At 48.2% G+C, this 141,335-nt stretch overlaps 3 protein-coding genes across 3 annotated transcripts; 2 read left to right on the top strand and 1 right to left on the bottom strand.

Moving 5' to 3' along the window:
* Positions 1-44,074: 44,074 nt before the first annotated feature.
* On the top strand, positions 44,075-55,967 carry EDEM2 (ER degradation enhancing alpha-mannosidase like protein 2). Its single transcript, XM_058036488.1, has 11 exons — positions 44,075-44,202; positions 44,270-44,380; positions 44,459-44,498; positions 45,454-45,559; positions 46,607-46,732; positions 48,473-48,684; positions 49,773-49,914; positions 50,178-50,302; positions 51,373-51,517; positions 52,548-52,669; positions 54,182-55,967. The coding sequence occupies exons 1-11, from the start codon at positions 44,084-44,086 to the stop codon at positions 54,671-54,673; spliced, it is 1,740 nt and encodes a 579-aa protein (XP_057892471.1). The 5' UTR covers positions 44,075-44,083; the 3' UTR covers positions 54,674-55,967.
* A 625-nt stretch (positions 55,968-56,592) lies between these two features.
* Positions 56,593-96,510, top strand: TRPC4AP (transient receptor potential cation channel subfamily C member 4 associated protein). Its single transcript, XM_058036579.1, has 21 exons — positions 56,593-56,640; positions 57,993-58,098; positions 58,417-58,700; positions 70,913-71,041; positions 71,290-71,406; positions 73,940-73,997; positions 74,953-75,008; positions 77,143-77,271; positions 78,371-78,572; positions 80,048-80,236; positions 81,264-81,406; positions 85,475-85,606; positions 86,292-86,350; positions 88,331-88,432; positions 89,758-89,841; positions 90,151-90,241; positions 90,747-90,887; positions 92,019-92,127; positions 93,140-93,252; positions 93,463-93,669; positions 94,582-96,510. The coding sequence occupies exons 1-21, from the start codon at positions 56,593-56,595 to the stop codon at positions 94,717-94,719; spliced, it is 2,637 nt and encodes an 878-aa protein (XP_057892562.1). The 3' UTR covers positions 94,720-96,510.
* An 877-nt stretch (positions 96,511-97,387) lies between these two features.
* MYH7B (myosin heavy chain 7B) lies at positions 97,388-130,999 on the bottom strand. Its single transcript, XM_058035974.1, has 42 exons — positions 130,909-130,999; positions 129,007-129,110; positions 127,190-127,333; positions 126,955-127,111; positions 126,839-126,866; positions 125,633-125,729; positions 124,763-124,786; positions 123,236-123,328; positions 122,495-122,558; positions 122,298-122,396; positions 121,253-121,356; positions 120,233-120,371; positions 118,375-118,493; positions 117,153-117,302; positions 116,387-116,557; positions 115,562-115,741; positions 115,345-115,477; positions 114,426-114,502; positions 112,779-112,866; positions 111,841-111,958; positions 110,741-110,864; positions 110,312-110,448; positions 109,662-109,917; positions 108,910-109,152; positions 107,730-107,906; positions 107,239-107,384; positions 106,591-106,681; positions 105,153-105,542; positions 103,635-103,761; positions 102,798-102,916; positions 102,423-102,619; positions 100,901-101,250; positions 100,346-100,470; positions 99,960-100,075; positions 99,605-99,797; positions 99,324-99,527; positions 99,101-99,226; positions 98,822-98,992; positions 98,436-98,540; positions 97,970-98,065; positions 97,698-97,835; positions 97,388-97,498 (listed from the first exon to the last, which is right to left on the bottom strand). Exons 1-42 carry the CDS (start codon positions 130,988-130,990, stop codon positions 97,493-97,495), a joined length of 5,808 nt encoding a protein of 1,935 aa, XP_057891957.1. The 5' UTR covers positions 130,991-130,999; the 3' UTR covers positions 97,388-97,492.
* Positions 131,000-141,335: the final 10,336 nt, after the last annotated feature.

The following is a 141,335-nucleotide window of genomic DNA, read 5'->3' as shown; positions in this document are numbered from 1 at the left end:
AATGGTAGTGAATTTATCACGGGGTGAAAAAGTAGAATTTGGGGGTTTTAGAATGGGAGTTCAAGAGGCAAGATGAAGGAATCTGGCTTTGTCCTGTCCTCCTTCTTCTTGTCCTCCATCTTCTGCTTTTGGATTGGTTTAGAGTAGAGACAGACTGTCTAACATAGGTGATAGATACTGGAAAATTATTGTCAATAAAGTACAAGTAGTTTTTAGTATAAAAAGCCAACACCACCCCAAGGGCAGGGACTGTGCCACAACCCAACCTGCTGGACAGATCTCAGCAGGTCAGAGAAAGAATGGAATAGAGAAGAGAAAATAAACAACCTTGAAAACAAGAACCGACAAACCTCGACTTCTTCTTTGAAGAGACTGGGAAAAAAAAGACTTTCTGATACCTCAGGGTCATCTCAACCACAGAAACACAAGAGTTTGCTCCTGTGAAAGTCCCAGCTTCACAGTCACTGCCATGACGCTGGCGTAATATCACAGACAAAATGTTTAGGGAGGATATAATTGCCAGTTGCTTCATGAGCTGCCTCCCAACATCTTACCTGGACTCTTTGAATGTGAATTCTCGCCACAGGATAGGAGAAATAATGACTTTATTTCTGTGTCCTGGCTGTAATTCCCAAGCAAACAGGAGCACAGAGCACAGGCAAGGCAGAAAATGCTGAACTACACTGATGGGTTTGAGGAAAAGAGCTTCCTCACCCATGTGCTGAGTGTAATTAGCACTCATTAGAGCTCCTTATTATACAGACACTCCCAGAGGCCCTGCCAGGATTTCTGCTGGGCACTGAGCAAATCCATGGAGAGAAACTCTCTGCTCCCTAGGCTCAATATCTGAAAGGCAAATCTCCCAAGGGCAAGGAATTCAATGAGTTCTGAGGGGCAGATTGATCACCTCGCCCCAGTGATGCACAGGGGAGCTTCCTGCACAGGTGGAGGGCAGGGCTTGGTGTCACAGGGGCTCCTCTGCTCCTGTTCTCCTCCATAAAGAGTCATGGACTCTTTCAGGTTGGAAAAGACCTCCAAGATCATTGAGTCCAGGCTGTGATTGATCCACACCAGAGCACTGAGGGTTTCTTGAATACCCAACAAACTGGTCACCTGATCACCTGGGCAGGTATTTTCCTGCAGCCAGGCGAAAAGAGACTCCTTTTCCCAAGGAATATACATCCAATGCACATCCAAAACTCAGCTCTGATATCCCAACCTTCCTTGGAGTGATGCTGGAGACGCCACAGTAATGAGGCCCCACCACTCTCCAGGTGACCCCCCATCACCACCCTCTGCATCCAGGGGGTCCCTCACCCTGGGCATCTGGACATCCAGAAAAATAACTATTTGACCATTTGGAAGCTTTGTCAGAATCCCTGTTGCCATCTCCCAAACAACCTGAGCCAGATGCAGGCTCATCTATTCACAGGTTTTAGAAAAGCTGAATTAGAAACAAACAGAAAGTTACAGAAATAAACCAGTTTCTCATCATGTTACTCCAGGGTGGCTGTACCTACCCAGGGATGCCCTGTGTCTCAGACATCTTTTATGGAAAATCCTTTCCTTAGGATTTTTCCTCCTGAGAAGCTGAGAAGCCTCAGGAACAAAATGTAAACAATGGTTATCTGCTGCTGTGGGATACAACAGGTGCATCTGGGATTGGTCTCATGTGGTTGTTTGTAATTAATGGCCAATCATAGCCCAGCTGGCTCGGACAGAGAGTCCGAGCCACAAGCCTTTATCATTCTTTCCTATTCTATTCTTAGCCAGCCTTCTGATAAAATCCTTTCTTCTATTCTTTTAGTATAGTTTTAATGTAATATATATCATAAAATAATAAATCAGCCTTCTGAAACATGGAGTCAGATCCTCGTCTCTTCCCTCATCCTCGGACTCCTGTGAACACAGGAGTGTCACAGCCCTGTGTAAAAAAAAAGCACACAAATAAAACCAGTCAGGCAATAACCATCAATAATGATCCAAAAGAAGGACCCTCAACAAGCCCTGGAGTTACAACCACTCTGTCTTTGGACAGCTCCTGCCAGACCCTCCCAAAGCTCATTTCATTTTTATTTGTCAACCACAAGCGATGAGCTGCAATCCAAATACAACACGAGTGAAAACCACTCCTCCCAAAGGGATTTACAGCCTCTAAAAGATTTCAAGCAGCCCTTCCAAAACGTTCCCAGGGCTTGGAGCTGGATGGTTCGCTTCTCACACCAACTTTGGGGATTTACACGCTGTTTTCACAGTGGCCACAGGCCATGGAGCAGCAAAGGGAGAGGTGGATCTTTGGTGACATCTGTCAGATGATGGAGGGGAACACTCTGTCCCCTGCAATTTGCATGTGGGTGTCATCAAAGGTTCTCACCACACAGCAGTGACGTAACAGGCTCAGGATTTGTCACAATAAAGTACTTTTTCTAATTAAAAAAAATAGTCCTCTGTTTTTCGAATACTACAGCAGTACCTGAAAAGGCAGAAGTGAACAAGAAGACATCCAAAATCTTTTGAAAATGAAGAATTCTCTTGATAAATACATCTCTTAATGAAATACAAGCAATTAAACTAAAAGCCCTATCGAATACTGCTTGTCACTCCACACATCAACATTTAATTGAATTTTTTCCCATCCCCTGGTCCTTTTTCCCTGATAAACAAATTCATTCACAACGGATCAGGTTTCACTAACCCAGAAACCAGATGATAGTCAATCAACTAATTGACACAACAAAGACATTTATATGAAAAAAAAAATTGTCTAATTAAAGCTGAACTGAAATTTCATGATACACAGACATAGTAATGAACAATCTTCTTGTACTAATTATTTGGAGTTTAACCCTTTCCCTTCTGGTTACTGAAATCATTAGAAGGATGAGGGAGGCAGAGGCAGTGCTGAAGCTGCTGTGTTCATCCAAGAGTTTGCAGAGTTCCTGACGGAGCAGGGGGCACCTGGATGACCCAAAATCTCCTTGGCTGCTCTGGGTTAAATCAGTTAAGTGCCATTGTCACCTCCTTTTCTTCTACCCTGCCTGCCCCATGGTGCTCAGACTGTGACAGAGAGTGTCCCAAGATGGATGGATGGATGGATGGATGGATGGATGGATGGATGGATGGATGATGGATGATGGATGGATGGATGGATGGATGGATGGATGGATGGATGATGGATGGATGGATGGATGATGGATGATGGATGGATGGATGGATGGATGGATGGATGATGGATGGATGGATGGATGGATGGATGGATGGATGGATGGATGGATGGATGATGGATGGATGGATGGATGGATGGATGGATGGATGGATGGATGATGGATGGATGGATGGATGATGGATGATGGATGGATGGATGGATGGATGGATGGATGGATGGATGGATGATGGATGGATGGATGGATGGATGGATGGATGGATGGATGGATGGATGATGGATGGATGGATGGATGGATGGATGGATGGATGGATGATGGATGGATGGATGGATGGATGATGGATGGATGGATGGATGATGGATGGATGGATGATGGATGGATGGATGGATGGATGGATGGATGGATGGATGGATGATGGATGGATGGATGATGGATGGATGGATGGATGGATGGATGGATGGATGGATGATGGATGGATGGATGATGGATGGATGGATGGATGGATGGATGGATGGATGGATGATGGATGGATGGATGATGGATGGATGGATGGATGGATGGATGGATGGATGGATGGATGGATGATGGATGGATGGATGGATGGATGGATGGATGGATGGATGATGGATGGATGGATGGATGGATGATGGATGGATGGATGGATGGATGGATGGATGGATGGATGGATGATGGATGGATGGATGGATGGATGGATGGATGGATGGATGATGGATGATGGATGGATGGATGGATGGATGGATGGATGATGGATGGATGGATGGATGGATGGATGGATGGATGGATGGATGGATGATGGATGGATGGATGATGGATGGATGGATGGATGGATGGATGGATGGATGATGGATGGATGGATGATGGATGGATGGATGGATGGATGGATGGATGGATGGATGGATGGATGATGGATGGATCCATGGATCCATGGATGTATGGACAAACTTTTTCTTCTCTCATGGCAAGGCATCAGAAGCCCTTGGGAACTTCATTCTGGCCCAGCACCACAAAAATTGCTCCCACAGAAAGACCCCCAGTCCCATCCCTGCATTCAGTGAGAGCTCTGCTGGGCATTTTGGCAGGACAACAGAGCCCAGCCCCACACTCAAAATTTACCAAATTGTTGAAAACACTTGGAATTTTATCTCATGCTTATGAGCTTTCCTGAATAAAGTTGGGCTTGAATATGTGATTAAAGTTCAGTGGGGGACTGACTGTTTTATTGAATTGGGGCTTTGGTCCACCACAAACCTGGGCCAACTCAGGAGAGAAACTGAAAACCTCTCAGTGTCTAAAGTGAAAAATTCAGAAGCTGAACACTTAAAGGGAAGAACAGCAGATACTTCATCCCTAAAGCACATCAAATCTTAAATATATTTGTAAAAACATGGAATAATAGATTGTCATGAGTTGGAATGGATCACTGAGTCCAGCTCCTGGTCCTGCACAGACACCCCAACAGCCCCACCCTGGGCACCCCTGGCAGCTCCTGGAGCTCTGGCAGCCTCGGGGCCGTGCCCATTCCCTGGGGAGCCTGGGCAGTGCCAGCACCCTCTGGGGAAGAGCCTTTCCCTGGTATCCAACCTAAACCCTCCCTGACACAGCTCCAGCCATTCCCTGGGTGCTGTCCCTGTCACAGAGCAGAGATCAGAGCTGCCCCTCAGGAGGAGCTGCAGCCCATGGTGAAATCTGATCTCAGTGTCCTCTTCTCCAGCTGAACAAAACAAGTGGAGAGGTCAGGGAGAGACCCGTGGAGCTGCTGCAGTGACTGGGTTGGGGCAGTGGCCCATGTCCCTCAGCAGGAGGAGAGCTTCACCCACACATCCTCAGAGGCTGGATCCTGGGTGCTCCCACAATGTGTGGAACCAGTCCCGATCAAAGCGGGGTAGGAAAACACGCCACAAATAATGAGCAGCCATTTGTCAAAAAGCCAAAGAGAAGGAAGAGAGAACAGCTCAGCAGAGGAATAAGAGAGAAGTTTTAAAGCTGTCTAATTGTTCGTGCAAGCTGAACCCATGAGGGTGTCAAGTGCCTTTTCCCTTCCAGCTCCTCCCGCACGCAGCTCCGGCCCTTGCTGCTGCTCTTGGCTCTCTCATCAAGAAGTAGCTATTATTTTCACAATCATTTTCTAGTGCACTTTACACCACTAACAGAGCAAGCTGTTGTGAATGGTCATTTTTCTTCCAGGCAAGTTTGGACACAAACAGCACTGAGCTCTTTCACCAGCTGAAAACACCCTGGGCTTCTCTCCCTGGTTTGGAGCCTGCCAAGTGCCCAGGGCAATCCTGAGCCACGCTGCTCCCTGGGCACTGCCACTGCTCTGAGAGCTCATTTATGCTAAACAAAAGTTCACGGGGCACAGAGGGAAGGGGAAAGGGGAATTAGCAGCTCTGACAGACTCCTTCAGGTAATTATGGTTTTTCTATCTAAAAATTACAACTGCTCTGAGAATGCCACTTTGTTCTGCTGGGTTTGGGATAAGTGTGAATGAAGAAAAGGTGGTCCTGCAGGGGAAAGCTTTGTTTTCCAACAGGTTTGTCAAAGGTGAAATTGCTGCTGAATTGCTTGTGACCAGGAAGAAATCAGCTCCTGGCCATTGCTGAACCCAAGGGATTTAGAGATACAAGAGCACACAGCTGGAATACCTGGATGAAATGCTTCCTCATCATCCCAAAGCACAGGTTCCCCATCTCCACCCACCAAGGAGCTCAAAGGTAGCTTGGATAGGAGGTAGCTCAGAAAAGCCTGAGGCTGCTGGAGATGATAAAGAGACAATGCATCAGAATCTCCCCAGAAGTCTTTTTTCACAGAGCTCTCAATGATAGAAACAGCTTGTCCTGATCCCTGAGTGCTCCCAGCTCTTTCCCCAAAATCCTCTCTCCAACAAAGGTTCCTGAGTCCAACTCTCATCCCCCAAGGCAGAGAGGCTGTGGTGGCACTGGGACATATCAGCAGAAGGCTATGACAGGGCTCCATGCAGGCATGACAACTGTGTGAGCACACGGAGACCAAAGATCCCTCCAGAAACATGACAGGAGTGCCTGCAGCCCCTGCAGAAAGCCCTTCCCAGACCCTCAGGAATCACTCCTGGCTCCTGTGGAAGAATCAACACCCGTGAGAGAGGCTGCAGGGCTTGTCTGCAGTGCAGCTGAATTTCCCCTGATATATTGAGACATATTTCTTGACATTCCCAGAGATGGCAGCCTGACAAATGCAAGTACTCCAAGGGTTAAGCGCTTTTAAATGTCTTGGGAGTTATTTGCAAAGCTATTACTTCTGAGTTTGTTAATAAATCAGGATTTAATACACCTGAGTTACATTATCTCCCTGTTCTAATGTATAAATCCTGTCACTAAACCTTCAGGCCCAAGTGCTGTGTGCTTTTAGTCTTAGCTTTAGCTACCTGGTTTCTAAAACGTTGGATTGTTTCACAAGTCAAGAGATGGATTTTTAAATCCTTCACATCTCTCAGCAAGTATACAAATCTGTGTCTGGAGTTACAAATCCGATCAGAAGGTTTGTAAATCCTACAAAAGATTTATTTGAAAAAGTTTTCATTTACAAATTCTTGCTTTGCCTCTGGGACGTGTAAGTGACTTATGTGCCAAGGAGGATTCAGCAGCCCTGGGTTAGATTGAGAAATCCTTCCCTTCTCTCATCACACACAAGGCTGGCTAAATCCTCATCTAGCCACTCTGTAGCTGTCTCCCAAATGAAGTTTGGGGTTTGGAGGGAGCTCCAGAAAAGTCTCTGGAGAGGGATGGATGCTCTGGGGGGTGTCAGCCTCTTGGCTCAGGCACAGTCTTGGGATTGCTGGGCTCTGGAGACACCTCCTGTCCCCACTGCTCCTCCCTGAGAGAGGGCACCACAGCTCACAGGAAAGGGCTCACAGTGAGAGAGCTTGGGTGTGATGCACCTGTCCTAGATGTGGACATGAGGGTCACCAGCATCCTCAGGAGTTTGGCTGGAGGAGGTCAATGAGGGGTAGGAGTGCTGCAGCCAGGTACCATCCCCACTTTGGCCAAGGTTTTTTGCTGTTTGTGCTCCTGGAGGAGGATCTCGTGAGGTGTGAGCAGCTGCAGCAACAGCTGGCACTGCTAAACAGGGGGTGACACCCAGCAGTGACGGCCCTGAGTGCCTCAGTGTGGGCAGTCCCAGCACAGGATCCAGGCACAGCCTGAGCAGGATCCCATCCCAGACTGTCCCATGTGGCATTCACATTCCCTGAAAAATCCCTTCACCCAGGGTTTTCCTCCTGGAAAGCTGAGAAGCCTCAGAGAAAAGGAAAACAATTCTTATCTCATTTGCTTCTCCTGTGTTGTGCTCACATGTGGAATGTGGTTGGAGATTGTTCACCCACAGGTGATTGTTCCATTGCATTCTGCTGGGAGTTGTTTTCACTCTTTGGCCAATCAGGGCCAAGCTGTGTCAGGGCTCTGGAGAGAGTCACCAGTTTTCATTATTATCTTTTTAGCATTCAGTAAGTATCCTATCTGTATTCTTTAGTATAGTTTAGTATTCTTTAATATAATACAGAATTATAAAGTAATAAATTAGCCTTCTGAGAACATGGAGTCAGATCCATCATTCCTGCCTGCAAATACAACAGTCCCACACCCAGCTGGGCCTGGCAAAGCCAGACACCCCACCACTCACTCAGGTGTACTCAGGATTCCAGCACATTTGTTTCCTGCCAGGAAGAGGCTGTCATGCTGGAAAAATAAGGATGGATGTGGATGTGGATGTGGATGTGGATGTGGATGTGGATGTGGATGTGGATGTGGATGTGGATGTGGATGTGGATGGAAGGCAGCTGAGCTGCAGCACCCACCTGGGGATGCCTCGAGCCCACCTTGACTGCAGAGTAAAACCTCCAGCAGCTCTCACTCTGCCCCTGAGCCAGTTTCCATGGTTCTGTCACCTCTGTAGGCACTCCCCTACCATGGAATAGAGTATTTAAAAAAAATTGGGAAGATCAGTTTGGGTTACATCAAATATTTGACTTTTTAAAATAATTTATTTTCTACTTTGCTGCTTCACTTTCTGGTTTCAGGCCCTTCCATTCACCTTAGAAAATTTTCCTGAGACATAGACCTCTGAGGACATGGAGGCAAATACAAAATGAGATGGGAAAAAAAAATCAGGGAGGTTTTATCAAAAGTAGAGCACATAAAACTAATTTAATATCATTTTAATAGGAAAATAGAGAGGAGCAGAGGAGCTAATCTGTCTAGGTTTAAACAAAATATTACATACAGAGCCTGATGGGAAATCAGTCTTTCAATAGAGATTCTTCCCAGAATCTCTGTGGAAAGAGTTACAGGAGTTACAAAGGGGGTGTGGGTGCAGCTGTGCAGAATGAAAGAGAGCAGAGGCACAAGGAGCTGCTCAGGGGCCTGCCTGGGGGTCTCCATGCAAACATCTTATGAAATGGGGGAGGTGATGAAGTTAGGAGTTATTGCCAGTGCTGAAGGAGCCTGTGTTGCCAGACTAGAAATGTGGAAATGGATCCCAACACAAACATGGTCTGGCCACAGCGACCTCTGCCTGGCTGGTCCTGGCTAACCTCATGAGAGGATTGGGCTCAGGAATGCCATTTCCCCAGGAAGAGGAATAGCAGAGGGGTTTTCTCTGGAGGATGGGAAGAGGTCTGGTGTCCAGATGATGTGGCTGTGGTGGGAGAAGACGCCAGCAATGCCAGGGCAGCCAGTGCTGCTCTGTCCCTCTGTCCCACGGGGCTTTGGGAGGTGGCTGGGGCTGCACGGACCAGGCTGGAGGTCAGAGAATGTGGGAATCATGGAATGGGTTGGGTTGGAAAGGACCTTAAAGCCCATCCCATCCCACCCCTGCCATGGCAGGGACACCTTCCACTGTCCCAGGCTGCTCCCAGCCCTTTCCAGCCTGGCCTTGGGCACTGCCAGGGATCCAGGGGCAGCCACAGCTGCTCTGGGCACCCTGTGCCAGGGCCTGCCCACCCTCACAGGGAGGAATTTCCTTCTCATCTCTAATGTAAATGTTCTCCCTGCCAGTTTAAGCCATTCCCCCTCATCCTGGCACTCCATGCTCTTGTGAATACTTTCTCCATCTTTCTTGTAGGCTCCTTCAGGTACCAGAGGTGGTTGAGAGAAGATGGTCAGGACCCTCCTCAGACCTGCAGGTCCCAAAGTCACAGCTCTGAGCCACAGGAGTGTGCATCCAGCCATGCCAGGGATCCTGGAGGTGCAGATTCCCTGGAGAGCTGGCTCCCTGTGCCCCAGGCTGGGAGTGTGTTGGAGCACAGCAGCAAATAAATACCATTTCCTTTGGTCCACAGCAACAAGAGTGGGCTAATATGATATGGCACTTCTTAATTATTGGATCACCAACATCAAATAAAAGACATATTAAACCTTCCAGGAACGGATGCAGCTTTAAACTTAGGCTTTAAATTAAAATAAAAAATCCCCCAAAGCTGGTTCAGTGCTGCTTCTCTGCGTGCCTGAAAATCAGAAATGGCTTTGCCATCTCATACTGCTTCTGTTTGTCCATTCTTCCTGTCTCTGTTTTCATGTTTTCATTTTTCTATGGCTGTGTGGAACACATTTCTCAGTTAAGTACTTGCTTTTGAGAGTTGTTGCCATAACAACCGTTTCATTCCACGATATGCACACTATCTCTGAAATACAGAATTTCTCCTTAAAGGAGCATGTGCCACACACATCAAAGAGGAATATGGACTCATTATTTTTACATTATTTTGTGGGCAAATAGATGTTTTCCAATACAGTTTTTTTTTTCTTTTCTAACTGAATTTTCTTGTTCAGTGAAACTATGGTTTTTTAAAGCATTCCTATCTCATAGTATAATTTTTTGCCTGAAACCCAGAATATTACAAGACAAGAACCTTTATTGTAGTTTCTTTTCTCCAAAGGTCTGAGAGAACTATGCTGCAGTTAAAGCATTTAAAACCCATCTTATTAGGCAGGAAAATTATGTAAATAAAATCCATTAAAAATGCATAGTTCTTGAAGTAAAACCTCAATTTTCCTGCATGAATTGATTGTGGAAGGAGGGAAAGGGCCAAGAATAGTTTGCTTCATTTTTTAGTATCTTGTTTTTGGTGGTCTCTGCAAGAAGCATTATATGTGCAACCGAACAGAAGGTTTTTCCCAAAAAAGGCCCCCACAAAAATATTCTGTTTCTGAAATGTCAGAAAAGCAGAGTTTGGAATGAGATGATCTTTAATGTCCCTTCCAATCCAGGCCATTCTGTGCTTCCACTGCTGCTCAAACACGAGTCCCGTGGTTTGCTCACCACAGAGGTGTGAAGCCATGAGCTCCAGCATGAATTTGGATTTATACATTGATTTCTAGGATCCTTAGGAAAGTCAAACTTTGTCTTGCAAACCCAGAGAGACCACAGCCATAAGAGCTCAAGGCCAGGGAGGATGGAGCTCTGAGCATCCTGCTCTGGTGCAAGGTGTCACTGCCCATGGCAGCGGGCTGGAATGAGTTGGGTTTTAAGGAGGTGGGCTTTAAGGTCCCTTCCAAACCATTTTGTGATTCTGGGATGGAGGAGGCTGTTCCTTCCAACCCCATACCCTGTTACCTGCATTGCTTCCCCTCCACAGGTGACGGCCACACTTGGCACCGCGGTGCCAGCACGCAACTCCTGCATCAGTGCCAGAGCCACCACAGCCCTCCTGTCCCTGCTGCATGACCCTGACTGAGGGAGCTGGGGTTGTTCAGCCTGGAGAAAAGGAGACTAAGGGGTGACCTCATCACTCTCTACAACTTCCTGAAGGGTGGCTGTAGTGAGCTGGGGGTCGGCCTCTTTCTCCGGGCGACAACAGATAGAACAAGAGGACAGTCTCAAGTTGCGTCTAGCTAGATGTAAGTTAGAAGTAAGAAGGAAATACTTCACAGAAAGAGTGGTCAGATACTGGAATCATTTACCCAGTGAGGTGGTAGAGGCATCATCCCTTGAAGAATTCAAAAAAAGACTGGATGTGGCACTTGCTGCCATGATCTAGTTGAACAGTTAGAACATCGGCTGGACTAGATGATCTTATAGGTCTCTTCCAGTCTTGAAATTCTGTGATTCTGTGAAATAAACACAGGCAGGAGATCTTTCTTCTTTTTAATGCCTTTATTAAAAAATCAGCTCCGGTGGGAAGAACTGATGGATCCACGCTCACACCACCGCTGCTCCCAGGAGTGTCGCAGAGGAGGAGGAAGAGTGCAGCTCTGTCTGCTGGTCTGTGAGCAGAGCTGGGGCTTCTGTCCTCTCGAGAGCACCAGGAGATTCCCACTTTTTTGGCTTGACATTTGGGGTTCTCTTTCCAGCCAACATCTTTTTAGGTGAGGGTGAGGGGTAAAAAGGGTCTTAGCGGACACTGGATTCTGTTCCTCACTTCTAGACATCACTTTGAGCCCTCAATTCCATGTTGGCTCGTTGTTTTCAGGGGGTTTTGCTAGGTTTGGTGAGGGGTTTCTCCCTTTGCATGCCAACCCCAATGTCCCTTCCCCTTCACCATCTGGGTGCCATCCTCCAGGAAGGAGCAGGGTGCCACTCAACAAAAATTCCCAACTATCAATAACAGGTAGTCAATGAAAAACTATTAACAACAGGTGATTACAACAACAAACAGTTAGAACTCCACCCTGGCAGCAACTGGCCCAACCTGTGAACTCTTCAACCTTTTAAAAAATGGGCACCTCTTCTACTCATGACACCCAGGAGGCACCTCATCCCTCCTGTCCCTGCCCAGGAGCCATGCCAGCCCATGGCCGTCCCGCAGCATCACTGTCACAGCAGGCAGTGACACCCCTGCCCCAGCACACACCCAGGCACGGTGACACCCCAGGGCCACGTCAGAGCCAGCTGTTGTCACAGCCCCTGGTGGTGACAGGACCATCAGCCTGAATTAGGATCAGGAGGGGGGAAGCTTGAGGGGCCTACAGCGCGGAGCCAGCAATATTCCCGAGATCCCAAAGCCATTTAGGTTGCTCTTGCACCAAAATCTCTCTCCTGAGCCACAGCACAGGCTGCTCCCAGCCTTGAAACAGCCAGGAGATGCAGGCTGGGAGCAGGAATCTGCATCTGCAGTTCACACCAGTGCATATTTTAGCTCACATTTACAGGCTGAGAAGGGCAGGAGTGGAGGGATGTGGTAGCTAAAAACACTGATGGGACAGGAGCTCCTCAGCAGCTCGGAAAAGTGCTTGAGAGGTGCCTTGTTCTGCGTGTGGTGGGTGCTGGGGGGGGCAGCCAGAAAACACCTTTATTTCTGACATTGTCTGGCCCTGCTTCCAGCTCTGAGAGGAAAATATCCATGAATTGGTGCTCCATGCCCTGGGGAAGAAGCTGGACCAATCACTCATTCATCTCTTTCCAAAACCAGCTGTGAACAGCGATGCTGGATTTACACAAATCAGGTCGTGAGAAAGAGAGCACGGGGGAAGTCAGAGCTCCAGATCAGTTCTGAAGGCTGGGGGAGAGAAAAATTTAAGCTCCAGGATCACAAAAATGCAGAATTGCTGCAGCAGAGGTGCTCCCTTATGCAAAATATTTCACATGGGGTGTGCACCCCACACATGACTCAGGACAGATCCACTTTGTCAGTTCTGTTCTGAAGCATCCCAAGGGGTTTGTGGGGTCCCAGAATGAGAGAGAGGAAGGGCACCTGTCCTTCAGGAGTCAGGGGCTTGGTCCCCAGGATGGGCAGAAGATAGACAGAAATGTCAGAGTCCATCAGGTAACCAGCAGCAGAAGTGTTGAGGGGATGGGGTTGGAGGCAGAGAAAATTCAGTCATTTATCAGAAAACATGGCTTTTTAAGGGCCACATCACAACTCACTCTGACCTGCAGTTTCTGCCAGAATCTTCTACATTTCTGGCTCCCATCACCCTCAGCATCTCTGACTGTCTGTGGATTGGAGGTGTCTGTAAGAGCCACTCCAGATCTCTGCAACGGATCCAGGACAAGAGTGAGGGATGTGCTCTGTGAAACCCAACTTCCTTCTCACTGGTGGGTGCAGGGCTCTCCAGCCCAGCCCAGGAGCTGGCTGCTGGTCCTGAGCAAGCCCTGGAGCTGCAGGCAGATCCCTCCCTGAGGGATTCTTGTCCCGGCACCACCTCCTCCATGACCAGTGGTCGCTCTCCCTCGGTGTCCTTGGGCACCCTGGCAGCCACCAGCCCTCTGGAGGCACAGCCACCTCCTCTGGGACAGAGCCACCTCCTGCAGCAGCTCCCCAAGAGCTGCTCTGAACCCTCTGCCAGCAGGAGCATCCCATTGATTTATTAACGAGGGGTGCTCACAAACATGCTGGTGTGCTCCATGAAATAGCCTTTAGCTTGTGCTGATTACTCATGTTTTACATCAGCCTGATGTTTTCTAGATGGGTTTCAATCAATACAATGGCCTTTTTAGCACACATTACTGCTGCCTTTGGCTAACCAACCATCACATTTCTTCTCAAGTGCCCATTTGCATCAAACTAACCCCAAAGATGCATCAGCTCTCCTTTGACTGCCACCTGAGCTGACGCAAACGTTCCCATTTAGGTTTCAAAATGCCTTGCACGCTCAAGCTTCCTTGCTGAGTGCTTCAGACAAGATGTTGGATGTGTTGTGTCATTCACGTCAGAGTAATTCTCCACACAACTTTCCTCACAACTGCAGCATGAATATTCAACTCTCTCTTCTTTTCCCCAGACACAACGTTTGCCTGTGCTGGCTTTGGGGTCAAGGCAGCTCCAAGAGGTAAATGCCAGCAGTCAGCTGAGAACAGGGGAAATATTTTGGCTGAGCAGGTGTGGAGTTGTGCACTGATGTGGTTTCATCCTTCTGGTACCCATGGTGGCTCTTTCCAGGTCAGCTCAGATTTGGCCCCCAGAGCTGCTCTCATTTCCTTTGATCAGCACCAGATAACCTCTGCTCCTGGATGCCATCCAAGCTTTTCCTTGGGAAGCATTGGTTATGGTATCTGAGTGACCCTTGGAAAAATAGTAGCAACTTTTAAATTTTTTCATTTTAAAATTTTTGATATTTTAGAGGTTTTTTTTATGTTGGACCTGTCTTTGAATATCCAGCAATCCTTAAGGCTTGCCATTAAAATAATATGTGGCAAATGGCTCAGCTCCTAAAGCAGCATAATTGTCCTTTTGATCACCATTCCAGTTAGTCCAGCCAAACCCAACCATCCTTGCCACCAACTCTGTGTTAAAGGCTCCAGCTGCACTTTTACTGTTTGGGTCATGCTGGCCAAACCTGCAATTCCCCATTTCCCTGGAAGGGCACAGAGCATCTTGCCTGTTTTAAAGGCTCATTCTTCGTTGGTAGTAAAACACACACTGTTAAATAACACAGCTGTTGTCTTCATTTGTTCAGGAGTGAAGTGAAAGCAAACAAGGAAGGGAGGGGAAGGGACCCTCTTGTGCTGACATTGCTTCCACACACACACCAGGACAAGCTTCCCAAGTCCAGTGTTTCCTTATTTAGATGCTGACTTTGGTGAATTCCTCTGGGCCACTGCTTGGAGCTTGTTGGCATTTATTTAGACATGACAGAGTGACAACAGGCCAAGGACACTGCCATTCCTGGCTGTTATAGATGGGTAATGAGATGATTGGCTCTGGCAATTAAATGATAGCTATTGTGTGAATATTAAGAAAAGCTTTAATGGTCTATAGTTATGTGTGACCGTGTTCACAGGGGTCCCAGGATGAGGGAAGAGATGAGGATCTGACTCGCTGTTTCAGAAGACTTAGTTTATTATTTTATGATATATATTATATTAAAACTATACTAAAAGAATAGAAGAAAGGATTTCATCAGAAGGCTGGCTAAGAATAGAAAAAGAAAGAATGATAACAAAGGTTTGTGGCTTGGACTCTCTGTCTGAGCCAGCTGACTGTGATTGGCCATTAATTACAAACAACCACATGAGACCAATCACAGATGCACCTGTTGCATTCCACAGCAGCAGATAATTATTGTTTACATTTTGCTCCTGAGGCCTTTCAGCTTCTCAGGAAGAAAAGTCCTAAGGAAAGGATTTTTCATAAAATGTGTCTGTGACAGTTATGTTATTGTAGTTTAGATGTCCTCTCTTCTCCCCATAGTTCCCTTTTCCCTCCTGTAGTGTTACCATCAGACAGCCGGGGTTGTCTAGGACAGGTACAAAGAAGGCTGCACATGTGCCCCTTGCATGGGACAGTTGGAAATGGAAAAGCTTGGTGCTTAGGGGGTGAGGCATGGCAACACCTGATCTCCAATCCAGTTACAAGAAAGCAATCTCCACTGATAAATGGCAAAGAAGAGCTGACTGACAGACCTTGGGAGGGGCCAGGGCTGGCTGGTGCAACCCCCAGGGGTATAAAAGACTGAGCATCCATCTTGAAGATGAACCTGCTATGAGGTATGCATGCAGGCAGTCCCCACTGCTGTAAATTTTTCCTTATGTAGTCCTTTTGTTGTATTTTTGCCAAGGTTTAATAAACCTCTTTAAATTTTCAAAGTGAGCAGTTGTTTCTCACATGCCTCATCCTCCCACACCTCCTTCCCCACCAGTCACACAGGCCATCCAAGCTTATGGTGATTTTGGCATCGGGTGGGACAGCTGGACCCTCCACATCCAGGTGCCTTTGGGGCTTGCTGAGCAGAATGAGGTAAAACACTGGAATGTGTTTTACTTACGGAGCAGAATGATGTAAAACACTGGAATGGGATGGAAGGGGCTGTGGCAGCAGGGTGTCTGACAGCCCCAGGGAGATGTGGTGCTCTCAGGCAGTGCCACCAGAACTTCAGAAGAGGAGCAGGTGCAGCCTTAGGAGCCAGTCAGACATGAGCAAGTGCCAGAGCACCATGGGCACCTAGCAGTGAGTGCTTTCACCCCTGGTTTGTGGGAAGCCCCTGTTGGACAGAGATCACTGAGGCATCTCCCCTTCCCAATGCTCTCTGGAGCAGCAGGGCTCCTGTGATCCACATCCAGCCAGGCTCCAGTGCTGCCCTGCTGGGGAGGTGTTTGCCTCTTTTCCTGGAGTGCTTTTGTTCTTCCTCGTGTTCAACACTCACCCTGGACCTGAAAACATGTTTCACACCAAGCAGCCCAGACAACTCCTGCTGCCAGCCATCAGCTCTTCCAGGCATCAGCATTCCCATTGCTTGAATTCCCTGTAAAAACCCAGAGCTGCTTTGTCTTTGAGGTCTGGACAAACACACTCCACTGCAGCTCTGCAGGAGCCCTGGAGCTCCAGAAACCCAGAGACAGACTGGATGTCTAAGCACAGATTTGTTCTACCACAGAGGTGGGATAGCTGAGAATTCATCATGGATGCATTGGGGCCTATGGGAGACCCACTGCCTCTTGACACTCTGAGGCACCTTAGATTTCTGTCTTAAGACACTTTAGTCACAAATTCTTGCTTTCTTTTTATCTTCCAGTGAGAATATATGAATGGGTGGTCCAGGATCTGCAGAACACCTGCACCCCACATGTGGTGGGTGCTGTGTCTGAGGTCCATGGGGAAGGAGTGTGGTCAAAAACTGGCCTAAGCTATGAGTGGTTTGAAAAAATATCATAGAAAACTTTGGCCACAGAAATATTCCTGCAAGTAACCTGGACTGACAGGATGAGGATGTATTGATTGGCCCATGAAGGACTCTGCTCCTTGCCATGAGCCCAAGGGGACCTTTACTTCTGGCATGGCTGTCTCCAAAGTCCAAGATAACAGTGGGCTGGTGAGAAACTTCATGGCCTCCTGCACTGTGAAAGCTGAGAACTGCAATAGGAAAGGGAGAGGGGAAGGTGGGGCAAAAAGGCAACTGTGAGTATTGGTATGTGGGACTGGGCAGGGAACTTGCCTGCTACTTTTACCAGGAGTTATCAGGTCATCTAACATTTCTGAGCCAAAAACAACTTTCTGAAGGCAGCCAAAGTGGAGCTAGTTCATCATCTTGTCTGTTGCTCTTCCCTAAAAGAGGGAGGAGACCCTCACCCCTGCATGGACACTAGAGAGGATCTGCTAATTATACCTTTATTCCATGAAAACAGTTTTAAGAGCCTGAATGAGGGATGTGGGACTCCAGGGGCTCTCCAAAATGCAGTTTATTGTATACAAAATGCAGTTTATTCCATCCAAGGTGTTCCAGCAGCCCAGGGCTGTGGGTGACAGAGCTGTGCCCACAGCTGTCAGCTCCAGCTGCAGGCAGGCCTGGAGACCCTTTGGTTTTGGTTACATTGCATTATAGACTTTTCTTTGCTGAGCATCTTCATACAGTAGAACCAATCTATACCTTAACTATTATCTCTAGCCTATCATAACTACTGTAATTACCATATTCATGTTACTGTTATCCAGTCACTAAAAGTCAGTACATTACAGTTTAAGCTAGAAGTTGTTTTTCAGTTTTCTTGCAGTGGAAAATTCTGGGACTTTTTTTCTACTTGCCACATTTGCTGACTTGTTTGCCTGTGCTGTCTTTCTGTTTGGTAAAAACATCTTCTTGTTTGGGGTGGGTTTATCCTTTGCTCTGAGCCCTAAAAACCCCTTCTAACTAACACACCCTTTGCCTTTGTGGTTATCCTGGCTCAGCAATTCTTTTCTTCTCTATCAAAACTTGCTTCCACCTCTATTCCTTCATCAGACTCCACATTTAAAAATCTTTCTGCTAAGCACACATATCTGTGAGACTTTCTTGCCAAAATTTCATCCTTCCCAACAGACAGTGAAAAGCAAATCCAATCCTAGGTGGGGTCCCAGCTTGGGGAAATCTCCCTCATCCCTCTGCTCCAGCCTGGAGCTGTCTCTGTGTTCTGGTGGGCTGCTTGCCCTGGCTCCTGTACTGAGGTGACTGTTCCTGGGTTTGCTCTGGTCCCCAAACATGCCCTGGTTTCATTTCCTTGGTCCGTGCTGTGACAGGAACAGCTGTGCACCAGCAGCTCCTCCCTGCTGCTCTGCTCTGTTCTGGCCAGCCCAGGAGAGGGGCTGGGGATGCTCCAGAGGAGACCAGAGAGGGTCAGAGACACTGCCTGTGCTGCAGAGCCCAGAACACAACGCATCTCTCCATTCTAGAGGCAACATGTCAAGCTAAACTGAAGATACTAAATGTAATTGCAGTTTGCTTTAGCAAAACACACTCTCAGCCGTCTGCGAGAGACGTTTCAGCACTGAGTGCTCCTGATCCAAATATTAGCACATTTGTGGGATTACAGCTGCAGCCCACCCCTGGTGGGAGCTTTGCACTGGCTTCAGTGCAGGGCCGGGAGCTGCATCAGGAACCTGGAGCTCCCAGGGTGGGTTAACCCTTTCTGAGACACAGGTTGTTAGAAACAAAAAATCTGCCAATTTTTTGGGGGGAAGAAAAAGAGTTGCAAAACCAGTCAAGCTAGTTGTTGGCAAGGTGAAGTTCTACCTGTTTGTTATTGTAATCACCGGTTGTTTTAGCTAATTGCTCCTTTTGTATCGGTGAGGCCCTGCCTGGGGCTAGGTTGATGGCCTTTCTCTCTGAGGAGAGGGGACACGGGGCATCAGAAGATGCAAAACAGCCTCGAGACCAGCATGCCATGGGAAGGAACTCTGCCAAACTTACCGAAAAGACCCCAAAAACAACGAGCCCAATACAGAATTAAGGAATTAGAGTGATGTCTAGACGTGAGGAACAGAATGCTGAGCCTGCAGAGATGCTGAGAACCTTTGTTGCCCCTCACCCTGAGCAAAGACCTCATCTGAAACCAAGACCATGAGCCGGGACCCCCATGAATTGGCAAACCTGGGGTTACGCCCACTGCTTTCCTGAGGACAGGATCCGAGCTTCCCAACCTTCAGCTGATCACTTTTAATAAAGGCATTAACAGGAGAAAAAGTCTCTTGCCCTGTTTATTTCACAGGGGAGCGGGACAGCAGCATTGTCCCTCCAGGGGGAACAGGGTGGCCAGCAGGGCCACTCCAAGCCAGGAGCACTTGCCATCAGCCTGTGCACCATGGAAACCACTGGCTGGAGCACGAAGGACCAGGTCAGCAAACCAGGAGCTTCTACAAACCCAGCCAGAGGTTTTGGCATAATGAGATGAAATGGGAATATAAGGTGGGCAGCAGGAAGCTTGAGTAAGTTCCCAGAGTGATATTTAACAGGTTCTGGAGTAATCCCTCCAGGGAAACGGTGGCAGGTCCACACCTTTAGGAATTTAAATTAAATTAAACACAAGACAATGGAGGGGAATGTATTTGCAGTGCAAAGATGGAGAAAGAGAGCCTGCAGGAGGATAGTGAGGGAAACCTGTGGTCCAGATTTGCAGCAGACTGCCAGGAATTGAGAGGGAGGAGGGGGGGGATAGCTGATGGATGGCAGTGCTGGGATACAGCTCTGTGGGACACAGTGACAGTGCTGAAACACTTGGAGGAGATGGACCCACCAGGGAGGACGGGCTGTGGGCACTGGGAAATGAAAAACACAGACAGATGCACACCTGCATGGTGGTCTGAAAGGGGATGGGCAGAGAGGAAGGGATGAGACTCTGATAGAAGTGAGGGAAGTGCTGAGGGAAAGGGGGAGATACAGTGAGAACAGGAGGAGGGCCCTGAGCATGACCCAGCTGTGCTGATCTCCACACAGGCACCAGCAATGGGCCCAAAGGAGATGGAAACTCCCTGGATTCTGCCCAGGCTGCCATCCTGGGAAAAGCAGGTTCCAGCTATGGAGTTCTCCTACCATCCTGTAAATCCCTCTCCTTGCCCTGTGCTGGGGCTCTGTGCCCAGGAGGGGCAGAGCCAAGGACCAGCCATGGTTGATGCTGCTGCTTCATATTTTCCTCTTCTCTTCCCATTTTTCTTGGAGAGGGAGAGTGAAAAGCCATCAAGATGGGAATTGCTGAACTTTCAAACTTAATGCAAGCTGTTTCACCTGCTGAACATGTAGCCTGAATCTATGTTTCCAACCATAGTGAAGAATTTACTTTGGCATTGGTTTTTTTGTTGAAAATAAAACTGAACTGAGGGCAGGATGTTGTCCTTAACTAGTTTGAGATGACTAATTATTAAACTCATTTTCTAAAGGTTACCATATACAGAAAAGCAATTATACAGAGATTAAAACAAGTTCAGAAACCTGATTCATTCTGAAACTATGGTAAACCCAAATCTTGTACTATTTCTGATTTTTAATGACCTCAGGAACATTTTATTTAACTTAGATGTCAAATGCAATTCTGAAACGAGAGATTAAATACATTTTGTGCTTTTCTTTCCTTTTTTTTTTCCCTTTTTTTTCCTTCCCCCTCCATAGCACAGTGCACAAATTTCCAGTGCTAATTCTGTTAGTGGATTTCAGCAGGCTGGCAGGAAAGCTGTGCATGGAGAGAGGATCCTGCTTAACCCCTGGGTGGCTGCACTCCTTTGAGACACTCCTGGCTGGGCAATGGGCGCAGCCCCAGAATCCTCACCCTCCATCAGACCCCTCTAAACCTCAGGCTGGGCTTTGGGCTGTGGGGGTGACAGCAAACAGGGTCTAATGATGTTTTTTCTCCTCAGGGCTGCTCCCCACATGTTCTGGCCCTGACACAGCGACCCCAAATCCTCCCCTGGAGGTTTTGCTCACGTGGATTACCTGTAAAAAGCAATAATTTGGTTTTGTTTTATTTTTTGGCAGTTCCTCTGATCCCAGTCCCTCAGGGGCATCTTGCCTGAGGGTGCTGACACTGAGCAGCACCAAATCTTTGGTCTTCTCTGCTCTGGGGCATGGGGCAAGGGGAGAATGCCCATTTTTAAGCAAGCAGAACTCCCCTGACCTGAGGACAGAAGGGGGATCAACATGAGATATGATGTACACATATTACATTCTTACTTTTTTGGTGTCTGCCTCTGACCACTGAGATGGACCCTCCATCCCAATCCTTGGGGTCATTCCTGGGACTTTAACATCAGTCAGGTCATGTTGAAGCAAATCTCAGCTCATCCAAGTTGGGAATGGGAGTGCAAGAGGCAGAAAGAATACATTTTGGAAGGATTCTGGGAAAAATACCACCTTGCTTTTGTTTCTTGTCTTTATTTGTGCTCCATAGGGGGAAAAATGAGTAAAATGGACTTAGGACTGAGCATTTGGGCTTGGGATTCTAACAGAACATGAAGTTGTACTCCTGGACATCCCAGTTTCCCCCAGGCTGGCCAAAAACACAAGAAGAAGCATGAAGAAGAAACCCAGGATGACACCCTGTGTCCTCCATCTTGCTCCCATCCACAACACACTAAAAATCCCAAAACCTCAATTTCCCACCAAGTGATACACCTACACTGCTCTCTAGAATCTATTGCACACTTTTGTGGATTCCAGTCTATTCTGGAGTTTAGAACACTTTCTCCATGAATGAGGGTCAGAGTCAGTGCTGCCCTGGGGGTCAGGGCAGACACAGAAATATTCCCTGTGCCCTGGGTTTGCACACAGGGCCATGCACACCTCCCTGTTTGCAGCCAGGCTGGGTTCATTGCCCAGCTCCAGCCCAGGGCTCTGTGCCAGCCTGGCGTGCTGGTGGCAGTGGCACAGCAAGCTGTGGCACCTGCTCTGCCACCACAGCGTCCCAGTTGTCCCCAAGGACACCCAGAGGATGCTCTTGCCGGGCTCTGCAGGGCTGCAGGAAGGATCTGAGCAGGTCCCGTGCTCGAGTCATGGCAGCAGAGCAGGATTTCCCAGGCTTTTCCATGATTACACAGCTGGAAGAGTTTACCCATCCCTGCGGGGACAGCCACCTGCCCTGGCCACCATCTCCTGTGCAACAGGGCTTTATCCCAGAGGAAACACGATCCTCTCGATGGCTGGGGATTAATTAGGGCACTGGCATCTTAATTCAAGGCGCACACTGGCCTCTAGTGGGCACAGGCAAATCCTGCGTGATGGCCGCTCCGGGGCTGTCACAGCAATGGGGACAGCACAGATTATTTCACTTATGTTAAAATAAAATAAAATATAACATATAACATATAAAATATAAAATATAAAATATAGTAAAATAAAAATAAAATAAAGTAAAATAAAGTAAAATAAAATAAAATAAAGTAAAATAAAATAAATAAAATAAAATAAAGTAAAATAAATAAAAAATAAAAAAAATAAAATAAATAAAAAATAAAATAAAATAAAATAAATAAAAATAAAATAAAATAAAATAAAATAAAATAAAATAAAATAAAATAAAATAAAATAAAATAAATATACCCACTCTTGTATATGTCTGTTCATGCTTTATATATGTCTGTTTTTTTCATGTATTTCTATACTCACAAATAAATATCTATTTGACCATGTATTTATATATACACACATATATGTCTGTTTTTTTCATGTATTTCTATACACACACATAAATATCTATTTGCCCATGTATTTATATATACACACATCTACATGAGCTGTTATTCTGTGGGTGTCATACCTAACCCCAGTGCTGCCTTGCACTCGATTTCTCTCTCATCTCAGACTCCATGAGTTTCTGTATTGTCCCTTTCTGGCAGAATCAAACCAGCTCCCTGTGAAGCAAAGCTGAGCCATGGAATTAAAATCCAGCAGAGCTCTGGGGCTGGGTGGTGCTTTGGGGAATCTGTGGACACCACACATTGACTGATGGCTCCTTCTGGGTCCACATGAGCTGGAATCCAGAGAGGAGAGTGACAAAACTGAGGGGGAAAAATCATCTTGAGACTTTGAGATAAAAACCAGCTCCTCTATGAAAATTCAGGAGGGAGAAAAGTTGGTTTGGGCACACAGGGCAGGTGGGACCATTTGTTCCATCAGAGGTGTCTGACCAAGCAGATCCCAAAAGTGGGAGCCTGAGGAGCAAGGACTTCCTGGGCTGGGCTCCAAGGGACAATCAGAGGCCTGAACCTGTTTCTGCTGAAATCAGTAGTACATGAGTGCCTGGTTCACTGGCAGATCTAAGGGAGCACAGCCAGATCCCTGCCTGAGGAACCTCCTGCTGCTCTCAGCTGGGGGAGCAGGAGAAGCTGCCCCTGAGGCTCACTGGGGAGGAGGAAACTCCTGAGATGCAGTCTTGGGCAATCTGATTGCCCAGCAGCTGGCACAGCCCCATCTCGGGGCTGGAAGGATAATTTGGTTTAAAAGGGACCTCCAAAGGTCTTCTAGTGCAGCCTCCAGAGATCTCTCTGCCGATGGGTGTTCATGGAGATGGATGTGGTTAATGGAGATGATTCTTTAAGGTATTCAATCCCTTAGCCAGGACACCTCCTGGAGAGCCAGGACAAGGGCAAGAGCCTCCCAGCACTGCCCTGTGCTTTGCTGAGCTCCTTCATTAGCTCCTGTTCAACCTCCAAGGGTTGCCTCCTGTTGCAGTTGAGGTGGTTACGACATAAAGCAGAGATTATAAGTAGTTTCAGTTGGTAACACTTGGTAACAGTTTATTAATGAAAATGGCTGAATTTTATACAGCTTTTAGTCGTTTTTAGTTATTGGCAACACTAATTCAATACTATGCTATTGGTGAAAAGTTATTCTGATTCTACTTAACTTTTTAAAAACGCTTCATTTAGCTGCAAAATGCTCTTATCTTCTTTTTCTCGATCTCTTTGGTTATGGCTTTGGAGAAAGCTCTTTATCAATTTCTTCTTCTTCTTACTTCTCACTCCTTTAACTAACAAACTCACTACTAACCCCTTCCACAGCCTCCTTCCCAAGGGGATCTCATCCTTCATTCCTCTTCCTTTCCACATCCTGGTGCATCAGAAATGTGCAATATGTTCAAATTCGATTTTTGCCACCCCCAGCCCTCCCCCTGGGCAGCTGCCACCTTCAGCACCCACTGACCTGCCCCAGTTTCCTGCACTGGGAAGTGCCCAGCTGGGATGGGTCTCCTGGCAGAGCTTGGGTGGAGCTGCTGGGTCAGCTCTGCAGAGCACCAGGGCAAAAACCTCACATCCACCACCCTTGAGTGAGTGAGGAAATGGCCACAGACAGCCCCAAAACCCTGCTGGTCCTCACATCTCCAGGCTGCTCTGGCCATAAATGCAATTTTGCCATGTGATCCACAGGCAGCTTAATATGGGGCAGCTCCCACAGGGGGGAAATGAGCCACTCATGGACTGAGGAGTCACAGCAGCTTCAGCAGCTGTCAAAAAGCCACCTTATCTGCCAGGCAGGGGAAAAGGGATATTTACTGACTGCACCATGACAGGAAAAAGGAAAGGAGGAGAGGAGAGAGAAGAGAAGAGAAGAGAAGAGAAGAGAAGAGAAGAGAAGAGAAGAGAAGAGAAGAGAAGAGAAGAGAAGAGAAGAGAAGAGAAGAGAAGAGAAGAGAAGAGAAGAGAAGAGAAGAGAAGAGAAGAGAAGAGAAGAGAAGAGAAGAGAAGAGAAGAGAAGAGAAGAGAAGAGAAGAGAAGAGAAGAGCTTCTGTAAAAGCTGTGGGGGACTCACAGGAAGACAGGCAGCTGGCATGGCTGGAGCACATGGAGAAGAGGCAGAAAACGGGATGTGTGCTGTTTTCAGCAGCAGCTCAATGCCCCAGTGCTGGGCAGGGGGAGCTGGATCATTACCCCAGGCTTTTATCCCACCACTGGGGAGGAGAGGACAGGAGGACAAGGCCAGACAGAGAGATGCATCAGGAAAGGTACCTGGTTGCTCAGACAAGCTGTGGATGATCCATCCCTGGGAACATTCAAGGTCAGGTTGGATGTGGCTCTGAGCAACCTGGTCCAGTTAAAAATGTTCCTGCCCACTTCAGGATGAGTTTTTATGTGCCTTCCAACCCAAACCAGCCTGGGATTCTGTGAATTTCTGTTCTGAAATACACAAAGGAATTGCAGGGTCCCTTCAGAAACAGCTCCAGAATCTCCAGGGCAGAGCAGAGGTTGGAGCAAACTTAGAGAAACATGGAGAAAAAAGATTTTTTTTCTCTGGACCCTTCACCCTACAGGATGAGAAGCCAAAGTAGAGGGACAGAGAGGAAGGATCACCAGGACAACCTGATCCCAGCATTAATTCCCTCTCTAGCACAAGAAGCAGACCTGACCTATCAAGTTGTTGCTGTAAATATTTCTGCTTAGTAGCCAACATAAAAATGAACACGAGTTCTCGATCCAGGCCCAGCAAGGACAAGGTTTTTTTCCCCCACCTGAGTGAAATAGGGAAAAATAAAATCAGGGAATGTTTTGACTCCCTTTGAAACATTTTGACTTCCACTGAAGAAACTCCCTTGGGTGCCAGGACATTATTTACCATTGGAAATGGTTTTTGTGCCTTTGTAGTTTGTGTTCTCCCAGGCAGGTGCCATCTCAAAATAAAAGTGGGAAGATTTTGTTTGGAAGATTTTGAACTGATTTTTTTCCTTCTCTTTTCTTTTTTTGTCAACTACCAAGCGAAACATTTTGTTCAAAAAATGCCTAAACAAAATATTTTGACATTTTCAAAATGTTCTCTTGTTCCCTTTAGCCAAAACACGTTGCTATATTCAAAGCAAATTCACAGATCCCTCCAGCCCTTCCAAAATGCTCTGGGTTTGCTGAACTGCACATTGATGGAGAGATAATCCTGCAGCCACGGGGGGCTGGTGAGGGAACTGAGATGGGATTTGAGGAGTCAGAGAGGGTAAAATGAGGGAGGAACAGCTTGGGGGTGCCAGGAGGAGGTGGGAGAAGCTGGGAGAGAATGAGGTGGAAAGAGTCAGGGCTGAGCAGCTCTGTGGGTGTGGGTGATGAGGTTCATGAGGTGGCTTAGGGGCACAAAAACCTGCCCAAAACAGAGCCAGACACAGCTTTTGTTCCCACCACCTGTGCTACAGCTGCTGCAGAGAACAGGAATATCCATCGCTGCTCCCTACCAGGCCATGCAGACAAAGGGATGTGCTCTTGGGCTGTGAACCCCTTCCTCCTGACACACCAAAGCTCCTGGAGGAGAGCTCTGCTCACAACTTTACCCATGGAGAAACAGGAGGAAAGCAAAATACCCACATCTGAAAGGCTCCAGTGACTCTGTTCACTGCAGACTGTGCCAGTGGAAAGGACCCAGCCACCAGCACCATGGGAAGCTGCTCCCAGCCCTCCATCCTGGAGCTGCTCCAGGGTGGATGGGGCTGTGGGACACCATGTGTGTGTGAGGCAGAGGGATGGGCACCATGCATTCAGTCTCCAGGTCTGAGGGTGTCATTTGAGCTGGATGTCTCCTGCACAAGTCCTCTCCACCTCCCAGGGCTGGCAGAGGGGCACTGGGAGCTGTGGGGCTGTCACAGACACATTTTATGAAAAATCCTTCCCTTAGGATTTTTTTTCTCCTGAGAAGCTGACAGGCCTCAGGAACAAAATGTAAACAATGGTTATCTGCTGCTATGGAATGCAACAGGTGCATCTGTGATTGGTCTCATGTAGTTGTTTCTAATGAATGGCCAATCACAGTCAGCTGGCTCGGATTCTCTGTCCAAGCCACAAGCCTGAGTTCTCATTCTTTCTTTTTCTATTCTTAGCTAGCCTTCTGATGAAATCCTTTGTTCTATTCTTTTAGTATAGTTTTAATATAATATATATCATAAAATAATAAATCAGCCTTCTGATACATGGAGTCAGATCCTTATCTCTTCCCTCATCCTAAGACCTCTGCGAACACCACTACATGGGGCACATGCTGTGGGGCCCTGCTCTCCCTGCCAGCCAGAAAAGGAGGAAAATCCAGCGCCTGGATCCAGGAGAGAGGCAGCTCAGAGCATTGACTGTGCCAGTGCAAAGAGCCCAGCCACCAGCATCATGGGAAGCTGTTCCCAGCTCTCCATCCTGGAGCTGCTCCAGGCTGGATGGGGCCGTGGGACACCATGTGTGTGTGAGGCAGAGGGATGGGCAGCATGCATTCAGTCTCCTCCTCCTCCTCCTCTCCAGGGCTGAGGGTGTCATTTGGGCTGGATGTTTCCTGCACAAGTCCTCTCCACCTCTCAGGGAGTTGAACTGGGAGCTGCACTGCTCCAGAGTTGCACTGGGAGCTGTGGGGCAGCTGCTGTGGGGCTCGGCCATCCCTGCCAGCCAGAAAAGGAGGCAAATCCAGCACCTGGATCCAGGAGAGAGGCAGCTGCAGAGCATTTACCCTTCTGGGTGCCATCCCAGCCCGTTTCCATGGCAAAGGGAGAGGCAGGGCACAATCAGCCATGGCTGCCGCTCGTTGGGCCCTGTTATTTTTATTTCCTGTTATTTCACAGAGTTACACGGGATTCCCGGCTGAATCACGGGGTTCGTGACCTTCACAGATCCTCGGCTGCTGGGGACGCTGTGGGTGGCTGCTATAATTAGTGACTAATTTGGTGAATTCAGCAGCACAGGCCTCACAGCAGCCTGGCACAGCAGGTGCCACCACAGGCCTCAGTGGCAGCTTGGTCACAGCTCCCCATGGGTGACCCTGGTTCTCAGCACAGCTATGGAAACAAGGATGGGAAGGTGCTGTAGGACCCATGTGCAGACCCACAACAGACATCCCAAGCTCTACCCTCATTCCATAGAGCTGTCCTGCCCCAAGAGACAGCATGCAGTGATGATGGTCTCCACATCATCCATGCCCACACCAAAAAAGAGCCCCCGGAGCCCCGTGGTGGATAAACCCCTGTGCTTGCAACAGCAGGAAAAAAAGGAGATGCTGAGAGGAAGGCAAAAAAAATGGAGTTTGAGGAGGCTGTGGAAGGATTGGGGTTTGTTTGATGTTTTGAGCATCACACCAATGAAAGATGTTCTGGGAGCTCAGCACTGGGGCCTGAGCTCATCCCAGGGTGAATAATGAAGATGATCCAAACTGGGAGCAGCAAAGAAGAGATTTGGAGAATTCTGGTGAAATAGCATGAAGGCAATTCCAGGTTGGCCAAGCTGGCTGAAAGCTCTGCTCTTAGCCTTCTTCTGGTGCTGGTCAGGAGCCAAGATAAGACCAGGTGGGACATTCTCAGAAGGTTTAAAGGGACCTACATTTAAATAAAGCAGAGCAGCTCTCCACCCCTACCCTCCACCACCTCTCTGGAGCTGCTTGGGACCACTGGTGCCTTCCACATAACCCAACATGGTGTGGGGTCTTCTGGGCAGGATTCAGCATCTCCCCCTCTTGACCATGCCACTACAAGGCCAGTTTTCCCAGCAGAAGTTTTGGCCCAGCAGTTTATCCTCCCATCAGCTCCCAAAGCTGCACAGATGGAGGATTTCAAGGGGAAATTATTTAGATAAGAGATTATCAGGTATACCTCGATGTCAGCAGAGCTTATGGACTTAATGCAGAATGATGAATCACCCATCCAAACACATATTATTTTCCCTGAAGGCATTGTCCTGTGAAATTTATTTCCCACTGAAGGGCCTTGTAAATAATTTGTAGCAAATAAACCACAGTGTTTCCAACCCTACATGTTCTAAAATCTGGACTCTTGTCTGAAGACTGGCCCAAAAGCCATGAGATCTTTCCCTTCTACCAGTTTCAGGAGATGGACCTCTCTGCTTTCTGGCCTTTTTCTGCTCTCTCACCCTTTTTCCAAGCTTCCCTCTCCTCTCCCTTCTCCTGGTTGTGTGTTATTATTCATTTCCCTGTCCTTGTGCTGCTGGAGGACATGATTTGCCCAAAAGCATTGCAAACCCAGGCATTGAATCACTCCCACCACCAGAACCAGAACCAGCCTGTGACCGTGTTCACAGGGGTCTCAGGTTGAGGGAAGAGATGAGGATCTGACTCCGTGTTTCAGAAGGCTTCATTTATTATTTTATGGTATATATTATATTAAAATTATACTAAAAGAATAGAAGAAAAGGTTTCATCAGAAGGCTGGCTAAGAATAGAATAAGAAGGAATGATAACAAAGGCTCTGTCTCGGCTCTCTGTCCAAACAAGCTGACTGTGATTGGCCATTAATTAGAAACAATCACATGAGACCAATCCCAGATGCACCTGTTGCATTTCACACCAGCAGATAATCAATGTTTACATTTTGTTCCTGAGGTCTGTCAGCTTCTCAGGAGGAAAAATCCTAAGGAAAATATTTTTCATAAAATGTGTCTGCGACACCAGCCCAGAGCTGCTGTGGGATTTGGGAGGCAGGGATTGTCCCTGATGGGGAGCAGTGCACAGAAGCACGCACTCCATGGCAGCTCTCTGCTTTTTTCAATCAACTGTGGGTTTGCTGGGGTTACCCAGGACAGGCTGTGCTGTCTCTTTGGCTCAAGTCATTTTGGAGGCTCTGTGAGGTGATTTTGGCAATGATTCCATTCTCCACTCCAGGGAATGGATGCAGAGTGTCTCAAGCATGGCTGAAGGATAACAGACAGTTTCCTTGCTCAGGGTCTTCACCTCCTCTGCCTGAAGACAATCCTCACCCACAGCTCCTTTCCCACTGCTCCATCTCACCCCAGCTTGATGCTCTCCTCATTCTCTGCCTCTTAGAGCTTCATTTGGAGCTGGTCGTTCATTGAGTTGGATTTGATGATCTGTGTGGGTCTCTTCTGTCACAGACATCTTTTCTGAAAAATCCTTTCCTTAGCATTTTTCCTCCTGAGAAGCTGAGAGGCCTCAGGAACAAAATGTAAACATTGATTATCTGCTGCTGTGGGATGCAACAGGTGCATCTGTGATTGGTCTCATGTGCTTGTTTGCAATTAATGGCCAATCACAGTCAGCTGGCTCAGACTCTCTGTCCAAGACAGAAGCTTTTGTTATTCATTCTTTCCTATTCTATTCTTAGCCAGCCTTCTGATGAAATCCTTTCTTCTATTCTTTTAGTATAGTTTTAATGTAATATATATCATAAAATAATAAATCAGCCTTCTGAAATGTGGAGTCAGATCCTCATCTCTTCCCTCATCCTCAGACCCCTGTGAACACGGTCACACCCTTCCAACTCAGGATATTCTGATTCCATGATTCCCCTTTCTTGGCATCCTTTTCAGCCATCCTTCACAGCAGAGGCATCTTCACTCCCACCTTGGAGGCAGCCATGAACCTGCTGGCCAGAGATCAGCCTGGGCCTCCACCACTGCCCTCCAGTGCAGCAGATCCTTTGGCCACCTCCACAGCCAGCCCACACTTTTGGGGCATCAACATCCACCTCTCCTTGAAACAAGCTGGTGGAGGAGATCCTCTCTGGAGCAATGGTTGTGACAGGAAATGTAATGGGAAATGGCTCACAGCAAGACCAGGGTTCCTTGCAACCAACCTCAGGGCCTGAGGAGTTTTGTGAAATACTGGAGATCATGGATGCTGCTACAGCAGATTTTCGCCTCTCAGTGGACATTAGGAGGGAATAATTTGTGCCGAGCAAAGTCTGCAGCAGTTGCTGCCCCATATCTGATCATCTCCTGTGATAGCAGCTCGGCCCTATCTGATCCAGCAGTTATTGAAAACTCAGCTGAGTGTGACTGGGATCATTTTTCAGGGTTTTCATGCTGCTCTTTAACCACAGTGAAAATTAAAGAGCCGACTATGGAACGGGAGAAAGCGCTGTACTTTCACTATAACACTTTCTGGTAATGAGATATTTATTAATGTTCATTTCTTCTGAAAGGAAACAAACCAAACCCAATCCCTTATCTCTCTCTCGGTGTTTAAGTTATGAGTAACACGGGAAGCTTTTAGGCCATGAGACAGCAAATACACCCTGCCTGGGAGCCTGTGGGTGTAGGAGATGCAGTGATAAAACCAAGATAGATCAAATCACTCCCATTTACCTAGAGCTTTCTGCAGCTCTTGAAATGATGGAGGGATTGAAAGATGCTTTGTCTTTTTTATGAGAAAAGCAGCTGTGATTTAGCAGTTTAATCACTTTTGTCACAAAGAAATGCAAAACAAAGCCCATCACCAGGATGGATTTTTTTTTTTCATAGCTGTATTTTGTTTCCTATCGGTAAGGAATGATTTTAAATGCTAATGGTGGGCTGAGATAGACACATAGGAAGCAAAGTCATTGCTTATACAGCAGCCAGGCACAGATCAGCTCTCTGAAGCTGCTGGGGCTTAGCAATGGTGTTCATGGTCAAACTCTGCTGACTTTGGGTGCTGGTTGTCACAGTCTGACCTGAGGGTGATTTGGAATTATCCACATAACCACGAGCTGCCTTAGCACCTTGCAGTGCTCACAGGGTTTTGCCAATCTCAGGTGACTTCTGAATGACCTTGCTGAACCTGCAGCTCACAGGCCTGGCTGCTGCAGCTCCTGGCATACACAACCTGAGTTCTGGCAGCCTCGACTCCCTCCCACGCTCCGGACTTGCAAACTCCTCTCTGCTCCTCACACGGGCCCTGGGGTGAGAGGAGACGAGTTTCTTAAGAAGTAATTATTTCCTTTGTCATTATCATCACGCTCATGTGATTTATTATTAGCAGGGATGGAAACTTTACAGAGCTCTGCCAAGGAAGCTGTGGGTCTCACCAAGCCCTGCTCCCAGCCCAGCCTCAGCTCCCTGCACCAGGTGATTTCCCAGCTGCCCAGCCCCAGCTCCTCACAACAATCACAGAATGCTTGGGGTTGGAAGGAACCTTCCAGACCATCTTGCTCTACCCCCCTGCCATGGCAGGGACACCTTTCATATCCCAGGTTGCTCTCAGACCCGTCCAACCTGGCCTTGGACACTTCCAGTGATAGGAATATCTACTTCCAATGGTTTGGGATCTTTGTCTTATATCTTCCTATTTCCTCTTCCTCACTGCAGCCCAGCTCCCCCAGTACTTGGGAACAAGCCAATGTGCATGCAGGGGAATCCATTTCCCAGCCTTAGTGTAGATGGGAGATGCAAAACAACCCCTGAGTTCCATTTGGGGTGTTTGCTAGATGAGGTTTCTCCAAAGGTTTGTGGTACAGCCAGATTTGGGGCACATTATCCCCACAGCAAAAATCGCCATTTGCTCCCAGGCACCAAACCCTTACACAAAGCCTTCCCAAGGAGAGGGCCACTACATTGTGATGATTTTGTCATATATCTTATGCTTTACACCTTGAAAATTGTGGTCAAGGGATCCAAAGCTCACATGCTGCTGCCAACCTGGACAAGAGGGGTTATACAAGATTTGGAAGCTTTGTTTCCTCAGGAGCCTTTTTTAAGTCTCATTTTTAATTCCCTATTTGCTGGCTTTGATGTATGACTGCATTTCCCAGTGTCAGGCTGCAGCAGTGCAGGAAAAGCTCTTGTGGTGCTGGAGAGCACAAGGGGTGATGGCTTCCCACTGCCAGAGGGCAGGGTTGGATGGGATTTCAGGAAGAAATTCTTCCCTGTGAGGGAACTGAGGCCCTGGCACAGGGTGCCCAGAGCAGCTGTGGCTGCCCCTGGATCCCTGGCAGTGCCCAAGGCCAGGCTGGACAGGGCTGGGAGCAGCCTGGGATGCTGGAAGGTGTCCCTGCCATGGCAGGGGTGGAATGAGATGGGCTTTAATGTCCATTCCAACCCAAACCATTCTGTGATTCTAAGGCTCAAGACAAAGACTGGAAGGGGAAAAGTCTTCATGGAGCTATGGAGAAGCCCTTCTCCTGGCTGAGCTGTGGGGGTTCCCCACCTGGACACTCACTGGGTAGGTCAGCAGCCTCCAAATCACTTAGGCAGGGGCACTGCATGGCTGTTCTTATGGAGAAGAGCCTGCACCAACCAGCATCCCAGCCAGGAGACACATGGTGTTCCACGTCCTACTCTGGCTGCATATTGGAATTAAATACCTATATAGCTGGATGGAACGTGCCTGGGCTTGTCTGGCCCTTGCTGCTTGACCAAGGTGGTGGTTTCACCCCAGAGACACTTTTGGCTGTGGGGTGTGTGGTGTTTCACCCCACAGACACTTTTGCCTGGCTGGGTGTGTGGTGTTTCACCCCACAGACACTTTGGGCTGGCTGGGTGTGTGGTGTTTCACCCCAGAGACACCTTTGGCTAAGCTGGATGCTGCAGCTGGGCCCATGGGGACAAGTCCAGGCCTGCAGGAGCTCTGGTGGTGCTGGGATGGAGCTTCCCCCCATAACAGGGGCTGCTCCTCAGGTTTCCCTCTGTGGAGAAGCTTTAAGGCGATGGTGAAGGAAAGGAGTCGGTTCTGATGGAGGGTTTGGATCCAGAGCTTTATTCTGGCCCACAGGCCTCTGAATGCAGCACCAGCTCCAGCAGAACTCCCTGAGCCCGTGGGTGCTGCTCCTTTAACCCCGGGGAGAGGGGCAGGGAAGGGGCAGGGAGCCACCAGCCAGGGACAGGAGGGGAGGGACAAAGGGACAAAGGACACCTGGATGGCCCAATGCCCCCAGGGGTAGAGGGCATCCTGTGAATCTGCCAATCACTCAATGCCTTCTGGAATGCCAAGACTGACAGACAGTGCTGGGAGGGGTCAGGGAGGGGAAGGGAGAGGTTATTGGCACACCTGGGGAAGGAACCAGGATAACTGAGACAGGCTATGACATTACACTGGAACCGCTGCACATCCATCCCTGCCCCTGAGGTGGGGAAAATGCAGGCAGGAGCCAACAAATGAGCATTTACCCTCCTTACCAGTTATACAGCTGGAGAGTGGTGAGTGGGGACTGGGAGACTCATTTCAATGAGGGGTGGATGGGAGTGAGTCTCCCAGAGAAACACCACACAGGGAATCTTGTGAGTTTGCACTTTATTGCAGCCTTGAGACACGTGAAAAGTCTCTGTTTCGGCCTGCATGTTTGAAGAATGAGTCGGAGTTCTTCAGTTTTCAGTCTCAGAGTTGTTTATTGTATCTTATCTATAAAAATTTTTCTCCTGCCCTGCTGAGGTCTACTCAGAGTGGCACTCTGCCTGCCCCCAGACAGTGGTGTCATGTCTTTATACTACAAACTACGTATAACATGTTTACAATTACTTTCCAGTACCCATCACCTATGTTAGACAGTGAACTTCTATTCTAAGCCAATCCCAAAGTGCCACCATCACAGCAGAAGATGGAGGTAGAGAAGAAGAAGAAGAAAGGCTGGACACGCCCAAGTCCCTCCATCTTGTCCCCAAGACCCCTGTTCTAAAAACCCCAAAATCTACCTTTTCACCTTGTGATAATTTTATTATTACACTACTTAAACTTCTGTGGCTTTCAAGTCTTCATACAAAGCTGGTAATTTTCTCCACGGGTCATAATCAAACCCACAGGTGCTCTGGGCTGTGTGCCAGAGTCTCTGAGCCCCCTGGCAGGGGCTCCAACAACTCTGGACACCCAGAAGGATGCGCTGAGTTCTGACAAGGGAACATCAGCTCCCAAGTGGGTCTGGAACAGGAGGCAGCACAGGTGAGAAGGTAAGAGCCAGCCTGGCTGGGAAGGATGAGCCTTGTCTCATGAGAAACTCGAGCGAGGCAGGTTTCCGCCGCAGCACACGCAGTGGGAGCGTGTTTGTACCACAGGCAGCCTGCAGAGCAGGGTGGCTGCTCCTCAGCCTCCCCAGGAGCACAGGCACCTCTGATCTTGGTGGCAGTGCTGGCGTTTCCCATCCCCACAGCAGTGACAGCAGTTGCGAGATGAGCTGGCCGCTCGCCCCGCTGCTCCTTTGCTGGCAGCACGGCTGCTGCTGGGGCAAACTGTGCCCTTCAGGTGACACCAGCAGAGCCCAAAAAGCCACTGCTGTAGCACAATGCTGTAGCATTGAGGTGATCAATCCCATGGGACATGGCAAACCCCAAACTGGGCTGGTATCCACCCCACAGGCCCTACACCAGGCAGTGCAGGCCTGTCCATGATGATCTGGTGCCATCTCAACATTGTTTAAAATGTCAAGACAATTTGATTCCTGGAGGAGTCACTGATGTACCATGAACTTCCACTGCTTTGGCCAAGCACCGGCGGCTCCCAGGAGGTTTGGGTTTTTGGGTTTTTTGAGTTTTGTTTTTTTTTGTTTTTCCTGAACCCAGTGACAGGATCCAAGGGACTGGCATGAAGCTGTGTGATTAGGGTGGAGATCAGGGAAAGGCTCTTCCCCAGAGGGTGCTGGCACTGCCCAGGCTCCCCAGGGAATGGGCACGGCCCCAAGGCTACCAGAGCTGCAGGAGCTGCCAGGGGTGCCCAGGGTGGGGCTGTTGGGGTCCAGCTGGACTGGATGATCCTGGAGGTCCCTCCAAGCTTAACATATCCCATTATTCTGTGATTCTATCTCAGCCCAGGCAATGCCATCCAGTTAAAGATCTCACCTGTCACTGAGAAAAATGAAGTTTGAAAAGATCTTGGACCCTTAAAGTCCAAGATCTTTTCAAGTCTTGGACCCTCCTCTGAAACAAGGAGGAAAACAGGCAGAGCTCAAAAGTTTTAGAACTTTGTAGTTCTGCAGCCCATATCGTGATCACTGTGCCCTGCTGGGCCCTCAAACCTAACACAGGGATCATTCATCTTCTGCTGCACAGAGTAGTGAGGACCCTTGCAGAGGATACTTTGAGCTTTCCTTGACGGCAGGTTAAAAGATTTCTCCATAATCTGCAAAATAAATCTCTCAGAGTGTTTTCCATTGGATTTTTTTTCTATTTTCAGAGAGCAGAGGGAAGTTCCACAATTTCTGAAAGGTCATATTTTCCCCTTTCAGCTATGAAAGCAGCTTTTTCAGCTGTATACATGTGCAAAAATTCAGAAAGTGTGTGTTGGTACGAGGTATTACCCACAAAATAGATTAAAACATAGATAAGCATCATCTGAATTTTAACTGCATTTCACTTGATTCACTATATTTTTGAGTGAATGATGGGCATGAAGAGGTACTTCAAGATGCTTTAAAACATCCAAGAACTAACCCATTTCTATTGTTAACCTTCACTGAGTTGAATAGAACAATAGAACAATAGTACACCACAAAAAAACCCCCAACAAAAAAACCCCACCAAATAAAACCAAGCAGAAAACAAGAAAGTAGAAAAGACAGGAAATGAGCCCAAACAACCAGGTCTCAAAATGAGCAAAATTCAACTCAGACTTGGCAAGCATCCTATGAAACTTGGTCCCAAAGTTGCAGAGCATGGTTGTGGCAGGGTGGTACCTTGTTATTGTCGTTTGCCTGTTGGTGCTCATCCAATTTACGAGAAATCACAACTGAAAAGTTGAGAAGTACAAGCCACAGCCCTGAGGTGTTTAGCTTGGAAAGGCAGGTGTGACAAAGGCTCGAATCGGGACTTGTAAGGCTACAGCTGATCAGTGATAAATTATATACAAATTATAAATGCAGTTTATCCTCAAAACACTGTAGGAGAGATCAAAGAGAAGATCTTGTGGGACTGTCCATGGCATCCTCTACCCAGTCTGAACTGCAGATAATGGTGCCATGTTGTAGATATCTTTTTGTGAAAATCCTTACTTAGGATTTTTTTCCCTTCTGAGAAGCTGAGGCCTCAGAAACAAAATGTAAACAATGGTTATGTGCTGCTGTGGAATGCATCAAGTGGATTTTTGATTGGCCCATCTTGGATGTTGATAATTAGTGGCCAATCAAGACCGAGCTATCTCAGACAGAGTCCGAGAGAGCTGCCTTTTGTTATCATTCTTTTCTATTCTATTCTTAGCTTAGCCTTCTGAGATCAACCCTTTCCTTCTATTTCTTTTTAGTATAGTTATAAAGTAATATATATATATCATAAAATCATAAATCAAGCCTTCTGAACATGGAGTCAACATTTTCGTCTCTTCCCTCATCCAAGAACCCTTGTGACCACTGTCACAGTGCCATGGTTAGTGGCTAAGTCCCTTTTATCACTGCTGCTTTCCCCTTTCCACACCAGTAAAAATCAAAAAGAGATGGGTTCAGGAGTTGGCTTGGTGGGTGGACAGCAACCTTCAGGAGCTCTCCTGGCACACTGCTCAACAGGAACCTGTTTTAGGGAGGTCACTGCAGGGAGTTTTGCACTGCCAGCCTGCCACTTCCCCATCTGGGAGCCTGTCCTTTGGAATGCACTGCCACCATGTCACCTTGTCACAGACACGTTTTATGGAAAATTCTTTCCTTAGGATGTTTTCTCCTGAGAAGCTGAGAGGCCTCAAAATGTAAACAATGGTTATCTGCTGCTGTGGAATGCAAAAGGTGCATCTGGGATTGGTCTCATGTGGTTGTTTGTAATTAATGGCCAGTCACAGCCCATCTGGCTTGGACTCTCTGTCTGAGACACAAGCCTTTGTTATCATTCCTTCTTTTTCTATTCTTAGCCAGCCTTCTGATGAAATCCTTTCTTCTATTCCTTTAGTATAGTTTTAATATAATATATATCATAAAATAATAAATCAGCCTTTTGAAACATGGAGTCAGATCCTCGTCTCTTCCCTCGTCCTCAGACCCCTGTGAACACAGTCACATCACCTCACTGCCTCAGAGTGAGGCACCACAGCTGGAGAGGTGACAGATGCTCCAAAACACACTTTGTCTGGCATGGAAATGAGCCAGCACTCGCCTTCAAGGCTCTAAATAATGTTAGCAGGGAAAAAAAATAAAGATCATTAAAATAAATATCATCTTCAAATAAGAGAACAAGGAGCCCTCCAGCCCACTGACATTTGAGTGTTCAGACAGCAGCAGCAGCAGAACTCCATGAAGACTGTCCTCTCATGACACAGACTCTACTGGACCACTTACAAGTACAGACACACAAATTTCCTTTAAAATTATTTTCATGTTGGCAGCTGTGTCAGCTGCAGCACTGTGGGCACTCCTGTGCTTGCAGCCAGCAGCAGAATGGGCTTTTCCCTGGGAGATTTTTTCTCTGGAAAAATCCCTTCACCCAGGATTTTTCTCCTGGGAAGCTGGGAAGCCTCAGAGAAAAGGGAAACAATTCTTATCTCATTTGCTTCTCCTGTGTTGTGCTCACATTGGAATGTGGTTGGAGATTGTTTACCCACAGGTGATTGTTCCATTGCATTCTGCTGGGAGTTGTTTTCACTCTTTGGCCAATCAGGCCAAGCTGTGTCAGGACTCTGGAGAGAGTCACCAGTTTTCATTATTATCTTTTTTAGCATTCTGTAAGTATCCTATCTGTATTCTTTAGTATAATATAGTATCATAAAGTAATAAATTAGTCTTCTGAGAACATGGAGTCAGATTCATCATTCCTGCCTTCATTGGGACATTCCCAGCAAATACAATAGAGTGTGGAGTCAGACACTCCTGTACACAGCCCTTGGCTGCAGCAGAGAAACAAAATTCACCCCTGCCCTTTACATAGCAGCAGGAGATCCCTGCTGACTGACAAGCTGCACTAAGTTTGTTTTACACGACCATAAACCAGAGAGTAAAATGTCCCTGCCACCTGTGTTTCCAGAGAGCCATGGGAATTTCTTCTCAATGCTTCTCTCCAGCTGCAAACTCAGCCCTTATCAAACTCAGCCTTTCTATCCAAACTCAGCCCTTCTTGTGCTCATGTGAAAGGTGAGGTATTCTCCCCAACACAACAACGATTTTGAACTTCAAAGTCCAAATTCTGGCTGAGCTGGAGCCACTAACCAATCTTCCCACCCGTTTCCCACTATGTATAAGGCTAAATAACTGTTCTTGACATTTGTTTTTCTTTGAAAACCCACCAAGGAAAGCAAATTATGCAGTAGGAGCTGTGCAGACCCTCCTGACCATCTTGGTGCAAGGAGCTGAGGGCAGACAGACCTCACCTCTCCCCTGAGGACTTGTCCCTTGGCTATGGGGACAGGATGGATTTATTTCACAGAAATTCTGCCTGTCCCCTCTCTGCCTACAGCCACCACTCACCTGAACACCTCCAGATCTGCTGGCTTAGAAAATATCAAAGTGACATTCCCCGTGGGAAAATCCTATCTTGGATAAAGAAAATGAAGCCTCATTCATGCAAATGGGACAGTCTTGGACTTTATTGATGTCAGGTAATGTGGGTGCCACAAGTCCCCATATTAAAAACCAAGACACACTGATGCTAACTCAGTTTTATTTTTGTTTTCTCACTAATCAAGATCCCAACAGCAAGTCAGATTTTAACAAATCATTCCAAGTCTACACAGAGCCACAGTTCTTTGCGAACACTGTGCAATATCTTCTGTATGACCCAGTTTGGAAGAGACCCAGAGCAGGAGTATGGCTTAAAATCACATCACCTAAAGGAAGGCCAGAAACAGGCAGCCCATCACTTTCCTGTGTTTTCTGTCCAACTATATTTTTCTCCTTTATTATGTTAGTCAGGTGCTAAACAAATAAAATCAATTCTGAACTTATAAAAAGCAATTGGAAATGTCTAGTCTTTTATAGTGAAATCTCAACTTAAGCAGCCCACAGCACTTGGAGAAAAATCAATCATCATTTCCATCCTGCTACGTGTGCTACTAAAATTAAGAATTGATGTTCGGCTGCAAAGGAAAATTATTTCAAGAGAACCACCTTAGCAACAGTGTTCAGTGTTCATAAACCTCCTGTTTACAGTTCTTCTCATGGCAGACAAACTCCTACATCCCACCATGAAATATAAATAATAATGAGGGATCCTGATTTACATACAGTTTCCATCTTAATAGGCATCAAAATTGCAAGCAGGGCAACAGCACCACTTATGGTAAATAGCAAGCAGTAAACATGTCCTCAGCCTAAAGAGGCCATAAACCAGTGTTAAACACCCCTGTAATTGCAGCCTCTCCCAATATCCAAACCACAGTTCAGATGATTTTGCCAGTAGCCTTTCCATAAAGACAGAAAGCCTGGAATGGGGCACCTGAAGCAGCATTTAACTCTGATGCAACCTAAAGATTTTAGCCACGTGCTCTGCCCATTTGGAAGCAGCACTCCCTGCATCATTTTGATTTATTGCAACCCAGCCTATGTAACTTGTATGATATTATGTGCAAACCACATTAATATCTCCCAAAATATACCACAAAGCCTCCAAATAATCTCCAGCCCACCAGGTCTATTTATGAATGAGCACACAGGAGATTTCCCTGCCATGGGAGCTGCTGTTTCTCCAACACCCCGGGGCTGTGTGACATGCTGAGCACATGCTGTCCCCTCCAGCCTCCCTGGCTTCCCACAGATTTTCCTCAGCCCCTCTGTTGTGGGGTTTGTGGTGGCCACCTCACTCAGGAGGGGTTTGTAATCAGCCTGTGGCTCTCAGGAGGTGCCTGGGAGGAGACAGCCCCATCTGTCCCCCAATCCACCCACAGGGTGCTTGGCTGTATAAAGAAAGGGTAAGGAGGGTGATGACCACTGCACCAAACCCAGTTTTTTAAAGTTTTTCCCAACCAGTTTTGATCTAGCTGGCTCTGCCAGCCGCTGGTTTCTTGCCCATCAATCTCTGGATTCAATCCCACTTACACCACCCTCTGTTCACCCCCTCTTTTGGTGTTTAATTAGTGCAATTAGCACCTGGGATGTTGCCTCCTGAGCCCAATTCCTCCTTGGAGAGCATTCCCACCTCCCTGGGTCTCCCTGAAGCCAGGATGGGGACACTGCACAGCTCTGGCTCTGCCCAGTCCTGCTTTTCTCACATCTGCTTCAAAAACATTGCAGTCAACTTTGAGAATTAAGTAAGTTTGTGTTAAGTTGTGACTTTGACAGGGAAATTACTGATCCAGTATACAGCAAACAGCAGTGCTCTAGAACACTGTTAAATCCGAGTCTGGAAAATGAACTTTAATAAAAAGCATTCCGGTAATGTGTTGTGACAGCTTTTAGTGAAATCAGCTCCAGTAGTTTGATTCTCCCAGGAATACAGCAAGATACTCCCACAGCCTTGAGCCATGGCATCAGCAAGAAGATACTTTTATGATAAATGGCCCCAGAAACGCAAATTACAGCTGCAGCAAATGAACAGTGTGTTGAAAATTACTCGGTGGTTTTTTGCCTGGGCTATCGTGCTGGTATCTGGGTGTGCACTGACACCTAGTGGGATGGCCCCAGGTTGGGAGCAGAGGGGTAAACTGGGTTATTTTCCTAAGGAATATCAACAGCCAGCCCCTCCTGATACCTTGGCTTTTAAGTTTTTCTGTTTTGGTGTGCAGCCTTTAGCTTTGTATTAAGTGTTACAGGGATCTTTTCACAGGGTGGTGAAGAAAAAACAATCCTATAGGAATGGGATGGGAATAAACTGATACCTTTCGTTTGAAGTTTTTCTGTTCTGTTTTGGTGTGCAGCTTTTAGCTTTATATTAATGTTACTGGGATCTTTTCACAAAACAATCCTATTCCAGCTGGAGACTCAAGGACAATCTCTGCAAACTTCAGGCCCAAAGCATCAACAACGTGAGAAGAGGAAGGTGGGCAAGCAAGCAAGGAGGATGAAACTTCATCATTTGAAGCTGTTAATTGGACAGTTCACTTCTATATGCAAATAGACTAAAACTAATAAAAATGTGAGATTTCATGGCCAAGCTCTCTTTTGCTGCCATCTTGGAGCCATCCAGGTACTGCCAGGTTGTGACCTTTGAAGGCACCTCAGTAAATCTCCACTTTATTCCTCTGAACTCCATCCAGCCTCTGTTCCAGTTTCTCAAGGCATCAAAGCAGTGCCTGAATCCGTGCACAGAGTCCTGCAGTGCTGCCAGCCTCCTGCACTGGAACTGAGCTTCCAGTGTGCTGTTCCCTGTCTCAGGCAGATCTGAGGTGGATCCAAGACACAGGAGCTGAAGCAGCCTGGCTCCCTGGGAGGGCACTGAGTCCCCTGGGGCTGTCCCTAACCTCCCAGAGGAGCCGTGGGTACCAGATGTCTCATCCCTGGCAGTGCCCAAGGCCAGGCTGGACAGGGCTGGGAGCAGTCTGGGACAGTGGAAGGTGTCCCTGCCATGGCAGGGGGTGGCATGGGATGGGCTTTAGGGTCCCTTCTACCCCACCCTGTTCTGGGATGCTGTGCTGAGCTGCAGCTCACACCAGGAATGGTCCCTGATTTTGGCACCCTGCAGTTTAACCAGCACAGAGAATTTCAACGTCAGAGCCATTGGCTGAGCTCTCCCTCCACCTGCATCTCTAGTCTTGCATTGATCCACACCAAATCCCTGCTGTTCTTCCCACCTGTGCCCATAAATGAGGGGGTGACCCAGGCAGGGAGAGCAGAAACAAGAGAAGTGATGAATTAACCCTTTAGATGGCAGAAGCGCAACATTTAGAAATCAAAACTAAATCACTTTGCTTTCAGGAGAGGAAGAGGCACAAACAACCCAACACTCATCTCACAGCAGCTACAGACTCAAAGAATGATTTGCATGGGGAAAGACCCCAGAGATCACTCAGTTCCAACCACTCCACCATGGACACAGAGGTTTAGTATCAAGAGTGATGCCTTGAGCAGCTGGAACAGAGGCTGGATGGAGTTCAGAGCAATAAAATGGATATTTATTGAAGAGCCTTCAAAGGCCACACCCTGGCAGTACCTGGATGGCTCCAAGATGGCAGCAAAAGAGAGCTTGGCCATGAGATCTCACATTTTGATAAGTTTTAGTCTATTTGCATACAGGAGTGAACTGCCCAATTAACAGCTTCAAATGATGTAGTTTCATCCTCCTTGCTTGCTTGCCCACCCTCCTCATGTTGTTGATGCTTTGGGCCTGAAGTTTGCAGAGATTGTCCTTGAGTCTCCAGCTAGGATAGAATTGTTTTGTGAAAAGATGCCAGTAACATTAATACAAGGCTAAAAGCTGCACACCAAAACAGAACAGAAAAACTTCAAAGCCAAAGTATTATGTTTCCAAAGCAGGTCCTGCTGCATCACTCAAACTTCACCCAGAGCTGGGTTTGAATTTCAGGCAGAAACAGCATGAGGAAGGTTTGTCAGGAGATGCCTACAGGCTAGCAGTGCCCCAGCTTGTCAGAACCCAGGACATCCCTCTGGCTGTCCTGAGCAGCCAAGGTCCCTGAAGGGGGCTCAGAGACCCTGGCACAGAGCCCAAGATGCCCCTGTGGTTTTGATTATGACCCATGGAGCAAATTACCAACCTTAGATGAAGATCTGCAAACCATGACAGTTAAGTAGAATGATAGTGAATTTATCATGGGGTGAAAAAGTAGATTTTGAAGTTTTTTAGAATGGTGGTTCAGGGGGCAAGATGGAGGGATCTGGGCGTGTCCAGCCTTTCTCCTTCTTCTTCTCTACCTCCATCTTCTGCTGTGATGTTGGCACTTTTAGATTGGTTTAGAGTAGAAGCTCACTGTCTAACATAGGTGATGGGTATTGGGAAGTAATTGTAAACATTGTACAGGTAGTTTTTACTATAAAGACATAACACTGCCCTGGGGGCAGGCAGAGTGCCTGGACTGTTTTGCTGAATGGATCTCAGCTAGACAGGAGAAAATATTTTATAGATAAAGAACAACCTTGTAGACCGAGAACTTAAGAGTTCTGACTCCTTCTTCAAGCGCCGGGCTGGGAAAAGAGACTTTCTAACATTTCTCGGAGTCACTCTGAGCAGCGAGAGGCCCCGAGATACCAGCTGCTTCACCCACATCCTCACACACATCCCGGCCATTTCCAGCCCAGGAAACCGCACAGCAGCGGTGTCAGGCACCACGGCCTCTTCCCGGTGCCACCACCTCATTTCTGTGGGAGCATCACAGCGCCCGTCATCTTTATTTTGGGGTTTGACAGCAGCACCTAAAGCGCTGCCCTGCCCGCTCAGCGCCCTCCTGCCATCAGCGAGTTCCAGCCTCCGGAGAGGTACCACAGGAACCTCCCGCTTCTCTGCGAGCAGTCCCGGTGATAATTCCCGCAATGAGGGCCCCTCAGCCCGGCCGAGGTGGCAGCGACACCCCAAAATCCACCGGCGCATCCCCGCTCCGCCCGCCAGCCCCGTCCCGTCCCGTCCCGCACCGCCCCGGACGCGGCCCCGCAGCGCGGAGCGCTTCCGCCAGCGCGTGCGTCGAGCGCTCGCCGCTCCCATTGGCTGGAGGGGGCGGCGGGGCGGGGCAGAGAGAAGCGGAGAGCCCTTCCATTGGCTGGAGTGGGAGGAGGGGTGGGGTCAGAGCTGAGGCTGCAGTGAGGGCGCTCGGGAGGGAGCGGGAGGCGAGTCCCGGTGCGGGACGCTGGTCCCGGTGCGGGACGCGGCCATGGGGGCTCCCGGCACGGCCGTGCGGCGTTTCCTCGGCCCGCTGCTGTGCCTCCTGGCGCTGCGGCTCCCGGCGAGCAGCGGCGCGGCCGCCCGCGGGCTGGACGTGGCTTCCTACCGGTGAGTACGGAGCGGGCGGTGCGGGGCCCAGGCGGGCCCGGGCTGAGCGCGCCTGCTTGTGCCGCAGGGAGCGGGTGCGGGCCATGTTCTACCACGCCTACGAGCACTACCTGGAGAGCGCCTTCCCTTACGACGAGCTGCGGCCGCTGACCTGCGACGGCCAGGACACCTGGGGCAGGTAAGGGCTGCTCCCGGCGTGGGATAGGGATGGGCCGCCCCCCTCTGCCGGGTCTCACCTCGCTTCTGTCCTCCGCAGCTTCTCCCTGACTCTGATCGATGCTCTGGACACGCTGCTGGTGAGTAGGCACCAGCCCTGAGAGCCCGCAGCCTGCTCAAGGTCTCTGTGTGCCACCTGTACACACCTGGATTTTATGTGGTTGGTGCCAAAAGTCAGTTATTCATTGACCTGAGAACTTTCCATTTCCCTTTGCATCACCCCTTGGGGAGAGTGGCAGAGCGCCCCTTTGCTGACAGCCTCTGATGTCAAGTTCTGAAATGTGTGAAAAAAGATTTCTGAAAGATGGAACTGTCAATTTTTAGTAATGTGAAAAATGCCCATCACTTGTTTTTAACAGTTCAATAGTAATAAAATGGTTATAAAAATAATAATACAATTAGAGTAATAATAATTTGGACAATTTGAATTAGGTCAATATGAGACAATTGAGACAAAGAGTTACGGACATCTGGGTATTTTTTTCTGGGCAGTACAAGCCCCCTTAACAGAGGATTAACCCTTAAAAGCCACAGCCTGTTGCATATTCATACACCTCATACATGATTCATAAATTCCATTCAAACGCAGGATTCTGTCTGGTCAGTGTCAGCTTCTTCCTCTGAATCCTGACAGCGCCTTCGATGCAGGAAGAAGTTCATTTCTTCTGATAATGGAGCAATAAATTCTTTTTCTCTGAAAGATTCAGGTGTCCTGTGGCTGCTATTTCGCTGCAAATCCTTTCTTTAAAAAAAGTATCCTACATAGCATAGTTTCTATTTTAACATTTTTTATAACCTAAAACTATATTTAACACACTACTTAAGAGAATTAACACAGCATTGCTTTCTAACGCAACACATATAATATTTATTTTAACGTTTGCGAAAAGCCAATCATAAAATAGGCATTTTTCACTGTAATACCTGTAGTTAATGATGTCACCAAATAGTAAAACCAACTAAAATCAGCCCCAAATATTGAGCTGCTCTTTGTTTTTCCATGAACTCTAAGCCTGATTCTCTGTTTCCCTGCAGATCTTGGGAAATGTTTCAGAGTTCCAGCGAGTTGTCAACGTGCTGCAGGAGGGGGTGGACTTTGATATCGATGTCAATGCATCTGTCTTTGAAACAAACATTCGAGGTGAGGTGGGGTATTCTGGGGGTCTGTGTTGGATTTCCTTCCTGTATGAGTCTCAGAGGAGGTGGTCAGAGGGAATTTGGGATGCAGAGTGAGAGGACCCATAAACAGAGAGAAAAACCCCAAACAAACGTCACTTCCTTTCAGTTTTTGCACATCCCTTTTTGCTTCCTGTCTCAACACAAGCAGATGTGGCACTTTCAGTATTCTGCTGTGAGCTTTGGAATAAATATATTTTTTACTGCAGGAATACAGATTTTATCCTGTTGTTTTTGTATACTGTTTTAAAGTATAGATTATCAATTTCTGGGAATTTTTTTTTTTTCCTTCAAAATCACAAAGGCTTTTGGAGTCTTGCACCTTGAATGCCTGACTGCTTCAGTGCCATCTAGCTAAATAACACAGTGTTTTTTAAAAAACAGTGGGGTTTTTATATGTATTTTAAAAAACAGTGTTTATTATAACTGTTAGTTACGCTTCTGTTGTTTGTCCTGTCAAATATTGCTGTGCCAATTTTTGCAGCAGTGTAATTTCTCTGTGGTTGTTATGTGACCATAGTGAAATACCTAATATTAGCTAATATAGCTGTATTAGCCATATAAGTAATTGCTGTATATAGCTAATAACTCACAGCTGCTGTCACATGGAAATTCTTGACTCTTTGTAGAAAAAAGAAATATGTCATAGAATCTGAGAGTGGTTTGGGTGGAAAGGACCTTAAAAGATCATCTATTCCACCCCCCTGGGGTAGGGACACCTTCCACTGTCCCAGGGTGCTCCCAGCCCTGTCCAGCCTGGCCTTGGGCACTGCCAGGGATCCAGGGGCAGCCACAGCTTCTCTGGGCATCCTGTGCCAGGGCCTCAGCACCTTCACAGACAGAATTTATTCCCAATATCCCACCTAACCCTTCCCTCTGTCAGTTTAAAGCCATCACCCCTTACCCTGTCACTCCACATGTTTCTACTGCCCAGCAAGAAACAAATCACTCTTCTCTTCCCTAAACTCCTTCCTCCCCACATGGTGTAATGGATTCTGCTGTGTCCTTGCAGTGGTGGGAGGGCTCCTCTCTGCTCACCTGCTCTCCAGGAAGGCTGGAGTTGAAGTGGAAGCAGGCTGGCCGTGCTCAGGACCCCTCCTGAGGATGGCTGAGGAAGCAGCTCGCAAACTGCTGCCAGGTGAGCCCCTGTCTGTGTGTGATTGTGCTGGGGAGCAGGAGCTGCCTGTGCTGGGAGATGGCACTGTGGATGTGCCAGCTCAAAAACCAGTCCTGTGGTCCCTGGGCTCCAAGCTCAGTGCTCCAGGGTAATTTGTGAGGATGATGATGTTGTATGTGTGCATGCCAAGTGCTGCGTGTGCTTAACGCATCAGTGTGCTTGTTGGGGGGAAATATATTTAATATAAATAATAAATAAAGGTGTGAGACAGCAGCTTGTAAAGACAAGAGGATGCTGCCTCATGTGCTCTTTGTGGGCTGTGTGCCCTCATGGCATGGCAGTGTTCCCTTGTGTGCACCCATGGGCTGATCACAGCCTCACTGTCTGCACTTTGCTGGCCAGTGTGATCAGTGACCACCTTGTGCTGTAAAAACATGTGGGGGTGCAATCTGCTGCTCTGGCAAGGTGCAAGAGATGCCCAGGACCTTCCCAGGACTGTGTGTCCTGTGGTGTTGTGAGGTCCCCAGGATGAGGTGAGAGACGAGAATTTGACTATGTTATCAGGAGGCTGATGTATCATATCGTATCATATACATTTCCTTATAACATTTCCTTATAACATTTCCTTATAACATTTCCTTATAACATTTCCTTATAACATTTCCTTATAACATTTCCTTATAACATTTCCTTATAACATTTCCTTATAACATTTCCTTATAACATTTCCTTATAACATTTCCTTATAACATTTCCTTATAACATTTCCTTATAACATTTCCTTATAACATTTCCTTATAACATTTCCTTATAACATTTCCTTATAACATTTCCTTATAACATTTCCTTATAACATTTCCTTATAACATTTCCTTATAACATTTCCTTATAACATTTCCTTATAACATTTCCTTATAACATTTCCTTATAACATTTCCTTATAACATTTCCTTATAACATTTCCTTATAACATTTCCTTATAACATTTCCTTATAAATATTTTTTTATTTTCTTATATTTTGTTTTCTTATATTTTCTTATATTTTTTTTATATTTTCTGTATTTTCTTACGTATTTTTTATTTTCTATATTTTCTTACGTATTTTTTATTTTCTATATTTTCTTACGTATTTTTTTATCTGCTCTATATTTTGTTATATATATTTTTATCTGCTCTATATTTTCTCATATATATATTTTCTATGCTCTATATTTTCTTATATATATATTTTCTATGCTCTACAGTTTGTTTATTATATTTTATATTTTTATATATTTTATATATTATATGGTATACTAAAACTATATTAGAGAAAGGATACATCAGAAGGCTTTACAAGAATGAGAATGAAAGCTCCTGACTCCTCAGAGTCCAACACAGCTGATGGTGATTGGTCATTAATTAAAAACAATTCACATGGAACCAATCAAAGATGCACCTGTTGGTAAATTATCTCCAGACCACATTCCCAAGCAAGATCAGATAATTATTGTTTTCATTCTTTTCTGAGGCTTCTCAGCTTCCCAGGAGAAGAAATCCTGGTGAAGGGATTTTTCTGAAAATATCATGCTGACAGTGTGTACCTTGGCATACCCTCTCTGACCCACCCAGGACCACACTCAAGTTCTCATTTTGTTCTCTGCAGTTACTCCAGCCCCCCTCCCTGCCCGTGTGCAGTGGGATGTGAGGCACATGTTTGCTTCAGAGTCTGTAGAACACAACACTGAGCATTTCTGTGGCCCCAAAATCCTGTGTTCCAGCTTTCCAGACCCCAACTGGGATGCCCTATGGCACAGTGAACCTGCTGCATGGAGTAAACCCTGGGGAGACCCCAGTCACCTGTACTGCTGGAATTGGCACCTTTATAGTGGAGTTTGCCACCTTGAGCCACCTCACTGGTGACCCCGTGTTCGAGGACGTTGCCAGGAAGGCTTTGAAGGCACTGTGGAAAAATCGCTCGGATATTGGGCTGGTGAGTGAGCAAAGGACTGGGGGTGTGCTGGGCTGCTTTTTCTGTAGCTTTGTGGATGCAATTCTAGGCATGAAAAAGCACCAACAGAGAGGAGATGGAGTTGGATAAATACCCACAGTGCTCCTAACTGGGCTGAAGGCTCGTGTTTGCCATTGTTGCTGAACACCTGCAGCATCCACGTCCCTGCTTCACTGCAGCAGCCCAACATTATCCATTGTTCTGGCCCACACCAGATGTGGCTGGGACACAAATGCCAACTGCTGGGAGCTGCAGCTCTTGTGACAGCAGCTGGAGCAGATTAATGAAAGGTCTGTCTGATGCCTGGAGGGACAAAGGCCTAGGGAAGAGAACAAGAGTAAAGTGCACTGAGATATTAGCAGCCTGTACAGCTCTGGGGTTCAGGAATACCCAGAGCTGGGAGTATTATCTCTGTTTTCACTGTCTCCTGCTCTTTTCTGTTGCTGCTTTTTTAACCTCTGTGAAGTGTTGGTGTTGCATATGTGAACTGAAAGAGATTTATTTATACCCTGTGTTTATTGCCACGGAGAAATGGTTCCCTTTGTTTGCTTTGGGATTTATTTATTTTTGATTTATACCCCAAATCCTTGATCATTGCTGGCTTTTTTCACATTTGCTAAGAAAGACATGATTGTGTATTTAATCCTCCATCAGCTGGGTTTCTTCACAGGCTGAAGAGTGCCAGCATATATTTAAATATTAACATGGCAGCTCTTGTGCCTTTGACATTCTTGGCCTCTGTATCTGCACCTCTCCATCCTTCTCTATTCATTTGTAAGATCAGAATTAGGACCAGACATTTCATGTTGAAATTGTGCATTTTTACAGTAGCATTATAATGTGTTGTTTTAGCCAGTGAAGCGTTGATATTGGAAGCATAAAATGTTTATTAGATATATAAAATACATTATCACCATGGAAATTGTATTTTCTACAGTTTGCATATAAGCATAACAGTTATATTGTCCTGTAATGGAAAAAATGCTAGTTGGAATGGACATTGTATGTCTGAAAGAAGGACCAGGACTTCTTGTGTCACTTTAAGCCCCTCTCTCCTTTTCTCCTTCCAGGTGGGGAACCACATTGATGTGATCACTGCCAAGTGGGTGGCCCAGGATGCTGGCATTGGGGCAGGGGTGGACTCCTACTTTGAGTACCTGGTTAAAGGAGCCATCCTCCTGCAGGACAAGGAGCTGATGTCCATGTTTTTAGGTGAGTGGTTGTTGTCTGTGGGAAGGAGGAGATGAAGGATCTATTGGGGCACATTCAAGACTGTTCTGAAGGCTTTGCTGTAATTCTTTTGAACAGTCTGTGATAACAAAGTTACCAAAGTGAGCATCCTGGGAAGTCATTGAACGTGGCTCAAGTGAAAAAGGGGCTTCTCTCATTCTTAAAAATAAGCTTTTGGTTTTTTTTTCTTGTTTTTTTTTTCTTTTTGTTACAGATGGCTTACCTACCCATCTGTTTCTTTACAGAATATAACAAAGCTATCAAGAATTACACCAAGTTTGATGACTGGTACCTGTGGGTTCAGATGTACAAAGGAACAGTGTCCATGCCTGTGTTCCAGTCTCTGGAAGCCTATTGGCCAGGCCTGCAGGTAAGAGCTGTCATACCAGCAGCATCTGGTGATTCTCTGCATGTGTCAGGGGCTGGTCTTCAAGAAAAGAGTTACAAATGTCATCTTATCTGTGCAGGTTTAAAAGTTTGGTTTGTTCTCTGGTGAAATTTGCAGTAGCCTGAGCCTGTAGAAGGTGATGTTGAAGAAAATGTACAGTCTCTCATTCAGCATGATGGGGCACTTCTGTGGTAGCCAGCTCCAAATGAGAATGTGAGGAAAAAGAAACACGCACCTCTTTTTCTATCATCTTGCAAATGTTTCATTTGTGTGAATATTTTCCCATCAAGAGCTTTGCTTTCTCATCAGTCTTGTTTGGACTGAGTCCTTGTTTCCCTAACTGAGAGATTGGATGCTGTGATTGACTAAACATTTGACTGAAGAAACACAGCCTTCTTTAAAAAGCATCAGAGTCTTCATATGATTTCAGGTGTGGGAATGTGATCCACCAGAAAAGCAGCTTTTAATTCTTAGCTGTTCTTAAGGCATCATGCCCAGTATCAGTTACCCCACTCAGACCTGCTGAAATATCCATTTCTGTCACTGGGTATTTCCTTGCCTAGAGCAGTGCTATTGCATCAGTTCCTGTAGCCATTATATTTTCTGAAAAATCCCTTTGCCAGGATTTTTCTCCTAAGAAGCCTCAGAGGAAAAGAAAAACAATAATTATCTGCTGCTGTGGAATGCAAAAGGTGTCTCTTCGATTGGTCTCATGTGGTTGTTTCTAATTCATGGCAAATCACAGTCAGCTGGCTCAGACTCTCTGAGAGTCGTGAGCTTTTGTTATCATTCCATTCCTTCCCGTGCTAGCCTTCTGATGAAATCCCTTCTTCTTTCAGTATAGTTTTAATATATCATTTTCTTTTAATATTATATATATCATAAAATAATAAATCAGCCTTCTGAAACATGGAGTCAGATCCTCATCTCTTCCCTCATCCTGGGACCCCTGTGAACACCACCACATTTGGTGACCCTGAGTGAAGAAAAATTCCACAAATTCCTGTGCTGGTGTTTCACTGCCGTGTTTCTTTGCTGTTTCCTGTCTCCAGAGCCTGATTGGGGATGTGGACAATGCCATGCGCACCTTCCTCAACTATTACACGGTCTGGAAGCAGTTTGGGGGCCTGCCTGAGTTCTACAACATTCCCCAGGGATACACAGTGGACAAGAGGGAAGGATATCCACTCAGGCCTGGTAAAAAAACTGAAATTAAAAGGGGCATGAACTCTTGCTTTAGCTCTGGTTGGGAGATCAACTGTTTGCAGCACCACAGTTTCCTCCCCACTTTTGTTCTGACTCAGTTCCTGCCAGGATTTGAGCTGGGATTTCCAGAGTTAAAGCTGCAGATTTTGTTTTCCCCCATTCACAAAGACAGGAAGGAAACAGGAAGCAAACTATAGTGTTACTGTTGAAAGGTGGCCTGGTAATGAATTTTGTTCACAGTGTGGGATTTGACATGTTTAAGTGTTACATTGTCTGGCATGGGGTGCTTCAGTCACATGAAATGTTAAAGGGACTGCTTATGTCCTTTAAATTTGGGAAGTGAAAGTCAGTGTGAATAGACTGTTCCAGTTCTGCATCTAGGAGGGATTCTGTGTTGTCTGTGATACTGTAAGGAAATTATCTCTCTTTTTTTCTCATTTTTTACAACTCTGACCAAAAATAAAAAATTAAACTGATTAGTGGGTCCATAAATGTAAATGAGAATAAAGAACTTCCTTTTGGTCTGAGTGTTCAGGTGACACCCACACTGGACAAATTACCAAAAATACTCATCAGCCCTAATTATCAAAGGTGTTCATGTATAAACACCTGTTCCTTTAGTAAGTAAACACAGATGGTGCCTATGTTGTCTGCATAGAGTATTTCCACTCTATTGTTTAAAAACTCTATTTTGAGGATTGAATTTCTTGTTTGGAATCCTTTCCAGAAGCATTTTTTGTTAACTTTGACAACTGAGTATTAATCTTTTTGTCTCCTGCTTCTCTCCCACTTGCTGAGTGTGGGAGGGAGCATTAGTGACATTTACCTGAGCTAGTTAGGGGGAATTTCTTTGTAGCACATCCTTAGGAAAAGGAAAATCTGTGCTTGGAGCCAGGCAAGCCAGGCTGTTCACCTGATTATGCTGAAGTATTTTTAAATTAGTTCAAGGAATAGCTCATCTTCTGTGTGTGTGTGTGTGGTTTGATAATCTTTGTGCTGGCAATGTTTGGGTGCTTTGCAGAGCTGATTGAGAGTGCCATGTATCTGTACCGTGCCACGAGAGACCCCACACTGCTGGAGCTGGGGAGAGATGCTGTGGAGTCCATAGAGAAGATCAGCAAGGTGGACTGTGGCTTTGCAACTGTGAGTGCTAAATCATCTGCCATGGCAGCTGAAGGGCTGCTAAAAATCAGCTTTCAGAAGGTGTTCTCATGAGTGATTATTGGAAAAGGCTCCCAATATTCCCAGTTAGATTGTGCCTGGGCCAGTCTGACCCTCGCTGCTGGGCCAAAGGCAGCAACTGCGGTGTGTCACCCCAGAGATACCTTGGCTTGCTGGAGGTTGCAGCTGGGCACTGAACAAGTCCAGGCTTGTTAGGAACCCCGTTTACCTCAGGAGAAAGGCTTCAGGCCATGGTGAAGAGAAAAAGGAGAGGATTCTGCTGGAGGGTTTAATGTCCAGAGGTTTATTCCATGGTTACAGAGGTCTGAACGTGAGCAACTGCTCCAACAGAGTCCGGCCGCATGGTCTGATCACCTTTTTAAGCTCAGGGACAGGGGGAGGGGAGGTACAGGTGAGCCACCAACCAGGTGAGAGGGGCAGGGTCTCAGGGGAAGATGACACCCAGTCAGGCCAATGACCTCTGGGCACAGGGGCATCCTTTGAACTTGACCAACCACACGACGCCTTGCCGGAATGTTCAGCCTGATTGACAGGACTCACTCAGCATAGGGGGAAGGGAGAGAGGTACAGGCACACCTGGGGAAATGACCTGGAAGGCCAAAATGGGACATTACAGCACACCACAACAAGTGATGTTTTGTCATGGATTGAAGCTATCATTTTGGGCCAAACATGACTCTTTTCCAACAAGCCCCTTGTATTTCTCTCTGAAGCTGCTCTGGTAATTGCTGGTCATGTTTCTGGTTGTAGCTTCCTCACAGGGGGCCAAATTCTATCATGGGCTGTTGTCCCAGAGCCCAAAACGTGGGAAAGCACCAGAAGCTTCTCCTGCATTTCTAGCAGGTGTTGCAGCTGAGCAGGAGGAATCTTGTGCAGGCTCCTCCTGCCAGGTGTGTGATCCTGCTTTCCCACTATGCCTGAAAATCTGGTCAAACACATGAGAAGTACAGTGAATGATTTTTATGAAGTTATTTAATAGAGGATTTCAAACATGCTATCAAGATCTATTTTACAAAAAATTCCTTAAAAATATTGGGAGTAAGTAGGTAAAAGCCTTAGGATTTTTTCTTTAGTGGGGAAATGATGGGAATCTCTTCTACTTGCCCAGACTGAACTGAGGATGAGTTTAAATGTTAGGAAGAGATTCTTCACTCTAGGGGTGCTTAGGCCCTGGCACAAGTCGCCCAGAGCAGCTGGGGCTGCCCCTGGATCCCTGGAAGTGTCCAAGGCCAGGTTGGATGGGGCTTGGAGCAGCCTGGGATAGTGGAAGGTGTCCCTGCCATGGCAGGGGATGGAATGAGATGATTTTTAAGGTCTCTTCCAACCCAACCCATTCTATAATAAGATACAGGGTGAGTTGGTGTCATACTGTGCTGTTTAACTGAAATGAATTCCAAGTTGGTTTTATTTTTCTCCCTAAATTCATAACTTACTGAATTCAATGTAACTGTAACCCACTCTGTTCTCTGGTAGATCAAAGACTTGAGGGACCACAGGCTGGATAACCGCATGGAATCCTTCTTCTTGGCTGAAACAATCAAATACCTGTACCTGCTCTTTGACCCTGACAACTTCATCCACAATGATGGCTCAGACTTTGATGTGGTGGTCACACCCTATGGGGAGTGTGTCCTGAATGCTGGAGGGTACATCTTCAACACTGAGGCTCATCCCATCGACCCTGCTGCCCTGCACTGCTGCAGGAAGCGCAGAGAGGAGCAGTGGGAGGTGGAGGACTTGATGAGGGAATTCTACTCACGGAAGAAAACCAAGAAATTCACTTTAAAAAGAGCTCCTGACCATGGTGAAGGGGAAAATGCTAAAGACTCCCAAGATGCCTCTTCAGAGAAAGCTGGAGAGAAGAGAAGCTCTAAGAAAAGCTCATACTCCCTCCTGAGCTGCCCCAGTCAATCCTTTAACTCCAAGCTTGCAGTACTGGGACAGGTCTTCCTAGATAACACCTGATCCTCTTTGCATCACCAGTTTAAATTATTGAACTTGTTTCAGATTCTGGGAATATATTTTTATAGTTTCATAATGGAAAGTGTGGTACCTCACAATGTGAATTCTATTATGAAGTGAAACAACTTCCCTTTAAATTCTGCTACTGCTCCTTTCTAAGCCATGACTCAGATACCAGCTGTTAATGCTGTTGAGCTGCTGATCTCAAAGCAGTTGGTTGCCTGAATATCAAACAGGTGTCCAGGAAAAGAGATCTCCATGTTAAATGTACCTTTTTTATTGCATTTTGTGAGTTTTAGAGGCTTACAGAAAGATACTAGCTTTGTTCTATAAAAGTGAGCCTGAGTTTCTTGTCATAAGGGGAAAAGGAGGGATTACTGTAGCTTCACTACAACTCTCTGTGTGCTCCATCTTTTATTTCTGGCCACTTTATAAACACGTAGTTCATGTTGAAAAATTGCTGCCCAGTGGAGAAAAACTATTTATTTAGAGTTGAAGGCTCAGTTTTGTTGGGCATTAAGGATGGTATGGGGGGAGAGGAGCACTTGGAACATGGGAAAGTGCTCAGTCCCTCTGTTTCAGATCAGTGTGGGTCAGCACCTCCTGCCTGAAAACCACTTTAGTGAATGTCCAGGTAATGTCTGGACAAAAAACTGAGCTGGAGGGTGGACTAGGAAATGTTTGGTTGGTTCCACAGTGTAGCTAGCTTATCTCTTATTTCCCCATTTCCTTCCTCTTTCTAACTTCCCTTTGGTCCCCCCCTTTGGTGTTTCACTGTACCTCAGTGCAGCCACCCAGGGTTGCCCCAGCTGAGCTGAACACGAGCCATGCACAAGGCTTGGGTGCAAGGGAGCTGAGCCCAGGCTGAAATTGCAGCTGTGCTTTGGTGCTGCAGGCAGCTGAGCAGATGTTCATGAACCTCTCAGGGTTCAGCTGATTCACACATCCAAACCTTTAAATACATTATTGGTGTCTTTGCAACAGCTGTGTGCAGTGACCAGGAAAGGAGGAATTAGTGTGGCCAAGGAACAACCAAAAGCAGGGCAAAAAAGTGTTGGAGTTTCTTCAACCCTGCTGCAAAGTGAGGAGGCTGGAGCAAGCTACAATTATTTGAGTGGGCTAGAGGTACAGGAGAAGTAAATCCCTGTGAGCAGGGAAATACTTAAATACAGCTGGACCAGTGCCCACTCTGTGCTGCTGTGTGGTTGCCTTGAGAAAGTAATTTTTTTTGTTGTTTTGACCCATACTAATGCTGTAAAGTTAAATAAAATTTGCATTTTACTCTTTGGGGTAGAAATCCTGTTGCAGTTGTGAATGAGCTATGGTAAGAGACACTTGCAGTGCTGGACAGGTATATTGAAAGGACTGGTAAGCTACAGAGCTTTTGGTTGTGTCCTTCTTTCTCATGGCTGCTGGGACAGTGCAGGAATTCTGCATTGACACAGCCCTTGCAGCCCTTCTGCGACAGGAGCACCCAAAACCAGGCATTGTTAGACAATGATGAAGCTCTTGTGGCTGCTTGTTGTCACCATAGGTTATCTTTTCATTTTCCAGCTGTTCACATCTCAAATGCTCTTCATTGTTTAATCTGCAGAAAACAAACCCCAGGCCTTCTCCCACAGCTTTTCTCAGTGCTGGGTCAGGTCCTGAAACCCAGCATTGTCCTGGCTGTGAGGTGGAGGAAAATAATGGTACAGGGGGTGGATTTCCAACTCATTAGATCCCTCCTGACCAGGGCATTTTGGTACCCTCATGCAGGAACTTCCAGCAGCAGAACTAAAGAGCTGTAGGCTGGGATATGAGGTTGTTCCTCAGCATGGTTGGAGCTGGGAGAACTCATCTGTGCATAGCTACTGTGGGTAATTAGGTGGATCTTGATTAGATTCCCAGATTGTCTGAGTAGGAAGGCACCCAGACAGATGATGGAGTGCAACTCCAAGTCAATGGCCCAGACAGGAACTGAAACTTTGGTATTATGACCAACTGAGCTAATCTCAGATTAGTGCTGTGGCCTGGGTGACTCAGAACAACACAGAACAGCCTCACCTGTTCCTTGTTCCAGTGTTGTTCCATCTCACAAAGCCTTTATTTCAACAAAAACCAACTGTGATCAAAGTCCTTGGTGATCTTTTCCTCCAACAGAAAAGAGAGTGGCTGGGCCTCACTGAGGGAAATACAGGCATTGGGATGGAAATGGGGTGGGAGGCAGAGCTGGGGGTGTCAGGGGTAAAAATCGATAAAGCCAATTTAATAATGTATAAAAATAATAAAATAATATTGTAAAAATTAATAAAAAAGATATTTTGTGATCGAAAATATGATCCTCGATAGCCACAGTCAGAGACAGCATCAAGCTTGGGTGAACCTCGGACCTCCCTCTGTTCACAAATGCCATCTCCAGGGCTATTTTACACAGATTTTTCTGCCTGAGGCAGAGGTGCCCCTATTCTTTTCTCACTCTGCATATGCATGAAGTCTCTTTTCTCTGTGCAGGGCTGGACAATGCTGTTTCTGGGAGTGTTGATGTCGAGTTAGGGGAATCTGTATTCAGATGTGTGTTCTGACGACTGGTTATCTTGATCGAAGATACTTATTGTGAAAAACACCAATCACTTGTTTTTAAAATTTTAAAAGTTTAATAGTAATAAAATGCTTATAAAAATAGTAATACAGTTAGAGTAATAATAATTTGGAGACTTTGATTTAGGACAATATGAGACAATAGAGACAAAGAGTTAAGGACATCCTGGTGCCTTTTTCTGGGCAGCACGAGCCCGAAAAAGGACCCACGTTAAGAGGGGATTAACCCTTAAAAACAACAGCCTGTTGTATATTCATACACCTCATACATGATGCATAAATTTCATTCAAACGCAGGATTCTGTCTGGGCAGTGTCAGCTTCTTCCTCTGAATCCTGACAGCGCCTATGAGGCAGGGAGAAGTTCATTTCTTCTGATAAGAGGGTGATAAATTCTTTTTCTCTGAAAGATTCAGGTGTCCTGTGGCTGCTATCTCACTGCAAGTCCTTTCTTTAAAAAAAGTATCCTACATAGCGTAGTTTCTATTTTAACATTTTTTTATAATCCAAAACTATATTTAACACACTACTTAAGAGAATTAATACAGCATTACTTTCTAACACAACACATATAATATTCATTTTAACATTTGCGAAAAGCCAATCATAAAATAGGCATTTTTCACAGTAATATCTGTAGTTAATGATGTCACCAAATAGTAAAACCAACTAAAATCAGCCCCAAATATTGAGCTGCTCTTTGTTTTTCCATGAACTCTAAGCCTGATTCTGTTTCCCTGCAGATCTTGGGAAATGTTTCAGAGTTCCAGCGAGTTGTCAACGTGCTGCAGGAGAGGGTGGACTTCGATATTGATGTCAACGCATCTGTCTTTGAAACAAACATTCGAGGTGAGGTGGGGTATTCTGGGGGTCTGTGTGGGGTAAAATACGCATTTTTCACACTTATCAGGTGTTCATCGCTGTTGGGTGTTCTCTGGATAGCCCCGGGAAAGGCCCATCTCCGCACCGGCCACGTCCTTTCGCTTGCTAATGAGCCTTTATTTCCTTGCTGCCATCTGCAATCTCACAATTTCGACGTGGCAACCTGCTGAGTGTCAGTGTTTTCGATTTTTGTTACACATGTAATTTTATTAACAACTTTACTTCACATATATATTTCCTAGAAGCACGAATTATCTCACACCGCACATAACACTGAGGGAGCAGCAGCGCGGCCAGGCCGCGGCTCCCACCGCTCCCTCCCACACGGCGGGCGCCCCTTCCGGCCGCCATGTTGGCGCGTCCCGCGGCTGCGCGCTCGGCGGAGCGGCCCGAGAGGAGGGCTCGCTGTTTGTGTCCCCAGCGCGGAGGCCATGGCGGCCGTGGCGGGGGCCGCCACGGGGCCCGGCTCCGGTACCGGCACCGGCGGCACCCGCGCCCCCACCACCAACATCTTAGCGCAGCTGCGGCACGGGCAGCTGAGCGGCCGCGGGCTGACCCGCGGGGCGCAGGTAACGTGGGAGCTGGGCCGGCCGGGCGGAGCGGGGAGGCCGCGGGGCCTGCGGGGGCCGTGGGGTTTGGGGCCGGGGTTCAGCGCCTCCTGCACGGCCGGGGAGAGCCCGGTGGGGCCTGCTCGGGTAAAACGGCCGCTCCCAGGCCGGGCTCGGCGCTGCGGAGCTCCCCGGGTTTTGCCCCGGTGCCTTCGGGCTCCGAGCGCCGCCTCACCGGGCTCAGCCAGCTCGGGCAGCCCCGAGGAGCAGCGCAGGGTTGTGCCCGGCCGTTCTCCGCCGCTTCGCTCGCTGCGGCCTTCCCTGCAAAGAAAGGAAACTGTGCCTGGGACTGTAACAATGCAGCATCGAAATTTAAACGTATTTCCTGCACAAAGGCAGCCTCGTGGTTTTAGGGCTTAGGAGACATTTTAGCTCTCTAACGCAGGTGGTTTTATGAGAAACTGCTTGAAGTCTGTTTCTTATTTGTCATCTTTCCCAGTTGATGATGCTGGGAAATACCAAGGAGTGAAATCAGTTCCTTACCCCGGGCCTGTGCCTGTCGTGTGCTGATACTTTTTTAGGAAAAACTGCTCAAGGATAGTGGACTATTAATTTCTTTTTATGGAGAATAAGTGGCATTTTTCTTGCACGTTAAATGCAAAATGGTGCAAAGACTTGGAAAATGAAGCGTGAGGTACAGAACTTGCGTTCAGGTTCTGATTTATTGAGCTGAAGTATCTTAAGAGAGGTCAGATGGAATAAAAAATGGCATTTCTCTAATTTACTAGTGCAGACAACAGCATTTTTCTTGATAAACAAGGATTCTGAGCAATTATTAAGAGAAGATTTTTTTATGCCTTTTCAGGACTACCTAAAAACAGAGGCCAGACAAAATTAGGGAATAAAAAGCAGTTATATTTATTGAAGGGCCTTCAGGTACATACAGGGCAGACAAAGCCCCCCAGATCCACCCAAAAATGGACCACAGGTCACTGGTTTTCACACTTTTATAAGTTTGGTCCATTTACATATTGGGGGTTAATCTTCCAATTCCAGCTCCAGGTAATGAAGTCATTTACCCCAGGTTTGCTCCCCCAACTCCCTTTAGTTTCCATCTGTGGGCCCTGAGGCAGTGAGGTGTCCTTGATTGCCAGGCCTGGAGAGGAATTGTTGTGTCTGCCCAAGCTGGGAAAGCAGCAGCTCACACTGAGTGTGGGGTTTGGAGTTCTACACTAAAAAACTGCAGGGTTACAAATATATGGAAAATAGAAAAGCTCAAATCTTAAAGGCACCATATTCACCATGAATGTCCATGCCTCGTTCTCTAGCAGAGAGGTAAAAGAGCAGCTATTTTTACAGCTATTTTGTCCTTATTTTGCTGCTTCCTCAGCTACTAGTTTGGTTAATCCTTAAGAAGAGCCACTAATTTGCATCAGTACAAACCTGTATTGACTCTTCTCCTTGGGATTGATTTAGGAATTGGACAAACTCTCACTGCATTCCCTGTCCACCTCTGCACTCTTTCTTTCATGCACCTCCTCAGCCACTGCACTTTCAGTCAGGTAAACCTGGACCAACCTTTATGCACCTCTGTTGTCTGTAGGATGGTGCTTCCACCTCTGGGCTTTGGTTTGCTTGAAAAATGCAGTGATACTCTTTTCATTTTAGGCTTTTAAGCTTTTATAACAATCAAGGAAATCTCTCCTGGTTTCATCCTCCTTATAATGCCCAAAATTTACGTGGGTTTTTGTTCCTGGGGTTTGGTTTGATTTTGCTTGAAAAATTTTGGCATCCTTGTGCTGCCCAGAGAGTTAAACCTTGGACACATAGACCTCCCACAACTCCATAAGTGCCATAGGAGGGTATTTTAAATCATTTTGTGTCAGAGCATGGAGTGACAGGACAAGGGGGAATGGTTTCAAATTGACAGAGGGCAGTGTTGGATGGCATACTGGGAAGAAATTCTGCCTTGTGAGGGTGGGCAGGCCCTGGCACAGGGTGCCCAGAGCAGCTGTGGCTGCCCCTGGATCACTGGCAGTGCCCAAGGCCAGGCTGGACAGGGCTGGGAGCAACCTGGGACAGTGGAAGGTGTCCCTGCCATGGCAGGGGTGGCACTGGATGGGATTTAAGGTCCTTCCCAATCCAAACCATTCTGTGATTCACTTAAACTCAAGCAGGGGGAATAAATCCCTGAATGATTTTGAACTTTATGAATTCTGTGTCTCTTTACTTTTATCTCAAATCAGTTTTTTGTTTGTAGACAATCTAAATATAAAACACTTTGATGTAACTTTTAGAGAAGCAGTTTTGGCTGCTTTCCTTTTTTTTTTTTAAGTTCTATTTTTTATCACAGCATTCCCAGTTTTCCTGCAGTTGGCTCCTCAATGGCAGCGTGGGAGCCCTTGCTTACATTTCTGAGCTGATTTATTCCTGCAGAGCCTCAGAGCAGGTCAGGTTGCTGTGTTGGGGTGTAGAGCAAGTCATGAGTGTCCTTGAAGCACTTCCTAGCTGTGTTTTGGAAGGAAGTTTTGTGTCATGTGCTGCCTGCACTGCACTGCTGGTGTCCTGTAGGGAGGGGAAACCCTTGTCAAGATGTGAATTCAGGGAGATTTTGAGCACAATTCTGTGCTGGGGTGCCTGCCATGGGCAGCAGTGGCATTTAGCCCTGAACAAAGCTTTGTGTGCTATTCTTAGGTGATCTCAAGATCCATTTTTGTATGGGGAAAGCAGGGGCTTAGCTGTGAGCTGGGAAGGATCACTGCATCTAAAAGTTCACACTCTGATCTTACAGGGACATAAAAGCATTTCTGACAGCAGCAGCCCCCTGAATATCTGGCAGTTTTGAGGTCAGCTGAGGCTCTGAAATCTGGATCCCTGAGTGTTCCTGCTGTGCTCACCCACCCAGAACCCTTGGCTTCCTTGCCAGTTGGTGTCTTGCTTTATTATTAATAATAAATCATTCAGAGAAGGGCAGCAGAGCTGGGGAGTCATATGAGGAGTGGCTGAGGGAGCTGGGAAAGGAGCTCAGCCTGGAGGAGAGGAGGCTCAGAGGGAAATTCTGGCTCTGCACAACTCCTGGCAGGAGGGGACAGCCAGGTGAGGCTTGGGGACAGAGACAGGAGGAGAGGGAACGGCCTCAGGCTGGGCCAGGGGACGTTCAGCTTGGACAAGAGGAGGAATTTCTTAATGGAAAGGGTGGACCAGGCAGGTTGGACAGCAGGAGTTATGGAAAGGATGGACCAGGCAGGTAGGACAGCAGGAGTTATGGAAAGGATGGACCAGGCAGGTTGGACAGCAGGAGTTATGGAAAGGATGGACCAGGCAGGTTGGACAGCAGGAGGAGTTTCCCTTGGAAAGGATGGATCAGGCAGGTTGGACAGCAGGAGGAGTTTCCATGTGGAAAGGATGGATCAGGCAGGTTGGACAGCAGGAGGAGTTATGGAAAGGATGGATCAGGCAGGTTGGACAGCAGGAGGAGTTGTGGAAAGGATGGATCAGGCAGGTTGGACAGCAGGAGGAGGAGTTATGGAAAGGATGGACCAGGCAGGTTGGACAGCAGGAGGAGTTTCCCCATGGAAAGGATGGATCAGGCAGGTTGGACAGCAGGAGGAGTTATGGAAAGGATGGATCAGGCAGGTTGGACAGCAGGAGGAGTTTCCCCATGGAAAGGATGGATCAGGCAGGTTGGACAGCAGGAGGAGTTGTGGAAAGGATGGATCAGGCAGGTTGGACAGCAGGAGGAGGAGTTATGGAAAGGATGGACCAGGCAGGTTGGACAGCAGGAGGAGTTGTGGAAAGGATGGATCAGGCAGGTTGGACAGCAGAAGTTTCCCCATGGAAAGGATGGATCAGGCAGGTTGGACAGCAGGAGGAGTTTCCCCATGGAAGGATGGATCAGGCAGGTTGGACAGCAGGAGGAGTTATGGAAAGGATGGATCAGGCAGGTTGGACAGCAGGAGTTTCCCCATGGAAAGGATGGATCAGGCAGGTTGGACAGCAGGAGGAGTTTCCCCATGGAAAGGATGGAGCAGGCATTGTCAGGGGCTGCCAGGGAGATGGTGGAATCCCCATCCCTGGAGATCCCAAGGAACAATGGGGCTGGTTGATAGGGTGAGGATAAATCACAGGTTGGGCTCTTGGTCCTGGAGGTCTTTTCCAATCGAAATGATTCTGTGATAAGAAGTTGATTAGCTAAGGCAGGTTTCAGCAGGTACTGCCATTATTTGTTCTGTATCCATTTTATCCATATTGCTGGCATCAGCTGCTGCCCTGCACACAAGCCTCAGTGTTGGTATCACATTGCATAACCTTGGATCAGGATTTGCCCTGCCCTGAGCACAGTGCAAGGGCTTTGCAGGTGCTGGCAACCAGTGGCAGAAGAATTTTCCAGAAGTGACACATATCTAACAAGGGGAGGAATATTGGTTGTGAGGGGCCGGGTGTGTTGTCCTCCTTGGGGCACAGCTGTGCCATGGACCACAGGCTCTGGGACAAGTTTGTGCTGCTGTTCCTTGAAAGCCAAGAACACTCTGGCTCAGCTGATCCAGTTCAAATCTGCTTAGCAAGAAGGTGCAGACTTCATCTGCTGCAAGCTGTGAACAGCATGGATGTGGCATCAAACCAGAGGGTGTTTGGGTGCAGCTCTGGGAATCCCTGTGGACAGAGCAGTGTCATAATGGACTGACCAGGGATTTGTTGGCAAACCAATGTGCTCCTGCTGCAGTCCCAAGAGCTGGGTGTCTGCACTGCTCTCACCCTCATAGGATTACCAGGACTTAGCTGAAACAACAAGAATGGAAAAAAGGATCCATTTTTCCAGTTGTATTTCATGCTTTGCTATCCCTAGGAGCAAACACTTCCTTTAGCAGCATAGTCCCTATCCACTGTAAAAAAGCTCTGTGGAAGGAAAACATTTTCTCCCTCAGACATCCAGATTTCAGCTTATCAGCATCCTAACCCTGAGAAAAGATTTTGGTTTTGAGTCAGTTTTTTGTCTCCTCCTTACAAGAGCACCAACAAAACAACATTCACGTGAATATAATCCACTTGAGGAGCTCTGATTGTGTGGGTGTTAGCAGGCTTAGGCTCTTCAGGGGAGGACAGTGAGGGAGTGTTGGAAAGCCTGGACGTGCTTTTGTTATGTAACAACACCAGAGCTCTGTCATGCACTAGAAATGCTCCAAAAAGTGCCTGTGTTGGATTTAAGCTGTGTTGGTGTCTGATTTTTTTTGTGTGGCTGAAGATGAGTGAGAAGAAAAATGTAGATGTGATACTCTTTTTCTTAGATAGCCCTACAGATTTTGTTTTCTTTCAAAAAGAAATAAAGAAGAAACTTAGGAAGTTCTAAGGAAAAAGGAAAAGTAGTAACTAAGAAAAAGGAAAAGTAGTAACTAAGAAGTTAATCTAAGGAAAGGTTAAGACTAAGTTTTTCTAAGGAAAAGTAGTAACTAAGAAGTTAATATAATTTTGGTGTAATTATGCATATTGATTTATTTTTGATTTATTTATTGATTTATTTTGATTTATTTATTGATTTATTTGATTTATTTATTGATTTATTAATTGATTTATTTTTCTCTGAGAGTAAGGTCAGCAAAGCAAATATTGGTAGCTCTGTTCTGATCTGGTACATCCTGTAGTGGGTTTGGAGAGCTGCTGGTATTAAAGGTCTGTGTTGGAATTGGAGATTCAGGAGACCAGTTCTTGGTAGATCAGCTCTTCTCCCAGTTCTGGTGAGCAGAGCTGTGGTCTGGGAGCTGTGGCAATGGTGAGGCGTGGCTGGAAGCTCTGGCATGGTTTATCCCAGGACAGTGAGTCCCTGGGTTCATGCCTGGCTTTTGGCTTGGCAGGAGAAGGGATGGGGGCCCATGCAGGGCTGGGGAGGATGGAGAAACAGGGAATCCAGCTGAGGGAATCCTGATCTGCACTTGGAAAATCAAGGAGCTGGAGAGAGGCTGGACATAAGTGCTGTTACATGGACTTCTCCCAGCAGAGTTTCCTTTCAGAATTAATGTTTGTGTTTGATCAGAGCTGAGCTGTGAGTGACCACGGTGTGCTCTGCCCTGGAGCTGCAGGGCTCTGTGGGATCTCAACACCTCAGGACAGATGTGCAGAGAGACCGAGACCACCCTTGGGGGGCTCGGAGGTCCTGGAATGTTGCCAGAAGTGTCTGGTGGCTGGACTTTGATCCTGCACGGGAGATGACACCTGTATGAGGATGGGAGGATTTCACTGGGTGAATGGTGAAGGGATAAGTTAATTAGAGTGTGAAACACAGGGTTTAGGATTTCTGTACAGGGGGGTCTAAAGAAGTAAGATGGAGGAATTGGGGTGTGTCCTGTCCTTCTTCTTCTTCTTCTTGGCCTCCATCTTCTGTGGTGATGGTGGCACTTTGGGATTGGTCTTTACTAGAAGTGCACTGGTTAATAAGGGTAGAAGGTATTGGGGAAAATTGATAAATATTGTATACGTAATTTTGAGTATAAAGATAGGTGAGCGCCCCAGGGGCTTGCAGAGTGTGCTCATGGCTGGCTGCTGTGCAGACCTCTGTCGGGCTGAAAGAAAATCTTTTAGATAAACAATTAATAAACACCGAGACCGAGAAAAGATCTGAAGTCTCTTCTCGTCCTTTGAAGCGCCGGTTGTCCAAGGCCACCCCGGGCCTTTCCAGGTCACCCAAACAGCCGAGAAACCAACAAGTGGCATCCCTGAGCTATCTCCGGTCATAAATCAGCAAAGAGAAACATGGAAATCAACAGGGCTCAGCTTCTCCCTTGGAACACTTTCCAGAATTGCTCCATGGGCCAGCAGCTGTGTTCCTGCAGAGCTGCTGTGTTCAAACCAACACTTGCGGGGTCATTTGTCTTGGTTACAGGCTTTTGTGGGAAAAGTTGTGTGAGGGAGGAGACAGCTCAGCCAGGCTGATGGATGGGTGTTAGCACCTGGAAAGGAAAAGGGAGTGCAGGGCTGGAATGGTGAGGCACTCCCCAAAATCCTGAATAGTCATTCTCCTGGCAGACTGTCAGAGATGACTTCCTAAGTTATTACTGTTCAGAGGAAAATTAAACATTTAATTGCACAAATTTTAGTTTCCTGGTTTTTTTTTAAAGGTACAGCTTTAAAGGCTTGAAGGAAAGGATTTGCAAAGGATTCAGTTTTATTGGGAATACAGAGAGACCATGTGCTTGCATCTCTTTGTTGAGATCCATAATTTTGTGCCTGTTTGCTTTTAAACTTTCAAGACATTTGAATAGATACTTCAGAAGGGATCATGGAAAATCCTGAGAATGGAAATTCTGCTTTTTTAAAAAGCACTTCCAGTGTTAATTTGTGGTTGCAATGAGAAATGGAATTAAAAAACCTTGTAAGTGATGTGTCATAGCTGTGAATCCTGTCACAGCAGGATCCCTTCAGTGCTGTGAAGGATGCCTGGACACCTGAGTCACTGGTTTGCTTTCTGAAAGATGACAGCAAACACTCAGCAAGACAGTGGAATGTTTGAAGGGTAAAATGTAAAATAGAGACACAATTTTATCAGGAGCCTGTTTGCCCTGCCCTGGAGAGCAAAGGGAGGATTAGCTCCTGGGATTTCTGCTGCTCTCACCACTGCTGGTGGTCAGCAGTTTGGGGAAGACACTGAGAGGTGTCACTGAGCACAGCTCAGCTTAGGAAAATCAGAGGTTTGCTTTGTAGGGCAAGGAGAATTGTCACAGTGTGGGAACAGAAGGATTTGGGAGCAACTTTATCTCCAAGAGATCTCAGGGCAGTAAGAAATGTTTTGGCAATGCTGAGCTCTTGCCAGGGCATGGACACAGAGCAGGGGGGAAGAGCTGTTCCTGTGCCTGGAGGATGGGCAAAGTGGAGGGGACAAGGAAAAAGGAGACAGACTGATCAAGGGGTGGATTTAGGCAAATATTAATTTGTAATTTCATGAAGATGCAGGTATTATTCATAATATTCTTTATGCCATCAGGGGAGGTTTAGGCTGGATATTAGGAAAAGGTTTTTCCCCCAGAGTGTGCCCAGGCTCCCCAGGGAATGGGCACAGCCTCAAGGCTCCAGAGCTGCAGGAGTATTTGGACATCACTGCCAGGGATGCCCAGGGTGGGGCTGTTGGGGTGTCTGTGCAGGGTGAGAATCTGGGCTTGACAGTCCTTGTGTGTCCCTTCCAAGATGGGACATTCTGTGCTTCTTATCATTTTTTGAAAGATTTAAAAGACAGTAGGATTAGAAAGAAATTTAAACTAAATACTGAGAGGTGTGTGCAGTGTCTTTTTCCAGCCCTTTGTATACTGTCAAGGAAAATTATGCACAGAAGTTACTTAAACTGTGTAGTTGGAAAGTGTTCCCATGGTAGTTATCAGTCTTTGGAGTAATCTCCTGGGAAATCCTGAGCTGCAGTTCCTTAGGAGTCTTTAAAGAGAAAACCACTCAGTCTGTTCTACCTTGCAGGCATGGCTGGGCTGGTGACAGATTTTTTATTTCTGAATTTAAATCCTCTCCAAGGTCTGTGATTGCCCTTCCAGCAAATGGCTTTGTGGCATGGCTGGAGCAGGGGGACATGGAGGTCCTGGTGAGGTGGGGATCACCTGCCTGGGCAGCAGCATTCAGGGCACCACAGGTGTAAAAGCAGGATTGTACAGACACCTTTGGACTGGGACACAGCTTGGGAGCTCTGGGTGAGCTGCTGTGTGCTCAGGGATCAGAACAGAACCACTCTGCAGAGCCCCAGTGTGCTCACCTCAGGTTTCTCTGTCTGTGAGCCAGAGCTGGGATGTGTTGCAGCAATGTGGGCAGTGGTCTCTGCAGCCCTGGTGTTTGTACCAGTTTGGTTTGCTGTGCCTGGCTCTTACAGAGGTTTGTGCTGCTGCTCTGTTTTCCCAGAAGGGATCCTTATTCCCTAACATAATGTAATGCATGACAATTCCAAACCCAGCTGCCAGCACTTGGGGAGATTCTGGCTTTTCATGGATTCCTCTTCCAGCTGGGCTGCTGCAGCCTCTACTTCTTGCTAGATTTTACCTAACTTCTCACATTTTGTTGCAAGATTTCAGGTATTTTATCCAGAGCTTTTCAGTGAATGAAGAAAATCAGTGTTGGATTGCACTTTTTGTGCTTGAATGAGACCAGAAAATTCCACAGAGGAAAGGAGCCCTAAAAGACCCAGTGCTGATTTTGATGACTATTCAGTAAAATATTCCCAAAAAGAAAACCATTTTTGCTTATAAATGAAAGGCATTGACTAGCTGCTGTTATGGAAAACAGGAGATGCAGTTTTTGACCAAAATGGCTGTGAAGAAAGACAGCTCCACAAAGTCTGATTGAATTTTAATCCCTTCCCAGAATCCAGAATTCTTTGCATTGGCAAATACCACCCGGCCACAATGGAAATATCCAGAGCCAGGGTAGCCTCAAATACAGAGCAGAGCTTGCAGTGAAACCAAAGATGTGTTAAATCAAGAGCAAGAAAACCTTTTTTTAATTTTTTTTCTTTTGAAAGCAGATAAAAGATGATGAGAGCAAGGAAACATTTGCTTCACTCTTTGAGAATTTCAGTTCTGAAAGTTTCCTGTGGCTGCCTCTCAGAGCCTGGGGCAGGGAGAGGAAGCCCTGCTAGTACAGAAATGGGAGTGGAGATGGCTCAGATGGATCCTGCCCCAAACCAAGAAGCACACATGTGATTAACAGTGTGGTGTTAAACCCAGCACAAGGTTTTAATGTTAATTAAAGGCTTTTGGCCTTCCCTGGGAGCATTTAAGTGCTGAATTCTTCTCTGTGCTGCTGGAACCTGTGATGGCAGCCTGTGCACGTCATCCCTGCCTCTGGTATCTTCCACATCAGCTGGAGCTGGAGAGTTGGACTCTTTCCCTGGCATTTTCTGTGTGTTCTGTGCACTCTGCCCAGCAATTAATCCCATTCCTCCCACTGCCTGTGGGTTTGTCCTCCTCCCACACCTGGGATGGGGCAGTGGCAGAGCTCCTTTGGCTCACTCTGTGCTTGGTTTCTCAAGGGGAAATGGAATCTGTGACTTCCAAGGAGCTGACCCAGAGGATGAGAAGTGATTTTGGCTTTCTGGTTTGATCCTCTGCTCTTTCTCCTGCTCAGAAGGAAACTGTGTCATTCTCCAGCAGTGCTGGTTGATTGCTCTGATTCAGAAAGCAGGGAGAAGTTAAAAACTGGAGAGAATTTTATGTCCCAAGTGTGCTCATGGTGCTTCAATCACTCCTTGTAGCAAGAAAACCTGGTACTTCAAGATCCTTGAAGTTCTTATTTATTTGAAATTCTTATTTACCTAAAAATTGAGGTATTTCATCAGGAAAAGAATCCTGAATACTTGGGAATCTTACAAAGAGGGTGAGGACCCACATCAGCCTCATTGCCAGGCTGAGTTCTCAGCTTGAATCAGTTCTCTGATCTTCCTGTAAATCCAGAGAGCAAAGGGTTAAATTCTGCCAGGAGTTGGAGTATATTTGCATATAATTGCCTAATCAGGAATTGAATGGCCCTTTGGAATTGTGCACTGAGCTGTGTCTGAGAACCATGTCTTGGCTGAAAGAATGAGTGAGATTTAAGCAGCTGGGAGGGAAATGTCACTGAACCCCAGGAAGGTGCAGAGCAGAGCGGCTCAGGGCTTTAGCCTGGGAGTGAGGGCCAGCCCACAAATGTGCCAGGGTGGATACCAGGGAAAGGCTCTTCCCCAGAGGGTGCTGGCACTGCCCAGGCTCCCCAGGGAATGGGCACGGCCCCGAGGCTGCCAGAGCTCCAGGAGCTGCCAGGGGTGCCCAGGGTGGGGCTGTTGGGGTGTCTGTGCAGGGCTGGGGCTGCCCTGGCTGATCCTGGGGGTCCCTCCCAGCTCAGGACATTCTGTTTTCCAAGGTTTGCCTTGAGGTGCTGACCAGAGGATTGGAATTTTCTTTATTTAGTTGTTTTTATTTGGAGACCACATAAATCATTAGTAAATCCAAGCAAAAATCCTGCTGGAATTGTTTTCTGCTCTACCTTCTCCCTGTATTGGGATTGGTGTAGGCACCTCTGAAGTACCACAGAGGAAAGGAGTTAAATTTGATCAGCATTGACTGCATGGTGGATTTTAATTGAATGCCCTCAGCTCCTCCTTGACAGATCTGGCATTAACCTGGAAGTATTCAGACTTCAAAGCATCTTTTGTGGATTTTAAGCAGAATATTTTAGTCTTGTGCTCCTACTTTTTTTTTTTAGGTGTTAAACACGGTGATGAACATTAAGATTTTTTTTTTTACTTTAGGGAAGAAGGGGGAACATTGAAGAAAGTTTGGACAGCTGTAGTAGTAAATGCCAAGTGTTCTTTTCTGTGGTTGCAGCCTGTTTTCAGGATAATGCCAGCATTGTTGTTCTGCTGATTTAGTTGGTGATCTCCTTTTAAAACCAGCCCAAGACTACAGAGGGAATTTTCTCTCTTTGATATGTTCCTGCTTGTAAACCTTTGTGGTTTGGGTCATTGCTGTGACCAATGACTGCAGGGATTTGGCTGAGGAAATTCTCCTTTCTAGCTGAATGCATCAAGTAATGAAGCCTTCCCCTCCTCAGCACTCTCCACCTCAGAGCAGTGTAATTTGAGATGGTCTCAGGGCACCCATTTCCTCCTTCACTGACCTGTCAGCTGCAGCTCTGCTAATGGAATTGTTTAGAGACTAATGTGCTGCCATTTTAAAATACACAATCAATATAAAAATACAGAATGAGATTGTGTACTCTAAATGACATCTGCTTTAAGCTCTGTGCTGCTTAAGATACTTTACATCTGTAAAATTCTGCAGCTGCCTGTGCTGGATAAATTGCTGCATGGAGGAAAGAGGTGCTGGATTGTCACTATAGGACACAAAACAACACGACACAAACCACTGCTCTCAAGGTAGAAAAAAGGAAGTTTATTTTATTTATTTCTGACTCCAACATTTATAGTTTTCCAAGAGTGACAGTGGATTGGAGGGTGACAGTGCCACCTCTCCAATGACACTGGACAAACCAACAATCCATTAAATTTCTCCTCCTCCATAGAATGCAAAACAATAAGTTATTTACAGAAAGTGTGTGAGAAAGTTTGCTACAAGAATGTAAATATCAGAAGGCTTAGAAAATCTTAAAAAATCAGGGTGACACTGGATGTTGTGAGCTCTTTTTCCAGGAAGGTGATAAGTTTATTTTCCTGGTTTTGAAGCTCTGGACACATGAATCACATTCTTCCTTCTTTGCAGATCACAGAGGCCTTGTTGAAGGAGAGAGATAAACAGGCAAAATGGAATGGGATCCCCTTGCTGTTGCAGAAGCTGTATGAGCACAGCCACCCAAACAGTGACTTCTCCCAGTGCCAAAGCATCCTAAAGGTACTGCCTGCACCCTTCTTCCTAAAGCTTCAGATGATTTTGTTGTGGTTTTCTTTAAAGTCTACTGTGCTCATACTGTATGAATTTTTTTAGCTGTCTGCATGATGATATCTGTCAGAAATTGGCTGGTTGGTAAGAGCTGGGGGTGCAGGTGATGATTAGTCACACAGATAGTGGAAGATAATTGTGTTTACAGTGATGAACAGTTTTCTTTTTGAACCATCTCTTTATTTTTCTCCTACCTGCAGGAAATTTCTCCACTTCTCTCGATGGAAGCCATGGTTTATGTCACAGAAGACAGAAAAGCTGCTCAAGAGTCCAGTTTCCCCAACACATACACGTTTGATTTGTTTGGAGGAGTCGATGTGAGTGTGTTTTTTCAGTATCTAAAGATCTGCATGATAATCATCCCACTGAAAAATCTCTTCAGTGAGGTCTTTGAAGCTTCTAATTGCAAGCTGCAGAATGACTTTAGCAATTTAATGTAAAGCATTAGAATTGTGCCACTTTCTGTTAATCAAAATTGGAAAAGGGTGTATTTTTCAAGGTACTACATGCAAAGTGAGGTGTTTAGTTCTTATGTGATACAGAATACTTGGCTGTTTCTTTAGTCAGTCTTTTTTTACCTTAAAAAATATTAGACCTTTAGTTCTGAATGAAGACAGTTTCAAATAATTCCTGGTTGTGAGATAAAATAACCCAATTGGCATTGGAGCAGTGAGAATTTCACTTAACACTGGAGGATCTGTGGCTGTTTAAGCACACCAGGGCTCTGTTTTAACCAGGTTATCTGTGTTTATTGCTTCATCTCTGGCAAAGTTTTCAAGCAGAACTTGAAGGTTTCTGTGGACATTCTGGCAATTTATCATTTTGTTTATTTGCTTTAATTCTACATTGCACAAATACCCATTTGCTCAGTTTTATGGTGCCCAACTCTGACTTTGCTTTCATTAGAAATGTATTATTTGTATTTTCCAGTGAACTAATTAACACTCTCTTTAGTTTAACTAAACAGATTTTGCTATTTATTTTTTGTCACATTTATTTTTTGTTATTTTGTCTTTGTAACAGAAATAACATTTTTGTTATTTTATTTTTTTACACAAGTAAAAGCTTGCTTTTACTTAAAGCTGCTGTTGATGTTTTGAAATGAGCACTGGTTTAGTTGCTGCTGTCAGTTGATGGCAAAAGCCTTCAGCTACCCAAGCAAATGAGAACACTATGAAAATACTTTAAATTTCCCATGTTTTTAAAGGGAAATAGTGGTAATTTTGTATAAATGATTTTAACATAGTGCACAGAATCTGTGTGTTTTGGGGACAAGTTTTTGGTTTGGTTGGTTGGGGCTTGGTTGGCATCTCCCTTGGGCTGGAGATGGTAAATATCAAATCCACCATACCTGGTGGTATGGTCAGAGATTTGGATTGAGGTGGGTTTAATGTGATTAAAGGCAGTGATGGAAGCCAGTGCTGTGTGTTTCCAAAAATCCTGCTCTAGGATCTGAAAGGGAAGAAGTTTGATCTGCTGGTGCTGTGTGTGCCATGTGCTGATTTATGTTGCAATATTTTGAGCTGTGGAACATGAGTAACTTTGAAGGGCACTCAGTTTGCTGTGTACTCTCTAGGCTACACTGTGTGAGAGTTAAAATATTTTTGGATTCTGACAGTCTTTACATTGAGGAAGAACAAAACCAGCTTGGTGGTTCCTCCCTTTGTATGGATCCATGTAAAATAAACACCTGAGAGTATAAATACACAAACCTCATGGATTTTATACCTGAATGTAACCCCATCCCAAGAAACTGGATCTCATAATTCCCTTTCTGCTCCTTCTGCCTTTGGGGAGAGGCAGAAACCCCAAGAATTAAAGCATAAACCCCAAACTTTGAGAGGTGCATTCTCCTCCTAAAACACAAACAATTAATATGAGATCTGTATTACTGCAGTCATTTTTCTCTACCCTATTAATGCTACAGCTACTACTACAAATATTGCTAAAAATGGATATTCCTCTTAAAAGCTGCCAATTTATTTATTTGTTGGTGCTTTTAATGTAGCTTCCAGTGATGTCAAGGTGGTTTCCTCTGTATGGATCAATAGTTCATTAAAAGAAGATGGGACAAATAGATGTTGTAAACTCTCAAATATCTTGTGAGTTGGCACTGATATTTATTATTGAGTGATACCTGCATTGCTGTCAACAATTTTAAGCTGAATTTTAAAACCAACAGCATTTGCAGTAGTTCTTGCAGAAGTCATCAGTTCCTTCTGTTTGCCAACTTTCATTTTTAAATAAAGTGCTGTTTTTTCAAATATTTAAAGCCAAACTAGACTAGAGCAACTAAAGATCAGTTCTACATCAGTCAGAGCCACAGTCCTGATTTTGCTAAGCTGATAATATTCCTTAAATGGAAATATAAATGTAAATATACATCCAGGATCCTGTACACAAGCAGTGGCTTTTTGGTGCTGAGATAAAATCTGGAGCTGCTAAATTCTGTCTGGACCTGAAATGTTTTTGAAGCCCAGCAAGATTTAGTGACTTTGCAAAATTTGCATCTCTTTGCAGATTATTGCTAAAGATTGCTTATTTTAAGAGATGTGTGATCACCATCCTTGATGTTATCTGGAGGCATGTGAAATTACATTCCTTGCAAGCTCAAATTCTTTAAAACTTGCCAGTGGGAGATTATTTTGTACAGCTCTTACTGTTTCTTCAGGGTAAATGCAACTATAATTTGTCAATATGATTTTGACACCAGTTGGGGTTTGATTGTAGAGCCTTCATTATTCATCTCTGTGACTTCAGCAGAAACAGGTTTGGGTTTGACATTGGCAAATTAATTGGTTATTTGTATCTCAGTGATCATTCCCTTAATTCTTTGTCTTATTTTTACAGCTTTTAGTAGAAATTCTCATGAGACCAACTCTTATTACACAGAAAAAGAAGCAGAAAAGTAAGTAAATAGGTGGTTTATCTCTTTCTTTTCCCCAGTTATGCCTGATGGTTCTGCTTCAGACAGAAATTGTTCTATTTTTCTGTTATTCCCTTTCCATCCCAGCAATTTCCTGTTGATTCATTTAGGAGTGAATCACTGTTTCTTTGTTCTCCCTGGTACTGATTTGTGCTGGGATTTGGGAGAGTCACCTGTTTGTGGCACAGTTCTGGAGCTTCATACACTCAGCACAACAAACTTGACTCAAAGCACTAAATCTGCAATCACTGGAAACTCTTCTTGTTCCTGTGGCTACAGCTACAGTGAAAAATTATTAATAATAAACCAAAAACCATTGTTTATGTCATGGGAGCTGCAGAGATTGTAAGATGAGTAGCTCAGGAGAACAGCATGCTTTTTGTTACATGACTGCTCATTTCCTCATTGCTGTAAGGACAGGGGGTGCAGTGAGTTCAGCTCAACCTTCCTGCTGGAGCAGCTTGGCTCCATTTTCATTTCCCTGCTTGGGATTCTGCTGGTGCTCTGCTGAGGGAAGGGAATGTCATGGTGCACCCTGTGCCTGCCAGCCAGGGAACTTCAAAGGTGGAGTGACTTCAACTGGAGCTTCAGGCAGTTGAAGGTCTGTACTGAAAACATGTTTTAAATATTAAAATGCTGTGGCAAAGCAGATTGGAAGTTTTTCTATGAAGCCCAAGTGCTGAGAAACCAAGCATGAGTTTCTAGTGGAGAAAACTGCTCGAACTGATATTTTTTTCTCCATACAAAACTAATTCAACATGTGAACAGGTCGGGTGTAGAGTGTTTGTTGTGGCTTCTATCCCATAAAGCATTTGCATGTGTGCTGTGAGCTGGCAGCCTGGAGTTGTCACCCATCCCACAGCTCTCCCTGTCCCTCCCATGCCAGGGGTGTTCCTTGGCAGGGAATGGCTGCTGACTGTCTGCTCTCTCCTTGCAGTAAGTGATGACCTCATCAAGGACTGTTTAAGCATACTGTACAACACCTGCATATGTGTAAGTACAACTCTTCTGGTCACTTTTTACATGTGCTGCTTGATAAGACAATAAACAGACTCTTTTAAGTAGAATTTAAACTTATTCTGAAGCTTTACATAAAAATTCCTTCAGTTAAATACAACATCTGATGTGTTGCTCAAATAATTTGTTTTCTGACCTGCATTGTCAAGCTGAAATTCCCTTGTTTGGATCTTTCTGTCTCTGAGTTTCCATGGGAAGGCTGTGCCAGCCTTTGTCAATGTTGCAGTTTAAAATCTGATGCTGAGAATGGATTCCTGTTAAGCCCAGCCACAGCTGGTCTTGTTCAGAATTGGGGCTGGCAAAGGGTTTTGATTTTGATCCTACAACTCCATGTGCTGGATTTTAGTTCAGTCCAGTCCAGTCATGGCAGATCAGTGCTAAGGAAGGTGCTGGGTTAAATACCTTGTCATTAAAATCCTGAAGCTAAAAGCAAAGGCCTCAGATTATGCATGCAGGGAACATCCTCAGGATTGTTTACTTCATCACACCCCTCATTATGCCAGAGCCTAGGGAACATTATTTAACAAAAAATTTTAAAAAGAGCTGGTTAGTGGCTTGGAGCTCTTCCAAAACTATCAGTCTAATCTCCAGAGTTTGAGTCTTACTGGATCATGTCTCACTGATAAGGATCTGTGTGCACATGGGACAGGGAAGAGAGGGAACACTTTTTTCCTCGGCTTGGATGATTTATTATTTTAAACTGCAGGTAATACAACTTTTGCAAACTGAGAATAGCATGATAAGCTAAAAACCAAGTTTTTAATTTCTAGACTAGCTGCTCTGTTTTAATTCACTTTGGTATTACTGCAGGGATTGGAGGAGAAGTGTCCAGGATCACAGAAATGGTCTGTGGGCAATATTAGCTGGTTTTATGCTTATCTGTAAATATTTGGGAATTATCTTTGCCACTCTGGTTCTGTGAGCACTGGGGATGTGTCTCATGGATAAAACACAGCTTTGCAAGCAGTGAGGATGTAGCTGTGACTTCCAGGAAAGCCTGGCTGTGCTCTCAGCAGAGCTCAGAGCATGAAAGGCAGCCTTAAACTTGAGTTTCCATGCCTCAGTCTGACTTTGGGGTTCATCACCCTGTTCTTCTAGGCCAGTGCTTGATCTGGGTTGCTCAGACAGCAGTGCTGAGGTGTTGGGATCTTTAGCTTGTCAGTGTGACCCCAAGAACAGTTGGAAAGTCTCTTTTCCCACCCCAGGGCTTGAAGAAGGAGTCAGGGCTCTTAATTTCTCAGTCTCAAGGTTGTTTATTGTTTCTTATCTATAAAATTCTTTCTCCTGCCCTCCCGAGGTGCATCCAGCAGGCCAGTTCCAGGCACTCTGCCTGCCCCCAGGGCAGTGTTATGTCTTTATCCTAAAAACTACCTGTACAATGTTTACAATTACTTCCCAATACCCATCACCTGTGTTAGACAGTGAGCTTCTACTCTAAACCAATCCCAAAGTGCCAACATCACAGCAGAAGATGGAGGCCAAGAAGGAGAAGGAGAAAGGGTGGACACACCCAGTTCCCTCCATCTTGCCTCCTGAACCCCCATTCAAAAACCCCAAAATCTACTTTTCCACCCCATGATAACTTCACTATTATTCTACCTAAACTGTTGTGGCTTGCTGACCTTCATCTAAGGTTGGTAATTTACTCCATGATCATAATCAAACCCACAGGTGTTTTGGGCTCTGTGCCAGGGTCTCTGAGCCCCCTGGCAGGGGTCCTGGCCATCCTGGACTGCCAGAGGGATGTCCTGGGTTCCCACACTGAGGGTTTAGGAGCTGCTGGGTGTGCAGACCATGGCATGGAGCTGCTCACAGTTTGTATGCAAAGCAGAGCCCAGCCCCTGTGCTGTGTGCCCAGGCAGGCAGGGCTGCCTTTGGATTCAGGCAAGGAAAAGCTGCCTTGAGGTGAAGCCTCTCTCTCATCCCAGCGTTGTTGCCAGCGCCACAGTGACTCCACACCAGGACTGGAGATGTTTTTTTGTTCCCACAAACACATTCCCTGGTTTCAGGAGCAGCTGGCTCAGCACACATCATCTCTAAGGCTGTCTTGCCTGTGCCATGTGGCTGCTCGGGGTGGGCTCTCACTGGGTCTCTCTGTGCTCATTTCCAGACTGAAGGAGTCACAAGGCGGCTGGCAGAGAGAAACGACTTTGTGTTGTTCCTGTTTACACTGATGACAAACAAAAAGACATTCCTACAAACTGCAACGCTCATTGAAGATATCCTGGGAGTTAAAAAGGTTAGTTACTGCTTTCTTAATATCATTTGTGTGGCTTTTCAGCCCAGTGGAGGAAAAGAGAGATGTTTCTTTGAAGAGTGTCTGAGGATAGTCCTCAAAGCTGCCATTCTCACTTCTTGGAGCTTGTTTGAAACCTGCCTGTTCACAGTGGTAATTAACTTCAATCACTTCTTACAAAGAAGCCAAACTATTCCTGTGGTGTCATCCTGGTAGTGCTTTTACCCAGTTCAGAGAATGGTGGCAGCTGTGTCCCCATGGTCTGAGTCATTAAAGACTTGCCAATATTACAGACAAAGAAAATGAACCTCATATAAATTCAGTTTTCATCCTGGCCTGCTGATTGTATTTGACATACTTCACTTGTCTTCCTCACATCTGGGAGGTTTCCTGTATATTCCTGGGTGGTTGTCACCTCTCTGAGAAGTTGCAGGCTGGGGACACAGGGCATTTAAATCTTTTCTGCACGTACCTGGTTATTGAACTTATTTACCAGCATTATTGCAGCTCAGTGCCCTGATGTGATGCAAGTAAAATACTCAAGGTGTAACCTTGGGAAAACCTTGATTGGAGAGAGTCTGTGTGCATTTTGTGGAGAAGGCCAGGAGTCTGTAACCTAATACTTTATTATTTAAAATAAGATTGAGGTTGATGTACCTCCTGAAATAGGAAACAAGCTCAGTTTATCTGAACATTTTTTTTCTTTTGAAAGCTGTTTTCAACATCTTTTTATTAAAAAGAACTTCTGATGAAAAGACTGAGAAATAATTTAGAAGTTCTTATCTGTGAGTTTTGAAGAAAAGACAGGATTGAAAAACAAAATTGAAGTCTAGTACCTGAACATAATTTATGTATTAAATCAGGTTGTGGTTTTGTGATTTTTTTAGTTAAAAATAGACCCCCACTTTTTTTTGTAAATATAAAAGTAGTATTTAAAATACAGATATCTGTACTTTGGGAATTGCTGAGCCTGACAGCTGTTGTAAATCCCAGCTGCTTCTCCTTTGCTACACTGGAATAGCCCAGAGAGCTCCCCAGGGAGGATCTGCCTGTGTTCTCTTGCTGACCATCCCATGTGACTGAGCTGCTGTTGCCTCCCCAGGAAATGATCCAGCTGGATGATATTCCCAACCTGGCCAGCCTGGTGTCCAGCTTTGACCAGCAGCAGCTGGCCAACTTCTGCAGGATCCTGGCTGTCACCATCTCGGAGCTGGACACGGGCAGTGATGACAAGCACACTCTTCTGGCCAAAAATGCCCAGCAGAAAAAAAACTTGGGCCCTTCCCGAGCTGAAATTAATCAAGGTAATTGTTGTGCTGTAACAAATCAGAATAATCTCAGCAATGTATAAGGTTTTCCACTTCTCAGTGTCACACAATGTTATATTTCTGAAAGATACTGAAAGTGTTGTGTCTTACAAAGCACTTCTCTTGATTCACTCCCCTCAGACTGTTTCCTGAAAATGTTTCCTGTTAGTGAAACTGTGTAGCATTTGGTTTCATGTGGTGTTGCTAATTAGGTGGGTAGTTTCTGTCATTTCAGCATTCTCTGAGTGGCTTAAAAGAATTGGATTTGTTTTCTGTGCCTTAGCCACATCCATGGACTTCCCATTAGCAGCTCTCAATAATTCTGTGTCCTCCATAAAATATGAATTCCTGAAGTAAAGCTGCCTGCAATGTGGTTGCTGTTGGAGCAGTTCCTTCTCTGATTTTATCTGATATTGTCCTGAACAGGATGTCTTGTCTTTATCAAAAAGAGAAGTGTGTTTAATATTAGTTATGTTCCTCAGTGTTAGCAAACCAGCCTTGGAAATCTGTGGGACTGATCTCAGCCTTAACTTTGGGCACAGTGCAGCTTTCCTTATTGTGCTGAGTATTTCTCAGGTGCAGAAGTCTTGCCTAGAAGGATGAATAGGAATTGAAAAAGTTAAAGTATCATCAGATGTAGAATCTGCTGTTTTCAGCTCTTGCTGTGCTGAAAAGCTTTTGGGCTTCTGAAGCAGATATTTGCATAGGCCCATGCCAAGCAAATGTTTAGCTAATCTTTTTTTTATGGGCACAATCAGAGACTGATTCAAAGGCTGTACAGTATATTCTATTTTTAAAACTTTATCAGGGAGCTTATTCATTCAGAGATGCAGCCCTTTCATGTAATGTTCATGGCCAAAATCTTTGTCCTTTTCTCCTTGCCCCTGCAGGTGGGAAGTGAAGCTTTAGCCGTGTATCTTTAATAGACAGGTCCTGTAATTAAATTATTCTTGAAGGCAAACTGCACCTCCCCAAACATTTTGCAGAGCAGTGACTCCTGTCTTTCCACTGCTCTTTTTGAGGGTGCAGCTCCACAGTTAAAACCCTCACACCTGGGGCTGCTGTGGTGTGTTCTCCACCTGTTTTGCTCCATGAGGAGCTAATTCAGGAACTTTTTACTTGAAAAGCTGTCAGATTTCCTCCCCACTGCTGCAGGGAGCCAGTTCAGTCACTACTGACTAAAACCATGGGAAGGAAAATGAAGGAGGAAAGGGGAGGTGAGGCTGCCCCTTCCAAAGGCTGCTGCTTTATTTCTGCCAGCTTAGTTTTCAGCCAGATCAGTTCCTTGGTGAGACTGTAGAGCAGCCCTGAATTATAGCTCTTTTCCAGTCCTTAACAGAAGAGTGTGCTGAGTTCTTCCATCTTCAGATATTTTTAACCAGCTCTTTTTAACCATACACTTCTGTATTCCTGAAGTAGATGTACTGGTGATCTTATACTGTAATGAAATTCTTTCTCTTTATTTTTTTCAGCTACACTTCTGAATATTCCAGGCTTCATCGAGCGGTTGTGCAAACTGGCCACAAGGAAAGTGTCTGAAACAACAGGGACTTCCAGCTTCCTGCAGGAGCTGGAGGAGTGGTACACCTGGCTGGACAATGCCCTGGTGCTGGATGCACTGATGAGAGTGGCAAATGAAGAGGCAGAGCAGAGCAGCACAGGTACCTGGCTTGCATCCCTCCACCCACCAGCAGCTGATGAATGTCTTCACCTTGCTCAGGGTTTGCCACGTGTTGCTTTTCCTGTCCTCTGGTTCTGATTCCCCTTTCCTTCCAACATTTAGGTCTGACTGCTGCTTTGTTCTCATGTAGCACTGATTTTTTCACTGAATTAAAATTAGCTAAAGGAAAAACCCTCCAGCAATGTGTGCCCTTTGCATGCCTAGCTAATACTGAAGGGCTGTGCATCCTCAGCCCTAACCTCCTCTGGAGTGATTAAAATAACCCTCCTGAGGTAGGTGGCTTCACAGCATTTTACCCTAAAACTTTGGCTCCTGACTTTGGGTTCAGATGCTTCATACAAGACAAGTGTCCCCTTATTCAAAAAGGAAAGGTAGTTCCAGCTAAATTAAAGAAATTAATTGGAAAAACAAAGAAAATGTTACAGTGGAGGTGTTAATACAGCCTTAGGAAAATGCTTTGGAGCATGTGTGTGGTTTGTTTCTTCACTCTTTGTTATGACAAAAATGCAGTGTATGTCTGGTAGAACTCAAAGTACTTCCTATTCCTGTTTCTGCTCTTAGCAGGGTAATTCTCTAAGGTTATGAAATTATTTAACTGTGGCCTAAGAATACTGGTACTGAGGTATGAAATAAAAATAGATTTAATAGTAAGTGCTTCTGATAATCTGCCATCTACTTTTATTACCTTTATGCCATGACTTGGTGCAGTAATCTGTTAATTCATTTAGGTGAGCTGACTTATTTTAAGGAGATGCTGCCATTTAGTCTGTTATGAAAAAAGAATTTAAAAATCTGATTTTATCTCCTCTAAATTTTCAGCTATATTTTTCTCTAGCATCTAATTCAAATTGGTTATTTCCTGTACATTACTATTTATAGTTAAGGAGAAAATTCCAGCAGCTGTGTGCTGCTCCTGCATCTGCAGTGTTCAGTGTAAAAGCAACAACTGTAACAAATCCTTTCCTGTTGAAGCTGCCTCAGTCTCACATCTTTGCCATCTTTTTCAGAGTCTTCAGATGAGAGTGGACTGGCCAACACCTCCACAAGGACACAGCTGCCCCAGTCCATGAAGATCATGCACGAGATCATGTACAAGCTGGAAGTGCTGTATGTTCTCTGTGTGCTGCTCATGGGCAGGCAGAGGAATCAGGTGAGCCCCAGTGGATGCCCACACTCACATTTTAAACCTGAGTGCTCATCAGTGAGGTCATGGGCACAGAAATGCCAGGGCAAAGCTCAAGGTACCAAGCTGGGCAGTCCTGCCCAGAAACCAGGCAGCATTTCAGTGGGAGCAGCTGGGGCTGCTCACCCCCTGCTCTGGTGCAGGAGGGATGCAGGAGGATGCAGCAAGTGTGTGGGTACCTGGATGATGTCAGGAGTTTTCCCCCCTCCTGGTGCCCAGTTTGGATGGAGCCCCTTCAGGCCTTACCCTTCTTTGGCTGCTTTCACTTTTGGAAATGCTCTGGATGATTTTTGCAGCATATTGCCATGACTTGGCAAAGTGTTAAAGTCCCATCACTTCAGTGCTGTCTGCACTGGTCACTGCCTGCAAATCCCACTCATCTGTTCCTTTGCCTTTCTTCCTTTTAAAATGAAAAAAAAAAAAAAATTGTTCCCTGCCTCACACGGGCTTATGAAGAACCAGTCACTGCAGCTTGGCTGTGGTTTGATTTAAATAGGTCAAAAGCAGGTTGTGAAGGGAAAAGCAAAGCAATCCTTGGTGAGGTTTTGACAGGTTTCCAGCATTGGCAGTCTGCTCAGCTCAGCAGAGCTTGGCATAGGAGGGGCATTCAGATGTCCTGGACCCTGGGAGGGCCAAAAGAAAGGCTGTTGTGTTAGGCAGGAGAGGCTGTGTTGTGAGCAGGGGTTGGGGCACATTTATCTGGAGTATTTTGTTCTGCAGTAGTAACTTCCCAGGGTATCAAACACCCCCCAGGGCAATCTCCCGAATCTCTTGATCTGAATACAGGTGCAGCTGTAGCTCAGTCCCAAACATAACTCACCTGTTCCCTCCAAACCTGCAGCAGAGCTTGTGGACCTCCTGTCCCTGGAAGTGTTCAAGGCTGGGGCTTGGAGCAGCCTGGTCTGGTGGAAGGCAGGGCTTTAACATCCCTTCCATCCCAAGCCATCCTGGGATTTTGTGACTCTAAGCAGACACTTGGCATTAAAAGAAGCAGATTCTGCATAAGAGGAAGCAGAGGGAACCAGTAATTCTTGCAGAAACCATAAACAACTCCTAATCATGTTGTCATTCCTTTTAGAAGTCTGTTCCTGTTAGGCATGAAATAAAATGTAAACAAAGCCCAAAACATAACTGAAACTAGCAGAACATGGATCTGCTAGAAGGACTTTTTCTTTTCCATTGTATTAAGGCAGATAATTCATCCCTGCCTGAGCTCCCAAAAGAATTCAGGTTTATAGATTCTGCAGAAACTGCTTGCAGCCTGCACTCGTCCTGCTGCAGCTGGAGGTCCTGGATTCCTTCCCTCCCTGGGTCACTTCTGGTGTGTTCCTGTCAAATGTGACAAGGCAAAAAAGTCTGCTGCTGAAGCAGCTAGCTTTGAAGATGAATTTATGTTTTAATTTCCTGGGAACACAATTCTTATCCTTCATCTGCTATTTCTGTCCCCATGCAGATGGGGAAAGCAAGGATAAAGGTGGCCTGCAGTTCAGTTCTTCCCAGGACTGATTCAGGACTGCAGTTGAATTCAAATCTGGAAAGATTTGAGTTATTGCATTCCCAGACACTTCTTATCCAGAGTCAGTGTTTTTTAATTTTTTGTTTTAGGGTTTTGTTTTGTTTTTTGTTTGTTTGCTTTTGGGAGAGTTGGTTGGGGGGGGGTTGTCCTTTATTTTGTTTTGGGTTTTTCTTTGTTTTGATTTGTGAAATCCTCTGCCTTTAAAGCACATGCTACACACTTCATTCCTCAATCTGCATAAGATTTGTGTGGCAGATCTTTTTGTGTGAATTTGTGTGAATCCCCTGCCCTTCCTGAGAGCCAGGCACTGGAGCTGAGCTGTTCTCCAAGGGAAGCTCTGGAATGCAGGCACAGCAGTGTGCAGCAGCACCCTCAGACAAGCATCTCAGCTGCTTTTTGGTGTCTTTTCTGGGAAGGAATAAAAGCACAGGATTTGTGGTACCAGTCTGAGCAGCCAAAGGACTTGCTGGTTTTAGATTGGATTCATTTTTGATAGAATTTATTAAGGGCATCACAAACCTGCTTCAGTCTGCTGTAATAATTGACATAATGGTCTGGCATTTGCTTGAAGCAAGGTGCAGCCTCCCAAACTCAGCCTGTCCCCAAATGAATCTCTGAATGCTTGATTTAAATTTGATTGCTGGCTAATTTGCACAAATTGATAACTCTGGTAGCAGTGACTTAACTCCTCCTGTTGCCATGTTGGGGATGATCTCACCTTGGGAATAAGAGGTGTTTCTCTGCAGATCTGGGCCTTTGCTGCCTTCTCATTATGGTCACACCCTAAATTACTCTCCTTATGTATTTTTCTAGGCTGTCCTGCATGTCTGTGTTGTGGTGAAGAGCCATCAGATGATTTCCTTGCTCCTGCTGTAGGGAGCCACACTGCACACACAGAAACAGCTTAGCAGAGACAGTTTTAGTGTTGAGAAAGAACAGAGCAATTCCTGTGAAGCTGGATGGCAGCAGGAAAAAGCCAAAGGAGCTTGAAAGTTGAATATAGAGCAGGGATTGTCTTGGCATCCTCAGGCAGAGTAATTGTAATGAGTTTGGGCTCTGGGAGAGAGTGATGCAGAGGCAGAGATGTGACTGAGGAGCTTGGTCAGGTGAGCATTCAGAGCAAACTGAACTGCACAGATTTGAAATCTGAGTCATTTGGAGAGGAGCAGATTGAGGAGTTAACACTGAGTGTAGAGAGCTGTTCCTTTGGTGAGGGTTGAGGCTCTTGCAGGCAGTTCAGGCTCTTTCTTGGCTCCCTCCTGCTGTGCCTGTGCCATGGAGGGACTGGGGCACTACAGGGAGCACTTTGTGCAGAGGGAATCCTGTCCAAGAGTGTTTCAAAATAAAGGAGCACCAGAGGACTCCAAGCTCAGCAGTCTGTCAGGGCAGTGTGGGTGGGTGGGAAGGAGCTGAATGCTCCTCAGGTGTGTATTTGAGGTGTCCAGCATTAATTTATGATTTCCATCAAGGTGGGACAGCTGGTGGCTACAGCCAGAGGAGTGCAAAAAGCCATCAGCTGTGCTGCAAACTAGAATAAAAACCTGTAAAACAGCATCAGCTTCAGATATTTTTATTCATTTAGGTGTTTGAGTAAATAAAACAGATTGATCTGCGTTAAATGATGCTGCTTACAGTTCTGGATCTTGAGACAACCTGGGGTATTTTTAAGTGATTTTGTTTGTTAGTTTTAAGGAACATGTCCATTACTTGGCTACTTAATTTTTGCAGAATGTTGTACATTCCAGTCATGTGGTTTTCATTTGAAACCACATCTGAAAGAATGCTTGTACTAGGCCTACAGCTAATGAGAGTCCCCACTTTCCCTTACTCCTCATCTTCTAAACTCCTTACATCAAAAGTATCTCAGCTTGGACTAAAGGTATTAAACAGCTGTTCACACCAAAATTATTAGCTTTTTTATATGAATAAAAAAGATGTACCAGGCAGACTGATAAATGAGCAATTTGACTTTTTTTTTTACTAAAGTTCAGCTTCTCTTTAACCTGAAGGAGCAGTGTGGTGTGGCTGTGTTACTGCTGGACTCTGCTCAGGTGTTTTGATGAACAAAACCAATATTGATGGAGTTTTTTGCCATCAGAAGCCTGTCTGAGCTGCAGCTGTGTGTCTGCAAAGGAAAGGACACTCAGGGGATTGAGTGGCTGCAGAATATCCCCAGCTCAGCTGTTTGGTGTAAAATGCATTTTCAGTGTGCTGGAAGTGATGTCCTGATGCCCAAAGCAGCTTCCAGAGACACAGTGGTTAATTGAAGTGCTGGTGAAGAGCTTTATCCCAGAATAAGTGCTTGGTTTAAACCTGTTTTCTATCCAGTGTGGATGTTTTCTATCCACACCCACAAATAGAAACTGCTGCACTGTGGTTAACACAAACATTTGCTGTTTGAGACAAGAATTCACATCCTTTTGTCAGGGGATGACATCACTGTGCCCATCTGTTTGCAGACTGCATTAAATCTGTGTTTAGGCTGGAGCAGACATGTTTGTACCTGTCTTGTTCCCCAGGTTCATAAGATGATAGCAGAGTTCAGACTCATTCCTGGCCTCAATAACCTGTTTGACAAACTCATCTGGAGGAAGCACTCGGCCTCAGCCCTGGTTCTGCATGGACACAACCAGAACTGTGATTGCAGCCCGGTGAGCACCTCTGCACTTCTGGGTTTTCATCCTGGCACACAATTCTGAGGAGCTGTGCTGAGGATCTGGGTGTTTGCATCATCAGTGACTTGAGATGTGGTAGCACTCAGATTTTGGGGGATTATTGATTTCATTGATTGATTTCATTGAAGTCTATCCTTGGGTCATGCTAGCAATGTAGCAGGGCCAGTTTAGCCTCTCCCCTCTTTCTTAGTTTGTTCATTTGAAGGAACATGTCCATTTTGGGAACTGAGAAAGGAGTACATTTCTGGACCCTGGAGGCGGCCAGAGGTAGAAGACAACCAAAATTCAAAGAAAAGATTCCTAGGAGAGGCACAGGGCACAAATTGTGCCACAGTCAGGTTTAGGGAGTTGGGTTTGTGTTGGACTCTTTATGTTTTTTTTCTTTCCAAACCTAGACATTCTGAATTGATCAGTCTAAGCTTTTTTGCCTTTGCAGTGAGAAGGAATTTATTACCTGTTGTGTGCATAGACTTGGAGGCAATCTCCATTTCTATTTTGGGAAGTGCAGCCTCTCCATTTTTGCAAGTCACTTGCTCTGCTGTCCAAAGGGGTTTGATTTGGAAAGGTTTTCCATTCAGCTGTTTCATGCCTGCTTGGTAACTGATGATAGCCAAAAATACTAAAGCAATGATGTTTTTTCACCTTTCTTGTCTCCTTTTAGGACATTACTTTAAAGATACAATTCTTGAGGCTTCTTCAGAGCTTCAGTGACCACCATGAGTGAGTATGAGAAGCTGTGGTGGGCTGTGGCTTGGTGCTGTTTGCCTGGTTGTGGTTCCAGGTGTCCTGAGCACAGGGCAGGCTCCATGTGAAGGGAATGTTGTGCTGTTCCTAAACTTCATATTCCTTTCAGCTCTTGCTGTAACAGCCTAAGAATTTGCTCTGTGGTAGGCATGTCTGAATGTGTCTGAATATGGGTTTAACCATATTAAACCCATAATATGTGGGTTAAACCCAGCTCATTTTGTCTTGTGTTGAGATGAGCTGCAACATGTACAGGATGAGTTAACACTTTCTGGCTGAAGGAATAAGGAGGCAGCTTTCTTCTTTTTTGCCTTCTCCTGAGAGCTGACAATGAGCCAGGGAAATACAAAGAAATCTCCTGTTTGCCTTCAGAATAAATCCTTTGGAAAACTTGGGTGTGCTGGAATAATTGGAGGGGTGGTGCAGTTGGCTTGGGGTTATTTAATATTTAATATTTAATGCTGTGCTGCTGGTACAGAGGTGTTTGAGACTTGTAGAATCCTGCATTCCATCAGTGTTGCTCTCATTCAGTTCTGGGAGATGGTGTCCTTTCCTTACAATCTCCTGTGTTAGAGCCATGTTGTACTTGAGGTGCTGCTCATTCCTAGAGCCAGGCTGGTACTTTTGTGCAGGATTTTAGTCCTGTTGGATAGATTTCAAACATCAGCCTTTTTGATTGTGGGATATTAGCTTTGAGAATGCAGAGCTGCTGGACATAGGGAAGGAATGCTGACCTGTTGTAAATCCTTCATGCAAGACATTGTTTGCCTGGGAATCACTCCAGGTCTTCCAATTAAATCTCTACAGGTGATGTTACTACTAAAGTGGCTGCTGCAAAGATCTCAGGTTTGTTTGAGCAGCAAACAGCTCCCAGCTGTAGCATTGGAGCAAGTGGAATGTGTGGAATCTGTTGGGGGTTTAAATAATTACATGAACTTTCTATGAAATCACAGATAAGCTGAGTTAACTGAGGACAAGATGAGAGCAAAGTCCTTGTGTGCTGATGTTCATTCAGTGAAATTGTGTCCAAACCAGACTTGCAGAGCTGTTTATTGCAGGGAGAGAAGAAGGGCTCTGTTCTCATTGCAGAAACTGTTCAGTCCACATCAAAGGAATCTTTACACAGGAACCCCAGTGAGCACTAACCTGAGGAGAGTGTTGGAAACAAGAAGGAACCTCACACTCATCACTGCATCTTCTGCCCCCTGAGCTTTCCTAAAAAAGAATCTTTGCTGTCTGATTTTGAACACTTGGAAAGCAGAAAGACTCTCAGGGAGCACACTGTGGGCAAAGGGGGCCCCTGGACTACATTTCTACTCTGTCAGATTTATTCTTTACAGACAAAATAATTTATTTTCATTATGAAAAGTTCAGTATTTGGTAAAGAATTTATGTACATTCCTGATTTATATTCATTTTTTAATTTGGATCTTTACTTTTCATAATGTTTTTAAATATTTCCAGGGTAAACTTTGTTCAGATAACAAAATACCAGGATGATTTAGTCCTTTTTTGCAGGTTCTGCTTTCTTACTTAGCGATTTATTACTTTAAAAGAGTAGTCACTATAGGGTAGAGAAAAAATTCAGGAAATTGTGAAAAAGTTTGCTATTTCATACTTATTTTGGTCTGAAATTCAGCAAAATGTTGCTTAGATTTTTTTTTAAAAATGAGCATTATCCAGAAGAAAATATTTACAAAACATAAGATCCCAAACAAGTCAGCAAAGAACCATCATCTCAAAGCTGGTCAGTGTTGGAAGTGGCATTTGGTAAATTTTGGAGGAGGTTTTCCTGGCTGGCCTGGTGCAGGGAGCAGAGTGGGAATGCTGTGAAGAGCAGTCAGGAGAAAGCAGCTTGCCCTTGTAGTCCTGTGCCTCTGCTTTTCATGAAATTGCATTTTTGCCTCTTGAATTCATCCTGCTTTTCTCCCCTCTTTCCCCCCTGTCTTGCTTTAGGAACAAATATCTCCTTCTGAACAGCCAGGAGCTGAATGAGCTGAGTGCAATCTCTCACAAAGCCAACATCCCTGAAGTGGATGCAGTGGTCAACACTGACAGGTGAGAGGGGACTCAGGGTCACAATTTAGAGTTTTGGAAGCACTTCCAGTGTAAGTTTGACATCAGCTGTTCTGTTTGACCTCTGTCTGTCCACCACACTTCCATTTCAGTGACTCCTTTCAGTGGAAGGTGTTCAGGCTTGTGGGATGTTGATGGTCATTAGCAAATCTCAGGTGCTTGTGCTCAGAATAAGGTGCTGTAAAAACAAAAGCAACTTTAAAACCCCTAAAAAGAGGGGTTTGAGTTCATGGCTCAAACTTCACTGTGATGTGCTGGATCTGCTTGTCTGGCTGTCCTCATGTTGAGCATTGCAGACAGACCTGGAAAGTAAACTGATCCCTCAAATAACTTAATTGCTATTAAATCCTAGTCCTGGCATTCAGGAGCAGTGTGTGCACACATAAATGTCCATTTCCAGGCTGCATGAACACATCCAAGTGTCTGCTGAGAATATTTTACCAGCAGCTAATAACCAGAATAAACTAAATTAGATTAACATGTTAAACCATTTAGAGAATCTCTTCTGTTGCATTTGAGTATCTGTTAGATGGACTGTTTTCATCTAATAATCTCTTTAATACATGATTCTGGTGTATAAAGCTCAGCAGATGGAAGGTTGTTTGCAGAATTTATTTTGTCAGAGTACTCACTCCCAGGGTATCAGCAGGGACTTGGTGTGCACAGAGCAGATTTACCTCACTCCAAAAGGGAATCTCTAAGAGGATTTCTAGATTACAGTTATTATCATAATACTGTGTCTAATTGGGAAGAATTTTTTTTTCACCCTTAGCATTTAGTTTTCATGTTGCTTTTCTTGATAAATGAGATCAGGCCATTACTTCTGAATGAATTTCATGCAAGTGGATGCTCCACTGAAGGTGCTGTTCAAGACAAGTAAAATTGCAGTTGTACAGCCTAATGTAGCACACAGCTTTCCATACTCTGCTCTGCCTCCTAAATGGAATTTAGACTTTCCTTTACATTTTTTTGAGGGGGAAAAAGAGGGGTTTCTTTCATTCCTAAGCTTAAATGCAGTATTTTTTTTCCTTGATTCACACAAGGTGTGAATTGGTATTTCTGAAATTATTAAAATTCTGAGAGAAAGTTTTTGTTTTGAATTTATTTGGAAGTCATGTTGCAGGTTTTGCAGGTATTTACCAAGGGCAGTGAGGAGAACTCCTCTGCTGGTAGAACTAGCACAATATTTGTACTGTGTGCTTCAATACTGAGATTTTGATCATCAAAAGCTCTGGAGCAGTGATTGGATTCAGTGCTCAGTGCTTGCCCAGCCCTTCCACTCAGCTGTCATTTCTCACCTGCTGCAGGAGCCTTGTCTGTGATGGGAAGAGAGGTTTGCTGACCAGACTGCTCCAGGTCATGAAGAAGGAGCCAGCAGAATCCTCCTTCAGGTGGGTTCACTGTGCCTCTGAGGAGGTGTTTGAGACCCCTGGGGTGTAGCTTTGGTTTTTGTCCAGCTCAGAGCAGCTGAGAATGTTGGAGAACAAGCTGTGGAAAGGTCTGGCTTTGTTGTGCTGTGGTGGCAGTGCAGGTGGGAAGAAATCACAGCCAGTGATTTTCTGCAGGATCAACAGATCTGACTCCAGCTTCAGAGTGGATTGAAATTCCAGTGATTCCAGATCAGCAAACTGGATTTAAATTGCAGTTGTAATCAAGTACATCCCTTGCCCCAAAACCAACACCTCCTGTCTCTTTCTCAGGTTCTGGCAAGCAAGGGCGGTTGAAAGTTTTCTGCGAGGCACCACCTCCTATGCAGACCAGATGTTCCTCCTCAAGAGAGGGCTCCTGGAGGTAAGGAAATTTATGCCAGGTATCCTCCATAGCAATCAAGAAGGATTTATCTGCAGTGAACCAAAAGTGGATAAAAATGTAGTGTTAAATATTATGCTGGGTTTAAAACTCAGCAGGAAATGCCCCCTTGGAGTAGTGGAGGAATAAACAGTCAGGGAGAGAAGTCAGGATTACAGTTTGCTGGAGAAATCACAATAGATGCAACAATAATAAATTATAAACTGTCCCTTATTCCTGTGTAACTGTGACAAATGCTGGGAACACTTAAAAAATACCTGTGAATTCTGCTTGTGGCAGCCAGATGTGGCCATTTGTATAACCTGCATCACTAGGAACTCCTTTTAACAGGAGACTCATCTAAATTACAATCTTTAGTTGGTTTTGTGGCATTCAGTCACCCAAAAACTTGCAGATAAATGCTTTTAATACTGATTGAATCAGAGTCTGTGTTGTGCTGCTGGCTTGGACCAAGCTGTGGCAATAACATGTTTTCCTCCCCTGCCAGCATATTCTCTACTGCATTGTTGATAGTGAGTGCAAGTCACGGGATGTGCTTCAGAGTTACTTTGACCTTCTGGGAGAGCTGATGAAATTCAATATTGATGCATTCAAGAGGTTCAACAAATACATCAACACAGATGAGAAGGTAAATATTTGTAAGATCTGTCCCCTTTGGCTCAGATTACACCCTTTTATAAGCAAACATAGCACTAAAACTTGGATTCATTTGGGTTTGGTGTGGTTTCAGAGCTTGGGGCACAATAAACATTAAGGGCTGAGTTGCCAAAGCCCCTCAGTGTTTTCAGCAGTGCTCCAGCTGTCCTGAGACACTGAGTGCTGAGCTGGTCAGCAAACATTGCCCTGTTCATGATCAGGGAGGCCTAAGGTCAGGCTCAAGGGTAGCAGAACATTTCCTGTGCAGTTGCCAGATTTGTGGTTAAGTAATAGTTGTGGACATTGAGACAGCTCCAAAAAATCTTTCACTGGAGAATTCCTTCATGAATAAGGCTTAAAATACTTGGTGCTGCAAACAGACGTAGATATTTGATGTTATTTGAATTTAGAGACACTTTAAGAAGCCATGGCTTATGTAATTAGCTGTAAAATTGAGCTGCACATCAGTGGGCAGCTCTATACAAAGTGGTTTCATGCTCTTGTGCACTTTGGACATTTAACATCAGCTGGTGGGTAGGTTCTGAATGGCCTTACACTGTTTTTTTTGTTGCTGTAATTTTTCTCTCATTGCTGTTAGGTCTGGTAGGCTTTGGAGAAGGGATGTATAAATGTATTTTAAAGAGCTGTATTTATTTTGGAGGTTCTTCTCTAGTAAATGAACTCAGACATTCTAGAGAATGTCTTTATATTTCCTCTGTGCTTCCTGTTTACTGATCTCTGACTGGGTTTAGCTCTCATTCTGTGTGACTCCCTCACTGTATTCCTCCCTAGTGCTGTCTGCTTGTACAAAATCACTGTAGGAAAACATGGAGCTGCAGGAATTCTCCCTTTCAAAACAATTAGTGTATGAAATCTAACTTTCAATGGAGTGACATAGCTTCAGAAACGATTTTAGGGGTGCCAGGATGGCATTTATCTATTCCATAGTGTTTTTAAGTGATCCTTTTGTCAGCCCTCAGTGCCAGTGTTGGCTTGGGCAGGGTGAGGCAGAGCTGGGAGTGATGTCTCCTCTTGCCTTGTTAGAGATACCAAAAAGGTAATGACCCTGAGTATTAATTATTTAAATCTTTGAAATTCAACACTAAAAAGTGTTTCTGTTCAGTTCCAGATCTTTTTAAATCAGATCAACAGCTCTCTGGTGGACTCCAACATGCTGGTTCGCTGCATCACGCTGTCCCTGGACCGCTTTGAGAATCAGTCTGATGCTAAAGGTGAGCAGTGGGGTGGGACTGGGGGTGTTCACTGCTGGTAATGGTTCATTTAAATCTGGGCTTTGACACTTTGGGGGTTAGACAAGGAAATGCCACGTGGAAAATTTGAGCACCAGTTCTTACTGTCCAGGTGCTTGGATCAGTGTGTCTGAGCCTCCAGCACCTGGAAATAGGAGTGTGCCTCCTGTTGATGGAGTGACAGAACTCTCCTTTGTCCCCTCAAAAAGGAAGGAAGCCCAGAAGTTTCTCTCCTCAGTTAGGTGAAAAAGCCACCTCATAGGCCTGGGAGACTTCACCTCAAACTTAAGGATAGCTAATTGGACAGGAGCCAAAAAGTCCCACCTGAGCAATTTACTAGAAGCGAACAAAGAAACTAATTGCTTTTGTAAGGTTTTTTACCAGAAGAAAAGATCTCCTGCACCTAGCTCGATTTTTCTGTTTGTTATTTTGCCTTTTATTAAACCTTTTTGTTTCCAACACTGCAACAGAAGCCATCCTGCTGATTTTTATGCTTCCAAAGGTAGCTGAGCTATCTTGGGTGTGTTATAGACCTCTGAGAGCTTATCAGACCTGGCTCAGAGAAGCTGCTGTAATGTGATGAGTCCCAGGACGAGGGAAGAGATGAGAATCTTGACTCCATGTTTCAGAAGGCTGATTTATTATTTTATGATATATATTATATTAAAATGATATATTAAAACTATACTTAAAGAATAGAAGAAAAGGATTTCATCAAAAGGCTAGCAAGGAATAGAAAGGAAGGAATGATAATAAAATCTTGTCACTGACCCGGGTCCGAGCCAGGTGACTGTGATTGGCCATTAATTAAAAACAACCACATGAGACCAATGATGCACCTGTTGCATCCCACAGCAGCAGATAACCATTGTTTTTCTTTTCCTCTGAGGCCTCTCAGCTTCTCAGGAGAAAAAAGTCCTAACAAAAGGATTTTTCATAAAATGCATCTGTGACACTCTAACACCTGGTGATTGTGTTTGTCCTCTTGCTGCAGTGGCAGAGGTCCTGTCTGAGTGCCGCCTCCTGTCCTACATGTCCCAGATGTCCATGAGAATGTCCTTCCTCTTCCGTCTCATCAACATCATCCATGTACAGACACTTACACAGGTAAAGAGCTGCCAGACCTTGCACTTGCCTTACTGGGACTGCAGTGGTGAGCAGGGCTGAGCCTCCTGTCCCCGGAGGACACACATGTCCCTTTTTCCTTGCTAGAACACTTCCACTGTGTGCTCCCCACAGGCTTGTTTTATAGGAACATGTATACAACAGCTATCTTGGTGTTTATATTTTTTTTTGCTGTGTCATTTTTACCTCCAGGAAAATGTCAGTTGTTTGAACACAAGTTTAGTTATCCTAATGCTGGCCCGAAGGAAAGAAAAGCTCCCTTTTTATCTGCGCACCTTGCAACAGATGGAATACACAGAGAAATACCCTGGCTTCATCCTGAACAACTTCCACAGCCTCCTGCGGTTCTGGCAGCAGCATTACCTCAACAAGGACAAAGACAGCACCTGCTTAGAAAATGTATGTGACCCTCTTAGCATGGCAACACGTGTCTGCCAGCCCCCTGGCAAAAATGGGAGCTTGGGAAGGGAAAGAAGGGAGGGAGGTCTGCCCCCAGTGTAGCTCTGTGGTGCTTTTCACACCTCAGTCAGGCTGCCACAGTGCAGGTGCTGGGCTTCCCCAGAAACAGAGCCTGAGGTCTGGCTGTGGCACTTGGTGAGACTTGCCAGTGCTGAGTGGGGTGGAGAGGTAGGGCTGGCAGGATGGCCAGGGAGGGGGAGGCAGGACAGAATGCAGTTCCCAGAGTAGTTAGCACCTTAGCCAGAGTGTTCCCTCTTCCTGGTGTTGCAAACAGTGCAGGAAGAATATCTGATGTAGCTGCTGGAAGCCAAGGGAGCATCCTGCAGGTTTCTGTGCCAGAGCTGACTTGTCCTGGGTCACTGGTGGGTAGAAATAACCACATCCAGTTATGTTGAGAACACGTGGTCTGGTGTTGGGCTGCTGGGGTGGCCTTTTGGCTTTGAGGGAATAATGCAGGAGGGGTGTGAGCAGGAAGTGTGTTGATTTTTGTGCTCTCAGGAGCAGGAGCTACTTCCAGCATTGGCTTATCTGTGGCACTACAGGGTACCAGTTTGTGTTTGGACTGAACAGCAGAGGAGAAGTTTGGATTATGGTTATACTGGTCCAGGCAGGCTGGAGTCACCCTGTGCTGCTCTTAGCAGCTGCCAGAGGCACTGGGAGTCCGTGTCTGCATCTGGAGAGTGTAGAGGGTGTAGTTGTTCAAAACCCAGGGAGGGAGGGCAGGTTGGGCAACCCAAAGTGCTGGTCACACTGTGGGGCTGGGCAGCTCAGGCTGAACAGGGAGTGATTCTCAGCTTTGGGAGGTGTTCCCTGCTGTGGCCTGCACTGACCCCCTGTTGTCTGTGCCCACAGAGCTCCTGTATTAGTTTTACCTACTGGAAAGAGACTGTTTCGATACTGCTCAGTCCTGACCGGACGTCCCCCTGTGCCATAGTCAGCTACATCGACGAGGCGTACATGGACATTGACAGAGACTTCTCCGAGGAGTAATTGCCACCTCCAGCTTGTGATGGGCAGCTCGGAGGGTCCCTCCCAGCCCGGGGATTTTCAGGGATACGCTGTGTAGTGTGTGTGTGCAGCTCGGAGCTGCGGAGCGTCGTCCCACCCCCGCCCCTGCCGGCCCCCAGCTCTGACCTCTGAGACTCGGACAGCTCTCTGGGCAACACATTCAGGGATGTATCTTCCAGTTGTTCTGGGATAAAAATAATCACCTGCACAAACCAGCCTGTATTATTTTTTTTTCTCCTCTCTCCCAGTCCGGCAAGGCTGGCAGAAGGGGTTTTGCTGACGTGAGGGTTCTCTTCTCTGTATGTGCCGGTTGAGGGGTGGCTCTGTCAGGGCTGCCAGGACGAGCAAGTTGAAAAGCACAGCAATTGCCCTCCAAGTGTGAGGTCCAAGGAGCCCATCTGAGCAGGACCCCAGCACCAGCCACGTGCAGAGCCACCACGAGGACTCCCTGCAGGTGTTAACTCTTCCGCCGGGCTTTAGAATCAGGCCTTTGGGCTTGGTTAGAGCATGAGTGTGTGTGCGTGTGTGTGCTTTTAATTCCTGAGAGCCCCAGCTCCAGTCACCTCTTTACCATCGCCTTTTGGATCATTTGGTACTAAATCTATCTGCATTAGGAGAGAACCTCTGCTCCTGCTGTCCTTCCTGCACATCCTTCCCATCCGGAGGCGTTTGCAGTGCTGGAGAACAGAGACATTTCAGCAGTGGTGGAATTGCAACAGGGGTTGGTTTTTTTCACGGAGCACTAGCATTAAAATGTACTAATTTTTTAAACTTGCGGCTTGTCCCTTCTTGGGTAACTAATCTGGTTTTAAAATCCTTTTCAGGACCATTGCTCTTGATGTTAACCTGCTATGCCTGGAAGTCTTATGTCAGTCTCTGCTTTCAGCCCTTAATATCAACACACACATTAATCTTGAAAGTGCAATATGTACTGGAGATGTCTGTTTTTTCCTGGATCTGTTTTAATCAGAATGTGTTAAATGCTGGGAATAAACACTCCTGGTTGAAAGTAACTTTGTAGGATATGTTGGGAAGGGGGAATGGGGTTTTGGCAGTCTTGATTGCCCTGCCTGCTCACCAACACCATGTTGCTCCAACACATTCCAATACCCAGGAATGAGATAAACTACACTTAAGCCACTACATTTAAGTCAGAAACATGTCTTGCAGCTACAGCTAGAAGAAATCAGTTTTGAAACAACATCTGAATTTTTTTAACATTTTCTAATTTATTTGACGAGATGACTTCAGCTCTGTCCAGGCTTCAGAGGGGTGAGGATGTCCCAGAGCTGCAGCCTTTTGTCTCGTTGTTGCCAGCAGCATGAAACCCACCCTGAGGCTCCCTGTGCTGGGGCTGGAGGATTGAAGGAGGCTCCAGCCCCAGGAGTAGGACTTGTCTCTGAGCATCTCCCTTCCTCCTTTCTCTTCTCCCACTCCTCGGTGTCCTGCTGTGGGCTCACAGGGTGGCCAGAGCTGCTGAGCTTGTGCATGAAGCTGGAGCCTTGCAGGAGCTCCTGGTGTCCCTTCCTGGGAGCTGCACTCTGCTCTGGTGAGGGTACCCTGGGGAGCTTCTTGCCATGGCAGCTTCACCTCTGTTCCTCACCAGGTCACCCCCACCCTGCCCCTTCCCTCCCTCCCCTCAGCTCATTTCTTTCTCATCTGTACTTTTTTTGTTCTTGGGTATTTGTGTTTTTGGTGTATCTTTGCTTCTTCTTAACTGTAATAGATGTACACTTCAAATAAATGCTTCAAATTAAAAGGCTTTTAAGTTAAGGGATGCCTTTTCCACAGTGTAGTTAATGGGTGCATCCACTGATCGCTGCTGTAACCCTGCAGTCTCACTCCCCTCTGTGTGTCAAGGACAGTTTGGGGCCCAGCTGCCTCTGGCCTTGCCCCTGGGCCTGGGGGAAGCTGAGCTGAGCCCACACCATCTCTGGGGGTCCTCCCAGGCCTGGCAGCACAGGCTGGGCTTTGCTTTTGGGATGATTGAGAAGGGCACAGGGCAGAAACCCCTGGCAGCTCCTGCAGGGGTGGAGCACGCTGGGCTCCAGGAAAAGGCTCTGCCCCAGGGCACTGAGGGTCACAGGCAAATCCCAGCTGGGGCCATGTTCCTTTGGGATGTCTGTCCATGCCAGATGCCACAACACCCTCATGGTGAGAGGGACCAGACCCATGGAGGTGGGCTGGGAGGGAGGTGGGACCCCTGGCACTAACAAATACCTCTGAAGTGTCCCCGTGGATTGCTGAGGTTCGCTTCGTGCTGCCCTGATTAATGCCGATTTGCTAACTGCAAATAATCATATTAAATGGAAACTATTAAAGAAATCTATTTTAAAGAAATGAGTGGAGGTGTCTTTTCTTTCCAGTGCCTTTGCCAAAGCCATAACCCCCTCCAGGGCTGTAATAGGGGGCTTTATGTATTCAGGAGTAGTGGCTGAGGTCTGTCTCAGTTCTGGTCCCCTGCAGTTAGATGTGTTCTGGTGGGGAGGTGTGAGGAAAGGGCTCTTTTCCCAAAACCCATCCCAAGCCAGGGCCATAGAGCTGGGAGAGAGAGGACTGAGCTTCTCTGCTGCCTGTGCCTCCCTCTGAAGATGCTCCAGGGGCAGAGGCCAGGCCCTGGTTACCCTGTGACACACAACACAGCCTGTCCTGGTAATCTACGTTTATTTATGCAAAGCAAAGCTGACAGTGACTGTTGCAGCCACTTGCCTCCAACCTACAGCAGCAGCTGGAACACGACAGGACAGCCAGGCTCCTAATGCTGGAAAAAATCCCCAAAGGGCTTTGGTGAGAGGAGGGATCTGGAGGCACAGAGCACTGCCACCCTTCAGCCCCGCAGTCAGCGGGCAGTGAGGCAGCAGTGCCTCAGCTGGTGTGGCTGTGCCTGTGGTCCCTGCCCTGGCTCCAGGCTGGCAGGAGCCGTGCCCAGCTCCCCACACTCCCATTGCAGGGGTGCCCACCTTGGAGATGACCACGTCCCTGCTGCGGGCACGCAGTTTGTTGACCTGGCTCTCGGCGATGTCGGCGCGTTCCTCGGCGTCGTCCAGCTCGTGCTGCACCTTGCGGTACTTGACCAGGTTGGAGTTGGCCTGCTGCTCCTGGGCAGGGACAGGGAAGGGGAGGGTGCATGGGGCACAGGGCACAGCGATGAGCTCCCCACATTGCTGCCATGGAGGCAGTCCCAGGGAGGGACAGCCCTCTCCCCCATCCCAGAGCGGTGCTGGGCACTTACTGCCTCCTCAAACTGGCGCTTGTAGCTCTTGACCTTGCTCTGCAGCTTGTCTATCAGGTCCTGCATCCGAGCCAGGTTCTTCCGGTCCTCCTCAGCCTGCAAGTGCCCCAGCTTCCTTAGGCAGACCCCAGCAGCCCCTCACCTCCACCTTTATCTGTCCCAGTGGTGCCAGGTCACAAACACAGCACCAACCTGCCCCATCAACCCAGCCTGGTGCCAAAACACCCGTCCCTTGCTCCCCCCGTGTGTCCCATCACCCAGCTCAGGAGGTGCTGGGAAATGGGCAGAAGGACCCAGTTGTGACATGGAGAAGTTTGTGCAGTTGTCATTGCCCACACAGAACCCAGAAGCAGCCCGGCTAGGCTGGGCTTTGTGGATGGGTTCTGGAGTAACAGAGGCCAAGCAAAGAGGATTTGTGCCAGCTGCTGTGGGACCAGGGCTGCACCTGTGCCCAGAGCTGCTGTACCTGGTAGCTCAGCTCCTTGATCCTGCGCTCGTACTTGCGAATGCCCTTCTGGGCCTCTGCCATCTTCTTCTGCTCTCCATCCAGCTCTCCCTCCAGCTCCCGCACCTGTAGGGGGCACAGACTGGCTCAGCACTTGGCTCCCAAGCACCAGCACTAGCCCAGCTAAAGCCAAGGCACTTTCCCAGCTCAGAGAAGCCACAGTAGAGGCTAAAAACATCCTGAGCTGGGCCCAGCCTGGCAGGGCCTTGGGGACTGTCCCTTGATCCCCCAGAGGCACCACCTGTCCTCAGAGAGATGGGGCAGAGAGATGGTGCCACAGGGACTGGGGCAGCCCCAGGGGTTGGCTCCTGAAGAACACAGCCAGGGATCTGCCCCCACTGTCTCACCCTGGCCTCCAGCTTCTGGATCTGCTTCTTGCCCCCCTTGAGGGCAATCTGCTCTGCCTCGTCCAGGCGCATCTGCAGGTCCTTGATGGTCTGCTCCATGTTCTTCTTCATGCGCTCCAGGTGTGCGCTCGTGTCCTGCTCCTTCTTCAGCTCTTCTGCCATCATGGCAGCCTGCAAGGCCAAGAGCAGGGGGACATCACCTCAGGGCCAGGCAGCCCTGCCAGACCAGGGCTCAGTGCAGGTGTGAGACCCACACAGCAGTCCCCACCACTCTCTTACATCTGTGATGGCTTTCTTTGCCTTCTCCTCGGCGTTGCGACACTCCTGCACCGCATCCTCCACCTCACCACTCAGCTGGGAGACATCTGCCTCCAGCTTCTTCTTCTGGTTGATCAGCCCCATGTTCTGCACAGAGAGCAGGCTCAGTGTGACCAGGGCTGGTCACTCACCATGGCTGGACAGACTCACCAGTGCAGGCAGGGGCTTGGCAGTGCCTCCTCACCTGGGAGTGGAGCAGGGTGACCCTCTCGGTGGCTTCCAGCAGCTCCTGCTCTGCCAGCTTCCTGCTCCTCTCGGCCTGCTCCAGCGCCGCCCGCAGCTCCTCCACCTCTGCCAGCAGCAGGTTGCTGCGGCGCTCCAGGGCCCCCACCTGCTCCTTCAGGTCATCGTTGTGGCGCTGGGTGTCATCCAGCTCCATCTGCAGGTCCTGTGGGGCAGCGTGGGGTCACTGGGGACAGCCAGGAGCCGGGCTGGCAGCAGGGACGGCACTCGGTCTGTCCCAACCTTGATCTGGGCCTGGAGCTGGCGGCCCAGCTGCTGGAACTCGGCAGCCTGGCGGTTGGCGTGGTTCAGCTGGATCTCCATCTCGTTCAGGTCCCCCTCCATCTTCTTCCTCAGCCTCACAGCCTCGTTCTTGGCCCGGGCCTCTGCGTCCAGCGAGGCCTGCATGGAGTCCATGGCGCGCTGGTGGTTGCGCCTGCAGGACAGGGCGTGCATCAGCCACGTCCCCTGGGGACACCCAGCCCTGCCAGGGCCACAGTGCCAGCTCTGCTCCTGCAGAAACATCCCCTGGGGACACCCAGCCCTGCCAGCTCTGCCCCTGCAGCCACGTCCCAGCCTGTCCCCTCACCCCACACACCTCAGGTTCTCAAACTCCTCGTCTTTCTCTGCCAGCTTCCTGTCCATGTCAGCCTTGATCTGGTTCAGCTCCAGCTGGATGCGCAGGGTCTTGCTCTCCTCGTGCTCCAGGGCTCCCTAGAGACACCTCAGCCATGGGAAGGTGGTTCCTGGGAAGGGGGTTCTCCCCAGCCACCCATCCCACCCTGGCTTTGTCCCCCAGCCCATTGCTATGAGGGGCAGAGCAGGAGGAGCCACCCCAGGGCCTGCAGTGGTTGCAGGACCCTCCTGAATGGGATTGCCAGGGGTCACAGCCTGGCTCAGGACTGTCACCCCACACAACCAGAGCTGCAGGGTGGGCCAGTGGCTCCTAGGGACAGCAGGAACACATGGGAAACAAGGACTCACCTCAGCCTCCTCCAGAGCTGCCTGGATATCGCTCTTCTCACTTTCCAGCACTTTCTTCACCTTCTCCAGCTCATGGATGGTTTTGCCTCCCAGACTGATCTGGTCAGTCAAATCAGCAATTTCCTCTGCCAGGGACAGGAGGAGTTTGGTCAGGAAGGAGTTTGTGGGACCAGCCCTGTGCAAGTGACGTCCCCATCCCCCTGCCCAGGCTCAGCTGATGTCCCTCAGACCCTCAAAGAGCAACCAAGGCAGTGCTTGGGAACATTTCTGGGAGACCTGTTTGTCCAACAGCAACACCCCCAAGGCAGCATCATGGCACTTGGCAGCACCATTTGGGGACAGGACCCATCTGGGGACAGGAGCCAAGTGGCTGTGCCAATCCTCCCAGAGTGTGCCCAGCATGAGGGCAGGACACATGCTGGCATCCCAGCAGGGCTGCTGCACTCCCCCAGCGGATGTGCTGAGCAGCAAAGCCTCTCCTGGCCAACAAGGGACCCAATCCCACGTGTCTGAGGAAAGGGCAGAAGCCAGGGGAGTGCCTGAGCCCAGCCCTACCCTGCAGGTTCTTGTTCTCCCTCTTAAGAGTCTCCAGGTTGTCCAGGGACTCCTCGTAGGCGTTCTTGAGCTTGAAGAGCTCCGTGCTCAGGCTGCGCGCCTCCTTCTGCGACGCCTCCAGCTCCACCTGGCTCTCCTCGTGCTTCTGCCTCCACTCTGCCAGGATCCTGTCAAAGTTCCTCTGCTTCTTGTCCAGGGCGGCGCAGGCCGAGTTGGCGCGCTCCAGCTCCACCGACAGGTCCTCGATCTCGGTCTGCAGCCGGTGCTTGGTCTTCTCCAGCGAGGAGCACTTGGCGTGGGCGGCCTCCACGGCCTCCTCTGCCTCCTGCAGCCGCGTGGCCAGCTTCTTCCTGCCCACGGCACCGCGGTGAGCGTGCCCTGCCCCAGTGACACCCTGCCCCACAGACTCTGGCCCTCACCACGTTTCTCCTCACAGAGAAACGCAAGGCACAGCTCCCCGAAGATATTCTGAGACTCATGTTCTCTGAAGCTCAGAGAAAAGAAAAATAGCTCTTATCTCATTCGCTGCACCTGTGTTGTTCACAAGTAGAATTGTGAACAACATTGTGAAAGATTGTTTACCTGAAGGGAATTAGTAATTAGATTCTAGTGTAAGAGTTTTAATTCACTGATCAATTAAATTCATGTGTGTCACTGTCATAGTTTCTGAAAAATCCCTTCTCCAGGCAAGATGAGAACCCTCAACTTCTCCATGTTTTGCTGCTCTGGAATGTGGTCTGGAGATTGTTTGTCCAAACATGTGAATTGTTCTAATTTAATGACCAATCATGGTCCAGCTGTGTCGAGGCTCTGAGGAGTGCCGAGTTTTTATTATTCATTCTTTTCTAGCGTTCTGATGTATTCTTTCTCTTTCTTTAGTATAGTTTTAGTATAGCATAATATAATGTAATGTAATGTAATGTAATATGTTATTATATTATATATAAAAAATACATTATATATTTATTATAATTATATATTATATATTTATATATGTATATATAAATATATATATATAATATATATATAATATATATAATATATTTAATATATGCATATATTATGATATATACATAATATAATGTTACATTATGTTATATTATCATAATATATATATAATTATGTATATATAATATCATAAAATAATAAATTAGCCATCTGAGAACCTGGAGTCAGATTCTCATCTCTCACTTCATCCTAGGGACCTCACAAACACCACATATGTGTGCATGTGTCAGGACTGTCAGCTGACAGTCACGAGATGCTGTGCAGTAAAATGGAGTTGAGTACTTAGCAGATTCAGTTTAGATGTAATGTAATATAGAATAATATAATATAATAAAGCAATAAATTAACCTTCTAAGAACATAGAGTCAAAAGTATAATTTTCTCCTCCTTCATCAGGGGTGCCCTAATTTTACAATAGGCAGGAGCATGCTATGTCACCCTAGGTCTGGGAGAGCCCCACTGCTGAACAGAAAGCCACCACCTACAAGGAGCTGACTTGTGCCATGGGACTTACTTGGCTTCCTCCAGCTCCTCAGTCCTCTGGATGGCATCAGTCTCGTACTTGGTTCTCCACTGGGCCACCTCAGCGTTGGCTTTGGACAAGTTCCTCTGGAGCTCGCTCTTGGCCTCGCCCTCCTCCTCGTACTGCTCCCGCAGCAGGTCGCAGTCGTGCCGGGAGGCCTGCAGGGCGTGGGCCAGGGCGTTCTTGCCCTGAGGGAGAGAGAGCAGCAGCTGATTCTGGGCTCCAGGACACTGCCCATGGCACCTGGACTGGCAGCAGCAGCAGGGAACTTCTGTTCTTCCCAGGCGAAGAGCTGCCCTGCGTGCAGGGTATGCCCCACCTCCCTCACAGTGTCACTCAGAGACCAACCATGCCCTGAAACCTCACCTTGGTCTCTTCCTCCAGCTGCCTCTTGAGTTCCTCAATGCTCTGTGTGAAGGAGACCTTGCCACGGCTCAGCTGGTTGATGAAGGACTCCTTCTCCTCCAGCAGTCGGGTGAGCTCCCCTGGGTTCAAACACAGCCAAAACAGCTATTTCAGGGCTGTAGGGCTGCACTCTGCACTAGCCCACACTCTCCCAGAGCCTGTGGCCTCCAGCTGTCCCCACACACAGAGCAAGCTAGGCAGAGGTGCACCCAGTTAAAGGCAAAGGATGCCAGCGAGGAATCCCTCCTGAGGTACACCTAGTTTTTCCCTCCATGGGAGGAGGACGACTGTCACAAACATCTTTTATGAAAAATCCTTTCCTTAGGAAAAATCCTTTCCTTAGGACTTTTCCTCCTGAGAAGCTTAGAGGCCTCAGGAACAAAATGTAAACAATGGTTATCTGCTGCTGTAGAATGCAACAGGTGCATCTGTGATTGGTCTCATAGAGTTGTTTCTAATTAATGGCCAATCACAGTCAGCTAGCTCAGACTCTATGTCTGAGACAGAGCCTTTGTTATCATTCTTTCTTTTCTATTCTTAGCTAGCCTTGTGATGAAATCCTTTCTTCTATTCTTTTAGTATAGATTTAATGTAATATATATCATAAAATAATAAATCAGCCTTCTGAAACATGGAGTCAGATCCTCGTCTCTTCCCCCATTCTTGGACTCCTGTGAACACGGTCACAGAGGACAGCTTGCCTGGCTGAACCCCACTCCCCAGCCTGGCTGAACCCCACTCCCAGCCAGGTCAGAGCACTCTGAGGCAGATGGGTGCCCCTGGTTTTCGCTCGCTCACCGTTCTCAGTCTGCAGCCGGCCCCGCTGCGCGTTCACGTCCGTCAGCTGCCGCTGCAGCTCGTCCACTCTGGCCTTGGCCTCGTTCAGCTGGTCCTCGTAGGTGCGGCACAGCTTCTCTGCGTTGGCCTGCAGCACCAAGCACAGCCTGGCTGAGCTCAGCTCTGCACAGAGCACCATCTCCCACCATGGGATACCCTGCCCTGCTCAGTGGATCCTACAGGAACACAAGGCAGAGAGCAGGAGCCTGGCAGAGCTCGCTGCCAAGCTAACAGCGGCTCTCTGCAGTCAAGCTGCCCAGGAAATGCCTTCCCAGAGCCTCCAGACTTGACTAGGACAAGTAAAGCATCCTGTAGTGACATAGGGACAAGCTGCAGGTCAAACAGGACTTGGTCATGGCAAAGCAACACCACCCCGTGGACGTGGCTGTGCTGGTCACGCTGCACCCTGTCACAGACGTATTTTATGAAAAATCCTTTTGCTAGGATCATTTCTCCTGAGAAGCTGAAAGGCCTCAGAAACCAAATGTAAACAATGGTTATCTGCTGCTATGGAATGCACCAGGTGCATCTTTGATTGGTCTCATGTGCTTGTTTGTAATTCATGGCCAATCACAGTCAGCTGGCTCAGAGTCTGAGAGTCACGAGCTTTTGTTATCATTCCTTTCTATGTCTTTCAAGCCTTCTGATGAAATCCTTTCTTCTATTATTTTAGTATAGTGTTAATATATCATTTTCTTTTAATATATATCATAAAATAACAGATCAGCCTTCTGAAACATGGAGTCAAGATTCTCATCTCTTCCCTCATCCTGGGATCCCTGAGAACACCACCACAGCACTCAGTTGCACTGATGTCCACAGGAAAGACCAACCAGCCCTGTGGAGAACCAGGACTGTGAAAAATGTGTATTTTATTATTGGCTTTTCACAAATATGAAAATGAATATTATATGTATTATGTTAGAAAGTTATGCTGTGTTAATTTTCTTAAGTGGTGTGTTAAATATAGTTTTAGTTTAGAACATAAGGTTAAAATAGAAACAATGCTATGTATGATACTTTTTTTCTGAAGAAAGGACTCGCACTGAGATAGCAGCCACAGGACACCTAAATCTTTCAGAGAAAGAGAATTAATTCTCCCTTATCAGAAGAAATTAACTTCTTCCCACCTTGCTCAGCCAAGTTAGGATTAAGAGGAAGAAGATGACGATGACCAGACAGAATCCTGTGTTTGAATGGAATTTATGCATCATGGATGAGATGTATGAATATACAACAGATTATTGTTTTTAAGGCTCAATCCTCTCTTAACATGAGTCCTTTTTCAGGCTTATGTTGCCCAGAAAAGGGTACCTGGATGTCCATAACTCTTTGTTTTTATTGTCTCATATTATCCTAATCCAAATTGTCCAAAAATTTTATTACCCTAATTATATTGCTAATTTTATAACCATTTTATTACTATTAAACTTGTACAATTTTTAAAACAAGCGACTGGCGTTTTTCACAAGGACCCACCTTGCTCTTGGTGATGTACTCAACGTTGGAGGAGAGATCATCAATCTCCATCTTCATCTCGCTCTTCTCCTTCTCCAGTTTCTGCTTGACGCGCTGCAGGCCGTCGATGCGCTCGCCCAGCTCGGCCACGCTGTCCGCGTGCTTCTTCCTGAGCGCGGCCGCCGTGGCCTCGTGCTGCAGCGTGGCCTCCTCCAGGTCCCTCCTCAGCTTCAGGAACTCGGCCTCCCTCTTCTTGCTGAGCTCCAGCTGCGTGGCCGTGCTGCCGCCCGCCTCCTCCAGCCGCTCGCTCAGCTCCTCCAGCTCCCGCGACGCCTCCGCGCGCTGCTTCTCCACCTTGGCCCGCGCGGCTCGCTCGGCCTCCAGCTCCTCCTCCAGCTCCTCCACGCGTGCCTGCACACACAGGAATGGGCAGGTGATCCGAGATATGGGTGAAGATCCAGCATTGATATATGGTCTCCTTGAGCTAGGTCTTGTCCAGCTCAAAGAGACCATATATCAATGCTGGAGATTTATATCTTGGAGATTTGTATCACACCCGAGATAGCTCAGCTACCTTAGAAGGCATAAAATCAGCTGGATGGTTCTGTGGTAGTGTTGGAAACAGAAAAGTTTTAATAAAAGGCAAAATAACAAAACTCTTTACAGAGAAAAACCAATCCAGGTGCAAGAGGTTCTTGCTCCTGGTAAAACACCCCACAAAAGCCATTAGTTTCTTTGTTCTCTTCTATTTCTAGTAATTGCCCAGGTGGAACTTTTTGGCTCCTGTCCAACTGGCTATCCTTAACTTTGAGGTGAAGTTCCCCAGGTCCTATGAGGTGTCTTTTTACCTAATCAAGGAGATTAGATAAAAAATCTACCTAATATGGGCTTTTTCCTTTTTAAGGAGACAAAGGATAGTTTTGTCACCCCACATGCCTATATAGCATCTCTGCTCTCCACAGTGGAGCAGCATCTCTGATGATGATGGGAGGCAAAAACCCACCAGTCTTGGGCTGTTTTGGGAGGCAGGTGCTCCTTGGTAGCATGTTTGGAGCTCCTGCTCTCCTCTGTCCCTGCCATCAGGATGCAGCTGGCACTAGCTTCTTTTCATGGGAACATTCATGATTGTGGAGACCTGTCTCAGATAGGAAGAAGCCCAGTGACCTAGATTTGGATTTTCAGAGTTTGGTTACTGGATTACAGGTTTTATTTTGGACAGAGAACTAGATCTGGAAGCTGTTCCTCAGGCTGGTGATAGTGTTCACCTCAATAGCTCTTTCTTTAATTTTCAACCCATCATGTTCTGGCAGAGGGTTTGGCTCCTGCTACCCATGCCAGCTTTTTCCAGGGAGATGTCCCTGTGCTCAGAGGGGGACTGGCTCATGCAGATTCCCCTGCACATCACATCTAATGGAAATTTTGAACTCCCAGGATGTAAGAACAGTTCTTCCCACCATACCTGGACCTCCTTGATCTTCTTCTGCAGCTGGGCCTCCATCACTTGCCCATCTTCAATCCTTGAGTTCAGCTGACTCATCTCAAAGTCTTTCCTGTACAGACAGAAGACACAGTCTATGATCAGACACTGTCCTGACAGGTCCTTCTGGTTCCTAAATTTCCCTGCACTCTTACACCCAGGCCAGAGGATGAACAAACCCACAATGGAGAGGGATTGCAGTGATAAGCAGCAGCTCATGGAAGGCTCACAGGAAGGGCTCAAGTAGCCAAGTTGGCAGACAGCTGGCTCTGAGGGTTTTTCTCTGAGGTCCCAAGGTGTTCTGCAGTTCCCCAGTGAGAATGGGACCTGACTGAAGTCTGTACTTGCAGCTGAGGCCCAGCAGTGTGCTGGATCCTGCCAGGCAGGTCCCTCCTCTCCAGCCCCATGGACAAAGGAAGGTCTATGAGCCCTGGTCTATGAGCCTGCCACAAGCTCCTCAGCCTCTCTGCAAAATGCCCAGGAAATCCAAGCCCTCCCTGTGCCAGGACTGGTCACACAGCAGTGCCCAGAGGAGGATCACACAGCTCAGCCCAGCTGCCCCTGCAGACACCACACTAAATCTGATGGATTTAGAGGTGCCCAGAGCCCAGGCATGTGTCACACACTCACTTCTTGAGCTTCTCATCCAGTTGCTGCTTGTCATTCTCCAGATCCATCACAGACTCTTGTGACAGCTTCAGGTCTCCTTCAAGCTTCCTCTTGGCTCTCTCCAGGTCCATGCGGACCTTCTTTTCTTGCTCAAGAGAACTTTCCAGCTGGAGAACCAAGGGAGGTGGGGTAGGGAGGGAAAGGACCTTCTGCAGCCCCACCCTCACCCATGCCCACTGCTGTGGGAGCTCCACCAGTCCCCTGGGGGCCAGAGGTGTTCCCCAGCTGTCTCCAGTCCCACTCCCTCAGCTCAGGACTGCTCTCCATGAGGTGCTCTACACCACCTCTTGTTTCAGAGGTAGTTTGTCAATGGGATTATTCATCAACTGGCCATATTAAAGGGGGATCTGGTAATCCACACACTCCAGATCCCACTCAGGGACAGCCTCTGGGCTCTCCTGGAGATGTGACTCAAACCTCTCTTGCTTTATTCTCACTGGCCTGTCACTCACATCATCCACTTGCTGCTCCAGTTTGACCTTGGCTTTGGTCAGTGTGTTGACCTTGTCCTCCTCAGCCTGCAGGTCATCCAGGGCCTGCTGATGGGCCTCCTGCAGGGCTTTCTTCTCCTTTGTCAGCTTGGCAATGATCTCATCTAGACCAGCCATCTCCTCAATCAAGTTTTTAACCTGCATCAGTGAAGATAAAAGTAGAGAGCATCTCAGAGGGAGGTGCAAAGCTACTCCAGCAGCCTGACCCTTGCAAGGCAGGAGTCCATCCATGGGATAGCAGCTCTGCCCCCTGTCAGCAGCCAGCCCCTCTCCCTTAGCCAGGCTGGCCCCACCAGCTGGGTTTTCCATGCCTCAGATCACTTGCCACAGCACAGAACCATTTGCCCACAGCCCTCTGGGCAATGAGGCAGGACACAGAGGGTTTTTCCCTCTCACACTCTCCTTTCCCTCTGCCCTGCCCCAGTTTCCCCACACCAGCAGCCTTATCCCAGATATTCCTCTGGTGTCCCCTGTTCCAGATTGCAAGGCAAGATGTATTCTCTCAAGATGTATGGCACTTCTCTTGTGTCAAGTGGGCAGTTTGCCTTATCTCTCTGTCAGTGATCACAATCACTCCTCCCTTGGGAGGGGACATTGCTGATAACAGCTATTGAATGTCCCTGCATGGCTGATAAGAACTACAGCATCCCATTGGGAGATGTGAGCCCAGAGGGAGGAGCCAAGCATTCCTACCTGGATATAATCTGGAGATTCTGGAACACCAACACAGCTTCTCCACTGGATTCCCCAGAGGAACAGCAGCTGCCTCTCCTCCCACTGGATCTTCAGAGGAAGAGACTGCACCTTTCTCCAGGATCCCTGCTCCAGCAGAACCAGCCCTGACGCTGCAGGAGGGCTGAGCCACAATTCCAATGGGACTGCTGCCAACACCCTGACCCACAGGGTGTCAGGCTGGGTTCTGACTCTGGCAGTGTTGTTCTAGTGTACTGCATTGTTTATTTTATCCTTTTATTTTCTTCCCTATTAAAGAACTGTTATTCCTGCTCCCATATTTTTTGCCTGAGAGGCCCTTAATTTAAAATTTATAGCAATTTGGAGGGAGGGGTTATACATTCTCCATTTCAGGGGAGGCTCCTGCCTTCCTTAGCAGACACCTGGCTTTCCAAACCAAGACAGTTACCTTGTTCTCTGTGGCATGTTTCTCCTTCTCCACCTTGGCCAGCGTGATCTCCAGGTCATCAATGTCCTTCTTCAGCTCTGCACACTCATCCTCCAGCTTGCGTTTCTTGGCAGTGAGCTCTGAGCTCATCTCCTCCTCATCCTCCACACGCTCTTGCAGCTCCTTCACCTTGGCCTCCAGCTGTATCTTGGACTTGATGAGCAGGTCACAGCGCTCCTCTGCATCTGCCAGGTTGTCCTGCTCCTGGGAGAGGCACAGGAGAGCAGTGCTACCCTCTGCCCCAGCACTCTGCTCCCACAGCCCTGCTGTCCTGCCCTTCTCCTTGTGGAAGGGGCAGAGCAAGCCCGAGGTGCTCAGGTGTACTAAAAATACAGCTCCAGTCACTGCCTGTCATCAAGGTTCAACCATTCACACTAACCAGGGCCAAAGAGCAGCTCAATCTTTCCAGAGGAAGGACAAAAAAAAAAAAAAAAACAGCACAGAATTTGGCAAGCAAACATTGCCATCCCCTCCCACCCCCCTGTGAGGAGAGCACCCTTCCTAGAGCCAGGGGATCACAAATCCCTGTGACAGCCCCAGCATGTGATGGTACTTCAGCACTGCAGTCTTAGGCTGTGTTTCAGACAGATTGTGACAATGAGGGAGCTTCAGAACTGCAAGAGGAGGAAGGAGGGTTCCAGGATGTTCTGCTCCTTCTTCCACCCATGGACGCTGCACTGTGTTAAACCCCACAGAGAGGGTGGGGCACTCACTGCCTGCAGCTGCAGAGCCAGGTCGTGCTTCTCCTGGATCATGGAGACTTGCTTCTCTTCCAGCTCCTTCCTCTTAGCCTCAGACTTCTCCAGAGCCTCCTTCAGCTTCTGGAATTCCTCCTTCAGGTTGGACATCTCCTTCTCAGTCTGAGCAGACTTGAGTAAAGGCTTGATCTTGAAGAACAGCTTCATCCAGGACCAGTTCTTGACAGCATTGAAGGCACGGATGTTCCACTGGATGGTGTAGAGGGCTTCCCTGGGGGAATACAAGCACAGCATCATCAGGGGTGGACATTCTCCATGTCCCACCTGGCTTCTGCAGGCCTGGATATGGCTGCATTCTCCCCCAGCTGGACAAATGGCAGAATGGTGACTGAATGGGACACTGTCTGCACACTGTACTGGCCCTGCTGGGCTGGATGGGGTGGCCTGGATCTCAGCTCTCCTCACTCTGCCTCCCTCTGAATCAAACCAGAGGCTCCTCACACTTAGATCCTCCCTACCAGGGCCATGCCAGACCTCTTCCAGGTTTGTCTCCATCCCTCAGGACCAATCACTGCCAGACACAGGTAAACCCCACGGGTCAAACCCATGGATACATGCAGAAAGGACAAGGTGACACAAAGTTCTGCCTTTTGCCCCCCATCTACCTCCTGCTGATGATCTTCTGATACTCCACACGCATGAGGAACCCCCGGATCCTGGCCTGGAGCATTGTCAGCACCTTGGCCAGACGTTCATCTCGCATCTCCTCCAGCAAGCCCAGCAAACCAGCCTTGAAAAAAACCTGGGGGCAAGAGAGTGGAGTCACCAGCAGAAGGACAGAGGGCTCAGGGGTAACACAGACTGCCAGGGAAACATGGAGGTGCTCCCACACATGGCACAGGAACCAGACCTGGTTCCCGTCAGGCAGCAGTGACCTGCTCAGAGCTGCTCTTTCTCTTCCTCTGCCCTGCTGAGTCCCTTCAAGGGCCACACTGACCCTGCAGAGGGCACGGCTGCAGCAGGGCCGTGGCCAGGCACAGAGAACAACAGCAGGGGAAACTTCTCCCTGCCAAAGATCAGCTGCCCTCTCTCACCTTGGTGTGACCAAACTTGTACTGTGCATGGTCCAGCTCCAGGGAGCTCAGCAGCTTCTCTGTGGCCTTCCTGCTGTCCACAAACTTGTCTTCTGGAATGGCTGCTGGGTTGAGGATACGGTAGCTGTGGGGAAAGCAGAGGGAGGCCATGCAAGAGGGAATGCAGTCCCAGCATCACCCCAGAGCTCCAGGCATGTCAGTACCCACTGGGGCCATGGGGCTGTGTGTGAACCAGCTGCTCCAGGGCACAGCATTGCAGGCACCAGGGAACCCTGGCAGAATTTAGTCCCTGAACATCAGGGAGACTGTGCCAAGATGCCACTGCCCTCATTAGGCAGCATGGATGAGACCCTAAGGTGAGAACACTGAGGATCCATCTCAAGGGCAGAGAGAAATCTGAGCCAGGATCAGAGAAGCCTGAGCCTGTGGATGCCATGGGACAGAGACAGGGAAACAGCAAGTGTTTCTCACAGCAGCCTGTGAGAATTTTTAGGAAGTTGTAAAGATGTGATAACTTGTTAAGCATAAACAATCTGCAGGTGGTGTTTCTCTACTTCGTCTGTCTGTTCTCAAAAACAGTGTGTGAGGAAGATGTTTTTATTAGTTAGCCAATCAAATAAAATCTATTGTATCACTCTATAAAAACCGTGCAATTCTCTTGAATTAAGCCTTCTTTGCTCTTTCTACAATATTGCCTCTCACCTGCTTTTGTGTCATTATAAAAGCTGCACAGTTCTCTTGAATAAAACCTTCTTTGCTCTTTCTACAATACTGCTTCTCACCTGTTCCTGTGTCATTATAAAAACTGTGTGGTTCTCTTGAATAAAGCCTTCTGTGCTCTTTCTACAATCCTGCCTCCTCGTTTCTGTGTGATTCTCAGCACAAGAGTGACACAAGCCTCGCCACCTTCCCCCTGCAGCAGCACCTCAAACACCCAGATCCCACCCCAAACTCTCCATGGCTGGCACCCCAGAGCCAGCAGCAGAGCAAACCCAAACTGGGCAGGCACTGGGGGTTCAGAGCAGCCCTGTACAAGCTGGGGAGCAGCTCAGAGCCAGGACAAGTCTGTCTGCCCTGGGTGAGGAAGACGAGGGCGTTACCGCTGCTTGAACTCTGCATAGAGGATCCTGTTGGGGAAGCCCTTGCGGCAGATGCGGATCCCTTCCAGCACCCCATTGCAGCGCAGCTGGTGCAGCACCAGGAAGGAATCCATGGCTCCTGTGGGGCAGGACACACACAGAGCACAGGCTCAGCCCAAGCAGACAGAGAAAATGCAGTTGCAGCCTGGGTGTGAACCCTGGGAACTTCCCATGATTTGAACACGAGTGTCAGCCTGTCCTGCAGGTGTGTGCTGAGCGCAGCGCTGCAGCCTGGGCCCTGCATGTGGAACTCTGTCACAGACATCTTCTATGAAAAATCCTTTCCTTAGGATTTTTCCTCCTGAGAAGCTGAGAGGACTCCGGAACAAAATGTTCCTGAGTAAACAATGGTTATCTGCTGCTGTGGAATGCAACAGAGGGATCTATGATTGGCCCATGTTGGTTGTTTCTAATTAATGGCCAATCACAGTCAGCTGGCTCAGACTGTCTGAGCCACAAGCCTTTGTTATCATTCCTTCTTTTTCTATTCTTAGCTAGCCTTCTGATGAAATCTTTTCTTCTATTCTTTTAGTATAGTTTTAATACAATATATATCATAAAATAATAAATCAGCCTTCTGAAACATGGAGTCAGATTCTCATCTCTTCCCTCATCCTCAGACCCCTATGAACACAGTCACAGGACTCAGCCTGGAGGACTCATCCCTGCCTGCTGTGCATCCCATTTTGGGTGTGCATCCATGCCAAGTGCCAGGCTGCACACCCAACATAAGAGCCTGGCAAAGCTCATTCTTCCCAGCAGAGAAGATTGACCTGGGTCACAGGAGTTTCAGCACTGAGATGGGGCCAGGGCTCAGTGGCAGCATGAAGAGGGCTGGGGAGAGGGTGGGTGGCAGTTGCCAGGTGTGGCTGTCCCCAGCCCCCCGAGCTGTCCCATACCTGGGGTCTTGGTCTCGTTGGGGATGATGCAGCGCACGAAGTGGGGCTGGGTGGAGCGCAGGTTGGTCATCAGCTTGTTGAGGTTCTCCTGCAGGGCAGACACGGCGTGAGGGGACAGCTCTGCTTCCCTCCAATGCTCCTCTGTCTCTCCAGCTCCTTTCCCCCACAGGCAGGGAGGGAGCAGGCCCTGAGAGCCCCTCATGGCAGCAGAAAGGGAATTTCCTCTGCTATCCTGGCAGGGGACATCCCCACCTGGGGCAGGGTCAGAGCCTCCTGCAGGGTGGGACACTGTCCCATGGCACAGGGGGCTGGGCTGGCACACAGGACAGATGGCACTGGCAGGTTTTGCTGTGCTACAGGAGTTTGCAGTGCCAGATGCTTCCCAAGTGTTTGTAGGTAAAGTTTTGCTGCAGGGGAGAGCCAGGGACATGGACTGAGCATATTCCTGCTACAGAGCTCTGTGCTCTGCACCCTCCAGTTCCAGTGCTGGTGTCCACACTGGCTGCAGACACAGAATGTCAGGATATGCAGGATTTCCCTGCACCTCTACAGTGCTTCACTCCCTTTGGCTGTGCCAGACTGCTCCTCCTTTCCTCTCCAAGGCAACTCCACCCTTGATCTTTCCAGCTGCCTTTCCCTGCTTGTACAGGCTCAGCCTGTCCAGGACCAGCTCAAGGAAGAGAACACCTTCCCACAGCTCCACATCACCATGGGGCACCTCCTCACCACAGACACCCTTCCCCAAGGCCTGTGACTTGTCCAGAAGGAACAAAGTCACACTTTTCCCTCAACAGGAGCTCTGCCACAGAGCTGCCTTCTGCAAGCACCTTGGCAAAGGATCACAGAATATGCTGAGTTGGAAAGAACCCACAGGGATCATCCAGGGCAGGTCCTGGCCCTGCACAGACACCCCAACAACCCCACCCTATGCCTGGGAGTGCTGTCCAAGCTCCTGGAGCTCTGGCAGCCTCAGGGCTGTGATCTTTGCCCTGTCACAATGCTGCCATGGCAGGACACATCCCTCTGTGCTGGTTTCCAGTTGGTTGAGCTCTGGGCTGGACCAGTAACCCCAGTGGTGAGCATGGGCTGGAGCTGTGTGACATCCTGAGCTGTCAAATGGGCCAGGTCACCCCCCAGCACAGGGAACTGCCTGCTCAGACACCTGCAAGATCCTCCTCCATTGTCTTCTGTCCTTCCAGCTGACAGGAACGAGGAGAGAAGTAGCACAGACTTAAAGTGATGTTCATGGAATTAATTATCTAAACATCACTACAAGTCTTAACTGCCTCTCTCTCAGAGGTGGAGGAGCTGCTGCAAGCATCACGAGGGCGGGAGCAGCACGAGCCCAGCTCCAGGGGAAGGCAGCTCTGCCAGCCTGGAGCCTCCTGTCCTGCCCTGCAGCATGGGGACAGGGCTGGGACTCTGCCAGGCACAGCCCCCTTGGCCAGGGATGGAGGGATTTGGGGGCTTTGGTCTGGTGGTGATCCCTCAGGAGCTCTGGTGGTCCCTCAAGACCTCTGGTGGTTCCTCAGGAGCTCTCATGGTCCATCAGGCCCCAGGAAATGCAAGAAACCAAGTCTTGGCAGGGAAGTGTGACTGCTGGTGGGACCCTCAGCAGGTTTCCCGGGATGAGGGGCTGGCTCTCACCTTGTGCAGCTGGGACACTGTTTGGAAAGAAGCTGCCTTCTTACGTTTCTCCTTGGTCCCTGGCTTGTGAGGTTCCTCTGTTGGGTTAAAATATTGATTATTTACATCAGCAAAACATCTGCCTGCCTTGAAGGACTCAGGGGCACCCCCAAACATCCCTAAAATACCCACAGCCCTTGGTGTCTCTAAAGCAGAGGTGGTTGTGCCCTGCTGCAAAACAAAGGCACTGACCATCACAAACACCCAGCAGCCATCTCCCACAGCACCCAGCTCTGGGTGTTGCTCCTCAGCTCCTGGTAGCAAGACATTCCTTCACATTCCCAAAGTCACAGGGCCACCACCACAACCCTACAACTCCACACAAGCCCTTAAACCAGCAAGAAAGGAAAAAGGAAAAAGAGGAAAGGGAAAGGGAAAGGGAAAGGGAAAGGGAAAGGGAAAGGGAAAGGGAAAGGGAAAGGGAAAGGGAAAGGGAAGGGAAAGGGAAGGGAAGGGAAAGGGAAGGGAAAGGGAAGGGAAAGGGAAGGGAAGGGAAGGGAAGGGAAAGGGAAGGGAAAGGGAAGGGAAAGGGAAGGGAAAGGAAAGGGAAAGGAAAGGGAAAAGGAAAGGGAAAAGGAAAGGGAAAAGGAAAGGGAAAAGGAAAGGGAAAAGGAAAGGGAAAAGGAAAGGGAAAGGGAAAGGGAAAGGGAAAGGGAAAGGGAAAGGGAAAGGGAAAGGGAAAGGGAAAGGGAAAGGGAAAGGGAAAGGGAAAGGGAAAGGGAAAGGGAAAGGGAAAGGGAAAGGGAAAGGGAAAGGGAAAGGGAAAGGGAAAGGGAAAGGGAAAGGGAAAGGGAAAGGGAAAGGGAAAGGGAAAGGGAAAGGGAAAGGGAAAGGAAAGAAGAGAAGACTGAGGTAAAAAAGGGGTGAGGGGGTTCCTCACCTGAAGCAGAGCCCACATAGTTCTCATAGAGGGAGGCCAGGAGCTTGTTCTGGGATTTCTGGAAGACGGACACCACCGTCTCGTTCAGGGGGTCCTTGTTCTTGTCCAGCCACCCCACGATGTTGTATGGCACCTGTCCCAGGACAGGGAAGGTCAGGCCAGCCCTGTCCCTGCCTGGGGGAGCTGTGGGGGCAGGGAGGAGCTGCCAGGGACGTACCACACCAGCGTAGTGCACCACCTCAAAGTGCGCCTCGTACTTGCGCTTCTTATCCGGCCGCGGCTTCTGGAAGTTGGGCGACTTCCCGATGTGGTTGTCGTAGAGCTTGGACTTGAAGGTCATGTCAGAGGCCTTGGGGAACATGCACTCCTCTTCCAGGATGGACAGGATTCCCATGGGCTGCAGGGAGAGGGGGGATAAAGAGGACTGAGCTTGGTGTTGCCACGTCCCATCCCAAAACAGGGATGCTCGGGAGATCCCATCCTAGTCCAGGTGCAAGACACTGGCCATGGGGCCAAGCTGTCATTGACATATTCCTGACCTCCATGTGGGACTGGCCAGGCCTGCAAGACATGGCAGTTTGCCCTAGTTCAACAAATTGTTGAGAAGGAGGGATCTTCTCCAGGATTGCTCCTTTTCAAAAAAAAATTTAAAAGTGTTTCCTTCATGCAATGGTGGAAATATTTTCTACAAGCTGCTGTGAATCAGTGAATGCTCAAGAGGCACTGATGGGCTGCAAGCGGGTAGGAAAAAAAGGGGAAGAGATGATTGCTCTCTGGAGGAAAAGGCTGCACCAGTTTTTGTGGCTCCCCAGTGGGTGGGAATAGAATTTCCATGTTTTCATAAAGTCAAAATTTGTGTAGAAAAGGTCTCAAGGGGCTGGAGGATCTAAGCTGTAAGTATTGGGAATAAAAATGTTGGGTATTTGCAACTGACCAGGGAGGGAATAATTAAATTTTGGTAGCAGAGCACCTCTCTGTTGCAGCCTTTGCAAACAAACCATCCCTCAGCAGTACCATTTCTGTGCCCTGCCTCACACTCTACCTTCTCAATCAGGTCAATGCAGGCCTGCAGGTCCAGGCCAAAGTCAATGAAGACCCATTCAATGCCTTCCTTCTTGTATTCCTCCTGCTCCAGGACAAACATGTGGTGGTTGAAGAACTGTTGCAGTTTCTCATTGGTGAAGTTGATGCACAGCTGCTCAAAGCTGTTGAACTGCAAGAACAAAGCAGATGTGAGTCAGAAGGAGGAGCTCCAGAAGGGAAGGTGTCTCCCAGATTTTTTAAGTTTTTCAAAGCTTTCTGATGTTCACTTTCTTGTAACAAACTTTCTCACACACTTTATGTAAATAACTTATTGTTTTGCATTCTTTTATGGAGGAGGAGAAATTTGATGGACTGTTGGTTTGCCCAGTGTCATTGGAGAGGTGGCACTGTCACCCTCCAATCCACTGTCACTTTTGGAAATCTATAAATGTTGCAGTCAGAAATAAAAAGTGCTCTTTTTACCTTGGGAGAGCTGTGTGTGCACATTGTGTTATTTCGTGTCCTACAGTGACACGAAGGGATCACTCTTGTGCTTTGCCTAGGTCTGAAGGGTGATCCCTGCCAGGCTCAGCTGTGTGGCTGCCACAGCAGATAGCCAGTAATCACTAGAGATGTGCCCACAGCAGTGTTAAATCATTCCTGCTCGTTCCAGATACATCAACTCAGACAAGAGCCCTTTTCTCATCAAGCACCTTCTTAGAGGAGCTCTCAAACCCCAGGGGACTGAACTCCCTGAACCCACTGCAGGGGCCTGCAGAACTCACATCAAAGATCTCAAAGCCTGCAATGTCCAGCACCCCAATGAAGAACTGCCTGGCCAGCTTGGTGTCCAGGGTCTTGTTGATGCGGGTCACCAGCCACTTGAACATGCGGTCGTAGGTGGCTTTGGCCAGGGCCCCCACAGCATACAGCACCTGCAAGGCAAAGCCCAGAGCACACAGGGAGTGTCACACACATGGCTGATGAAAAATCCTTTCCTTAAATGTAAACAGTGATTATCAGCTGCTGTGGAATGCAACAGGTGCATCTGTGATTGGTCTCATGTGGTTGTTTTTAATTAATGGCCAATCGCAGTCCAGCTGTCTCAGACTCTGGTCAGTCACAAGATTTTATTATCATTCCAATCCTTTCTATTCCTTACTAGCCTTCTGATGAAATCCTTTCTTCTATTCTTTTAGTATAGTTTTAATATAATATATATCATAAAATAACAAACCAGCCTTCTGAAACATGGAGTCAGATCCTCATGTCTTCCCTCATCCTGCCCAAACCACCACAAGTGAGCTTCTCCCTGCTCCTGCAGGAGCCACAGGCTGACAGAAAGCTCCTCCTGGCACACAAAGGATGGACAGACACATCCAAGGAGTTTGTGGTCACAGCACAAGCTCCAAAATTAGCTTTGCATCCCTCATAGGTGTGTTCCTGCCTACCTGGCCTATCTTGCCTCCAAGGTTTCAGGATATAAATTCAGTTTAAAGCGACATTTTCAGAAGCCTTGTGTCTGGCCAGAGCCTACAGCCCACTTTGGGTAGGACACCAGCTGCTGAATTGTGCTCAAGGACTGGCTTGCATTATTCAGGCCAGGTCTGGGTTCCCAGCTGGGGTGTGGCTGGAATCTGACAAGACACATGTTTGGTCCATTTCAGTCTTCTAAAAGATCAACCCAGATGAGTGTTTAGATATCCAGAGTTTTCTAATTTTCAGGGCTGAACTCTCCACGGGAGTGTGACTGTCTCTGAAGCAGATCCACAGGACCTGGACCTGCTCTGGCTGGGATCCAACCCACATTTCAAAGACACCACATTGAATCTGCAGCCTTGGTTAATGTGCAGAGCTATCAGCCAGCTCTGCCACCCATTTCCCCTGCTCCTAAAGGCCAAGAACTGTGGATACACCTTCTCTACTGCTCTGGAGTCTCCTCCTACACCCAAGACAGTGAACTGAAGCAGCAGTGGCAGCCCAGTGTCCTGCTGTCCTGTCACTCACCTGCTCCACGTTCTGCCCTTTGGTCACGTACTCATTGCCCACTTTGACACGAGGATGGAGCAGCCCCTTGATGAGGTCAGCTGAGCTGATTCCCATGAGATAGGCAGCTTTGTCAGCACCTGCAAGGCAGCACAAAGGCATGAGGAGCCCACAGGGAGGGTCTGGCAAGGGGGAAAGGGACCAAAATAAAAAATGACCTGCCCTTGTGATGATCAGTGCTAACCACACTGTTTTTTCACCTCCTCCAGTGCCTATTGTGATTTTCCATCTTAGATATTCTATGATGCTTTAAAGTTTGAACCTCGTGACTGAGAAGTTACTGTTTGGAGGCCTGCTGCACCTTATCAGGTGCTTATCAGGTTTTAGCCTTATTGATCTGGGATTCTCTATCAGCCTTATTGGTCTGGGATTCTCTATGCATTTTCCAGTGGAGGTTTGAATTTCCACACAGCAGATTTGAATTGGCCAGAAGAGAGGTGATTGTCTTCCATAAACTCCTGATAGCAGACTGTAGCTAGCAAATCACCTCTGTAGGGAAATCAGTGCCATATCAAAACCTTCATTAATTACCAGGTAGCAGCTAAAGGCTATGTTGCCACTCCTGAGGCACAGAGAACTTTTCCTTCATGAATGTTAACATGACAAAGACTGACCCAGGTGATCATTTCTGCTGGATCCCTGTTGAAACCTTCCAAGTATGTGCTAGAGCTCCTCCTTCTCACCCTCCTACATGCTGGAAATTCATTCTGTCCTTTCAGGTTTGCTTTGCAGCCTGACTGTTCTTAGATCTGTGCATTGCATCAGACTTTGCTGAGCGATGAACCAGGAAAAGTGTTGGACAGGGATTGTGTCCTACTCTAACAGCCCTGCAGGAGGCTGTGAGCTGGGCAGGTCCTGCTCCCAGCCCGGCTGGAGTGCTGTGCAGTGAAGGGCAGGAGGTGAAGAGCAGGAGGACACTGCACAAGATGAAGCCCAGCAGGGCTGTGACATCCTGTGATGCTGCTGAGACAAGTCTGATACAGATGAGAACACCTTGAGAGAGACTGTCCCAAATATTCCTGCTCAAGGCCGAGCCCTTGGTGCACCCAGCAGGGCCTAAGTCAGTGAGGGATCAGGGGATCAGGGCACCTCCACAGCCCAGGCAGGGGGAGTTATCCCAGCCTGGGCAGCTCTGGAGTGCTGGGGAAGATGAAACAGGAAAGCCTTATCAATATGATTGCCTGGCAAAAGATTTTCAGAATATGGAAACTGTAAGTGAGATTGAAATGCAAGCAAGCTTTGAGATCCCTCAGTTACTGAACAACTGGGAAACAATGGCATGGCCAGCTGAAGGTGATCCCCTTTTGATGGAACAACACCCTCTGCTTGCAGACAGGCCCAAGGGTCAGAGCAGACCCTGCAGCTTGGCAGAAGGGGCCCAAAGAGGAGTTTTTAGGGTTTAAAAAGTAACACAGTATGGTGATGCAATGATTCTTATAGGCTGTATGTAAATGCTATAGGATTTGTATCTTGTGCTAGATTGGTTAGTGAGAATCAGAATATTCAACACAGAAGATTTATTGTATTGGAATGGGAACCTCGTGCTCTCACTCTCTTTTACTCTTTCATCCTCTCTCTCTTACTCTTTTGCTCTCTCTCATGCTCTTCATCACGCTCTTGCCTTTTACTCTCTTTCCCACTCTCTTTACTTCTCTTTTCTGCTCTGAGCTGTGTCTGGCAGCTCCCAGCAGGGCCCTGCCCCCAGGCCCTTTGCAATAAACCCCAAGTTCCAGCCCTGGCTGCAGAGATCTCTCCTGTCCGTCTGTCCTGATCATCCTACCCCTGCTGCTCCTGCACTGGAGCCCAGAGCCCCACTCACTTTCAGTGCCATCAGCCTCTGCCTGCTCCTCCCGCTGCTTTTGCTTGAATTTCATGTTCCCAAAGTGCATGATGGCCCCCACTATTTTATAGGAGCCGTATTTCTCATCACTGCTGAAGCCCAGGATGTCCATGGCGTGCTGAGGAGACACAAAGCATTCAAGATAGAACAAATTCACCACGCTGAGGTGAGGGTTGGTTCTTCTCCCACTGTCTCCTAAGGTACTCTCCCTGTCCTGGGGCTGGGCAGGGTGCCCTCTCTGGTGGGCATCTAACCAAGGAATCCTGCCTATGGGGTTTGAATGTGGCTCTAACCAAGGAATCCTGCCCATGGGGTCTGAATGTGGCCCCAGCTCCCATTTGAAAGCAAAAGGACTGGCCTAGCATCCACAGGGTGAAGGCTCCCCAAGCTGAGGGCTCAGGAGCTCCCTGGCAGGACGGGACAGCCAGGGGGGATCAGGCTCTGCTCCAGGGAACAGGGACAGGATGGGAGGGAACGGCCCCAGGCTGGTTCAGGTTGGACATCAGGAGGAATTTCCTCACAGAAGGAGTTGAGAGGCTTTGGCAGGGGCTGCCCAGGGCAGTGCTGGAGTCCCCATCCCTGGAGGTGTCCAAGGAAGGGCTGGACATGGCACTCAGTGCTCTGGGCTGGGTGTCAGGGTGGGGATAAATCACAGCTTGGACTCAACCATCTTGGGGGTCTTTTCCAAATTTAATGGTTCTGGAATCTTCCTTCTCATGAGCACTATGGGAAATGCTAATGTGCCTCAGGCCCTTCCTGATGCAGGGATTGACTCTCCCTTCCCTGCCTGGGTGAGGCTGTTGGTGCAGATCAGAGTCACTCTGCCCCTTCCTGGAGGCTCCCAACAACCACTAATGAACCATAGGGAAATCCCAACTGATTTAAAGAGGGGCACACAGAGGGAAATCCCAACTGATTGAAAGAGGGAAGGCAGGGCACACCCCCAGAGCTGCCCAGAGGAAGGCTGTGCCCTCCCCAGCCCCAGGGCTGTGCACATACATCTGTGGCCATGAGCTCCTCGCCGTCATCCAGGTTGTCCACTGTCGTCACCCCCTGGGAGCAGAAGTGGTAATCATAGGGGTTGAGGGACAGCAGCAGCATATCTGCAGGGGGAGGACATGCAGAGGGTGAGGCCAGCCTGGCAGGGACAGCCCTGCACACAGATGGAGCAGGAAGGCTTTCCCAGCCTCACCAGCTGGGGGAGGAACAGCCTCTTCCAGCACAGGCAGGTCCACACGTGGGTCCACCTCTTCTGTGCTTGCCTCCTGCTTGCTATCTTGGGATATGGCCTGGCTGCAGACTGATTTAGAAGTGGCCACCATGCCCTTGTGACTCCAGATAAGATTACTGCTCCCTCAGACCTGCCTAATAAGGTGCTGCTCAGCACCAAGCTCAGGAGCCCTCAGCCAAGAGCTGAGCACCCCAGGGGCTGTGCCAGCCATCCTTCTGCGTGGGGAAAGGCTTCCTGAGTGGGATGTGGCACCAGGAGGCTGCTCAGAGCTGCCCCAGCACAACCTCAGATCAGTGGAGCTGTCCTGAGGATCACATCTACAGCAGTGCCCAGAGAGAGCTGGGCAGCTGTGCCCCAGCTCACCTGGAACAGGTCCCACCTGCTGAGGAGGCTGCAAAACATTTCCCTCCATCCCAAAATGAGTAAATGTGCAGCCTGCACACGCTGAGGTCAGTGCTGTACCCACCAGCTCATGAGGACTCTGTGCAAGGCAGCTTTGCAAAGCACATTCCCACCTTGCAGACAGACCCTGGGTGACCTCTGCTCCTACACAGGGGCAGAAAGGGCTTTAGTCTGGCTTCTTAGCCTGTGAGGGTAATAGAGGCTGGGCTAGATGGCCTCTTGAAATCCCTTCCACCCTGAATTCCACCAATCCCATGATCCTGCACAGCCAGCAAAGCATTCAAGGGCAGGACCTGCATGGTGAGCTGGGTCTGCTCATTCCTGTGGACCCCAAAGTGACAACAGAGCTCTCTGAGGCTGTTTTCAGGCCATCCTGCTCTAAGGGCTGTGCTGCATCTTTGGCTGCCCTACCTTGCAGTTCTGGTTTCTTCCCAGACAGGATCTGGTAGAAGATGTGGTAGCTCCGCTCTTTGGGTTGCTGGAAAATCACTCTGGATTTTTCCAGAAGATCTAGAATGAAGTAGAGTAGAGGTATCAGAGCAAGGCTTGTCCCTTCCCAGAGCTGAGCACAATGTGGGATGATTTCTCTCCCCAGGGCAGCTACTCACAGATGTCAATGTCTGCAGAGGCCAATTTCCCTGAGGGACCAAAGTGGATCCGGATGAACTTGCCCTGAAAACACCCATAGGAGGTAAGTGCTGGGCTTGCCTACAGAGCTACAGCTCTGAACAGCCCCTAGAAACTGAATTCATTTTCCAATTCTTGAGCTTCTGCTGATGCCAGGCAATTTACTGAACTCTGTAAAGGGGTGAAGTTCTCTGCTTTGCAATGTGAAGAAGCTCAAAGAGCATTGCCCAAGGGTTTAAATACCAGGCAGGCAGAAATTTCACTGACAGCAGCTAAACCCCTGTCCTCAGGTCTATTCTTACCACTGAGCATTCTGTGACACAGAGGCTGCCTGCAGCCCCTGCTCCATGCTGGGCTCAGGGTCTCCCCCAGCAGTGCCTCCCTCCCCTGCAGGCACAGCAGAGCCAGGCTGGGCTCAGCAAAAACGGTGCTGCTTCCTGGAAGGGACACACTTGTCTGTCCCAGAGCACTCCAGGCTGTGCTCAGTGTCCCTCTCAGCCTGGTCCTGTCAGGGATGTCTCAGGCTGTGACACCAGGGCACTTCGTGCTGGCCACCATTTGCTGCACTGAAAAACCAGAACAACGTGGCTCTGGCAGTCCAGTGCCACTGGGAAGCAGCTCCATCTCCCTGCCACGTGCCTGTGGCACCCAGGGCACAGTGCCACCCCCTGTGCATGCAGCCCACCCCAGCAGCCCCAGCTCCCTGCCTGTGAGGCACTCACAAAACGCGAGGAGTTGTCGTTCCTGATGGTTTTGGCATTGCCAAAAGCCTCCATGGCGGGGTTGGCCTCGATGATTTGATCCTCGAGGGTGCCCTGGGGGACAAAACCAAAGGGTGTGTCACGCACACAGCCAGAGGGGATCTGTCACCAAGAGCAGGAGCAGTTTCAGAGGCTGCACTCCTCAGCTGCCCCTGAGGCATCTCCGTTTATCAGCACAGCTGGGGTTTGCAGCAGTGCCCAAACCCAAACTGGTGAGCAGAGGGCCACAGGGCTGGCACCAGCCCCAGGCTGCTGTCCCCTCTGCACACAGCAGTCCTTGCCCCCTTTCTCAGGAGCTACACTATGCAAACCAAGACCAAGCTCATGTTGTCACGACAGGCTGAATCATTTCAGGCTCTCTGGCATCAGGCATTTCCTCTTCTACCAAACCAAAGTCTAGGGCAGCTCACATCAACAGCACATTGTGAAACAAGGTCCCTACACCAACAATGTGCATTGCAGGGTCCCAGTGTGATGGGAATACACCACAAGTGCCAGCTGCATGATCTGCTGCAATACTGGGGCTCTCCTGAGCAAGCCCTAAGATGAATCCTCTCCTAACCTTGTTTTCCATGTGTGTTTCTCTGTTCAAGGATAGAGACAGCCTCTGCCTAATGCAGGTAAAGCAGGACAAGGATTTGAGGAGAGGAGCAAGAGACTGCTCCAGTCTGCAAGAGACTGCTCCACCATATGGAGGATGGTGGGGTTTGACCCCTGCTACAGAGTTTGGTGCAACAAACATCTGCAGGACTTTTCACGGGAGCTTTGCCCATTCTCTGACACATTCCAATCACAGGGCTTTCCTCAGGTGGGGAATATCAGCTCTGGGCTCTGCCCACCCAGAGCCACCCTCTCTTTCCAATGCCAGAACCACAACTGCTCCCCACCTCTGCAGCTCAGATGTGTGAAGGACAAAACAGGGAGCAGCTGTGCATCACACAGTCACCAACACACCATCACCTGAGTATCCCTTGAGCTCTTATCTCTAAATTCAGCCTGGCCTGGGCTTCCCCAAGACCCACAGGTCCAGCCCCTGAGCTGTCTCACCCTGTTTGTCCCAGTGGACACTCGTGTGATGATGAACATCCCCAGGCAAGGGTGTGCACCAGCTAAAGGCTCAGAGAAACCAAGGATGTGTGACTGAGCCCTTGGGGCATTGGGAGTCACAGGGGCTGAACCTTTGCTGGGCTTCCTTGGAGGAAACACCTCAGAAACATCCCCCAGGCAAGGACATCAGCCCTAGATAGAAATGTTTCTATCCAGAGTAATTATCTCTTGAAGGAGAGGCTGGAGTCAGAAAGGCAGAAAGAGATGAAACAGCAAAGCTTCCAGCTGTGGGAAGGAGGCAGATACAAAGCCAAGAGGAGAACTAAACAGTGCCCAGGTGCTGCTCCCAGACCTAAGGAGGAGGCCCCACACATCACCCCATCACAGATCTGTGGTGCAGCAGAACTCTGTCCTCAGCATTACAGAGCCCACAACACTTACCCCGGTTTTAGTGGCAAGAGCTGCCTAGAGAAAGGAGAGAAAATGATCTTTAGAAATCCAGAAAAGCCAGGCAAGAACCACAAGAAGCACGGTCAGAAAAGCAGGGCATGACCATTTAGTGCCAAAAAAAAAGCCCAAGAGAAAAAAAATTCGGAGGATTAAACTTTATAGGAGAGGCCAAAAAGTTGTTAAATAGATTAGCTCAAGAAAATAAAGAAATGCATCAAAAAGCAAAAACAGTTAAATTCAAACTTGAAGAAGAGGAAAGAAAATAACGCTGAAGTATTGTTTGTCTGATACCTAAAGCAGCCAGTTTGCTTCCTCGAGGGGAAAGCAGGCTGGAGCCTCAAAGTATCCAGAAGAAATAAGCAATTGCAAGGGCAGCTCAAAAATAACCAGCACCAAAGAAATGCAAGATTCAAAACAAGAGCAAGAAAAGCACAAGGTAGAAAAGGGTCAAAATCAACAAAAGGAGGGGGAAAAAAAGGAGAAAATGCTGAAAAGCAAGGCTTAAAAGAGGCAAGGTGGGAAATGGAAGGTTTACTTCATCGCTTTAGTGTTCCTTAAGAGGATCACTGGGGTGTTGAAAGAGGAAGAGAAGAGAAAGACAGCAACTGAAGCACCTCTTCCAGGCTGCACAGATTGAGCAGCCACATTAAAAAAAAATCCATTTCCCCTTGAGCAGAATAATTTCAAGCCTTGCTTGTTCAAAAGTCAGGGAAAAGCCAAGCCCTGGGTGGGTCAGACCAAAACGCAAAAAGTTGGGGAAGAAAAAGTAAGAAGAAAGGGGAAGGTGGGGAAAAAAATTTAAAAACAAAAAAAAAGAAAGAAAAGAAGAAAACAAGAACTTGTTTGAAAAGAAGATCTTACTAATTTCTTGCCCGGTGTGTCGCCCAAGGCTGCGACAATGGCAAAGTACTGAATGACCCGCTTGGTGTTTACAGTCTTACCAGCACCAGATTCTCCGCTTAGAGTAACAGAAATACACAGAGAAGGGCATGAGGCAAAGTACAGGCACAAATCCTCTGCTTAGAGTGACAGAAATACACAGAGAAGGGTATGGGGGAAAGAACAGGCACAACCATCCCTGACAAGCCAAGCCTCGGAGGATGGCGAGGCTGCGGCTCTCGGGGTATGAGGGGGCTACGTGCTTGTGTTTGGGGTTTGCCCTCGGTGCCACACCAGCTCTGGGCTGTCCGTGTGTCCTGGCAGGGCTCAGCTTGCCTTGGGAGCCACACCAGCTCTGGCTGTCCGTGTGTCCTGCAGGGCTCAGCTGGCCCGCAGTGCAACACCAGCTCTGGCTGTCCGTGTGTCCTGCAGGGCTCAGCTTGCCCTCAGTGCCACACCAGCTCTGGCTGTCTGTGTGTCCTGGCAGGGCTCAGCTGGCCCTCGGTGCCACACCAGCTCTGGCTGTCCGTGTGTCCTGGCAGGGCTCAGCTGTGGGCCTGGGGGCTGCAGCTGTCCGGGACCAGCCCCGGAGCTCTGAGCACGGCCGGCCTTGCTGGGCATGGCGGGGATGGCAGCAGGGGCACGGTGCCGGGGTGCAGGGTGCCCGCTGAGGGGGGCTGAGCTCATCCCTATAGTTAGTGCTGCTGTGCCATTGTAATCCCGGAGCACAAAGAGCCGGGGGGAGCGGGGCCGCCACCGGACACTCGCCAAGCATCTCTCCGCAGCCCCTGCCTTTCCTAATTAGGCCATGGCCGAGGCTAAAAATGTCCCTGGCTCCTGGCAGCGGCGGAGGGTCCTTTAGAGTCCTTTATATAGCCCTTATCTAGATGTCACTTGAAATCAACCTGGCCTCCACCCTCCCACATCACCCTTCTCCCTCCGGCCACCATGTCGCTGCGGCCTTGGCCTCCATCTCTGCTTTCCCCCAGCGGGTGCCGGGGCTCGGGGCGCTCCCGCAGCTGTCGGGGTGCGGGGGAGCCCGGCCCGCGCGGGGCTTTGTCACCTGGCACGGTGGCGGGGCAAGGGTGACAGCTGCCGCCACGGGGAGGGGACACTGCCGGGGGGGGCTGCTCTGGGCACAGGGTGCCCGTGCAAGGGAGCACAGCACGGGGATGCAGGGACACTTACGTGATGAGCATGGACTGGTTTTCACGGTCTGCAAGAGAAGGAGCCGGTGTTAAGCAGCGCTGCCGGGTGCCAGGAGCCCGGGTGGCCGGGATGGGGTCCCCCAGGGCAGGGCTTACTGCGGAGCATGTCGTTGTAGGCGTTGTCAGCGATGGAGTAGATGTGCGGCGGGGCCTCCGAGCGCCGCTTGCCCTTGTAGGCTGCCACCACGGGCGCCGTGTACACCGGCAGCCACTTGTAGGGGTTGATGGTGACACAGAAGAGCCCCGAGTAGGTCTGCAGGGGGAAGATGGGTAGATGAGGGATGTCCCAATGTCCCCTGACCTCCCCATCCCAAGGGTGCTGTGGGCTTACGTAGATCATCCAGTGGGAGTAGCGGCGCTTCAGGTTGTAGAGCACAGAGGCCTCGTTGAGGTGTGTCAGCATGGCCATGTCCTCAATCATGTCAAACTTGGGGGGGTTCATGGGTTGCACCTCATCCTCCTTCACCACCCGTGTCTGTCAGAGGAGGGGGACACGTCAGAGGGACCCCAGCCCTCACTGAGCACCCTCTGCCCCAAAACCTGCCAGGTGGGGACAAAACCCTGACAGTCCCGTGCTGGGGACAGCCTTGGTGTCAGTGCCTGCTGCCATCCTGGCAGGGCTGCCCAACATTCTGGGTGGCAGCCCCAGGGCAGCCCCAGCAGCACCCAGCCACAAAGCCCAGCTGGGACAAGCACACCCAGCTTGTTCCCTCCTCAGGGAGAAGGTTGAGCTTGAGCTCAAGTTGTTGCTGAGCCTGACAGGGGGGTCCAAGTTACTGCCCCAAAATGTGCTTGACACCCCCATCCTGTGTTCTCCTTCCCAGCCTAAAAGCCCATGCCAGCGCTGCCTTTTGCTCCAAAGACATCCCTGGTTATTTGGGCAAACAGCTGAAGCCTGTGCTCCATCATCTTAAAACTGGATTTATTTAATCCCACGAGACCAAGCACGGGGAAAATATCACGTTACGTATCTGGCCTGGATGGAGAAGCAGGATTTAGCAAATGGTCTTGTTAATAAAGACTAAATTAAATCTTTCAGAGGTTTATCTTTTTCATGGGTGAAGATGAAGCACGTGGTGTTAAAAGGCACCAGGTGTTAAAAGCAGGAGGGTACACAGAATGATAAGGGAGGGCTTTATGTCTCAAAACTTTCTGCTGGAAATTCTTATCCAGGGAAAGCTGATATAGTTTCTGATTTTGTAAATCCATGACAAATCATTAAAAAGAGAGTTTCAAGAGGAAACAGCAAAAAAGGTTTTGGAAACTGCTCTGTTGTCAGAATTGGAAGGTGTTCTAAATATCAGAAGCAACTTCTAAAAGTTATAACTCCTCTATGACAAATTTCACTTTAGAGAGGGCAAATCTCTTTACTCACTTTCCAAAATTCTGACAAAAATATTTTCAAAGCCTTAACACTTTTCAAAAACAATTACATATTATCTTTTTTCACATTTAGCATGCACAAACCGTTCTTAGTACTATTCTAACTAGAGAAGAAATAGAAATAAAGAAATCTATGATCTACTGCCTGGTGAGGTTCTTGTTCCTTTCCCCAGTTTCACACCAGTGTGCTCTGCAGTTAAATTGCAGGGTCATGAGACTTCCATAGTGAAGAGAGGAATATTAATTAAGCTCATTTGCAGCTAATTGCACTGGATATTATCTTGACAAATACCAGCTGGTCCTTGCTTGTTCTGCCACGGAAAGCTGGAGCCTCTCTGCCCGTCACAGCCTGTCCTCCCAACAGCTCACCCCACTGCAAATCTGGGCTAAAAGGAGCAGGAATTGGCCAGCTGGCCCCTTACCTGTTGTTCCAGGCTCCGGGATGAGCCAGGCACTGGTTCAGCATCACAAAGGGCTGTGCTGGGGGTGCTCCCCATCCAGGAGCTGTGCTGGGCCAGCCCCACCGTGTGTCCCGCAGGACACCCACAGGGCTGTGACAGCAACCCCTCGGTGGGAGATGCTGAACTGGTGCCACTCTTGGCAAGGAACTGGCCTACGTGTGCTGACACTGCCGTGTGTGTCCCCCCAGGGCACCACTGATCAGGGTTATCAGCAAGAGCTCATGGCTTCAGACGTGATCCTGTCACACGTATCCCCCTCCGCACACACTTGCTCTCCCTTGGAAAAGGAAAGGAATTTGCTTACTTCCTTATCTTTGGTTTCCACAGTGACTTTGCCACCAGAGCTTTCTTTTATTTCCACTTCGATATAGGCTTCTTTCTCATCTGGGATCCAAGCTCGCTTCTTCCCTGGAGGAGAGGAAAGGAAAGGAAAGGAAAGGAAAGGAAAGGAAAGGAAAGGAAAGGAAAGGAAAGGAAAGGAAAGGAAAGGAAAGGAAAGGAAAGGAAAGGAAAGGAAAGGAAAGGAAAGGAAAGGAAAGGAAAGGAAAGGAAAGGAAAGGAAAGGAAAGGAAAGGAAAGGAAAGACAATAGAGGTTGTAATGTAGGAGACCATGTGAGATTGTCACTGAAAGCCACATAAAATGCATTTTGATAAAGTGGAAGGACAGTGATTATTCTTTCCTATGTTCTTGGTCATAGCAGCTGGGATTTCTTTGCTTTCTTCATGTTTGGCAGCTTTTTTACTTAGGTGGGGTCAACTTCTAGCCTGACAGAAATCTGCTGCCTCACCTCATGTGCCTGCACTCAGGGAGAGGGAGAGGGAGAGGGAGAGGGAGAGGGAGAGGGAGAGGAGAGCCTTCTCTTCTGCCAAACTGCAAGGAGCAAGTTGGGCCCTGGATCCCAAGCCATGGAAGAGCAGAGTGGCTGGGACAGAGGGGACACCAAAATGAAAGAGCTGCAGAAGGCTTTGACACAAGTCCCCCAGCCCTCCTGTCCGTCAGGGCCAGGGGAGATGAAGGATCACCTCCACCCACACCTCAGCAAACCAGGGGAAAGTCAAAAACCTGCTTTTCTCACTTGTGAGATCTTTCTGCCCTGCAGGATGCTGGGGGTGATGCCTTGAGGAGCAGCACAGGGAGAGGGGCAGGGAGGACTCCTGGGAGAGCCACGGCAGAGAGGCAGGCTCGGGGACAGACCCGAGCTGTGCTGGGCTCGGGGACACACCTGAGCTGCGCTGGGCTCGGGGACACACCCGGGCTGGGCTCGGGGACACACCCGGGCTGTGCTGGGACACACCCGGGCTGTGCTGGGCTCAGGGACACACCCGGGCTGGGCTGGGGACAAACCCGGGCTGTGCTGGGCTCGGGGACACACCCGGGCTGGGCTCGGGGACACACCCGGGCTGGGCTGGGGACACACCCAGGGTGGGCTCAGGGACACACCCGGGCTGTGCTGGGCTCGGGGACACACCCGGGCTGGGCTCGGGGACAGACCTGAGCTGCGCTGGGCTCGGGGACACACCCGGGCTGTGCTGAGCTCGGGGACACACCGGGCTGTGCTGGGACACACCCGGGCTGTGCTGGGCTCGGGGACACACCGGGCTGTGCTGGGACATACCGGGCTGCCCTGGGCTCGGGGACACACCGGGCTGTGCTGGGACACACCGGGCTGCCCTGGGCTCGGGGACACACCGGGCTGTGCTGGGGACACACCGGGCTGCCCTGGGCTCGGGGACACACCTGGGCTGTGCTGGGGACACACCGGGCTGTGCTGGGACACACCGGGCTGTGCTGGGACACACCCGGGCTGGGCTCGGGGACACACCGGGCTGTGCTGGGGACACACCCGGGCTGTGCTGGGGACACACCGGGCTGTGCTGGGGACACACCTGGGCTGTGCTGGGACACACCGGGCTGTGCTGGGACACACCGGGCTGTGCTGGGGACACACCGGGCTGTGCTGGGGACACACCCAGGGTGGGCTCAGGGACACACCGGGCTGTGCTGGGGACACACCGGGCTGTGCTGGGACACACCCAGGGTGGGCTCGGGGACACACCGGGCTGTGCTGGGGACACACCGGGCTGGGCTCGGGGACACACCGGGCTGCCCTGGGCTCGGGGACACACCGGGCTGTGCTGGGACACACCGGGCTGGGCTCGGGGACACACCCAGGGTGGGCTCGGCAGCTCGGGGCTCTCTCTTACCATCGAACGGGACAGTCTGGAGCTTCAGCTGCTCCGTGTAGCTTTTCCGCAGGTACGGAGCAGCCTCCCCAAACTCGCTCATGTCCAGCAGGGACAGCTTGTCCATCTTGGGAGACTCGGCAGCAGCAAAGGAAGAGTGAAAGACACCTAAATGCTGAAAGGAGGGAAAGATAAGGGGTCAGTGCATGGGGAAGGTGCTCACTGCAGGGTTGAGAACCACAAGTGACAGGGTCACCAAAGAAGCTTTTGATTTTAGGGAGTGAGAGAAGACAGGGACAACAATGCTAGCTGATAAAAATTATATTAATAAGACAATTCATGATACTTTCCCTTCTGATGCTGCCATCCCCCCACTGGAAGTCCCAGCTGGGTGAGCTGGAATCACTTTGCTGTCAAACTCCACATTCCCACTTTAGGTGAGATTGTCAGTAACAGCTCTTTCCTTGATAGCTCAGCTAAAACCCATCCCAGCTCTACAGACCCGCTGGAGCCCTGGTGCCCTGCACAGACCCAGGGCTGTTCTACTGAAGCAAGATAAAAGCAAGGCTGGGTGTATTATCTCTGGGAAGAACTTCTAGAAGGCTGCTGTGGCAGCTGCTTGGAAAAGCACTTTTATGACTGTGCTTCTTAATATCCATCTAATGCAGTGCCACCCTGCAAAGCCCTGGAATGCCGCTGCCATCACGGATGGAGCCCCAACTTGGCAAAACACACAGTCCTAAGCAAAAATGCTGATGATCCAGGTCTGTCCCACCCTCCCCTGTGCCAGCAGATGCTCTGGGATCAGCCACCCTGCAGGGGTGAAGCGGGTTAGTACAGGGGACACGCGTGCACACAGACATGCTCTGTATTACTGACCTTGGTGCTAGGACTGAGTGGCTCTGTGCATGCTGCAAAGCCCCTTTTTATTGTGTCTGTCAAGGTCAGAGTGGGAAAAGATATGTCAGAAATTCCCATGTGTCATGTCCACACAGCTCCATTGGTGCTGCTGTCCCACTGCCCGGACAGACACAAAAGGCAAACTTCACTTTTATCTCTCTGCAAATGCAGCCTGGTTATTTTTATTCCTGTATTGTCAGGCGACTACAAAGGCAGAGTGAGAGACTGCAGCTTGGGAAGGCAGCACAGCCCTCCCAGCCTGCTCTGCCTGCTCCGGTGAGGAATGAGAGCTCTGCCAGTTCCTCCTGCACCTGAGCACTCAATCCTGCTGCTCCTGCCTCCCACCATGCCAGGGGAGCTGCTGCTTGCTGGCATGTGTGTGGCTGCTGCCTGTTCCAGCTGGAACATCCCAGCTTCTCACTCAGCTCTGCTTTAGCTTCTCCCAGACAGACTTTCTGGAAGGGGAAGGATCCTGGGGCTTGATCCTCCAGGTTCTGCCCCCTGAACTCCTCACCTTGGCACAGGAGCTGGTTTTGTGGCCAGGCCAAGTTCTTAATCTCTCAGCAGAGAGGTTGCTGGGTTTCCTGCACACCATTTTCCCCAGAGGTGCTGTGTACAGCCTGGAGCACACCTCCATCCTGGCAGCACCACCATGGGCTGCCCAAGATGAGAACAGGACACCCTGGGGCTGTGCCAGCTCAAGGGAAAGCCATTTAGCTGCTGGCATCCAAAGTGCAATGAGGTTTCTACCCTGGAGAACCAGGGCCTGTGACTGCAGGGTTTGATATTTATTCCCCATTCAGCACCTCTCTCACCCCAGAGTAACTTGGGGCTGCTGTAGTGGGGGAAACTGAGGCAGGGAGTGGTTAGGGATCAGCTGTGCAGTGCTGTGCCCAGGCTGGATGTGGCACAGGCTCTGTCACAGCCAGAATAGCAGCACCAGAGGCTGCTTTGGGCGTGTGGCTTCAGCCTGGGCACACAGCCGAGGCTGCAGAGGGATTTTTGCAGCCCCAGCACCTGCCCTGAATGCAAGCCCCAGCCATAGTCAGTCTTTCCATCCAGCACTCAGGGTTGCTGCTACACCCCCCCAGTCTGGGTTCCCAGTGCCATCCTCTCTGCACCCCCAACAGAAAGGTCCCTGCCCTCCCACCCTGCTTTGGAGAGATGTCTGGGAGATTCATGGGGTGAAAGAATGTGGGAAACAGTAAAGGTAAGATTTTCAGAAAGCTGGAAAAGCAGGCTTTGGAAACAGAAAGAACAGAGAATCAGTTACAGCTGTGAAGTCTGAAGGTAGAAAAAGTTACAATAGTTTAGCAAGTAAGGACATAAAGAAGAGTTTGAGAAAACCTCCAGACACAGAGGAGGACTGCAGAGCCAGCCCCTGTGGGCTGAGCCCCAGAGGGAGGAAGGCTGGGCTCAGGGGTGGGCTGATGGGTTGATGTTGCCCTCACTGGCAGCAATGTCAGTGCTTTGCAGGGTGCCAGACTCCCCCAAGAACTGAAATGCTGCCATGGAGGGGAATCTGTAGCATGAACAAGGCCTTGGGTGCAGAAGGATAAAATGGGGTGCAGGGCCCCATCCCCGTGTCCCATGTGGGCACTCCTCAGCAGGTTAGTGTTCAGGAGTGCAGCTCCTCATCTGGATTTGTGAGCAGCTGGTGCAGAGCTGGACTCCACCAACACATCTGCTGCAGCCCCCCAGGGGAGACCACGGGGACACCAGTCCTGAGGTCCCTCTTGACCATGGCATGCTCAATCTTGCCAAGATGGCAGAGTTCCAGCAACCTGAAGAGCCACAGGCTCTGGGGGACCACAGAGCCCTCTGAGGTTACCCTGGTGGTCTTCTGCCTCTCTGTCCTGGGCTCGGGGTCAGGTTTCCACCCACTCCCTGGAGGGACTCAAGGCTTTGGTGGGTCCTGTGCCAAGTACCTTTGCCACAAGTGCCCAGCAGTGGGATGAGCCCTTGGCCCAGCCCCACCAGCTGGCCCAGCCTCACACATTCTTCTCAGGGCATGTACTCGCCCCACACTCTGCTCACCCCCTCCCTGCCTTATCTTTAAAGAGATTTTATTTTCGGAGATTCCTCCTGCAGTTCCTTCTGTTCGCCTCGGTTCCTCTCCCTCTTTGAAGAGCTTCCAGCAGGGTCCATCAAAGGCCAGGCAGATTTGTAGAAGAGGAAATGTGAATTGGTCACTCCAGCAGCTGCTGAAGGGTTCTTCCTCCAGGTTTGGGTGGTTTTGGCAGGTTTGGTGTTTGTGATGTGGTTTTTCTGGATGGTGGGGAGCTCATCCTTGTATGGCTGGCACGGCCTGAGCTGTGTCCTGCTCAGGCAGGTGGGACAGGGCAGTAGGATCCTATGGACCTCTCAAAAAATCCCATGGTAGAATGAGGAGCTCATGGCTTCAGCCTGAGCAGAGGGGAGTTTTCTTTAGGCGGCTCTAGCCCAGAGTGAACAACATGCCCAAACGACTCCCCAGCCCTGCACACCCACCCTCAGCAGTGAGACCATCTCCCCTGACCACTGAGACACCTCTGCTCTTCCCCTGGGCTCTGTGCTTGGTGTTGGTGCCCCACAATGTGATGGAAAAGGAGAGGGGTCCTCCTGAGGGCTGGACAAGCCTCTCCCCATGGGACAGGCCACCACCAGCACCAGACAGCAGAGCTGCCCCTTCAGTGAATGTTTTGTGGTCAGACCAGCTCCTACCCAGCCCTGGAGAGCCAGGAGGGTGCCAGGGGCTCAGCCACCCTCTCCAGAGAAATCCCCTGGCTGCTCCCTGACCCCCAGCAGGAATGTTTCCCATTAGCAGGCTCTGATAAGGGGCAGGAAGGAGAATTACTGTCCGTGTCGGCCAGCTCACTAGAGGTTTCCACACTTAACATATCCCCACTATCAGCTCCCTGAAATGCACTGGAGGGGGGTGCAAAGGCAGCTGATTAGATAAAGACAATCTGCAGAGGGGCTATTTCAGGCATATTTCCATGGAGTGGGAATGTCTGCTTGCAGGAGGTGACAGGCCAGTGCTGCCAGACCGCTCACATCCCTCCAGCTCAGCCTGGCCATGCAAGGCCCCCTCCAAGGCAAAGCCCTGTCCCAGCAGGGTGACAGAGACAGCAGCCACCCGCCCAGCACAGCCCCCTCAAAGTGAGCAGGACATGCTGCTGCTGACAGCACAAAGCTAAGGTGCTCCTGTGGGGTTTAGGATGGGGATCCCCTCATCCCACAGCTCTTCCCACCATGGAGCTGCCTGGATGTCCCTCCCTGGGGACAGTGCTGGACCCATCCTGAGCTGGCTGTCCTGCCTCTCTGACCCTCCATGAACACACACACAAAGCTGCTGCTGCCATGAGCACCCTCCTGCAGTGATTCCCACCTTGCCTGAGCAGCACAGGCACGTTGGTGGCTGACCCTCCACACAGGAGCCTCCAAAATGAGTATCAGGAATGAGAAAGTACCTGGAAGAGACATGGCATGAGGAATTATTGTATAGAGTTAGCAAGAAAAGTCACACACAGGCATGGAGAGAATGAGGTGTCCAGACATCTTCCACTGGGAAAATTGGAGAGGTTTTGTTTGTTTGCCTTGAATTTTCCAGCTTTGAGGTTCTGGGGGTTTTCTTTAGAGGATTGCCATGATAAAGCAGCTTGTAGGAATGAAGGTTGTACTGAACACTGCAAAATTACAGGAATATGTGAGCCTCCAGTGAGGTTTTGGCAATGCACTTCAAAAAAATGAGGGTAAAGAGAATCTTGCCCTGTTCATCTGAATACTTAATAGCACCTTAATTGCAGCTGGCCTGCCAGGACAGACCCTGGAACACGGCAGCCTTTGGAAATCATGACCAGCAGCTGCCTTGGAGGCTGCAAGGGAGGGGCAGGGGCTGATCAGAACCAGAGCTGGGCTGCAGTTCTGAACTGTGGGCACAGTCTGGCCCTGCAGTGCCTCAGCTGCTCTGGTTTTGCACCAGTTTTCATCTGCTGTGAGATCTGGAGCAGATTTGGGAGATTTTTGGAGGAGGTTGGTGAGTGTTGTCCTGCACACCAAGGCCACCCAACCAGTTCCTGGGGCAATCCCATCCCAGCCTCCTGCTATCTCCATCCCTCTTGCACCTTCTCCCTCACTCCATGGGAAGCATCCTCACTGCTCTGGGTCATCAATCCTCAATGAGATTGAGCTCAGTCCATCTCATGGCAGGGGACAATTGTTTAAAATGGAGTGGCAACAGGCATGGGAGCTCCTTATGGGATCTGCTCAGCTTGGACCTTTCTCAGGACCCAGGAGGGAGGAATATTGCTGCATGTCCTCACATCACAACAGGAGAACTTCTCACCTCACTATGGCACATCAGCCAAGATGTGCTTTTCTGTTTAAAACCACAGTGAATGTCTAGTTCCAGGTATCCAGTCTCTAGTCTGAACTGCAGACAGCAGCTTTCCCCTCTAAACCATCCCCTGTCCCTTAACAAGGCTCTGTCCTATGGCTTTTGGGCTCTGGGTTTTCCTGAGCACCCCAGCACAGCAGCTGAGTTGGCCACACAGACACACACAGACACACACACATATACATACACAGAGTCCAGGCTCCTACTCACTTGCTGGCTGGTTGTTGGATTATGGCAAAAAAAACCCCATAATCCAACATCCAGGAAAAAAAAAAAAAAAAAAAGCATAATCAGAAAAAATAATAATCCAGCAGCTAGTAAGTGAAATAACCCTCCCTAGAACTCTGTAAATCCCTCCTGAGTGGCAGTGGAGGGACAGGCTCTGATCTCTGCTCTGTGACAGGGACAGCACCCAGGGCATGGCTGAAGCTGTGTCAGGGAGGGTTAGGCTGGATACCAGGGAAAGGCTCTTCCCCAGAGGGTGCTGGCACTGCCCAGGCTCCCCAGGGAATGGGCACAGCCCCGAGGCTGCCAGAGCTCCAGGAGCTGCCAGGGGTGCCCAGGGTGGGGCTGTTGGGGTGTCTGTGCAGGGCTGGGGCTGAGTTTGATGAACCCAGTGTGTCCCTCCCAGCTCAGGATATTACAGAAGCTCCCTGAGGCAGTAAGGACTGGTGTTGGGGGGATTTGGGCCCAGGAGCAGCTGCTGGGTCCCTGCACTGGGGCTGTCCCTGCAGGGTCTTTGCTGACAGAAGGGGATCCTCACCCCTGGCTGGTCCCCACTCTGAGGCCTTGGCACAGCTCAGGGGAGCAAAGGTGCAGCCTGGCACAGCAGGCCCGTTTGCCACCCCTGTGCTCCTGCCCCTCTGGCAGACAGGCTCAGGTTATTTATACCTCACCCACAGCCACTTCATGGCACAGAAGGGTCTGGTGGAAAAGCCAAGGAAGTGAAATTACTTTGGGGAAGAAATGACACTACCCACTTATAAATAAACCCGGGTTTCATTGATCTTTTAGATGCTCCCTTGGCAGAGAGTCCAATGTCACCGCTCCAGCAATGCAGACAATACTGGGGCATTGTTTTATTCTCAGTTACAGGGGAAGGGACAGCACCAGCTGCCGTTCTATCTTTAGCCCATGAGAGCACCCTTCAATTGTTCTGCACTTCAAACAATAGCCCCACGTGGGGGAGAGGAGGATTGCTGGCTTCACCACAGCGTTTTGCATCGAAATACAGCCTCAGAGACAGCAGATTTCTGTCACTGTCACTTCTGTCACCTGGCAGAAGCTGGTACTTAAACCACAGGGAAGCCAGGGTTCCAGAGTGTCTTTTTTTTTCTTGTGGATGATGGGCCAGCAAGAGGTTTGGCTCCCCGAGGAGATCTTTGAACTCTCTTCCATGAAAACAACCCTATTGTTCTGTCTTTAGAGTCTGGTGCTGGGCATCACATCATCTCCTCCTGCCGTGCCTTTGGGGCTGCTCTATTCCAAGCACTGTTTTCTGCACTGATGCCCACATATCCTGATGTAAAACAGAGCTGCCCAAAACCTCAGACTGAGCTACATTGGTTTCTCTGCAGCTGGAAATGCAAAGGAGAACCCAGAGGGACTTTGGGTTTTTTTTCCCCATTCCAGGGTACCAGGGAAGCGAGTGTGTGAGGGATGAGCAGCTCCTTGGAGGCGAGGAGGGGCAGGCAGTGCCCGGCTCTGCACCCACTGGCAGCTGCAGGGTATCAAATGCCCTCGGTGCAAAGCTCGGCACTGCCGTGGGCAAGCGAGCTGCTGCTGCCTCTGGTGGCTCTGCCCCTGCTGGTGCCCTCGGGCACGGCCGGGGGAGCTGGGATGTGTAAGCGAGATGAGAACTGACTTTAATTTCTGACACCAGGATGTTGTCTGATAATTCTGAGGAATCAAATTTGTCAGGTGAAGAGAGGGACCTTTTTTTGTTGCAAGTTGTCACGTTATGTAGGTCTACACCGAAAACAAATTGGCTGATGCAACATCTAAAAGCATACTAATGACTTCCAGCAATATGAGCTTAACAGAGTATTTATTGATACATTTTGCTTTTAAAATCTCAGTACTTATGTTGACACAAAGGTTACGGAGATTATGGACCATCCATCCCTAAACATTTATTTCTCTTATCTTGATTCCACCTATAGAGAAGCACTACATGACTTCTTCCAGTCCCTCAAAACATTAGAATTCCTTTAACTCTGTTTTAAAAATTCTAAGTTTACTTGGTATTACCATGGGTTCTGTTTAGTTGGTTGACTGTTCTAAAAGATATCACATAAATGTGCATCTATATCTATAAACAAGCTAAAAGAAATCGGTGTTTTTGAAGGGTAGTAAAGGTCTTTACACTGATTGAACAATACAGAAACCAGGTTTGAACGTGACTGCTGGCCCGGGAGATGTACCTGCTGCCCAGGGGATTTACCTGCTGCCCCTGGGATGTGATGTACCTGCTGCAGAGCTGCCATTCTCGTTGTCAGGCTCGGCTCAGGGAGGACAGCAGGGTCATGGCACAGCTATTCATTCCCCCACCCCGCTGTGGCCGAGGTTGTCTCGAATTTCAATTGTCTGAGCGCAAGGCAGCCTTTGAAAGGGGATGCGACAGCCCAAAGCCACAAAGCCCATCTTTGAAGGCTCTTTAACAGGGAGAGGAGAGGTTTACAAATATAAAATGCTTTTCTTTAAACTTTGCATGGCTCTATATTTAGCAAATAAAGATAATGCCCCAGTTGCTGTTGTTCATCTTTTGTTGCATGGAACATGCCAAATACTTACCATGTCTGCCATATTTTTTTATGATTCAGCCTCCTCTGAGCTGCATTGCAGCTCTCTGACCCTGCAGCAGAGATTATGAGCAATCTGCATGTACAAATCCTCCCTGGGCTACTGGATTACTCTGAAAAAAATCTCATTCTCCAGAGTCAATTGGGAAAGCAAGACAGAAAAGGCAAGTCACAGCTCTCTATAAAATACTTCTATTCTGAGCAGGGTACATTAATTCCAGGAACTCCCAAGGAAAGGGCAGGGCTTTTTTCTTCAGCTTTTTGCAATGAATTTGAGATTATTTTTGCAATGATTTGCTTAGAAACTGAAGCTTTTTATGCCCTTTCTCAGAGCAAACATCATGTAGGGGAGATAGAGAACCCTGAACAGGACTGAGGATTGAGAAGGGAAATGCTTCTGTTTGAGAAAACTTTGTATTTCTGCACCCTTATTAAAATTTGTTCCTCACTTCTGGTGGGGTCTGAGCTGGATCCTGGCCCAGGGCAGTTTTCCAGTGAGATAAGACTGAATTACCAGCTGCCAAATTCACAGCATGGATCTGTATTTGTTAAGGTGTGAATCCACAGTTACTGATGGACGGGGCAGCAGAGAGGAAAAAGGAAGAGTAGGATTCTGTGCCCAGAAAACAAACAGGGTGGGTGTTTATAGAATCACAGAATGGTTTGGATTGGGAGGGACCTTAAAATTCACCTCATTCCAGTCCCTGTCACTTCCATATCCATGTCCATGTCCCTTCCACTAGACCAGGTTGCTCCAAGCCCTGTCCCATCTGGCCTGAGACACTTCCAGGGATGGGGAACCTGTGCCAGGGCCTCACCACCCTCACAGAGTAGAATTTATTCCCAATATCCCATCCAACCCTGCCCCCTGGCAGTGGGAAACTCATTCCTCTGGTTTTGTCACTCCATCCCTTGTCCAAAGTCCCTCGCCAGTTCTTGGAGCCCCTTTAGGCACTGGAAGGGGCTCTGAGGTCTCCTCAGAGCCTTCTCCTCTCCTCTCACACCCCCAGCTCTCCCAGCCTGGCTCCAGAGCAGAGGGGTTTCTGCATCTTCATGGCTCTGCTCCAACCTTCCAGGAGAGCTGTAACTACAGAGCTTCATTCTGGTGACAGATCCCAAAGAATAGAGCTAAAAGGCTCAAAATGACCTGGACAGCTCCTGGCACAAGTAGCAGGATAAAGAGCCAGTCATGTCCCAGCCTGTCCAACAGTGATGAACTCTGTGGAGAGTGACCAAAGGCAAATGTGACAACAGGCACTGTCCAGCTTGCTGGAGGCACATCCCAGAGTCAGGGCTGCCTTCTCATCCTCCTCTTAGTGCATCCCACTTCAAAGTGCCCTCCTGGGATTTTCCCTTGCTGCCCCATGCTGGTAGAGAAGACAGAAAAAAATAATCCAATGTCAGCACTCTAGAGTCAATTAAATAATCTAAAATCTCTCAGTTTAGTGACTGCAGGATCTGAGCATCATACATGAATTCACTCATCCCACTCCCAAAGCTGCACTAGTAAAAACTGAAGTCCAAAGATGCAGATGTCAGGCTGGTTCTGTTGGCTACACAAGCATCACACACGCATCTCCTCACCAGCCATCAATGGTTTCAAACTTTTATAACACCATTCCAAAGGCCGTCAGGGGCTGAGCAGAGTCAATGAGGGTCCTGCTTACTCTCTCTCTCACGATGGGGCACAGGGTGTTTGTAAAGTACTACTAAGTAAACTGCAAACCCTGCGGAAGCTGCGGGCCGGGGTGGGAGCTGAGCAGCGGCAGCAGCAGGGTTTGGAGCGGCAGCAGCAGGGTTTGGAGCGGCAGCAGCAGGGTTTGGTGCGGGAACAGCAGGGTTTGGTGCGGGAGCAGCAGGGTTTGGTGCGGGAACAGCAGGGTTTGGAGCGGCAGCAGGTTTGGAGCGGCAGCAGCAGGGTTTGGTGCGGAGCCGGCTCGGCTGTGGGTCCGCAGGCGGAGCGGGCAGGACGGGCCGGGCCAGGGGCCGTGGAGCGGAGCAGCCAAGGCAGGGGAGCGCCGGGTGCGGGCCCGGGCTCTGCTCCCTGAGCGAGCGCTGAGCGGGGCTGCAGGGACCGCTGAGCGGGGCTGCAGGGAGGGCAGCGCCAGCGCGGCGGGTGAGACGGGCCGGCAGGGCTGCGGCAGCCCCAGAGCCTCCAGCGGGGCCGGCCGAGCCCCGGGGCTGCCCTCGGAGCCTGCAACGGGGCCGAGCCGAGCCCTCGGAGATCCCCCGGAGCCTCCAGCGCTGCAGAGCCGAGCAGAGCCCCCAGGGCTGCCCCCGGAGCCTCCAGCGGGGCCGGCCGAGCCCTCGGGCTGCCCCCGGTGCTGCCGGCCCCCTGCTCCTGCCTGCCCAGGGGGGCAGCGCCTGGG

This window comes from Melospiza georgiana, chromosome 17, assembly GCF_028018845.1.
Source record: "Melospiza georgiana isolate bMelGeo1 chromosome 17, bMelGeo1.pri, whole genome shotgun sequence".
Classification (NCBI taxonomy): Eukaryota; Metazoa; Chordata; class Aves; order Passeriformes; family Passerellidae; genus Melospiza; species Melospiza georgiana.
Note: the sequence above shows the minus strand (reverse complement) of the source record. Positions and strands in the feature narration are given on the sequence as shown.

Bases quoted from the DNA above. Each gene is read 5' to 3' on its own strand.
- EDEM2 (XM_058036488.1), top strand. From the start codon at position 44,084: ATGGGGGCTCCCGGCACGGCCGTGCGGCGTTTCCTCGGCCCGCTGCTG. The intron at 46,733-48,472 runs GTGAGCCCCTGT...CCTGTGTTCCAG, and splicing joins AGCTCGCAAACTGCTGCCAG to CTTTCCAGACCCCAACTGGG. The intron at 49,915-50,177 runs GTGAGTGGTTGT...GTTTCTTTACAG, and splicing joins GCTGATGTCCATGTTTTTAG to AATATAACAAAGCTATCAAG.
- TRPC4AP (XM_058036579.1), top strand. From the start codon at position 56,593: ATGGAGTGCAACTCCAAGTCAATGGCCCAGACAGGAACTGAAACTTTG. The intron at 71,042-71,289 runs GTACTGCCTGCA...TCCTACCTGCAG, and splicing joins AGTGCCAAAGCATCCTAAAG to GAAATTTCTCCACTTCTCTC. The intron at 89,842-90,150 runs GTGGGTTCACTG...TCTCTTTCTCAG, and splicing joins CCAGCAGAATCCTCCTTCAG to GTTCTGGCAAGCAAGGGCGG.
- MYH7B (XM_058035974.1), bottom strand. From the start codon at position 130,990: ATGAGCGAGTTTGGGGAGGCTGCTCCGTACCTGCGGAAAAGCTACACG. The intron at 116,558-117,152 runs GTGAGTTCTGCA...TTGTTCTTGCAG, and splicing joins CAGGCTTTGAGATCTTTGAT to TTCAACAGCTTTGAGCAGCT. The intron at 107,907-108,909 runs GTAACTGTCTTG...TCACTGATGCAG, and splicing joins AACATGCCACAGAGAACAAG to GTTAAAAACTTGATTGAGGA.